This window comes from Oncorhynchus clarkii, chromosome 30, assembly GCF_045791955.1.
Source record: "Oncorhynchus clarkii lewisi isolate Uvic-CL-2024 chromosome 30, UVic_Ocla_1.0, whole genome shotgun sequence".
NCBI lineage: Eukaryota > Metazoa > Chordata > Actinopteri > Salmoniformes > Salmonidae > Oncorhynchus > Oncorhynchus clarkii.
This window is the reverse complement of record NC_092176.1, coordinates 32,692,683-32,796,407: the sequence shown is the minus strand read 5'-3', so window position 1 is coordinate 32,796,407 and position 103,725 is coordinate 32,692,683. Positions and strand designations below refer to the sequence as shown.

Below are 103,725 nucleotides of genomic sequence, written 5' to 3'. Positions count from 1 at the left end.
CCAATGTATAGGGCTATATATCAATCTAGAACAGGATTATATATTTTGGATGCAATTTGAATGGAATTGATGGAGAGAGAAACAGAGAGAGTGCTCTCATATGTGCAGTAATTTAAAACAACAATATTTGAGTGACAGGCTGTTTTAAAAATACAAATCTACACAATAAAAAAAATGGGACCCCCGAAAGCCAGATGGAGATGGGTAAATTAGAGGCGCATTCGGTCTTTATATTATAGACTATGCTGCAGAAAATGTAGGCCTACCTGTCACAAGAAAAAAAGAGATGGGCTGTCTGTCCCCACCCTGTGAGTTTACGATTCATCATGTAGAGGCCGTAGAGAAGCCAAATTTAGACATTGCATATAATTAAAGAGTTCAATTTCACGCCATGCTCTTCATACAAATAATTTATTATAATTTACCGGTTTCTCACAGTTATTTATCCCGGGAAAGGGGAGTGGTTTTGGGCGGTAAATCTCGGTAACCGGGTTCCAACCATTCAACCCTAGTGTGTGTGTGTGTGTGTGTGTGTATACATGCATGCATGCACGTAAGAGACATTGAAAGAGAGAAAGAGATCAAAATTGGCAGTAACTATAATTGGCAGTTATGTCCCCTAACAGGTATTGCTGAAAGTTGTTTATTTAGTAGCACAGGCAGGCTTATAATTAGTGGATTGTATCTGTTGTGACTTGCTGACTTTCAGTTGATATTCATCAACAACTAGGCTGCCATTCTACGGTCATTCTATAGTCACAGTTTAAAACAACACAAATCACCTGACTTTAAGGAACATTTATGAGTGTAATTCTCGGAAGTACTTCAGCTACCTCCAGTTTTCGACTTAGATTGAAATAGGTTCCAGGTACTCATTCTGGGTGCCGGTACTGTTTATGTTTAGGTGCAGGAGCTCCACAATACTTTGAGCTGATATTCTATAAGAGGAACAGGAGCTCAAGCAGTAGAATATTTGAGGTGTCGGCACTCAGCTCCAATGAGCTCCTGCCCATGTCAAGCACTGGCTACCTCTCCAACTCTTTGTTCTCTGAAAGAACACTACCACATGTACCACTACAACTGTTACTACTACTACTACTTTATTACCATGCTTACTGAAGCCACTATTACAACTTCCTCTACTGCAATGACCACTACCATCACTAAGGCCACCATACTGCAACTCTTACAACTGATGGTAAACATTGCAGGTGGCATTGCTAAGTGCTGCGTGAAGACATCTATGGACATTCCCACCAATCTGCTGAGGAGAGGAGAGCAGAGATGCAGTTGAGCAATGGTGTCTGTGAGTTCAACACAATACTGTCTAGAGTACTATCGTTAGAATCATTTAAACTGTCATACTGTACAGGAAGGTGTAGTTATGACATACTAATATGTCTGATATGATTTACGTTAAAGATTCAGTTATGCTAAAGGCATTCTGCTTCAGACGGTGACCTGAGACAATGATGGTCTTATCCTCCATGTCCACAGACTGCATGTGAAAGGGAAGAAGCTATGTGCCCACCCCAAGATCAAGAGAAAGCTGAAGAGACTCCAGAGGAAGGGGCAGAAAAGACAGAAGAGGCCTTAGTGCTCTGTGGAGGGAGGGAACTCGTTAATGTGCGGCAGCTTGACTTTTCTGTCATGTATTTTTATACTTTGTACTTGTTTATTATGAAGTGTTCTGGAGGAGTTTCTTAATTGCATTAGTATGTTATGTGTGTTAAGCAGAAATCTGTGGCGCATGTGTGCTTAAAGCTACTTGTAATCCATCAACTAATCAATGTCATTCATGAAATGGTTTCCTATGGAATAAAACGTGTAATATCATCAAGGGCTGGTCTGTGATATATGAAACATTCTTGTGTTGTTGATATTCTCATAAGCTGCGAGATATTAAAATGCTATCACTGTGGTCACCAACCCTCATTCTAAAGAGGTATACAGGTTTTTTCCCCAGCCCTGTACAAACACAACTGATTCTGCTACTTGAGGTTATTGATGATTAGTTGAGTAGCTGGTGTGTTAGTGCTGGAATGAGCTCATGTTGCACAACATTTCTATAGGCTATGAAATTGTGTGAGAAAGCCTCCCGGGTGGTGCAGTGGTTAAGGGCGCTGTACTGCAGCGCCAGCTGTGCCATCAGAGTCCTGGGTTCGTGCCCAGGCTCTGTCGTAACCGGCCGCGACCGGGAGGTCCGTGGGGCGACGCACAATTGGCCTAGCGTCGCCCGGGTTAGGGAGGGCTTGGTCGGTAGGGGTGTCCTTGTCTCATCGCGCACCAGCGACTCCTGTGGCAGGCTGGGCGCAGTGTACGCTAGCCAAGGTGGCCAGGTGCACAGTGTTTCCTCCGGCGCATTGGTGCGGCTGGCTTCCGGGTTGGATGTGCGCTGTGTTAAAGAAGCAGCGGCTTGGTTGGTTGTGTATCGGAGGACGCATGACTTTCAACCTTCGTCTCTCCCGAGCCCGTACGGGAGTTGTAGCGATGAGACAAGATAGTAGCTACTACAACAATTGGATACTACGAAATTGGGGAGAAAAAGGGGTAAAATTCAACAAAAAAAAAATAATAATAATAATAATAATTGTGTGAGAAAACAGAATGGTGGCCTCTATTAAAAAGAGGAGGCTCCCATCAGCTTACTATAGGCTAAGCCTACTATTTTTTATTTCTCAGTCTTTCTAATATTAAGCACATTGCTTCTCTTTAAAACAGGAGTATAGCCTACCTGGCTGGCATGAAAATGGACCATGGGAAAAGTGTCCTTCATTCGCTATTTAAGTGCATAGATGACGTGTATTTTTTCCCCCGCTGCCCCTCTTTCGAGACAGGTGCATAATAATGGTTCAATTTAAATCAAAACAAATTTCACACATATATTATTTAGTATATTATATTATCTTGTAAAGGCAAGATTAAATCAAGAATAGTGTGATGGGTGACAATATTACCCCATCTCTTGTGAATTATATATTATCACTTGTGAATGATGCCCAGCTTAAGGCAAACAGCGCATGTTTTTTTTGCAACTTTTTCTAGTCATAGCAGCACACCTCATGTGCCTAGCCTCACAACTAAAGTGGCCTTACAACTAAAGTGGCCAAACTTCTTAAAAGGAACCACATTAATCCACTTTACAATGGATGTAGGGCCTGCGCCTGAGTTTCAAGTGTGGGAAAGATCATTTTTATGGTAAAAATGCACCTTTATAATTAAAAGCATTACATGCATAATTGCATCTGTGGTCACTTTTGAGAATGGTGCTAATGGAACATTCGCACTTATAGCCTACTGCTGTGTGCGCATTGCTGAGCTCATAATGTGAAGAAATAGCCTAATAGCTTATCAACATTTTAAGCTAAACGTTCTCATCTGTTGCAACAGGCTGATTGCATAAAACAGTTTTTTTAATAGTAGTGGTTGTATTATTTTGGGATCTATCGCATCCCACAACTGTCCCGGACTATGTTTGGAATATTTAATTCACGGCCAGAATAGGTCAACTTTTGTACTTTGAGGGGTAGTAGATTGACATAGGCTAGTGCTTTTGCTGTTCGTTAGGCCTACTCATCTTGTTGGCTGACAAAAAGTAAATGTGGACAGTTCTTCCAACATCTTCAATATACGCCTTGGAATTGCACAAGGACGCACACAGTTGCGTTCCCGATGTGTCTGTCTTCACTTGTAGCCCGTGAGAAAGAGAGAATGATGAAGTGTGTATAGCCTGCGCAAAAAAACAAAGCAGTGCTCATGCTTTTCATGCAACTTTTTCAAATCATCATTAGAGTCACATCATGCAGCCTTCGAATGTATTAAAATCAAAACATATAGCCCAAAATTTGTATCACAACTAAAGTTACAAAATAACTCTAAATTAAGTATATAGGAGTTCCTGTTTTTTTGTTAATTGCTCAACACTGCGCACTCCCTCAAATCGTTTGGAGAAAATATCCTTTCTATTTTTTTCAGTTTTGTTCATTCTTCATACTATAAAATAATGCTGTAATTCTAAGCAAATATTGTCTGCTAAATGAACTAGCGTAGCCCACAGCCATGTGGAATAGCCAGATCAGGGCCTACCATAAGGACAAAGCAGAGTATGCTATTCTGTTCTTCTGAAATAGACTACATTTTTTTCATATCATGTTTCTTTCGACCTGTCTAAAATAAAGAATGTATTTATTGTGATGGTGTAGGCTATATTACATGGATTTATTACACTTTTAAAAATTATCCTAAAATCACCACGCGCAATGCCAAGTATCGGCTGAAGTGGTGTAAAGCTCGCCGCCATTGGACTCTGGAGCAGTGGAAACGCATTCTCTGGAGTGATGAATCTCTATTCACCATCTGGCTGTCCGACGGACGAATCTGGGTTTAGCAGATGCTAGGAGAACGCTACCTGCCCAAATGCATATTGCCAACTGTAAAGTTTGGTGGAGGAGGAATAATAGTCTAGGACTGTTTTTCATGGTTTGGGCTAGGCCCCTTAGTTACAGTGAAGGAAAATCTTAATGCTACATTATAGAATGACATTCTAGACGATTCTGTGCTTCCAACTTTGTGGCAACAGTTTATGGGAAGGCCCTTTCCTGTTTCAGGATGAAAATGCCCCTGTGCACAAAGTGAGGTTCACACAGAAATGGTTTGTCAAGATCGGTGTGAAAAAAACTTGCCTGCACAGAGACCTAACCTCAACCCCATCGAACACCTTTGGGATGAATTGGAATGCTGACTGTGAGCCAGGCCTAATCACCCAACATCAGTACCCGACCTCACTAATGCTCTTGTGGGTGAATGGAAGCAAATCCCCACAGCAATGTTCCATTATCTAATGTAAAGCCTTCCCAGAAGAATGGAGACTTATAGCAACAAAGGGGGGACCAACTCCATAATAATGCCCGTGATTTTGGAATGAGATATTCGACGAGCAGGTGCCCACATACTTTTGTATCTATCTTAAAATGAATGCATTGCTTTAGATAAGAGGGTTTGCTTACTGACTAAAAATGTACATGTTTCACATCAGTCTAGAAAGATAGGAGAGGAAGCCACTATATAGACTATGTGATGCCTACTTGGTATTACATTCTGTCTTCCAAGGAGAGAGATGTGCTGAAGTCTGTGAGACTGGAGGAGGAAGCGAAGAAAGAGAAAGAAGCGGAGAGGGAAGAAGCGGAGAAAGAAGAAGCGGAGACAGAGGAAGCGGAGAAGGATTAAGTGGAGAGGGAGGAAGCGGAGAAGGATTAAGTGGAGACAGAGGAAGCAGAGGAGGATTACGTGGAGAGGGAGGAAACAGAGGGAGAGAAGAGCCACTGAGCAGAGTAAAACAAAGCTTCAGCTCAGCTCTCTTATCGCCTGCCTACAAACCTGTGTCGAATAAAATGGACTCAGTGAAACGTTTCTAGATTTTGTCATAAAAGCAGCCAAGTACACATATGAGGAACTGTTCTAATTGTATTATCCAGTTACATTCACTAAATATCCATTTGGCTCCAAGAGCAGTGACTTCCAGCAGGGAGGATGTGACCTGTGCGGACTCAAGACAGACAAACAAACATATGCACAGATACACAGCTAAATACAGTTTGATCTAGCCTGGGAACAGATCAAGTTTGATCTAAAAGAAAGGTGCAAAGTTTGCACTGACTGAACATTTTTAAAAACAAATTCCACAATGGCATCCTCTAATGGACTTACCTTTTGGTAATTTAGCAGAGCGATTTACAGGAGCAATTCAAATGCCATGTCATTCTACAAACAAAAGATTAGGTCTATATTATAGCCTAGAAGTTGACCATCACTGGAAATGAATTGTGAATAATCATGCAGCAGTCCATATGATTCAGCAAAATGACATTACGTCTATTTGGTACTAGATGTATTTCTCCTTCCTTCTATGCAAAAAGTAAAAGTACAGATAGGCCTATTGCTTATAATCTTCCAGAGTTATGCAATTGTACACATTTCCTTCATAACACTTTTTCACTGCAACTATACGGTGTATGTGACAATAAAACTAAAACAAATACGAAAAATAATCGCTGCCTGTTTGAACAATCCCCGCCCAGTCTAATAACACTTCCTCCACACGATCGTGACAAAGCCAAAGTGAAAGCAGCGGAGATCATTTCACATGTTGACGATTACAACTATTCTTGAAGTAATGTCTACCTCAGCTAACTTGCCAGAAGCCGAACATTCCGGGTTGTTGAAGTTTCTCTCTGCTGCGTTCTACGCCGTCAGTTCATTCTTGATCATTGTTGTTAACAAAACGATTCTCACAAACTACAGGTAAGATCGTTTCGTCACTGCAGTACTTAATGTGCAGAGGTCACTCGCTAGAAATCCTTTGCAAGTGGTGCTTTCAAGACAACTGGGAACTCGAAAACAATCGAGGGTAAATCATGACGTAAGTGATCTTTAGGTCGGGAAGGTCGGAACTCCAGAAAGAGGCCCGAGTTCCCGACTTGGCATTTCGAGTTGGATGACCGTTCAAATCTTTTTTTTCCCTAGTTCCCAGTGGTCTTGCACGCATGTAGTGGGAACTCGGATATTTCCGAGTTCCCATGGGTTTTTAACGCGGCATGATCATAGCAGCTGGAGCAGTGGTTGGGTGTACGCCGTATATCCACTTTTTCTGTGGCTATTGCCTATACTCCACGTCTTAATCCTCACCATGCGTATCAAAGTAGTGTAGTGGAGGTATACACCGTATCAATTAATAAGGCTGAAGGAACAGATCAGAATGTTTAGCTTAAATTGATAAACTATTATTTCTTTACATTTTAATTGTGCCAATGTGCACACATCGGTAGGCCTACGAGCAAATGTTCCAAAATGCAATTGGCTGGAAAACGCCGTTCTAAATGCGTACCTTACATACCAGCGCTTTCGTGGACAGAGATGGAAATATCCCTTAGAAATTTAGAAAGAGGGGTGATCTAAAGAAACAACAGCTATCATGGGTTGGTATTAGGCCCTAATCTATAGATTTCACATGACTGGGAATACAGATATGCATGCATCTGTTGGTCACAGATACCTTTAAAAAAGGTAGTGTCGTGGATCAGAAAATTAGAAGGTTTCTGATTTGACCATTAGCTTCATGCAGCGAAACATTGATCAGGCTGTTGATTACACATCTTCTTCACGTGGAGTTTATCAGGCTGTTGATTAAACATCTTCTTCACATGGAGTTGATCAGGCTGTTGATTGCACATCTCCTTCACATGGAGTTGATCAGGCTGTTGATTGCACATCTCCTTCACATAGAGTTGATCTGGCTGTTGATTGATTGCACATCTCCTTCACATGGAGTTGATCTGGCTGTTGATTGATTGCACATCTCCTTCACATGGAGTTGATCAGGCTGTTGTTTGCACATCTCCTTCACATGGAGTTGATCAGGCTGTTGATTGCACATCTCCTTCACATGGCGTTGATCAGGCTGTTGATTGCGCATCTCCTTCACATGGAGTTGATCAGGCTGTTGATTGCGCATCTCCTTCACATGGAGTTGATCAGGCTGATTGCGCATCTCCTTCACATGGAGTTGATCGGGCTGTTGATTGCGCATCTCCTTCACATGGAGTTGATCGGGCTGTTGATTGCACATCTCCTTCACATGGAGTTGATCGGGCTGTTGATTGCACATCTCCTTCACATGGAGTTGATCAGGCTGTTGATTGATTGCACATCTCCTTCACATGGAGTTGATCAGGCTGTTGATTGATTGCACATCTCCTTCACATGGAGTTGATCAGGCTGTTGATTGATTGCACATCTCATTCACATGGAGTTGATCAGGCTGTTGATTGATTGCACATCTCCTTCACATGGAGTTGATCAGGCTGTTGATTGTGGCCTGTGGAATGTTGTCCTACTCCTATTTAATAGTTGTGCGAATTTGCTAGATATTGGCGGGAACTGGAACACACTGTCGTACCTGTCGATCCAGAGCATCCCAGACGTTCTCAATGGGTGACATGTCGTGAGTATGCAGGCCATGCGAGAACTGGGACATTTTCAGCTTCCAGGAATTGTGTACAGATCCTTGCGACATGGGGCAGTGCATTATCATGCTGAAACATGAGGTGATGGCAGCGGATGAATGGCACAACAATGGGCCTCAGGATCTCATCACAGTATCTCTGTGCATTCAAATTCCCATAGATAAAATCCATTGTGTCCGTTGTCTGTAGCTTATGCCTGCCCATACCATAACCCTATCGCCACTATGGGGCACTGTATTCACAACGTTGACATCAGCAAACCGCTCACCCACACTACGTTTACCATCTGCCGGGCACAGTTGAAACCAGGATTCATCCGTGAAGAGCACACTTCTCCAGCGTGCCAGTGGCTATCGAAGGTGAGCATTTACCCACTGAAGTTGGTTACAATGCCGAACTGCAGTCAGGGCAATACCCCGGTGAGAACAACGAGCATACAGCTTCCCTGAGACGGGCACATCGCGCACCGCTACCGAGCATACTACTTGCCAATGTCCAGTCTCTTGACAACAAGGTTGATGAAATCCGAGCAAGGGTAGCATTCCAGAGAAACATAAGAGACTGCAACTTTCTTTTCTTCACGGAAACATGGCTCACCCGAGACACGCTATTGGAGTCGGTACAGCCAGCTGGTTTCTTCCGGCATCGCGCCGACAGAAACAAGCATCTTTCTGGTAAGAAGAGGGGCGGGGGGGTATGCCTTATGATTAACGAGACGTGGTGTTATCATAACAACATACAGGAACTCAAGTCCTTCTGTTCACCTGACTTCCTCACAATCAAAATTCCTCACAATCAAATGTCGACCGCATTATCTACCAAGAGAATTCTCTTCGATTATAATCACAGCCGCATATATTCCCCCTCCCAAGCAGATATATCGATGGCCCTGAACAAACTTTATTTGACTATGTAAACTGGAAACCACATATCTTGAGGCTGCATTAATTGTAGCTAGGATTTTAACAAGGCTGAAAACAAGACTCCCTAAATTCTATCAGCATATCGATTGTGCTACCAGGGCTGGTAAAACCCTGGAACATTGTTATTCTAACTTCCGCGACGCATATAAGGCCCTCACCCGCCCTCCTTTCGGAAAAGCTGACCACGACTCCATTTTGTTGCTCCCAGCCTATAGACACAGACTTAAACAGGAAGCTCCCGCGCTCCGGTCTCTTCAACGCTGGTCCGACCAATCTGATTCCTCGCTTCAAGATTGCTTCAATCACGTGGATTGGGATATGTTCCGCATTGTGTCAAACAACAACATTGACGAATACGCTGATTTGGTGAGCGAGTTTATTAGCAAGTGCATTGGTGATGTCGTACCCACAGCAATGATTAAAACATTCCCAAACCAGAAACCGTGGATTGATGGCAGCATTCGCGCAAAACTGAAAGCGCGAACCACTGCTTTTAACCAGGGCAAGGTTACCGGAAACATGACCTACTACAAACAGTGTAGCTATTCCCTCCGCAAGGCAATCAAACAAGCTAAGCGTCAGTATAGAGACAAAGTAGAGTCGCAATTCAACGGCTCAGACACAAGAGGTCTACAGTCAATCACGGATTACAAAATGAAAACCAGCCCCGTCGCGGACCAGGATGTCTTGCTCCCAGACAGACTAAACAACTTCTTTGCTCGCTTTGAGGACAATACAGTGCCACTGACACGGCCCGCTACCAAAACCTGTAGACTCTCCTTCACTGCAGCCGACGTGAGTAAAACATTTAAAAGTGTTAACCCTCGCAAGGCTGCATGCCCAGACGGCGTCCGCAGCCGCGTCCTCAGAGCATGCACAGACCAGCTGGCTGGTGTGTTTACGGACATATTCAATCAATCCTTATCCCAATCTGCTGTTCCCACATGCTTCAAGAGGGCCACCATTGTTCCTGTTCCCAAGAAAGCTAAGGTAACTGAGCTAAACGACTACCGCCCCGTAGCACTCACGTCCGTCATCATGAAGTGTTTTGAGAGACTAGTCAAGGACCATATCACCTGCACCCTACCTGACACCCTAGACCCACTACAATTTGCTTACTGCCCCAATAGGTCCACAGACGATGCAATCGCAACCACACTGCACACTGCCCTAACCCACCTGGACAAGAGGAATACCTATGTGAGAATGCTGTACTACAGCTCAGCATTTAACACCATAGTACCCTCCAAACTCGTCATCAAGCAGTCTCGAGCCCGCCCTGCCCAACTGGGTACTGGACTTCCTGACAGGCTTCCCCCAGGTGGTGAGGGTAGGTAGTAACAACATCTCCACCCTGCTGATCCTCAACACTGGGGCCCCATAAGGGTGCGTTCTGAGCCCTCTCCTGTACTCCCTGTTCACCCACGACTGCGTGGCCATGCACGCCTCCAACTCAATCATCAAGTTTGTAGATGACACTACAGTGGTAGGCTTGATTACCAACAACGGCGAGACAGCCTACAGGGAGGAGGTGATGGCCCTCGGAGTGTGGTGTCAGGAAAATAACCTCTCACTCAACGTCAACAAACAAAGGAGATGATCGTGGACTTCAGGAAACAGCAGAGGGAGCACCCCCCTATCCACATCGACGGGACTGTAGTGGAGAGGGTAGTAAGTTTTAAGTTCCTCGGCGTACACATCACGGACAAACTGAATTGGTCCACCCACACAGACAGCGTGGTGAAAAAGGCGCAGCAGCGCCTCTTCAACCTCAGGAGGCTGAAGAAATTTGGCTTGTCACCAAAAGCACTCACAAACTTTTACAGATGCACAATCGAGAGCATCCTGTCGGGCTGTATCACCGCCTGGTACGGCAACTGCTCCGCCCACAACCGTAAGGCTCTCCATAGGGTAGTGAGGTCTGCACAATGCATCACCGGGGGCAAAGTACCTGCCCTCCAGGACACCTACACCACCCGATGTCACAGGAAGGCCATAAAGAACATCAAGGACAACAACGACCCGAGACACTGCCTGTTCACCCCGCTATCATCCAGAAGGCGAGGTCAGTACAGGTGCATCAAAGCAGGGACAGAGAGACTGAAAAACAGCTTCTATCTCAAGGCCATTAGACTGTTAAACAGCCACCACTAACATTGAGTGGCTGCTGCCATCATACTGACTCAACTCCAGCCACTTTAATATTGGAAAAATGTTTTTTTAAAATTATCACTAGCCACTTTAAACAATGCCACTTCATATAATGTTTACATACCCTACATTACTCATCTCATATGTATATACTGTACTCGATACCATCTACTGCATCTTGCCTATGCCGTTCTGTACCATCACTCATTCATATTTCTTTATGTACATATTCTTTATCCCTTTACACTTGTTTGTATAAGGTAGTAGTTGTGGAATTGTTAGGTTAGATTACTCATGGGTTATTACTGCATTGTCAGAACTAGAAGCACAAGCATTTCGCTACACTCGCATTAACATCTGCTAACCATGTGTATGTGACAAATACAATTTGATTTGATTTTGATAGTTTGTGCAGAAATTCTTTGATTGTACAAACTCTGTTTCATCAGCTGTCTGGATGGCTAGTCTCAGTCTCCAGCAGGATATGCAGGTCCTGGGCTGGTGTGATTACACGTGGTCTGTGGTTGGAGTCCGGCTGGACGTACTGCCAAGTTCTCTAAAACGACGTTGGAGGCTGTTGTAGAACATTCAATTATTTGGCAACAGCTGGTGGACATTCCTGCAGTCAGCATGCCAACTGCACGCTCCCTCAACTTGAGACATCTGTGGCATTGTCCCATTTTAGTGTCTTTTTATTGTCCCCAGAACAAGGTGCACCTGTGTGATGATCATGCAGTTTAATCAGCTTCTTGTTATGCCACACCTGTCAGGTGGATGGATTGTAAAGGAGAAATGCTCACTAACAGGGATGTAAACATAGTTGTTGCCAAAATTTGAGAGAATTAAGCTTTATGTGCGTATGGAAAATTTCCGGGATCTTTTATTTCAGCTCATAAAATAGGGTGGGTATAATTTGTGTAACGTTCCAACAGGAATCTGTTCCAAAAACTTTGTAAAGTACAAGGTTGCCAACAAACAACGTACACCACGTAGCTTATTCTCAATGTTTGTACATAGGCTACCAGAGTGAGGACAGACATTTTTCGGAATAAACGATGGGAGTGAAAAACTTAATGAAATAGCCAACTCCCTACCCGGTATCTTATTATGCCGCTATACAACTTTTTTATGCGTTGTTTGTTGGCAGCCTTGTTATTTTACAACGTTTTTGCAACAGATTCCTGTTGGAAGTTTCCATAAATTATACCCACCCCATGAAACATGGGACCAACACTTTACATGTTGCGTTTTATATTTTTGTTCAGTATAGCTACAAAGTAGCCTCTGCCTATCTGGCAGAATTATATGATTATTTTCACCAATCCAGTGGCCATTTGTTTAGCAAACTCCGTCTCATGTGCGCTACAAACACCAGTAACCAAACGAGCAGTGCTAGAATTAAAAGGTAACTTCACTCAAACCTACATATCTTAGATTTTTCCTTGACCTCAAAAGTGGTCTGCTGATGTGATCTAAGGATTGTTGTGGACTTAGAACATCCAATTTAGTTATTTTTCTATTAAAAAAAGTGTGACCGATTGAAAATAACCTGAAAAGAATGGTGGAAATTTGAAACCTGTGAATTTCTGTCTCAGTTGAGTCTCCATTTATCTGTTTCAATAATATGCCTACTATTAGCCTACCAAGACCAATATGGAAGCAAAGGTATCTGATCTTTTTAGGTTATTAAGAGTGTATGTCACAATTTATCATATTATTTTTCTTCACATAGGGTGCCGTTCCTTCGCCGGGTTGGCCGTTTGGAATATTTGAGCTAAATTAGAGTATACCTACTTCCCCAGGCAACACTGAACTTGAAGCTCCAACAGGCAGACAGTTGTTATGGGGTTGTTACACTTTATTAAAACGTCTTCTTTATTGACCAATAACATCTCTTTTCTCTCTCTTAGATTTCCCTCGTACATGTTTCTAGGAATTGGACAGGTAATATACCTCAATTCAGGATTCTTGAGGTAGAAGTTGCACAACAGATATACCCTCAGATTACCTTCATATCATCATAACCAACAAACCAAATTGTTGATGTAAAAAATATCTGATTCAATGTCAGTAACGCAAAATTGCCATCTTCTCATAAATATTAAACCCCCTCTTGATTTCCCCCTTTTTCCAGATGGCCACTACAATCATCATTCTCTATGCTGCTAAAATGAACCAAACAGTTCACTTTCAAGACTTTGACAGAAGCATTTTCATCAAAGTAAGTGGTTTTATTAAGTGAAGTAAGTTTGTTATATTCTTGTTTCAATCCTATGCCTGTCTGTCACAGATGCATACAACAAAAGGTGAACCACAATAAGTCTCAAAAAGAGTCAGATGTTCCAAGATGTATTTTTGCAGTTTGCCATCAATATAACATCTTGAATTCATTCATTAAATTAATTATTGCTATACAGATCTTCCCTCTACCTCTGCTGTATGTTGGAAACCACATAACAGGACTGGCGGGTACAAAGAAGTTAAGGTACAATGGAGTCTAAATTCATGAGTGAAACGTAATGCATTAGTTTCAGATATCATCTCAATTACAGTATGTACAACTTAAACACCAACCTCTACTCATAGGAACTTAGACCAGTGTTGCCAAGCACTCTGACAAATGCATTTATAAAAAAGCAGACAAATGTGATTGATCAATTTAATCCTTTACAGTTTACCCATGTTCACAGTCTTAAGGAAGTTCACCATATTGATGACAATGATCATGGAAGCAAGGATATTGAAGTTTGTGGCCATCTTTTCACATCTGTATATTTTATTGTCATCAACTGCTAATGTTCAGTTCAGCCTTATAGTATTAACATGTGAATTTCAATATCCTCTCCAGAAAAAAAATCCCTAGTCGTCTGATCTACAGTGTTTTGGCCATCGTTTTTGGAGCATTGGTGGCAGCAAGGTAAGTTGCAACTCAAATGTTCACACTGTTAACAAATTCCTGTTGAATGAGCTACTCTTCTCTGCTTGATATTACTTCTGAAAACATCAAAGATACTTTGAAGGAAGTCTTCATTAGCATTATGAATAAAATGTTCCCTTTATTTTCTCCTATAGCTCCGACTTGGCCTTTGATGCCGAGGGCTACACATTCATTCTGCTTAATGATGTCTTCACTGCTGCCAGTGGTGTGTACACCAAGAAGAAATTGGGAACTGAGGTAGGACACATTCTTGCCACCCTATAATAATAAGAGATAACACATTGATTTGAGCAAGTAAACTTGTTTTATTTTATTTTTTCTAATAAAATCCCAGAATGGTTCTGGATACTTTGAAAATACCAAGCACCTGATACTAGATTCTCTTTACAGGTAGATACTTCCAGTTTTCAGATTAAGATATTCTTTAACAGACACAGGAGACTGCATACATATTTCTAAGGCAGCTTGGATGAATCCAGACATCATGTATGTTTACGTTCCAGCCATGTGAGGAAAGGTGAGGAGGTGAGGTATTGCTGACCTGAGCTCTATTGGTTGCATTGTGTAGGGTCTGAATTTGCATGATAATGACCTAATTGTGGCCAGGTTAAGTGATGTTGATTCATTTGTTAGGATGCACACTGGTAAAGTAAACAGTGCAGTATGCCTAACATGGTTGATAATTTTACCTTTAAGCTCCAGCAACACTCTCCTCTTATAGTTGAGCAGTTGAATAGCTAACTGTTTTGTGTAATACTGACTCACGTAAAATTGTATTTTTTTTTTTTTTTAAGGGTCTTGGAAAATATGGGATCTTATTTTACAATGCATTCATCATTTTCATCCCAACTCTTTTGGCTAGTGCTTTCACTGGGGATTTACACAAGGTAAATGCATTTCCCTTTTTCTCAGGATATACGTTGATTTTAGGCACAGATCTAGGATCAGCTAATCCCTGTCTGTTTGACCTTGCCTGTGTGTGTGGTTTTGTGTTGACAGGCCATTACATATGAACACTGGTTGAACACCCCCTTTGTTTCTTGCTTCCTTATGTCCTGCATCATGGGGTGAGTGTACACATTACTGAAAGAGAAACTGGCAGCATATCCCTTTCTCTATGGCTGTTAAGAGGCATTGTTCCACCTAAACTAGGCAGTTTAGTATGTTGATGTTCAACATTGTAAGAGCAATGAAGTGTAGACTGAATGAGGATATACTTCCTTACCAACCGGAGGCAGAGCAGAACACTGAGACACGCCCCACCTTAGCCTTGGCGTGGTCCCATTGGGCTCCATTGTTGCCGACAACTTCCTCTAACAATTCTCAGGACATATCAAAACATCAAATAGACCCCCAGTAGAGGGTGGTGATGGCCTTATTAATAAGAAGATATTGTGCTTCTCTCTGTTTCAGGTTTGTGCTGATGTATTCAATAGTGCTGTGTAGCCACTACAACTCAGCACTCACCACCACAGTGGTGGGAGCAATTAAGGTAAGAAGAACAACTGGACCAGTAACATGTGGGTCAATATGTTTGTTCCTAACATTTAGGGTTATATTGACACAGCTGGGTCAGGGTCAGTGAGCACAAAAGGTGTTTTCAAATGCAACCCTGATGCGAATGCCTGTGGGGAATCGTATTCTGATCATTTCCATCTCATGAGTCCACATACCCATGAATATCATGTCAAGTCAACTATATAGTGTATCAATTGTTTCCCTCAGAATGTTGCTGTGGCCTACATCGGTATGTTTTTAGGTGGAGATTACCTCTTTTCATGGACAAACTTCCTGGGCTTGAATATTTGGTAAGAATGGATGAATGTTTTATTTACACATTAGCAAAAGAAACCTGTTGCTATACCATTCTATTCTGGTTTTGCCAATGTCTAACTCTGTAGTTCTCTCTTCTCGTCAGTATATCAGGGGGACTTGTGTATTCCTACCTGACGTTCCACAGCAGCAGCAAACCATCCCAATGCAATGGAAGCAGAATCCAGAAAAAACAGGATCAGCTGAAGATTCCCATTATGGAAGATTCCACAGACAGACTCCTTGTAAAATAAGTTATCTTTATTTAGCCTTTTATTTTATCAGGGTCCCATTGAGACCAAGGCCTCTTTTTCATGGGAGCTCTGCGTGATCACAATTTGTAAGTGAATACACCTGCGATACAACTGGTCATGATGCCATAGTTTATTTTCTGTACTCTAAGCACAACCCTTTGTAACTGCTCCATATTGTAGCGAACGTTCTTACATTTGATGTTTTAATGTAACTTTATGAAAAATTATGATCATACTTTTGACAATGTTTATTATTTGTGTTGCAAGTTGAAACCTGTAATTTTACTTGTGTTGTCAAGACAAGTGGTGTTATACTATACTATACATACATACATACATACATACATACATACTAGTACATGTGTAAATAGCAATGGCCACTAGTGGTTACTAAGCAACCCGTGAAACCAATGTGTGTACTGAGAGACATACTGTAGTGTATTGAGCTGTATGTTCAAGGACAACTGAACTGCAGTGTAGTGATGATGAAGCTCTTACCAACCATTAGCATAGCAATAAACTAGAAGGAATGAACCCGTCTCCTGGATCATGATCATTGATGGTGTTTATTGAAGACCAACAAGTACCAACAGTGTGGACTGCCTATAAAGAGAAACTGTTTTAAACATCAACAATGTCATCTCTACAAAGCAAGTCAGAACATTTCATATCAAGGCTTAAAACGCACAATGCTATGGTCTGTTAACATGGTGGGAGGGAGAGTGAATTTCATAATCATTTGAACATCAACTTCAAAGCTCTTGTACTGTAGATTGTGTGCAGGAGATTTGTTTTCTCTTTTTCAAACAAAAAGTTGTGGAATATATTAACTGCCAAAACTTAACTTTTTAACCAAATAATCAACAAAGTGTTCAAAATACATCAAGATATATACACTACACTTGGGTTGTTTTGATTATTAACTAAGTTCCAGTTTAACCTGTGCTCTATCAAAAAAATGTATTGGACATGTCATCCCACTGGACACAGACGTCAATTCAACATCTAAACTCAGCAAAAAAATAAATGTCCTCTTTTCAGGACCCTGTCTTTCAAATATAATTTGTAAAGATCCAAATAACTTCACAGATCTTCATTGTAAAGGGTTTAAACACTGTTTCCCATGCTTGTTCAATGAACCATAAACAATTAATGAACATGCACCTGTGGAACGTTCGTTAAGACACTAACAGCTTACAGACGGTAGGCAATTAAGGTCACAGTTATGAAAACTTAGGACACTAAAAGAGGCCTTCCAACTGACCCTGAAAAACACCAAAGGAAAGATGCCCTGGGTCCCTGCTTATCTGCGTGAATGTGCCTTAGGCATGCTGCAAGGAGGCATGAGGACTACAGATGTGGCCAGGGCAATACATTTCAATGTCTGTACTGTGAGAGGCCTAAGACAGCACTACAGGGACAGGCTGGACAGATGATCGTCCTCGCCAGTGGAAGACCACGTGTAAAACACCTGCACAGGATTGGTACATCTGAACATCATACCTGCGGGACAGGTACAGGATGGCAACAACTGCCCGAGTTACACCAGGAACGCACAATCCCTCCATCAGTGCTCAGACTGTCCGCAATAGGTTGAGAGAGGCTGGACTGAGGGCTTGTAGGCCTGTTGTAAGGCAGGTCCTCACCAGACATCACCGGCAACGTCACCCATGGGCACAAACCCATTGTCGCTGGACCAGACAGGACTGTCAAAAAGTGCTCTTCACTGACAAGTCATGGTTTTGTCTCACCAGGGGTGATGGTCGGATTTGCGTTTATCGTCGAAGGGATGAGCGTTACATCGAGGCCTGTACTCTGGAGCAGGATCGATTTGGGGGTGGAGAGTCTTTCATGGTCTGGGACGGTGTGTCACAGCATCATTGGACTGAGCTTTTTGTAATTGCAGGCAATCTCAATGCTGTGCGTTACAGGGAAGACATCCTCCTCCCTCATGTGGTACCCTTCCTGCAGGCTCATCCTGACATGACCCTCCAGCATGACAATGCCACCAGCCATACTGCTCATTCTGTGCATTTCCTGCAAGAAGGGAATATCAGTGTTCTGCCATGGCCAGTGAAGAGCCAGATCTCAATCCCATTGAGCATGTCTGAGACCTGTTGGATCGGAGGGTGAGGGCTAGGGCCACCCCCCCCCCCCAGAAATGTCCTGGAACTTGCAGGTGCCTTGGTGGAAGAGTGGGGTAACATCTCACAGCAAGAACTGGCAAATATGGTGCAGACCATGAGGAGGAGATGCACTGTAGTACTTAATGCAGCAGGTGGTCACACCAGATACTGACTGATACTTTTGATTTTGACCCCCCCCCCCTTTGTTCAGGGACACATTATTCAATTTCTGTTAGTCACATGTCTGTGGATCTTGTTCCGTTTGACTCATTTGTTGAATCTTGTTATGTTCATAGAAATATTTGCACATGTTAAGTTTGCTGAAAATAAACACAGTTGACAGTGAGAGGACGTTTTTTGTTGTTGCGGAGTTTAGTTTTGATTTATATTCGATTGAGTTGTCAAGAAACGTAATATCAACAAACATTTTAACCATGTTGTTTAGGTTAAAAGCAAGTCCTTTACATTAATGACTTTTTCCAAATCTAATCAGTTTTGCACGTTGAGTCAATGTCATAACATTGTTTTTTTTATGCCTTGGAAACAACGTTGATTCAACCAGTATGTGCCCAGTGGGATACAACACTTAATCACATATGGCCAACAAAGCATATGGGTGTTGCAGGAAGCACAAACCTAATGAAAACAACAAAAACATAAATATAAAAACAATTGGCAATTTACACAATGTTAAGAGATGTAGTGTTGCTAACAAATAATAAAACATTGCAAACGCCAAGCATTCATTACACCCTCCTTTATGTAGAAACATGTCCCATTTCTCTAGACTGGTCTAACATGTCCCATTTCTCTAGACTGGTCTAACATGTCCCATTTCTCTAGACTGGTCTAACATGTCCCATTTCCCTAGACTGGTCTAACATGTTACATTTCTCTAGACTGGTCTAATAGGTAGAAACATGTCCCATTTCTCTAGACTGGTCTAACATGTCCCATTTCTCTAGACTGGTCTAACATGTCCCATTTCTCTAGACTGGTCTAATAGGTAGAAACATGTCCCATTTCTCTAGACTGGTCTAATATGTCCCATTTCTCTAGACTGGTCTAACATGTCCCATTTCTCTAGACTGGTCGAATAGGTAGAAACATGTCCCATTTCTCTAGACTGGTCTAACATGTCCCATTTCTCTAGACTGGACTAATAGGTAGAAACATGTCCCATTTCTCTAGACTGGTCTAACATGTCCCATTTCTCTAGACTGGTCTAATAGGTATAAACATGTCCCATTTCTCTAGAATGGTCTAACATGTCCCATTTCTCTAGACTGATCAAATAGGTAGAAACATGTCCCATTTCTCTAGACTGGTCTAATAGGTAGAAACATGTCCCATTTCTCTAGACTGGTCTAATAGGTAGAAACATGTCCCATTTCTCTAGACTGGTCTAATAGGTAGAAACATGTCCCATTTCTCTAGACTGGTCTAACATGTCCCATTTCTATAGACTGGTCTAACATGTCCCATTTCTATAGACTGGTCGAATAGGTATAAACATGTCCCATTTCTCTAGACTGGTCTAACATGTCCCATTTCTCTAGACTGGTCTAATAGGTGGAAACATGTCCCATTTCTCTAGACTGGTCTAACATGTCCCATTTCTCTAGACTGGTCTAGTAGGTAGAAACATGTCCCATTTCTCTAGACTGGTCTAACATGTCCCATTTCTCTAGACTGGTCTAACATGTCCCATTTCTCTAGACTGGTCTAACATGTCCCATTTCTCTAGACTGGTCTAATAGGTGGAAACATGTCCAATTTCTCTAGACTGGTCTAATAGGTAGAAACATGTCCCATTTCTCTAGACTGGTCTAACATGTCCCATTTCTCTAGACTGGTCTAATAGGTGGATACATGTCCCATTTCTCTAGACTGGTCTAACATGTCCCATTTCTCTAGACTGGTCTAACATGTCCCATTTCTCTAGACTGGTCTAATAGGTAGAAACATGTCCCATTTCTCTAGACTGGTCTAATAGGTGGAAACATGTCCCATTTCTCTAGACTGGTCTAACATGTCCCATTTCTCTAGACTGGTCTAACATGTCCCATTTCTCTAGACTGGTCTAATAGGTAGAAACATGTCCCATTTCTCTAGACTGGTCTAACATGTCCCATTTCTCTAGACTGGTCTAATAGGTAGAAACATGTCCCATTTCTCTAGACTGGTCTAACATGTCCCATTTCTCTAGACTGGTCTAATATGTCCCATTTCTCTAGACTGGTCTAACATGTCCCATTTCTCTAGACTGGTCGAATAGGTAGAAACATGTCCCATTTCTCTAGACTGGTCTAACATGTCCCATTTCTCTAGACTGGTCTAACATGTCCCATTTCTCTAGACTGGACTAATAGGTAGAAACATGTCCCATTTCTCTAGACTGGTCTAACCTGTCCCATTTCTCTAGACTGGTCTAATAGGTATAAACATGTCCCATTTCTCTAGAATGGTCTAACATGTCCCATTTCTCTAGACTGGTCTAACATGTCCCATTTCTCTAGACTGGTCTAATAGGTAGAAACATGTCCCATTTCTCTAGACTGGTCTAACATGTCCCATTTCTCTAGACTGGTCTAATAGGTAGAAACATGTCCCATTTCTCTAGACTGGTCTAATAGGTGGAAACATGTCCAATTTCTCTAGACTGGTCTAATAGGTAGAAACATGTCCCATTTCTCTAGACTGGTCTAACATGTCCCATTTCTCTAGACTGGTCTAATAGGTGGATACATGTCCCATTTCTCTAGACTGGTCTAACATGTCCCATTTCTCTAGACTGGTCTAACATGTCCCATTTCTCTAGACTGGTCTAATAGGTAGAAACATGTCCCATTTCTCTAGACTGGTCTAATAGGTGGAAACATGTCCCATTTCTCTAGACTGGTCTAACATGTCCCATTTCTCTAGACTGGTCTAATAGGTAGAAACATGTCCCATTTCTCTAGACTGGTCTAACATGTCCCATTTCTCTAGACTGGTCTAATAGGTAGAAACATGTCCCATTTCTCTAGACTGGTCTAACATGTCCCATTTCTCTAGACTGGTCTAATATGTCCCATTTCTCTAGACTGGTCTAACATGTCCCATTTCTCTAGACTGGTCGAATAGGTAGAAACATGTCCCATTTCTCTAGACTGGTCTAACATGTCCCATTTCTCTAGACTGGTCTAACATGTCCCATTTCTCTAGACTGGACTAATAGGTAGAAACATGTCCCATTTCTCTAGACTGGTCTAACCTGTCCCATTTCTCTAGACTGGTCTAATAGGTATAAACATGTCCCATTTCTCTAGAATGGTCTAACATGTCCCATTTCTCTAGACTGGTCTAATAGGTAGAAACATGTCCCATTTCTCTAGACTGGTCTAATAGGTAGAAACATGTCCCATTTCTCTAGACTGGTCTAACATGTCCCATTTCTCTAGACTGGTCTAACATGTCCCATTTCTCTAGACTGGACTAATAGGTAGAAACATGTCCCATTTCTCTAGACTGGTCTAACATGTCCCATTTCTCTAGACTGGTCTAATAGGTAGAAACATGTCCCATTTCTCTAGACTGGTCCAATAGGTGGAAACATGTCCCAATTCTCTAGACGGGTCTAATAGGTAGAAACATGTCCCATTTCTCTAGACTGTTCTAATAGGTGGAAACATGTCCCATTTCTCTAGACTGGTCTAATAGGTAGAAACATGTCCCATTTCTCTAGACTGGTCTAATAGGTAGAAACATGTCCCATTTCTCTAAACTGGTCTGATAGGTGGAAACATGTCCCATTTCTCTAGAATGGTCTAACATGTCCCATTTCTCTAGACTGGTCTAATAGGTGGAAACATGTCCCATTTATCTAGACTGGTCTAACATGACCCATTTCTCTAGACTGGTCTAACATGTCACATTTCTCTAGACTGGTCTAATAGGTGGAAACATGTCCCATTTCTTTAGACTGGTCTAACATGTCCCATTTCTCTAAACTGGTCTAATAGGTGGAAACATGTCCCATTTCTCTAGACTGGTCCAACATGTCCCATTTCTCTAGACTGGTCTAATAGGTGGAAACATGTCCCATTTCTTTAGACTGGTCTAACATGTCCCATTTCTCTAAACTGGTCTAATGGGTGGAAACATGACCCATTTCTCTAGACTGGTCCAACATGTCCCATTTCTCTAGACTGGTCTAACATGTTACATTTCTCTAGACTGGTCAAATAGGTGGAAACATGTCCCATTTCTTTAGACTGGTCTAACATGTCCCATTTCTCTAGACTGGTCTAATAGGTGGAAACATGTCACATTTCTTTAGACTGGTCTAACATGTCCCATTTCTCTAAACTGGTCTAATAGGTGGAAACATGTCCCATTTATTTAGACTGGTCTAATAGGTGGAAACATGTTACATTGCAAGCTTAATCCATAAATGCAAAACTTAGTAGCAGATACTGTAGATACACGTGCTGCTGCAAAGGGGAGTACAATTCTAACGGTTAAAAGTTGACGTCGATAGATACTAAATCATTTTAGGGAGGCGATGATCAATATATTCTTCAATGGAACTATATGTCAGTACTCGGAGACAGCTTGTGATAGCAGATCGTTAACAAAAAGGACAAAAAAACATGATGAAATAAATACCTATGAAATGTTGATTATAGAGAAGGCTTGTACATACACCACCAATGGGGCTACAAGTCCGTATCTCCAATCAGCCAGCATCTTTTAATATAAAAGGTGGCGACACTAATGACTTTAAATACTCCTCTTCCGTATGTCTGGCCATGTAATTTGGTTAGAGTGGAGAAGGCCAACGCCAGGCCTGCACAGCCATAGCATGGGCAGGCTTTTGTTCCAGCCCAGCTCTAACACACCTGACCCAACTAACTGTGGTCTAAATCCCCGTGATAAGATGATCATCTAGATCAGGTTTGTTAAGGGCTGATATGGAGCTGCGGCTGCTCACTCTGCGGCTCTCCAGGACAAGAGTTGTCCCTCCAGGGTTATAGCTACAGTTCTAGGTGTGATACATTTAATAGGTGAAGGGGTTGGAGCTTGCATTTTTGTGAAAGCTTGTGGCTAGCCACTACTGTAGATTAGGCTTGCAATGGGTTGCATCTCAATAGTCTCTACAGTGACTTCCTCCCCTCATCTACTCTCCTTCACCTGCACTGATCTGAAAGAACTAGACAGGTGGAAGCGAAATCCCCTGATAGGCTTCCACCACATTGCTTTTTCACCTATCATGTCACAGTCCAGATCAGAGAATCAGGAGAGGAATCCACTTTCCAGTATTTAGATACACCTAAACTGTCCTATGACTGACCACACCCTGTATCACTCCATCCATCTGAGCTAAATCTACATAGACTTCCATTATATAAACATACTCACACAATATACTTTATCGTCAAAAGTAAAAGACACAACAAATAACTCGTTACCACCAAAGTGCAAACAAAACAAACTAAACATTAAAAGGTCATCTCCTCCAGTCTTTAGAAGGCAGAGGAAAGTGAAACGTTCTTCATATATTGACATCTACAACACAGGAGGCTGGTGAGGGGAGGCTCATAATAATGGCTGGAATGTAGAGAATGGAATGTTCCATTTATTGCATTCCAGCCATTATTATGAGCCCGTCCTCCCCAACTAAGGTGCCACCAGCCACCTGTGATCTACAATCTTAGCAGCCTAATAAGGATACAATTGGAAGCTGGATAAGGTGCTTTTAGCTTGTGCCTGCCCCACACTGCACACGGAGAAGAACCCCAGATACTGATCTAAGTTCCGCTTAGAATTTCCCCCCATTAATGGTTAAGTATTTGGGGAGGGTAAGCTTATCCTAGATGTTTCCCTACAGACAACTTCTACCCAGAACACATTGTGCAGGGAGGCAGAAGGGGAGTGACTGGGGAGGGTTTCAACACTGGGATATGGGTAGGGTTTCAGGCAGACAGGTTGTTAGCCAGCTCAATGAGCGCCAGGGCACCATGGAGACGCTCCCGTTGCTCTTGGAGACTCCGTTTGGCAGCCCCACCCCCGTTGCACTTCTCTTCCTCCATTGGCTCCTCTTCTTCCTCCTCATCTGATTGGAGAAACTCCCGGGGGTCCTGCTGCTCCTGGTCCTCCACCCCGCCCTTGCCCTGGGGTTTCCCCTTGGTGGGCACAGGGGCACGCTGCTCACGGGTCTGCCAGTACCTGCCACAACACAGAGAGTCAAAGGGGGATATGGTGAGAATTGGGGTGTGCAGAATAAGGTGAGATCCCTCAATTGCTTCACTTGTTTTACTATCCATCTGATCTGCCTGTCCCCCTCCCTCCAGAGCCACTCACTTTGCCAGCCACTCTGCCACAGCCTTGTTGTCTACAGACTGGGCCTTGTTTGGTCCCTCCTTGGGGTCTTCTCTCTTCAAACGGGCATATGGGTGCTTTGGGCAGTGCCGGTTAGCGTGGGTAAAGCGACTCCCGCAGGCTTGGGAGAGAACAATGATATCAGAGTTAGTGTCATTCTTTTCTATATGGTGGATTCTGCACCCCTCCTATGAGAAAGGTCTAAAGGTACCACCTATATTTGGTAGGCCGTCATTGTAAAGCAGGCCGTTATTGTAAATAACAATTTTCTCTTAACTGACTTTTTTTAGTTAAACAAAGGTTCAATAAATAAATAAAGGGCCTTAAGGTATAATCTCAAAAGTGAAGGTCTAGTTGTGTGCTCACCTTTCTCAGAGCAGACAAAGGGCTTCTCTCCGGTGTGAAGGCGCTGGTGAGTCTTTAGCTGGCCACTCTGGACAAAAGCCTTGCCACAGTCAGGATAGTCACACGGGTAAGGCCTCTCCCCTGGGTGAGAACACAGGGACAGTTATTAGTTTGTAATTGTTCTATTTTTCTAGCAGATGCCTATAAAAGTAAGCAGTGTGTTGGTGTTGTAACACAGGGAACCACATAGTGTCCTGGTAGTTTGGGTGTCAGTGTGTCAGGGCCATCTGTGCTCTGCTTTCACCTGTGTGTTCTCTTGCGGGCCCGTAGAGACTTTTCTCACCTGTGTGTGTTCTCTTGTGGGCCTGTAGGGATTTCTCTCTAGGAAACACACGGTTGCAGATGTTACAGCGGATGCGGCTGGAGGAACTCTCCCCCTCGTTAATCAACTCACGGACAGTGTCAGCACGCGGGCGGCCACGCCGAATAGCGTCCTCTTTACTGTCCTGAAAACCAAGTGGAAACAAAGTTACCTACAGTTATATTAATAAATGCAGCTTTATTTACTTTCTGAATAGTGAATGTAGGTAGGCTTACAACTGCTTAGAATGCAGCATTATTCCATATCAACCTTTAAATAAATTGTATGGTCTATCATTATGCAAAACTAAAGTTAATGTGGTCATTGGTTAAGTAAAACTTACTAATGCATGGTGACATGTGACTGTTCAATTCTTATCCAGTCCAATTTCAAATAACTGCTACATTATATTTTGTTCAATTAATGGTGCCGCAAGGTGCATGTATTAATTTATTCCAAGCACATCCGGAAACATTTTTGGCGGGCGACGCTACGTGATGTATGACAGCTGCCTGGGGTTTAAAATCCATCATGTCACACCGTGAGCGCGGGCGTTTTTTTAAATACACTTTTCAGAGTTTCCGTTTCACTCAAAACACGTTATTTTTGTTGCAAGCACTCAAAGATACGGACTCTTAAAAAAAAATATTGGACAGCTATTCAGATTGCCACTAGATTGCATCATTCAATGATGTAGTGTAAAGTTAACTTTTAGCTGGCCAGTGACCTAAGAATCCTCTGAATGTAACATGATCACTAAGATTCTAAAGTTGAAGCAATGTAACCGATAATCTCATTCATTGCAAGACTATTTAACACAACAAATAATTGAGAGTTACATGCAAATAAATGCTAATGTTTCAGTTATTACGGCGTCATATCAGACACATCATTCATGCAAGGTCTAAAGAAGCCTACCGGATAGGATTTAAACTTCAACACAACACAATACTATTAGGCTAAACAACATGAAAAACAACCTCAAACTTATCTTACCTTCATCTGGTCAGGGGAGGCACCCATGTCCGCCTCGCTGGCAGTGTTGGTCCCGGTAGGGGAGGCAGCCCCGTTTACCGAGCCCGGGCTCAGGCTCACATTATGGGCGTTCTCCCCCCACTTCCACGGGTACACCATGAAGTCGCTGAATCCAGGGCTGGTCGCTATCAGAGATTCGTTCTTCCTGGGCTTGATCGGGGTGGTTTTGATCACAGACACCAGGACCCTCTTTGGAGAGTCGTTGCAAAAAATAACTTGAGGATGCTTGTTCTCGGCCATCGTTGAGATGAAAGACGAATGTGTCAAAAGCTGATCAAATCTCAAATTGTATCACAATGCTCAGGAATCACTTGCCATCTGAAGAAAAAGCTATTTACCCAGCTTTGCTATCACGTAACCTGACTTTAGCAAAAAGTTGGGTTCGGCAGCTATAAGACCGAAAGTGTCCCACAAAATTCAGCTATTCAATCAGGAGTGAAAATAGGATTCATTTCCAAAGACGAAGAAAACCGTGCCACAATTCCTTATAAAAAATATGGCACAAAAATTCATGAATTTACAAAAATTGTGTTCACACTGTCAATGTGGATACAATGTGTGCTCCTATTTTTGCAAGTATTTCCCGCGTTGCAAATCGCGCCTGGGCGGTTCATAAATCCTTTTACCACATGTATGGGAAATAACCTATTATAAGAGCCAAAGCATGAGGTAAACCCGAACGAGCGCAACACAGTAACCAATGGTCATCATCGGAACATTCAAAGTACGCTGATTGGTTTGTACTTTTTATCCAATGAGTTTTAAACGTTGTTGAGCGCGCCTTTCCGGACTGACAGCAGATTGAACCAATGTAGATAACGCAAATGAATCCGCTACGTATATTGGACGAAACAACCAATGGTACTAAAGGGCGGTTCATTTGACAGTAGACTGGGATTGGACCACTGTCGATCAAAAGCCTCTCCCGCGCATACAGCAGCCTGTGTTAATATATTACGTTTTTGGGACGATTTAAAGGGAAAGGGTGAGTCAATGGCGCCAAAGTTACGTAATCAAACCGCCAGAGAGAGAAACGATACTGAAACAAAGGTTGCAGTCAGTCATTTAACCTATGCACTACAGTACAGTTGTTATTACTATATTAATACACTGGGCCTATATAATTAAAGTTATATTTTGTTTATCAGAGGAGTATACAGTTTGTCCTATGTAAGAAGACTGGCATTGTAACATTTTAAAAAATATACAGAAAACCACTGAATACCTTTACCCTGGGTGCATATTGCCTTGTCCTTATCTGTGGACATGTTTTGTGTAAGGGAGGAGTAAATAATTATAGTTCAATAGGTAATGGACTCACCTGTGTGTGTGTGTGTGTGTGTGTGGCCTTGTTTTCCCTCTTCTGGTTGTTGTGCCTCCTCAGGCCGGATTATGTTTTTTGTGATCGAATAGGAGCATTAATTGTGAATGTAGGTTGTATGACAAATATGTTTTATAGCAACTTCGTCTGGAATAAGTGAGATGGTGTCAGGGATTTCAACATTTTTTTTGTTGTATTTTTTTTGGGGGGGGGGGGGGGGGGGGGGGGGGGGGTAAGCATACTATGGCCTCCTCCATAAGGTTGTGACCTTTATGGGACAGGCACTGACTGCGCTCTCCTCCTATCCAGTATCTGATTCTGATACATGAAATGAGGGTCTGAGACAAGAACAGAGAGGGAAATGTTTAAGAGCGACTGCCCCTAAAATCCAGCGAATCCCTTTGAAAATGGCCTATGTGGCATCAACATAAGAAAATTGATTACTTTAAAAGGTCAACTGCACTTCCCGATTTGGCATAGTTTTTTATCAATGCTCATTAGAAAAATACCATGACAAAAAAATACCATACTCATTAAAAAAATGCCATGACAGAAGGCAAACGAGAGTTGTCTAAAGGGTGTGGTTTCATGTGGGTGTTTCTTAGGTGTGTCCTTGTCATTCAATCACAACAAACATGTGCAGTAGTGAGTATAGCAAAGTAAGGAAAGCTAGCTTTGCTATGGAGAGAACAACATTATGGTCAGCTTATTCAGTTCTATGTGTAGGCTAAAGCCTGCGGTGACCTTGTGTTTAGCTAAGCTGACAGCAGCTTGCTAACCTAGCTTGGTGATAGCTGAAGCTGTCTATCAATTTAACTGATATTTCTGTCAAATTAGTTATGGCAAGACATCAAGAGCCAGTGTCTGGAATGTTTTTCATAAGACACTCATTCTACAACTTAGTTTTAATGATCATCACCTCATGTAAATACATTTTATTGTGTAAACGATATCAATTACTGTGAGTTGAATGCCCGTGCACGGTCTTCAGTCAGCTCAGCTTTCCAACAACACAATATTCTATAACTGGCTAGTTTTGTCTCGTCTCGTCTCTCCTTATGTCCGCTGTTAGATCTTTCCTGGGAGACAAATCCCATAACTAATATCCCTGCACAAACATCACCCAGCTTGAGTGTAGATACATCAACAAAAAGACAAAACATCTTCTGCTGTAAATATCATATTGATGTGCTTATAACAACTGTATGCCTACACTTCACCGAAACAAATCAAAATCAGTTGTGTGTAGAGTACAACTTCAGCAGTTTAATCTGAACTAGAATGGCATTTCGATTTATATCTTCTATTTACCAAAATCTAAGGATTTGGCTGTCTAACACACAGCTCTCTTGGGTGAGGTTCAGTCTTCAAGTCTCCAGTGGGTGATGAAGTCCCTTCCATCTATATAATATATTACAGATTCTAGTCAGGTGGCAGGAGCTGTGGAGTGAATGACATCCTGGATATGACAGAGTTTGCCTCATGGGTAAATAATTATAGGCAATGCAGAAGGACGGCACTCTTCTTGCACAGAGTAGCCTAAAGAGTAATATTAAAATAATTAAATTGCTGAACTTACTTTCTCCACATTTTGTTACATTATAGCCGTATTCTAAAATGGATTAAATATTTTTTTCCTCCTCATCAATCTACATACAATACCCCATAACGACAAAGCAAAAATCAGATTTCGATATTTTAGCAAATGTATTGAAAATAAAATTCTGAAATATCACATTTCATAAGTAGTCAGACCTTTTACTCAGTACTTTGTTGAAGCACCTTTGACAGCGATTACAGCCTCAAATCTTCTTGGGTATGATGCTACAAGCTTGACACACCTGTATTTAGAGAGTTTCTCCCATTCTTCTCTGTAGATCCTCTCAAGCTCTGTCAGGTTGGATGGGGAGCATTGCTGCACAGCTATTTTCTGGTCTCTCCAGAGATGTTCAAGTCTGGGCTCTGGCTGGGTCAATCAAGGACATTCAGAGACTTGTTCCGAAGCCACTCCTGCATTTTCTTGGCTGTGTGCTTAGGGTCGTTGTCCTGTTGGAAGGTGAACCTTCGCCACAGCCTGAGGTAAAATATCACAAATCAATCAGAAAACATTTATATTCCTCCACAAATAAGTCCCCAGTCAATGCTTTTAATTGCCCAAACTGCCCCAGAACATCGACATGAAATGTATTTTGAATTTTGTTCCAGCAATAAGGTGCATTAAAACTAAAAGCAGATTTACCTAGCTCGGTGGAGACCCTAGGAACCTCAATAGTTAACCAATCCTGTGAACGGGTTAGACAATTCAAGTGCCTATACTTCAACAGCAAAGTTAGATGAGACAGAAGTTTATGAAGTAGGGCCTTGTAAACAAAAAGGGAGTAATATAGAGATCTACAGGTCTTTAGCGAAGTCCAGCCAACCTTTTGATACAGGATGCAGTGGTGAGTATCAAAACTGTCACCTGTAACAAAACGAAGGGCACTATGGTAGATGGCATCCAAAGGTTTAAGAGTAGTAGCAGCTGCACTTTGATAAATAATATCGCCACAATCAATTGTGGCCGGTAATGTCAAAGTGTCTGCAATAGCGTGTGGTTTCATAGCTTATTGTGCCTAGCCATTCACTGTGGGAATGATTCAAGTGCAGCGGTCAAATACGGCCCTTAGAGATCATGGGAAAAGGCTGCATTTGACCGTTGCACTTGAATCATTGCCACGGTGAATTGCTAGGCTCGCTACGCTATGAAACCACACTCTATTGCAAAGACTTTGATATTACCGGCCGCAATTGATATGGTGAAAACAATGTGTGGAGGCAGAGACACAGAAACTCACATCACTACCTTTGTCAGATAACACTGTTGTCGTGTCTTTGGCTATGCCGGATTAAGTGATATGACATGCTATTCTATAAAATAATTTATCTGTAGTTAATATTACCTGATTAAGCTAATCAGGTAAATAGTTGACTAGAAAGTCGGGGCACCATGAAATAATGTTTATAGAGCTGTTATCTTCCGAATAAACTCTTAAAGACCTAGTAATCTTTTACATCAATAGCAGTCAATACTTAATCGTCATCTTATTTAATCTCATCTGAAAGTTGTAAATTCTTGGTTATCTTCACGAACCCTTGCTAGTAAGTTGAATCAGCGATACAAAATTTGGTTGAATTATTTATTTACTAAATACCTAAATAATCACACAGAATTACATATACACAGAATGTATCATACATTGATTACAAATTATGTCATAAAGGAAAACGTCCCTAGCGGACGGAACTGATATGACAGCTGGTTACACAAAGAAAGGGGGCTGGGTTTGAGTGAAAGAGCGGGAAGACTGAGGAGCAAAAAGGTTTTGTGCCTCTATAGGGCCGTAGGCAGCTATGCTATCGTAAATACAGTATCTTTTGCATTCTAAATTACCGCCCACTTGAAAAAGGAAAATGCAATAATATTTACTCTGAGCTGCGCTTCGATCGGTTGGTCGTAGATGGGAGGCCTGGTTGTCATTTGAAGAATGTCTGGTGGTAGAATGGATATTTGGTAGTACAGTCATCGTTTGGTAGAATAGACACTCTGTCCGTCCTCTCCTAGCCCATGTCTACAGTTGTCTACAGTAACACAACGGCTAGGAGGTATCACTTCTTTAGTGAATAAGAGTTCAAAGTTCATACCAAGTTGCCATAATTTAAACTCATGCTGGCTGGTATAGTTGAAATTCATCCTTCCGGCATGTAGGTTGTCACCTTAACATTGGAATTCGATGCTAATTTCATTAGGTTCTTGCTGAGGTTGGCTTAGTTCTGTAGGTGGTCTTTGTCTTTTCGACGTGGGGACCTCAAGTCCACACGTCCTTGGAACAGGAAGTTACATTTTCGCCAACGGGTTTATATAGTGGTGAAAGAAGGGCCTGTTTCATAGTTTTACAACCCATGTCTGTTCACTTGGGCGGGGCCTCTGAGTGAGCAGAGTGGTGTTCTTTTAACAAACAGTTCTCTCATTAAGAAGCTAAAATTACATTTAATCTTTTCACAAACAGTTTCATATTTAAACATTCAAATTGCACAACAATTCCATGTAAATCTGATAACTAGAATGTGTAGATTTTCCAATATACAGTTTATGTCGTCCTATCATCAGTAATCATGTCTCAGACGCCAACTGAACTGAATATTCACGCATATTTTCAACTGGTTGGCTTACCGAAATATGGTTCCATTTCCCATCGTTTGATGTCACCAGACTCTCTCTCAATGTTAACAAAGGCTTTACTAGAGTCACATTGGTAGAGTAGAGAGAGGAAAAAGGGGAAAGGTATTTATGGGGGTCATAAACCTCCCCCATCAGGCCGACGTCATGACATTGTTGAACAAAGAATTTATGCTATTACTAGCAATCAAGAGGAAACTGACTGAACCAATCAAAAACTCCCCAGCTTATGCTCTCCAAATGGATGATAGCTGTGAGGGCCGAGATTACCATGCATTGACTTTTGTTTGCTAAACATGTTTGGAGATGCTATTCACGAGGACGTATTGTTCCGTTAACGATTCCAGAGCATGAGAAGGCACATGGGATGTTCAGTGTTCTGCATGGCTAAAGAATTTACGAAAAACAGATTCCATGGGAGTGAATGGTAGGCTTTTGCACGGATGGGGCTCAATCTATGGTGGGACCTCAGGCAGGCCTCTGTACTCTAGTTATGAATGTGTCTCGCTCTGCCATATGGATGTATTGTATGATACACCGAGAGCAACTGGCGGCAAAAGAGCTGAGCACAAAATGTGGAGATACTGTATACTGCAGCAGGTAACTTAGTTTGTAAACAACATCAAACGACATCCACTGCTCGCACGCCTGTTCGCCAAACTGTGTGGAGATATGGGATCAGAGGAAGAAAATGTTTTATTTCACACCGTGGCTTGGTGGTTATCGTGGGGGAGTGTTGAAAAGATTGTTTGCATTCAGAGAGGAGCTGTCATTCAACATGGATGTAAAAAAAAAAAAACAGACTTGGTTGACTTTCTGTGTAAAATCAAATAAAAAAATGTCTCCTTGCCTATGTAACAGACATACTTGGGTAACTAAACAAACTGAATGCGAGCATGCAGGGAACATACACCAATATTCTACAGATGAATGACCGAATCAGTGGATTCAGAGGAAATCATTCTTATTGGAGAGAGAGCCCTTCCCTTGGCTGTGTATGTTTCTAACAGAAAACAGCATCAGTAAGTGTCCCACACGAGTGAAGACTGCTCACCTCCAACCATTGGAAGAGCACTTTGGGACCTACTTCCCAATCCGTTTGACCATGATCCCGGCTCAGTTGACATGCCAGTATTTGTATTTATTATGGATCCCCATTAGTTGCTACCATGGCAGCAGCTGCTCTTCCTGCGGTCAAGCAAAATTAAGGCAGTTATACCATTTTAAAAACATTACAATACATTCACATCATATTTAACAACACATTAAGTGTGTGCCCTCAGGCCACTACTGTACTACCACATATCTACAACACAAAATATATGTGTACGTGTGTGTATAGTGCGTATGTTATCGTGTGTGTGTGTATGCATGTGTCTGTGTCTCTTCACAGTCCCCGCTGTTCCATAAGGTGTATTTTTATCTGTTTTTTAAATCTAATTTTACTCCTTGCATGAGTTACTTGATATGGAATAGAGTTCCATGTAGTCATGGCTCTATGTATTACTGTGCGCCTCCCATAGTCTGTTCTGGACTTGGGGAACCGTGAAGAGACCTCTGGTGGCATGTCTTGTGGGGTATGCATGGGCGTCTGAGCAACGTGCCAGTAGTTCAAACAGACACCTCGGTGCATTCAACATGTCAATACCTCTCACAAATACAAGTTGTGATAAATTCAATTAGAGGTCGACCGATTATTCAATGCCGGTACCGATTATTGGAGGACCAAAAAAAAGCTGATACCAATTAATCTGACAATTTTTATATATAGTTGTAATAATGACAATTACAACAATACTGAATGAACAATGAACACTTTTATTTTAACTTAATATAATACATCAATAAAATCAATTTAGTCTCAAATAAATAATGAAACATGTTCAATTTGGTTTAAATAATGCAAAAACAAAGTGTTGGGGAAGAAAGTAAAAGTGCAATATGTGCCATGTAAAAAAGCTAACGTTTAAGTTCCTTGCTCAGAACATGAGAACATATGAAAGCTGGTGGTTCCTTTTAACATGAGTCTTCAATAAGTTTTAGGTTGTAGTTATTATAGGACTATTTCTCTCTATACCATTTGTATTTCATATACCTTTGACTATTGGATGCTCTAATAGGTACTTTAGTATTGTCAGCCTAATCTCGGGAGTTGATAGGCTTGAAGTCAAACAGCCCAATGCTTGAAGCATTGCTAAGAGCTGCTGGCAAAGGCAGGAAAGTGCTGTTTGAATTAACGCTTACGAGCCTGCTGCTGCCTACCATCGCTCAGTCAGACTGCTCTATCAAATCATAGACTTAATTATAATACAATAACGCACAAAAATACGAGCCGTAGGTCATTAACATGGTCAAATCCGTAAACTATAATTTCGAAAACAAAACATTTATTCTTTCAGTGAAATACGGAACCATTCCGTATTTTATCTAACGGGTGGCATCCATAAATCTAAATATTGCTGTTACATTACACAACCTTCAATGTTATGTCATAATTATGTAAAATTCTGGCAAATTAGTTTGCAACGAGCCAGGCAGCTCAAACAGTTCCATATACCCTGACTCTGCGTGCAATGAACGCAAGAGAAGTGACACAATTTCCCTAGTTAATATTGCCTACTAGCATGAATTTCTTTTAACTAAATATGCAGGTTTAAAAAAATATACTTCTGTGTATTGATTTTAAGAAAGGCATTGATGTTTATAGTTAGGTACATTCGTGCAACGATTGTGTTTTTTTCCACAAATGTGCTTTTGTTAAATCATCCCCCGTTTGGCGAAGTTGGCTGTCTATGTTAGGAAGAAATGGTCTTCACACAGTTCGCAATGAGCCAGGCTGCCCAAACTGCTGCATATACCTTGACTCTGTTGCACAGAACACAAGAGAAGTGACACAATTTCCCTAGTTAAAAGAAATTCATGTTAGCAGGCAATATTAACTAAATATGCAGGTTTAAAACTATATACTTGTGTATTGTTTAAAAAAAAGGCGTTGATATTTATGGTTAGGTACACATTGGTGCAAAGACGGTGCTTTTTTCGTGAATGCGCTTGTTAAATCACCCGTTTGGCGAAGTAGGCTGTGATTCAATGATAAATCAACAGGCACAGCATCGATTATATGCAACGCAGGACAAGCTAGATAAACTAGTAATATCATCAACCATGTGTAGTTAACTGGTGACTATGTAAAGATTGATTGTTTTTTATAAGATAAGTTTAATGCTAGCTAGCACCTTACCTTGACTCCTTGCTGCACTCGCATAACAGGTAGCCAGCCTGCCTCGCAGTCTCCTCGTGGAGTGCAATGTAATCGGCCATAATCGGTGTACAAAATTGCCGATTACCGGTTGTTATGAAAACTTGAAATCATCCCTAATTAATCGGCCATTAATCAGTCGACCTCTAAATTCAATCTCTCCTCCACTATGAGCCAGGAGAGATTGACATATTTATTATTAATGTTAGCTCTCTGTGTACATCCAAGGGCCAGCTGTGCTGCCCTGTTCTGAGCCAATCATTTTCCTAGGTCCTCTTTGTGGCACCTGACCACACGACTGAACAGTAGTCCAGGTGCGACAAAACTATGGCCTGTAGGACCTTCCTTGTTAATAGTGCTGTTAAGAAGTCAGAGCAGCGCTTTATTATGGACAGACTTCTCCCCATCTTAGCTGGTGTTGGATCAATATGTTTTGACCATGACAGTTTACAATCGAGGGTTACTCCAAACAATTTAGTCACCTCAACTTGCTCAATTTCCACATTATTCAGAACAAGATTTTGTTGAGGTTTAAGGTTTAGTGAATGATTTGTCCCAAATACAACGCTTTTAGTTTTGGAAATATTTAGGACAAACGTATTCCTTGCCACCCATTCTGAAACTAACTGCAGCTCTTTGTTAAGTGTTGCAGTCATTTCAGTCGCTGTAGTAGCTGATGTGTATAGTGTTGAGTCATCCGCATACATAGACACACACACACACGCCTCAACGTCACCAGTGAAGAGGTGACTCTGGGATGCTGACCTTCTAGGCACTGACGAGTTTCAGAAGAAAGATCTTCTTGTTTCTGGCCATTTTGAGCCTGAAATCGAACCCACAAATTCTGATGCTCCAGATACTCAACTAGCCTAAAGGACAGTTTTAATCGCTTCTTTAATCAGCACAACAGTTTTCAGCTGTGCTGACATAATTGCAAAAGGTTTTTCTAATGATCAATTAGCCTTTTAAAATGATACACTTGGATTAGCTAACACAATGTGCCATTAGAACACAGGAGTGATGGCTGCTGATAATGGGCCTCTATATGCCTATGTAGATATTCCATTAAAAAATCTGCCATTTCCAGCTACAATAGTCATTTACAACATTAATGTCTACACTGTATTTCTGATCAATTTGATGTTATTTTAATGGACAATTTTTTGTTGCTTTTCTTTCAAAAACACAATTTCTAAGTGAACCCAAACTTTTGAACAGTAGTGTAGGTTACAGTCCACTTGTCATTTCAGCCACAAATGGTGGGAAAATTTTATGAAAATCTAGACATGGTGTAACAGGTACAGTTTGTAATTCCTCATTTTGCCATTGTATTGCTGGAGCTTTGATAAGAAGGCCCAGGCCTTTCAGCACATGGCTACTTAGAACAAACTCAGCAAAAAAAAAGAAATGTCATCTCACTGTCAAATGTGTTTATTTTTCATTTTTTTATCCAAAAATGAAATAGCGCCCCTAGAGATCCAACAGGTTAAGACACTAACAGGTTACAGACATTTGGCAATTAAGGTCACAGTTATGAAAACTTAGGACACTAGAGGCCTTTCTACTGACTCTGAAAAACACAAAAAGAAAGATGCCCAGGGCTCCTGCTCATCTGTGTGAACGGGCCTTATAAATGCTGCAAGGATGCATGAGGACTACCGATTTGGCCAGGGCAATAAATTGCAATGTCCGTATTGTGAGACGCTTAAGACAGCGCAACAGGGAGACAGGACAGACAGCTGATTGTCCTCACAGTGGCAGACCACGTGTAACAACACCTGCACAGGATCGGTACATCCGAACATCAAACCTGCGTGACAGGTACAAGATAGCAACAACAACTGCCTGAGTTACACCAGGAACGCACAATCTCTCCATCAATGCTCAGACTGTCCGCAAAAAAAAAAAAAAATTTGGATAAAAAACGTTCCCGTTTTAAGCGCGTTATTTTGTGACTATGACATTACTGTCATCAATATGTCCACTCCTATTTATAGTTTATCTCATGATCTTGATAAAACAACTTTTGTTATGTTGTGATCATGAGATATTTATTATGTTGAGATTACGAATTATTTATTTGATTATTGTCCTCTCTGGAGGAATAGAGATGGTTGTAAAAAAAACAACTTATCCTTTAAGAGTCATGAATATTAAACAGACATGGGCGAGGTCTCTTCTAGTTCCCCACGTGAAACCATTTAAACTCACGACCAAACTATATGAGCCTATTAGGTGTTTAGCAAGTTCATGTAAAATGCTCGTTATACCTTAACAACGTGTGGGTTGACTTCAGCAGTTTAACTATATTCGCTACTTTATGAGTACTGTGTAGTAGCTAAATTAGCAAGCTACAATTCCATGGCTTTGAAGTTGATTGGCGTTTCCGAAAATGCAGCAATGCTCCCCGACGACTACGGTTGTATGGTGGCGAATCGTTTCTGTCAGCTTGTGGATGACGATGCCGACCCGTTCGACTTTATAAAACATGCCGAGGTACAGAAGGAGAAGAAAAATAAAGCAAACCAAATGACAGTGAAGCCTAAAAAACCTGGACAGAGGGAGTCCCAGAAAGATAGGCGGGTCCCCGTTTTAGCCGACAGAGAAGACAACCTGCCAGGAAATAAAACAGGCAGGTGGCTAGTGAGCGAAGTTAACTAATGGCTGGCACTGCCTAATTGGCTAGCTAATGAAAGCGCTTTCGTCTGTTCTGTCAAAGTGAAATTGTGTGTAGTGCACATGGATTCATTTAATGAAATGGCTACTAGCTAGACACCAAAGAAAGTACTCGGTAAAGCCTGGTTCGGAGTTCTTTCACGTCAATGAAGATGAGGGAAAGGATGCCACAGCAGCAGACTATAGAGATGCACCCTACTGCAAGTCTCTCCTGTCGTATGGTTGGGGTGGGTATAATGTGTAAGGTTCCAACAGGAATCTGTTCCAAAAACTTCGTAAGGTACAAGGTTGCCGACAAAAACCGCACACAAAGTAGCATGATTAATTCACCTAGCCAACTAGCTGCCGAATAGGCATCAACTCACCTCGTAGCTTATTCTTAATGTTTGTCCGTAGGCTACCAGAGTGAGGACAGACATTTTTCAGAATAAACGTGGTGAGTGAAAATTATGAAATGGCACTATCTTATTTGACCGCTTTACAACTTTGTATGCGTTTTGTCGGCACCCTGGGTATTTAAGAATTTTTAAAAACAGATTCCTGTTTGACCGTTCCACAAGTTATACCACCCGTATGGTTGCATTGACGAGCAGAGGGCGCTATGATTCTACCCTGAAAATAACTTGATGCCACTGCGTAATTCTGGCAGTCAGGCCTGCCTAGTCCTATTTCTAAATTGTGTAAATCCAGCTTTCAGCTGATTTAGGTGCTTTCAGCACTGTGCTGATGCTGCAATGTCATTCAGAATGAGTGGCAGAACAAATGGGTGATGTTTCAGTAGACTAGATATTGGTATACAATGTTATTGTCCACTCGTCTACAGTAAATGTACCTTATCTCTAGATTATGCATGACAAATTTGACAATTCCATTTTAATCTCTGTTTTCAGGTGGTAAGTGGTCTGCCCGAGGGGGAGGGGTCCAGATTGAGACCAGAGGGTTGGTGGAGGCTGAGAGTGGCGCAAGGCGAGGTGTTCTTGGGGAATGCAGGACCAACCAAGAGGAACACCCACCGGAGTACTCCATCCAGAAGTAGGTCCCCTTTCTGTAAAGACGTGACAAATGGAACATTCTCTTGTTCCATCGCCTTCCTGGTGTGGCTATCCTATGAGCTTGGCCAAAGAAGCCTAAAATTTGACACTGCAAATGCCATGCTCAAATGAAACTTTCATTACTTTGGGAATTTATTTTTATGTTTTCATATGGCCATCATTAGGACCTTGATTAACTTTCTCCACGTATGTTCTCCCAGGCCAGCTCATTATGCTTATGGCCAAGTTCAAGGAGGTGGCTACAGAAACATGGATACTACCGGTAGCTTCAACCTGAGGGGCAAGAGAGAATATGAACGCCACAGTGGAACGTGAGTGCTTATCAATGTTGCAAATGAGACTTGTGTAAAAGTAATGTCATTGTTTACCACATGGTAAATGTGAAGTTTTCTTGTCTTTCAGAGTCGTCTCCCTTGAGGAGAAGAGAGGAGGACGTGGGCTCTGGAACAGGGGCTGTGTTCAAGACTCTATTTCCATGGGGTGAGTTTACTACCACATGGAGAAGTTACAATAGTAAACCTGTTATTGACTATTTTACATTATAATTCCTAGCGATGGATGGTTTAGCATGGTTACGATCTTATCTATAGTGATGTAGGGGTGAATGTGAAGCCTGATGCAGGAGGCATCCCACCTGAGGCCGGCCAACAGCCAGCAGAGATGGCGGGAGAGAATCAGTGAGTCACCGCACCTCCACCACGACTAAACTTTTGGGGGTGATAACAACATTGATAGATACTGGGAAGATGCACAGTGTAACAGGTTTATTGGTTTTTAGCAGTTTTATTTATCCCTGACATTCATCAGCCTATCAGAGGTGGAGGGGGATGTGGTGGTCCAAGTTGCCATGGAGATGTCTCTGGACGAGTGGAAGGCCCTACAGGAGCGGCGTCGCCCCAAGGCAGAGTTTAACCTCCGTAAACTGGACTGCAAGGTGCCCTCCAAGGCCAGAGTAATACACAAGTCCAAACGTATTGAGGTGAATGACCCCTTCAGATTAGAGCTGTGGATCTTGACCTTTGGCAGGACCCGTACATTCATAAACAATTTGGCATTTATTTCTGTTAAAGTTTGTTTCTGTTGTCTACATTTGGCGTTTCCTCTCCTAGAACTTGAAGGCGGCGTCTGTGGAGGAACAGGAAGAGGACTGTCACTTCTCCAGTCTGCGCAGGTCTGCCAATGACATCACTTCCCACGTGGAGTTCAACTTTGGCAGCCTGCTGCGCCCCAGCCGAGGGGGGAAGGGACAAGGCAGGGGGGAGAGAGGGGGGGTGACTGAAAGGGTAGGTCTTCTCTCCTTTAGACAAGATGCTGGAAACCACTACATTAGGGCAGGGGGTTTTGAGTTCTATACAGACCAGTTTTATTTTGAAGTGAAAGCTGCTGGCAACGGTTTGACCATTTCCTGGTAAAACATGATTTTTAAAATTAAATACAATGACTGATTACAAATAAATAATCTGACCATTTTGTTAGAACTTATTTCAGAAGCATGAAACAATTTATCCTGTCCCACTTGTATTAATGTCTTGTTGTGCTTCTCTCCAGGCTTACGTCCTAGCCCCAAACCCAGAAGACCCTGATGACTTCCCTGCATTGACTGTGGGGAGATAGGTTACTCACTATATAATCTAATACAATTTTGGGAATTTAGTGTGCCTGTAAATTCCCAAAATAATCAAGGATGTATATCCTTGAGATTAATTGTATTACAAGGGATTCCCTGTTTACATTTGCCTCCTGGTGAAATGGGTTGCTCTCTAATAAGCACTGTTTGGTTTGTTGCTATGACAACACACTGGTCTTGTGTACATTTGTTTTCTCCTGGCTTGGGTTCTGACTGAAGCAATGTTCAATAAGACCTGTGATAAATGCACTGATGGCTTGTGTCTTGTCTTACTCTGTTGCTCTTAAGGACACAACAGCCCAACAGTAAGGGTGTCCTGCCCCAGACAGAATATTGGCAGTCCATTTTCTTACAATTTTCCAATGATTCTACATTTTCAATAGCCATTGTTCGACACCCAGGTGTGATCTACTGTGAACGGCAGACTGTTCCTGTTGAGCTGTCTTGTACTTTACACACTTGCGTCTTACCAGTTAAGGGTGTTCTGTGGAGACTGATGTACAGCTGCAGACACTGTTCAGAACCTTCACAGCACACACTGAACAATTCTCTCCTGTGAAACTATCTACATCCGTTCTCTGCTTTCATCTAGCACAATTAAGTGTAAGATTTAAGTACAAAGCTTGGAAAACCATGAATGTCACTAGTAAGGGGTGTCCAGAGTTCAGTTTGTCACATGTAATTTATAGAATAAGACAATGGTGAGTACAAGTGGTGGGATTTTATTTCAAAGCTGGTATACTCCATGTGCATGAGTCACGAATGAGGTGTCCCTTTAGGACTTATTTTTCTGTAATACTTCTGATTGTATGGTTCACGTACAAAAATATTTACAAAGTACAAATCGAATGTTTTCAGGGTATCAAATGTGACTTATTTACAGTTAAGTACAGCATCTCAACAAATACACATGAAACGCTTCACTGGGTAAAAGGGCATAGAAATGCAGGCAAATCAGATATTCAGGGTGGCATTGTAGTTACATTTCTATATGCAACATTCAGAAAGATGCCCTCTTCAACAAGAATTGACTTGAGCTAGGATTTTCACAACTTCTCATTAAAGGTTAAATCTGAGCGGTGCCGGACCTTTGTCAACAAGCAAATAAGACGTTAGTCTGACAGTTCGGGAATGCTGTGGCAACATTCAACGTAAACAAGCAGGCAACGCTTATGTACTGGTAACTTCCAAAATAAAGGAACCTCAAGTGTTTTATAAGGCTACCCAAATGGTGTCAATGTGCCTGGGCATAGATTCTACAAGAGTGGACCTGGTGACAGACACGCACACCTGCTGAGACCCCTCTTTCAAAATCACTGGGTATTTAAATTGCCTAATTAACTCAAACCTGAGGCGTATACTACGTGCCTGGTTTGAGGAGTTAACGAGGTAACTTTCAACTCGGGATAACCAGAAGTGGCTCATCTTTTAGCCAGGTACTTTATGCTGCAATGAATGACTCAGAACTAACTCCACTAATACTTCAAGTGTCTGAGCCTCAAGTTTAGGACCAATGAAATAGATTCCCTCCCTCACAAACATTGCGTCAGCACCTTTATATTTCATGAATGCCAGGCTTCCCCAAATGTTTGACCCCCAAAAAATATAAAATAATTTATTTCATGAAATTTTATAATTTGAACGAATATGTTAAAAGCAAACACAATTATCACAACATAGGTTGTAATATGGCTTTTTTTCCCTGGCTTGGCTTCCTCAGTGAATTTACCCACGCACGCTACTGCACGGCTAACACGGAACCCAAACCGGCTGCGCGCCTGCGCCAACGTGCATAAATGTATTTTGTCCCCCCACACCAAACGCGATCACGACACACAGGTTAAAATATCAAAACACTGAACCAATTACATAAAATTTGGGGACAGGTCAAAAGCATTAAACATTTATGGCAATTTAGCTTGCTAGCTAATTTGTCCTATTTAGCTAGCTAATTTATCCTGGGCTATAAACATTGAGTTGTTATTTTACCTGAAATGCACAAGGTCCACTCCTCCAACAATTAATCCACACAAAACGGTCAACTGAATCGTTTCTAGTCATCTCTCCTCCTAGGCTTTTTTTGACTTTATATTGCGATTGGCAACGTTCATAAATTAGGTGCATTAACGCCACTGACCTCGTTCGCCTTCCAGTCACGTGGGTATAACCAATTAGATGGTACATGGGTACCTGCTTCTATAAACCAATCAGGAGATGGGAGAGGCAGGACTTGCAGCGCGATCTGCGTCACAAATAGAACTGACTTCTATTTTAGCCCATGGCAACGCAGATGCTCGTGAGCAGTGTGGGTGCAATAATTGAATAATATAGATTTCTACATTTATTTTGCGACGCAAGCATTGTAGTCAGCCTGTGAGCTGGAATGTGAAGCAAACTGAAGCTAGCTGCCCCCCTTTCAATATACTTTGAATCCCTAAGTTACTTAAGGTTTCCTTTATTTTGGCAGTTACATTTGAAATGGCACTATTCCCACTACTTATGGCCAGGACACAGTTTTGTTTCATGATATAAACAGTGAAATATATATATATATATATAGTAATAAAAAGGGATGGCAAATTAATTCCAAACTAACTGAACATGGTTTACATCTGATTGAATGGGAAGAAAAACATTTCCTCATCAACATCCCTTAAAAATCAGCAATTGACTGGACTGGTTCAAGTAAAATAAACCCAGTCCCTCTTATGAAATGAAAACAAAAATCTCCATTTGCAGGAGCAGCAGGTAGACTGTACTCCCTTAGAATTCCAGAACCTCAGGCTCAGCGCAGTAGAGGAGCTCTAGCTTTGGGTATGGAGTGACTGAAGGGACAGAAAGCACACAATTACACCCAGAAAGAGAGAAATGGGACATACAGATCATACACCTCAAAATGCTCAATAACACTACATTGGCTTCTATTCATTAGACCCTAGGGGTAAACAAAAATGTGCCAGATTTGACTATGCATGCAGTCTTTCCATTATAATAGTAATAAAGGACTAAATGAAAAGGGGAATAGGTTGACTGGAGACATTTTGCACACTAACAATAGCATAGAACAGAGTAGTGAGACGAGGATAGAAAAAGGAAATAGATACCATAGTCTCGTAAAGCGCATTGATTGTAAAGAACATCGAGTTTTCCGTCCTCTGGACACAGTGCGTCTGTTAAGAGGGAAATTACAAAGAAGAAAACAAGGGAAAGGAAAGGGACATGTGATTCCCCTTGTAGAACAATGATTCATGTCAGCAGAATCCCAAACAGCTTATGACAGGATGCCGGTGTCTGAAAGCAAGGAGATCGTGTGAGCAGTAAAGTCCAGAGAAGCTATAGCCAGTCATACTTCTGGATCAGCCATTCTAATAGAACATGCACGGAGCCATAGGGAGTGTGAAGCGCTGCAGAGAGTATTCCAAGTGTTTGAGCTGGAGCGTTGAGAGCTTGAAAGGTTTTGGAAGGTCATGTGAAATGCAAAGGCTCAGTTAAGCAGACCTTGGTATGTGGAGGACCAACGGAGTAGGAGAGAATGAGGTTGAGCCCAGAGAAAGAGATTGAGGAGAGGCTAGGTGGGCTTGCCTTCTGAGGGGCCTGCAGCATGTTTAGGTTGGGCAGGTTGCTTGTGCTGCCTGCGTTGGTGGCTGTGTCTCTATGGCAGCCACTGGACTCACAGCACACTGGCTCTCTGTCGCTGGCCACTACATGCATGCTGCCTAGAGACCTGGCTAGTCTGGAGCTGCACAGGGAGCTGGCGGAGAGGAGGGAACGGGTTATTGGAACCATGAATGGCTATGGCTGGTTCTGTCCAGTTTACTTTACACACGTGTCAACTCTTTTCTGTATGACTGAGTAAACAAAGAGTTGCAACGCAAGCCATTTAATATGAATATACAGCTAGTAAATATGAGAAATAGTGCCCGAGCCAAAACTTAAGTTACACACACCCAATATTAACTTTCACATAAATCATGCACTGCTGTCAATGAAAGTAGTAGTTTGAATTCTCTAGGACGGCTCATTGGAGACATTGCCACTAACCTGCCCCCCACACTGTTGGCAGGCAGCGAGGTTCTGGTTCTCTTCCTATTGTCTGAGGCATCAGGCCCACTAGACTGCAGGAGAATCCTGAAGCAGACACACAACTCACACTTTAATGGTGATGCTCAACGGGCATGTATATAAAAAGTGAGTGTGTGAGACATTCAGGATGTGTTTAAGTACCTTAAAGACTGTGATGAGGACCTGGTGTGAATCTTGTTCTCTTCTTGTCTGTAAATAAACACAAACACACACAATATTTCAACACCAACAGCAAGCGAGGGGGAAAGACAGGAGGATATGCCAAGACTGAAGGTGGGAGGGAGAGAGCAAACAGGCAGCAACTGCAGAATATTACAGAATTCTAAAATCATTGATCCATGTACATTTAATTATTATTGTAATGCAATGGACCCTCATTCAATAACCTAAGGCTCTGAGAGGTTCAAATTAGTTATCCCCAACTTTAAAAGTTTGATGCAAAGCGAGTGGAATGTGAGGCAATAATAGCATTGTTGTTTGCTCAGGTTCTGGAGACCTGAGAGGTAAAAATATTAGCTAGTTGATTTATTAGGGCACTTAATTATTAATTTGATAAATATCTCCTTTGATCAATTAATTGAAGTGTTGTGTGTAAGGGATTTGCATTGGCTTTGCAGCGAAGGGAACCATTGTTCCAAAACAGAGATTCAAGGAGTGAAATGTAAAGGCTATGGTTATTACTTGTCGTACTTAAAGTTAAACCTCAGGACAACCATTGTCAGCCAAGGAGGACACAGCGTTAAAAATAACAGACCATCGAAACGTGATTCCTGCCCTCCTCATTTTCAAAAACATAAACTTCCTTTGCAGCCAGGGGGTGACAAACGTGTAGCCGGTTTAGAAGTGTAAAGTTAGGTGAGGATGGTGGGCGGGAGACAGGGCCAGGCACATAAACTGGTGTTGAGGAGGGGGTAAATAAAGGAAGGGATACACTTACAGCATTCTCAGTTAGACTCCGGAAGGGGGAAGGGTTTGGGGGACAGACTGGCAGGAGAGCTCAGTGAAATCCTAACCCGTCTATACAGAAATGCAGGATGGAAGAAGGGAAGCCATACACAATCCACCACAGGGCAAGGCTACACAGGGACGAGAGCAGCATGGCTACCAACCATCTAAGAGGGGGAAAACATCCAACAAACAGAACAGAAACAAAAACATGACAGAGAGAAAGGAAGGATAGACAGAGAGAATCTCACTTTTTCTCCTCCCCACGGACTGGGTCAGGCACAGCCAACAGAAACGCCCCTTCATGAGTCCTACACATCCACTAGCCTGGGTGACAGACCCTTTCTACTAAAGCCATCTGGTTGTCTTGCTTGACAAAAGTAAGAAAGTGGTATTATTACATGCTGAAACTGTTAGGCACCCAGGCTACATATTCACTTGCAGAACCAGGCTAACAAGTAAAGCCTTTTCACATTACACCACAGCAGAAAGGGGTACCTGCAAGGTTTTCACTAACTACTCAAGTCTCACCTAAGTTCTGGCATTGATTTTAGACAACTTGTTTTCCACAGCATGCTAAAAGTGTTTCCCAAACGGTGGACTGGGCCTTTGACCCTATGCAGTGATAATAGCACCTTTCAGAGTCTACCATCTTCTATAATTGCAGAGTTATAGGCCTAAGAGTGGTTTAAAAATGGGGAAACATGAAAGCTTGCTTCTAGTTTTCTGTAAGACTGAATTCAAAGACACGATGCATATATAGGCCTAGTCATAGCTTCATACACACACACACACACACACACACACACACACAGTTGAAGTCGGAAGTTTACATACACCGTAGCCAAATATATTTAAAAACTCAGTTTTTCACAATTCCTGACATTTAATCCTAGTAAAAATTCACTGTCTTAGGTCAGTCAGGATCACCACCTATTTTAAGAATGTGAAATGTCAGAATAATAGTAGAGAGAATGATTTATTTCAGCTTTTATTTCTTTCATCACATTCCCAGTGGGTCAGAAGTTTACTAGTTTTTGGTAGCATTGCCTTTACATTGTTTAACTTGGGTCAAACATTTCAGGTAGCCTTCCACAATAAGTTGGGTGAATTTTGGCCCATTCCTCCTGACAAAGCTGGTGTAACTGAGTCAGGTTTGTGGGCCTCCTTGCTCGCATATGCTTTTTCAGTTCTGCCCACACATTCTATAGGATTGAGGTCAGGGCTTTGTGATGGCCACTCCAATACCTTGACTTTGTTCTCCTTAAGCCATTTTGCCATAACTTTGGAAGTATGCCTGGGGTCATTGTCCATTTGGAAGACCCATTTGTGACCAAGCTTTAACTTCCTGACTGATCTCTTGAGATGTTGCTTCAATATATCCACATCATTTTCCTTGCTCATGCAGCCATCTATTTTGTGAAGAGCACCAGTCCCTCCTGCAGCAAAGCACCCCCACAACATCACGGTTGGGATGGTGTTCTTCAGCTTGCAAGCCTCCCCCTTTTTCCTCCAAACATAACGATGGTCATTATGGCCAAACAGTTCTATTTTTGTTTCAGCAAACCAGAGGACATTTCTCCAAAAAGTACAATCTTTGTCCCCATGGTCTGGCTTTTTTAATGGCAGTATTGGAGTAGTGGCTACTTCATTGATGAGTGGCCTTTCAGGTTGTCGATATAGGACTCGTTTTACTGTGGATATAGATACTTTTGTACCTGTTTCCTCCAGCATCTACACAAGGTCCTTTGCTGTTGTTCTGGGATTGATTTGCACTTTTCGCACCAAAGTACGTTCACCTCTAGGAGACAGAACGCGTCTCCTTCCCGAGCGGTATGATGGCTGCGTGGTCCCATGGCGTTTATACTTGCGTACTATTGTTTGTACAGATGAACGTGGTCTGTCCAGGCGTTTGGAAATTGCTCCCAAGGATGAACCAGACTTGTGGAGGTCTATATTTTATTTTCCTGAGGTCTTGGCTGATTTCTTTGGATTTTTCCATGATGCAAGCAAAGAGGCACTGAGTTTGAAGGAAGGCCTTGAAATACAGCCACAGGTACACCTCCAATTAACTCAAATGATGTCAATTAGCCTATCAGAAGCTTCTAAAGACATGACATCATTTTCTGGAATTTTCCAAGCTGTTTAAAGGCACAGTCACCTTAGTGTATGTAAACTTCTGACCCACTGGAATTTTGACACAGTGCATTGTAAGTGAAATAATCTGTCTGTAAACAATTGTTGGAAAAATTACTTGTGCCCTGCACAAAGTAGATGTCCTAACCGACTTGCCAAAACTATACCTTGTTAACAAGAAATTTGTGGAGTGGTTGAAAAACGAGTTAACGACTCCAACCTAAGTGTATGTAAACTTCTGACTTCAACTGTATATAGGCCTAGTCAACTGAAGAAAAGCTGCATAATATATATATTATGTGTATATATATTATGCAGCTTACATACACTTAGGTTGGAGTTGTTAACTCGTTTTTCAACCACTCCACAAATTTCTTATAGTTTTGGCAACTTTGGCAAGTATAGTTTTGGCAAGTCGGTCAAGGCATCTACTTTGTGCATGGCACAAGTAATTTTTCCAACAATTGTTTACAGACAGATTATTTAACTTACAATTCACTGTGTCACAATTCCAGTGGGTCAGAAGTTTACATACACTAAGTTGACTGTACATACACACACACAGCAAAAAAGAGAAATGTCCCCTTTTCAGGACCCTGTCTTTCAAAGATATTTGGATTTTTACGAATTAACTTCACAGATCTTCATTGTAAAGGGTTTAAACACTGTTTCCCATGTTCAATGAACCATAAACAATTAATGAACATGCACCTGTGGAACGTTCGTTAAGACACTAACAGCTTACAGACGGTAGGCAATTAAGGTCACAGTTATGAAAACTTAGGACACTAGAGGCCTTTCTACTGACTGAAAAACACCAAAAGAAAGATGCTCAGGGTCCCTACTCATCTGCGTGAACGTGCCTTAGGCATGCTGCAGGGAGGCATGAGGACTGCAGATGTGGCCAGGGCAATAAATTGCAATGTCCGTACTGTGAGAGGCCTAAGACAGCGCTGATCATCCTCACAGCGGCAGACCACGTGTAACAACACCTGCACAGGATCGGTCCATCCGAACATCACACCTGCGGAACAGGTACAGGATGGCAACAACTGCCCGAGTTACACCAGGAACGCACAATCCCTCCATCAGTGCTCAGACTGTCCGCAATAGACAGAGAGGCTGGACTGAGGGCTTGTAGGCCTGGTGTAAGGCAGGTCCTCACCAGACATCACCGGCAACAACGTCGCCTATGGGCATAAACCTACCGTTGCTGGACCAGACAGAACTCTCAGAAAGTGCTCCTCACTAATAAGTCGCGGTTTTGTCTCACTAGGGGTGATGGTCGGATTCGCGTTTATCGTCAATGGAATGAGTGTTACACCGAGGCCTGTACTCTGGTGCAGGATCGATTTGGAGGTGGAGAGTCCGTCATGGTGTGGGGCGGTGTGTCACAGCATCATCGAACTGAGCTTGTTGTCATTGCAGACAATCTCAATGCTGTGCTTTACAGGGATGACATCCTCCGCCCTCATGTGGTACCCTTCCTGCAGGCTCATCCTGACATGACCCTCCAGCATGACAATGCCACCAGCCATACTGCTCTTTCTGTGAGTGATTTCCTGCAAGATAGAAATGTCAGCCCGGCTCTCAATCCCATTGAGCACGTCTGGGACCTGTTTGATCGGAGGGTGAGGGCTAGGGCCATTTCCCCCAGAAATGTCTGGAAACTTGCAGGTGCCTTGGTGGTAGAGTGGGGTAACATTTCACAGCAAAACTGGCAAATCTGGTACAGTCCATGAGGAGGAGATGCACTGCAGTACTTAATGCAGCTGGTGGCCACACCAGATACTGACTGTTACTTTTGATTTTGACCCCCCCCCCCTTTGTTCAGGGACATATTTTTCCATTTCTGTTAGTCACATGTCTGTGAAACTTGTTCAGTTTATGTCTCAGTTGTTGAATCTTGTTATGTTCATACAAATATTTACACGTTACGTTTGCTGAAAATAAACGCAGTTGACAGTGAGGACGTTTCTTTTTTTGCTGAGATATATATAGGCCTACACACCTGAAGAATGGCTTCACAATGTGTGTGTGAATACAAATCACCTAAAAAAATAAAAAATAATCTGTAAGTAATAAATAAAAATCTGCCAAATGTTGTCCCACAGAGAACACCAAGGGCATGTCACAATCACACGTAGGCTACTCTCATAAGTCTGTAAAGGTGCCTGTGGCAGATAGTGGTCAATTAATGATATAAATTGAGACTTACTGGCAATAAGAGCAATATAATTCCAAAGACAAGAGTACAAGGGACAGAAGTAGCCTATGGTGCTCGAACCTTTATTACCACAAGAGTCCGAGGGATTCTTCCAAGACAGATGTGAGCTTGGTTCAATAGAGGACTTTTAAGCAGGAGGAAGCAAGGCTTGAACAGTACACAGGCAGTACCCAGTCACAAACACAATGGAAAAATATACATTTGCAGCATTTTATATTCAACCCGGCCCAACACTTAATACATATTAAAAAAACATTCAATACAGAGGCCATGCATGTCAAAGGTTAAATCATGCTTTTAGTCGTGCATTGGTAAAAAAACAGATCACACGTGCCCACAGTCAATGTTGCATTGTGCATTTTAGTCCCTTTCACAGAGGGGGAAAAAAATAAAAAATAAATAGGTAGCTAGATTATGATTCAGTTTATTAGGAGTTTAAGGTTTGGCCTGCGATTCACAGCATCTCAGAGCATATTGGTGTATCCATGATGGAGAAACCACATTCTGTCTCACATCAATAGTACAAGTAGTCCTACAGTGGATTCTCACCCTTGCTAGCCTGTGCAGATCAAAGCAGCACGTGCCAGAACAGGTGACCAAAATCATTAATCACATTATGCATCCATCCACTGCCTATCTTATCTTACTGCGGTCACCCAAAAGCCACACATCCATTGGCATGGCACAATTTATACAGGAAGAGGAAGCTAGTCAGACAGGAAGTGACATGCACTTACCTCCATTATACAAAACCTCACTTGCTCTCTCTCTGTGTTTTTCCCCCCTCTGTCTCTCTGCTACATTTTAAAATGCAGACACTCCAGACAGCACTCTGGCCACACGATGCCTAAGAGGCTCCAGCAATGTACTACCGCTTGCCTGCCACGGGATAACAAAACCCACAGCCATAGGTGTACACAGTTGCCGGCAAACTGTCCATGTTGGCACCAAATGTTCCACAACAATAACATTCTCATTTGGATTCTCATTGGATGTGCCAACATGGGACCCTTTAAAACAGCAAATATGGCACTCATTAAAATAGTAAAGTATGCCTAGCCCATGTGGGCTAGGCATACTTTACATGACTACTTTCAGTCATTCAACATAGCCAGTATAATCAACAATCAATTCGTGTTAGAATCCTGAGTGGCAGCTGTATGATATGGTTCTGAGGCAGTCAGTGGAAAATAAACCATGATTACTAGACCAAATACATGGCACAAACAGAACAATCTGACTGTTATATTAAGGTAATTAAAGCTGTAAAACTAAGATAAACTCCATTCAACCCAAACCTGTATAGAAACCCATAGTAGATGGGTATAATGGGCCAGCTATCTTGAGGCAAAAATCAAATACTTGTCACCCAAGAATGCATGGTGGGGCATGAAATGACCTGAAAAAAGGACACCCTACAACAATATCAACGGTTCTCAAGTCATAATCCAGATGAAACCTCAACTTCCTCTAATCATCAAAATGACTTGGATAAACTGACTACACAGGCTGCTCCTATCCCCCCCCCCTTCGAAACAAGTCAGTGTGATGCATGGTGGGAGTTGTAGGCAGATCGGAGACTTACGAAAGGGAACCTGTGGTTGTTCTCGCCTGCCTCTTGCTCTTCAGGGCTCGCAGTTTATCACCCTGGGTGATGCCATTCCTCTCCTCATCGTCACTATACTGAGGAAGATAGAAGAGGGAGACAAACATTCAAAGAATGTAAAAAAAAAGAAAAGGAGATGAATACATTTGCTTACCATTCCCTCCCTTCTTTATGTGAAGGTATATTCAATTTCTGCATATCAAATTCTCACCAGTTCTGCCTCTTCCTTTTTGGACATCCTGCTTTTGTTGCTGCCGTTGATAGTGATGTCATCAACCCCCGACAGGATTCTGGTGACGGCCAGCTTGCCGTTCTCCTGCTCGTTCATCTTCTCCCGGAAAACATCTCCCTCCGACCACAAGCTGATCTGCTTACTGCAGCATTGTGAGAAAAAACAGCAATCAAGTTGTACATCTCCCTACAAACAAATTGGTTACTGATCAACAATTGACACTCAACTCAATCAAAGAGCTCCCAGAACTGAAACACTTGAGTTGAATCTGGCGCGTTAGTGCTGGGTTGGAACAAAAGCATGCCTGTGGCTCCCCAGGACTAGAGCTGGTGACCACTGATCTATACAGTAAAATCCGTCACAACAATGGATTGAATCTAGATAAAAATCAGACACATACTCTTCCACAAAGTTTTGTTGTGGTCCGATGACTGATCCTGGCCGGCAGATCCTCATCCAGGCGATGGCCTCAGACGCAGTCAGGCGGTAGTGCTTCATCATGTAACAGCCTATCAGAGTGCCTGTTCGACCCAGACCCGCTGAAAAATTTCGGCATTGGTTAAATACATAGTTATTGATCAGACTTTTGGTGCAAATCTTTCCCATTCGTTTGGGACAGAGGCCTACACATTTTTTGGGAAATATGGCCTCCCTCAACTCCAGATGGTATAAAAGGATAACATAATGAGGTCTTGTACCTTTGCAGTGAACAGCGATAGCTCCATCTGCATTCTCACAGATGTTGAGGAACTTCCTGACGATGGCGTCATTTGGCGTGCTTCCGTCCACGAAGAAGAGGTCGTGGTGCTCGAAGCCCATGTCAGTGAAGCGCTTGGCATCGTACATCTTCTTGTTGAGACGGACGATGGCTGTGATGTTGTGTTTCCTGAAATAAGGAAAGTAGGCCTCGGGGGCATGGAGAGGGTAACCTGGAGAGAGAACAAGGGTTTTGTAGAAAGATGTAATTTTAAAAAAAATACATACAAAAAAACATGTACACCTGAAGTAACATATTTGTGCACAGATGTGTAGCTGAAGTGTACGCACAGTGTATACTTGTAAAACAAACAATTATTTGATTACGGTCTGTGACTGAAATATTGCATGTTATTCGATATCCACTTTGCAAGTATAGGCTTCTACACAGTATTTTTTATTTTTATTTTTTATTTTACCTTTATTTAACCAGGCAAGTCAGTTAAGAACAAATTCTTATTTTCAATGACGGCCTGGGAACAGTGGGTTAACTGCCTGTTCAGGGGCAGAACGACAGATTTGTACCTTGTCAGCTCGGGGGTTTGAACTCGCAACCTTCCGGTTACTAGTCCAACGCTCTAACCACTAGGCTACCCTGCCGCCCCAGTATAAGGGAGGTCATTTCCCAGTCATTCTCAGTAAGGAAAATATCCCAATTTGGCAGCATGTCCTTACATCTCAGATTGCAGAAAGCTAATGTGGAGGGTTTCACATACCGTTCTCTATTTTGCTTTTTGGATGAGGGCCGCTGAACGCTAGGAACTTCCCAGGAATAATCCAGTTGAAATCTCCATTTTCTGCTCTCTGCAAAAAAGAGATGTGGACAGAATTATGAATCACTTATTGATGTTTACTCAACTTGCATTCTGAAGTATGATAATGAAAACTTACCTCATAATGCTCGTATTCCTCCACATCAAACTGGGAGAAATCAAGCCAGCCAAACTGCAGAGACTGAAGAGAAACTTAATGGAAGTTAAGAGTTCCATGCTCCAAATAAAATAACTTAATATTTCTTAAATGTCATAACTGTGCAGCTGCAAGTTAACTTGTTAGTCTAACATCAGACTGACTGAAGCAGTGTACCTTGTATATGGCACGCAGGCAGTCTAGAATGTTCAGATTGTACATACAAGTTCCAAAAGAGGCATCTCTGTTTAAAGCAAACCAGAAACAATCCAAATCAACTCCATCTTTTTAAAGCATTCATACCACATTTATAAGTAGAGATGCACGATATATCAGTGAACATATCGGAATCGGATGATATTAGCTAAAAATTCCAACATCGGTATTGGCCAATGTCTAGTTTAACACCCTGATGTGCAAAACCGATGTCAAAGCTGACGTGCATACCTATATAACGTACATACATTACGTAATGACGCCACGGAAAATGATGCGCTACACGTGCAACACAGCATTCACAACCTAGCCCACAATGTCTGCTGTGTGGATCGAGCAGTCATTTGAAAGAGTAACACAATTTCAACGAGACAACTCAAAGACGAAATCCATTAAAAGCCAAGATAATGGATTTCATTGCCTTTGACAATCAACCGTTCTCTGTCGTGGGTGATGTTGGCTTTCACCGAATGGTCAGGCACCGGTACACACTACCAAGTACTCTATTTTTCAGATGTTGCCCTACTGGAGTTAACACAGTAATAGCGTCACTGCTATTAGCTTCACGACATGCATACTATGGAACACCGTTTGGGTCTTTGCGTATCAAAAAAGATACAGCAGCACTGTCAAAGCTGTACAAAAAAGTCTGCAAACAAGCAAACACCGGACACAAACCATGTGTTTACAATACCGCGTTGGTAATAAAGTATAACTTGTTCAACCGCAACTTCTGGGGTAGCTCGCTTTAGCTTGGTACCTAGTTAACACAAATACAACCAACCTGAAAACAATGACCAGTTAAACCTGCAGTCATTTTCATTATTCTTAGCAATGATTTAGGAATCGTTGTGCGTAAGTATTAGCTAGGTTGCCACTTGTTGTTCACCTATTGAAATTGAACTTCAGTTCATTAAAATTAATATGTAGCCAGCTACTTAACTCTGTTGCCCAAAGATAATGTCATAAGCAGCCAGCTAGCTTCATCGGGCTAGTGAGGCTTGACCGCATGTGTTGTGCCTAATCCTTATTGTGGATATTTTCACAAGTGGAATTTGCGGTTTGCTTTCAAAATAAAAGTATGTAATTGACAGGAATGCAAATTATTACATATAGTAGAATTATGCGCTACTTTTATTTTGAAAGCTAACCGCAAAGGCCACAATTTCTATTTTTTTTCACCTTTATTTAACCAGGTAGGCCAGTTGAGAACAAGTTCTCATTTACAACTGCGACCTGGCCAAGATAAAGCAAAGCAGTGCGACACAAACAACAACAGAGTTACACACGGGATAAACAAACGTACAGTCAATAATACAACATAAAAAAAGTATATATACAGTTTGTGCAAATGGCACGAGGAGGTAAGGCAATAAATCGGCAATAAATAGGCCATGGTAGCGAAGTAATTACAATTTTGCAAATTTACACTGGAGTGATAGATGTGCAAGTAGAAATACTGGTGTGCAAAAAAGTAAATAAAAACAATATGGGGATGAGGTAGGTAGATTGGATGGGCTATTTACAGATGGGCTGTGTACAGCTGCAGCGATCGGTTAGCTGCTCAGATAGCTGATGTTTAAAGTTGGTGAGGGAGATAAAAGTCTCCGACTTCAGCGATTTTTGCAATTCATTCCATTCATTGGCAGCAGAGAACTGGAAGGAAAGGTAGCCAAAGCAGGTGTTGGCTTTGGGGATGACCAGTGAGATATACCTGCTGGAGCGCGTGCTATGGGTGGATGTTGTTATCGTGACCAGTGAGCTGAGATAAGGCGGAGCTTACCTGGCAAAGACTTATAGATGACCTGGAGCCAGTGGGTCTGGCGATGAATATGTAGCAAGGGCCAGCAGACAAGAGCATATGGTCGCAGTGGTGGGTGGTATATGGGGCTTTGGTGACAAAACGGATGTCACCGTGATAGACTGCATCCAGTTTGCTGAGTAGAGTGTTGGAGGCTAATTTGTAAATGACGTCGCCGAAGTTGAGGATCGGTAGGATAGTCCGTTTTAAGAAGGTATGTTTGGCGGCGTGAGTGAAGGAGGCTTTGTTGCGAAATAGGAAGCCGATTCTAGATTTAATTTTGGATTGGATTAGCTACTATTGTGGCTAATCCTTATTGTGGCTACCTTCACATAGATGGGTCCGACCACCATTAATCAAATAAGAACTGTCTTATAAATTAGGGTTATTTTAGTTGACACCTAGCTATATAGTTAGCTAGCTAACTATAGCTACTGAAACAGATTGTCGTTTTGCTATGTTTTTGGCGAAGAACATTGTTTGCATCCATAAGCAAGCTAGCTTTTTTTTTGAATGACCAGCACTGGAGACAACTTTACCAGCATATGTATTGATGAATCGTTGTGACATATGAAATACGAGTGATAGCGTAATCAATGTGTAATAACTACATAAAAAATGTATGAACACGTTAAATTATTATGTGACGGGCAGTCATATTCAGGTCCTGATTGGTCAACAAGCTTATTTGACACGTCAAAAAGTGTTAAATAGTATATTTTTTGACACGTAAAGACCCAAACGGCGTTCCATAGCAAAGACCCAAACAGCGTTCCATAGAAATCCTGGTTGAAAATGAAACGACTGAACAAATGAACAATGAAACAGCACAGCAAGTGAAAGAAATAGGTTTTGATTATGGTTTACTGGTAATGGGAACATACGTAAATGCCAATAAAAAATAACTTTTTGGTCAGTGTGGTTTATTTAACTAGGCAAGTCAGTTAAGAACAAACTCTTATTTACAATGACGGACTACCCTGGTCAAACCCGGACCACGCTGGGCCAATTGCGCTCCGCCCTATAGGACTCCCAATCACGGCCGGATGTGATACAGCCTGGATTTCAACCAGTGACTGTAGTGATGCCTCTTGCACTGAGATGCAGTGCCTTAAACCGGTGGTCCATGTGTGATTTTTAACTATTTAACTGTACTAGAATGCTTAAAAGGCCAATAAAATTGTAAATATCGGTTATCGATATCGTTTTTTTGGCAAGGAAAATATCGGATATCGGCCAAAAAAAGTAATATCGGTGCATCACTATTTATCGGTGCATCACTATTTATAAGTTATAAATACATATCAAATTACAGCTCCACACAGCATGATAAAAACTTAATGACATTGATCAATTGTCATAGACACTACTTTCTAACATGTGCTCTTGAGAAGTTCCTCACTCTGTGAAGTTCTCCTTCAGTGTGTGTGTGTGTGTACCTGAAGGACAGGTAGGTAGAGTTCCTGGACACCAGTAGACTGTAGGCTTCCTCTGGCGTCTTCTGCAAATGCATCACCTTCAAACAAACAGGCCAGTATTATGGAGAAACTACTAATGGATAGCAACATTTTAAAAGAAGATACACAAGCACTTTTAGTGTACGGTAACATGTAATACATCATGACTCAGGGCTATCAATGGGTATGACTTCTCTGCTGAGTGAGAAATACTTACTGCATATGAACCAATAAGATAGGCAGCATTGGCTTGTTTCTTATTATCTCCACAGGTATAGAAGACTATCTTCTTCTTTGCTAGTGTGAATGACTGCTCCAGATGTGGTGAAACGAAAACAAAATAACTATGTTAGCCAGGGTTACAATTCTGCACATCACTATCACTACTTGGCCTGGACATCTAAAACCCTGCCAACATTCTCTTCAGAATATACAAGCATTAACCCCTTCTCTGATTAGTGTGACATAACTTCTATTTGGTTAGGCTGAGAGAACTGTTGACTATTAACTGTCAGTTCTCTGTCAGCGTGTGTCGAGGTTGAGTTTCTTTACCTTGAGCTTTTTAGTGAGTTTGCAACAAAAGCGATAGAACATGGCCAGGTTGAGCGGGCCAAAGTCTGCATAGAAGCTGAGAGAGAGAGAGAGAGAACAAGGCACAGACAGGTTAGGTTGACTGTTAAAGGCAAGTTTCATTAGAGACTATTTAGAAAAGTCAAACATTGAGAACGTTACAGATAGAAAAATAGTTATTTTTTGCATGACCACCTATTCTCTTTGACAATACCTTATCTACATTATATATTCATATGTGAGTGTTCTGTAATGTTGCACCGGTCTTTTAACCAACGGATTTAATCAATTAATCCACTACCCAAAAGTAAGCCCCAGATGAAGACCTATGGGTGGAGACATTTATTGTGACAATAACCATATTTCACTATGTGAACTTCACTCTTAGCTGATGAACATTCATACACCACACCTTCTATCAGACAGTGTTCTAAACTTTTTATAGTGAAGTTTTATTAAGAGCTCATAAAAACAATACAGTATGCCTACTATTAGTGGGACCAAGGTAAAATACAATTAAAATTGACAACATGAACTCCCTTTCATGATTGAAAAATATATTTTTTTAAATAATTGTATGTAACCTTTTCATCAGGGAGCCATACTGGGACCAAGGTCTCTTTTATAGATGACCTCCAAATTACAGAACACAGACACATCACAAATATTAATATATAATGCATCTGAAATGGCTTATAAAACTGACTGAGCAGATATCAAAACAATATACTAGTGAACTGCAAATGGCACAGTCTTTTGGATATGGTCTACAAACATCCTGTAATATAAAGTACCCACTTCTCATATGACAGCTCTTCGTCTATGCAGAAGAAATGTCTGTCAGCTGTGCTTTTAATCTTCTGCTGCAGTATGGCGAAATACAGTTGATCTTGAGAAGAAAAAAAAATATACAACAAGAAAGGGGGTTTAAAAAGCTTTGCTTGGCATATGGACAGTCAAACAAACATACAACGTAGCTACGACTGAATGTATGTTAATTGGGACAAAGTATGGACAAAACAAATGTAACACATCCTACACGTCACACGTGTCAGTTTGAATTTGAATTTCCCCCGGAAATGCCTCGACGGACTAATGTCTGCAATCTGCAGGTTTTGTTTGCTTCCAGAAAAGCACTTACCTTTGACGATTTCAATGCTTTTACTTGTGACATTGTCCTCGGTCATTCTGATAGCGACTTGAGCCAACAATAAGTTACCAAATCAAGTTCAACGGCAATTGCTTGCCGTCTTTACTTTATAGACGCACCTAAATAATAACTTAAACGTCTGTCATAGGCACAGACCAGCACAATAACATACACACTCAGTAGGTTAAACAAAATATATTTTCTATATCCCGTGAAATTAAAACGCTCCACTGAAGCGAACTGCATGTGGTATAGACTACCACTCAGAAACCATAGAAAGTGTGACACTTTTTTTTTTTAATAGCCTAGCATAATGCTTTGCTGGGCAATGTGTCTGCCGTCCGTCTCAGTTAACGAAATCTCTCAATATATACTGATATGACAAATAAAACGTGAACTGATTTAGCGACGAAAAAATAAATGCCCGCATAGGAGAGGTGCTACGTACTCTGCTCAAACCGAGTTATGAAGGAAACTCATAAACGCCCCCCTCTGCAACAATGTAACGCTCTCGCGTAACGTTATTGGTTCAAGGAAACGGTAAACGCTACACAGTTGCATGGTTGGCAGGCCAATCATCCTACATTCTAGCTTGAGGATTTTTAAAGTTCACTTGAGATTCTAATTGGAACGCTGCCCAAGCCGTTGCTAGGAGATTAGTTTCGCTTGGCCAATAGAAATATATTTCCTACTTTTACGGAACACTTCCAACGTTGTCCTCAAGTGAGGAATGGGTACGTTAGATCAAGCGATGTGTTGAATTGATTGCAACAATTTTTCTTACCAAGCTATAACAAAACAATAATGTTTGGTTGGTTCTACAGGACTGTAGCCTATCATGCAGGAGGTAGCCTAACAAATAGCCTACAATTGACGTATTGTTTCTGTGTGCAAGAAACTCAATAACAAATAACAAGTGAGACAACTTCATTTAGTGCTGCTCGGTTTATAAAAACAGCCTAATTATTAGCTTTTTGATTCAGATTTATTTTAGCCTATTCTCATTTCGGGGTCATAAATGTTTCTGCATTTTTCTGATGCTCATGGTCAATATAGAAATAGGCCTAGACGAAAATGAATAAATTGGGGTATATGTGATCTGACTGCAGCATTGGTCACTGCATTTACGCAGCAGCATAAAAATGCATCCAAATGTAGATTAGGAATAGTCACAAGAGGAATATAGCCTGCGTCATAGAAGCTCTAAATTAGTTGTTTTTCATTCAGGCTGTCATGTCTGACATGCCATCAAAAGGCGGACAACGTAGTGTCCCAACGATAATATGTAGTCAATTCTGTACTTCAATGCGTTAGCGATTTGGAACCGATGGTGTCGCCATTTTAGGTCAAAACAGCTGCAGGAAAATCAATTGTAGGTCTAACAGTCAGCCACATCTTAATATCTGCATTCAGACACCGCAAGGCCAGGTAGCCTATTGTATTTGCACAAAGCTTGCTCTAAACAGAGTAAGTAGCCTGCGACGGGATCCATTCCCCCAGTCTCTTACCTGATATTATACTAATGTAAATATCTGACTTTGGCTCCGCCTCCTCTCTTTGAGCTGCAAAACGCTTTTTCCTTGACTCGGGTCGCCTCTTCTCGCTTTTGCGCTTCATTCTCGCTTTTAAGCATGCACTGCCAGCATCTCCAAATCGCGCAATAAGATATCCTGTCTGCAGTGGGGTTGTCCTAGTTTACTGTGCTTTATTTGATGCTCTCTTTTGCTCTTTAGCTACGGTGTCATCCGAAACAGTTGTTCGTTCTCCCTCAGTTTTTCCTCTGGTGACGCCTGTGAACGGGGCCAGTTTCTAAATCCCACTTCTGTGACGTAAGAGGTTGCCAGCCCCTCACTAGTCACTAGTGCTACACAATGAAGTTGAGCTACTATAAAAAAACAAAAATACACATAAAGGTTGGCATAGCCTAAATAGAATAGGCTGATACGTTATTACAATGTAATAACAATATTTTATTGAGAAGGTTATTTAATGGTGTTTTAGAGAATGATGTAGAATTAATGTGTAGAGGACTTGATGTCTGATGGGGTGATATATAGCCTAAGCCTATTGGTCAGCCATTGAATTATGACAATTATGACTAAGATGCAGCAGTGAAAAAGAAAGTATTTTTTATGTACATGATTATAATCAGACAATTAAGCATGCATCTCCAACACAGTGTCAAGCCTGGGTGGCTGACTGTTTTTTGTATTCAAAACAACATTTTTACTATTGACATGAGATTCATGTTTTTCATCATGGCACAAAAACAAAGCAGGATACACAAGTGGGCTACACAACAATGATCTTTGGCTTATCACTGAGGTCCAGTGTGTGTTGTACTCCGGACAGCTGTAGCAACCAGTTGATGGGCATGTGGTCCAGCCGGTTCATATCAAAATGGGCAAAATGGACCTCAGAGCCTGGGCAGAACGACAGATTTGCACACTAATAGACAGAGCAATATCTTCACAACATATGCCATATTGGATACTGACCAAACTCAATTTTAGACAAATTTAAAAATTGAAAGGGATATACCACTGTGCATAAAACCTATAGAATAGCCCAAGATGTGAATCACATGTACTACAGTAGGCTATTTGTAAGCTATAGCTAATACTATCAACAACACTGTAATAGCACAATGCAGTTACCTGGGCCAACAATTATGGCTCCACCCTGCTGTCGAGGATCTCCCTGGAAGTCAAATATAGGGCTGGTCATGGCCCTCCACATGCTCTTCATATGGCCCACCAGCATACCTGACTTCACATGAGGGCTAGGTTTGGCTAGACAGACAGACATTATTTTACATTTCATTTTATTACAGCTTTTATGTAGAGTAGACTATTGCTATTTCAGGAATACAACAAAAGACAGAATGAATGTCTCACCTGATTCCACAGACATCTCTCCTCTCCTCATCCCCAGTCTTTTGTATATGCATCTCTCTGGGTCGACGTATATGTCATGAGGGTAGCCAGTCAGTGAGCAGAATGACTACATCACACAGAGAAAACACACGTCAGACACTGCACAACAACACAACAAACAAGACGCTTACAAGTATTATTGACATTGACATAATTGCAGAATGACACATTGGATATGCCTACCTCAATATGATGATGAGATGATTGTCCAATAACAACCAGTCTAAGACCAGCTTCCTGCATTGAATATATGAAAACATTCATCAAGTTAGACATAACAAGTTATAGCCTATATTGTTGGCTATGTCACATTTGTCACTGAAATCAAATCCAAGTTTATTGGTTACGTTCAGAGATGTTATCGCATGTGCAGCGAAATTATTGTTTTTCTAGCTCCAACAGTGAAGTAATAGGCCTAATACCTAGCAATAAAAAACAATATGCACATAATCCAAAAAGTAGAAAGAAAGAAATTAAGAAATGTCAGAACGTGAAATGTCAGAGTAGGGAATAGTGGGTAAACAGTATGTAGACATTATTAAAGTAACTAGATTAAAATTATAGTTTATCTAATACTGCAAATGTTTTTCAATAAAGACAGTTATAGACTGAAGAAAGTAACAATTGGAAACTTGTCCCTATTAGAAAAAACAACTCTTCACCACTCACCTTTAGAATTTCCGCTGGTATTCTGCTCAAATCATCCACATATTCTTTGCAGGTGTGGCACAAGAAATTCTGTCGAAATACAGAGTTTCTTTAGGAATTTGAAGCGTGTCTGCTGTTATTCGTTCTAATAGTCTCCCTCTCTTTGAACAGTAAACACCTGTGCATGTCGTGTACTCAAAATCTGTCTAGTCTGACTGCGCTGAACAGTACGCTAGCTAGGCTACTTTGTTGCCTGCGCAGTGCTGCCAGAAGCATGTTGCTTTTTCAACTATTTGATCAATATATAAGGTTTAGAAACCTAGCCCCAACGCCATAAATACTTCTGAGTGTAGGCTATGCAGGATAGTCTAAATGTTTTGTCAAGTGTAACGTGAATATACCGTAAAATAGCCTAATATTTCCTACCCGAACAAAAATAACGACTGATTTCCTGTCTTGGTATAACTCTTTGAAGAAAGTTGAGACTCCATGTCGGTCATAAATCAAACAGTCCTCTACATCCTCAAGACGAACATTTACGGGTGGTCTCTTGATCTCTGGATGATCCTTCGTTATTTGTTGCGTTATAGGTGGATCTGTCGCCATCGCAGCAGTTCATGGTAGCTTCATTTTTCCAAGGCCGCCCTGCCCATGCTATTTTGGGACTTGCCGTTGAAGCGTTATCTGGCTTCAGTTCAGGAGTAGGCTACTGAACACTATTCACGCCCATGTTCGTGTGCAGTCTTGCCTCGAATGTCTCTTATTTGCCCGTAAGCTAGACTTTCACCACACACGTTCATTTTATAGCCCACTTTTAACAAAGCAGGCATATGGACCAATTTGGGCAACCTGAAAGGCTAAAAGAATAGGCCTACCTGTGTCGCTCTGTGTGTAATTTCTAGCATATAGAAGGATAGAAAACAGCTGTGACGGGGGTTTCATCCTATGACCGTTGTGTGCAAAGTCTAGGAGAGATTCTCATTTAGGCACGTCTGGCTCACACCAGCAGCTCGAAGTTGGTCGCGCGTCAGCCATACTACATTTGGGCACATTTTATTCATTTGTATTAAACTTGTCAAACTGTGCAAACATATACGGACGTTTAATTATACATTCAAAATGCATTGGTTATGTTAGCAAAGAACATAACCAAGAACACATGTTTAAGAAAAAATATATAGATATTACAAACGTCACAGGGGTCTTATACTGTATACTGTACATACAATTATATATATATATCATATCAGCTTGTATGTATCAAAGGCAGCACTGCGTTTCAGGGCATGTTTGTTTTGAACAAATCTTAAGGAATGCAAAAAATATATAAAGCTCTCTTATCAATAATAAGATAGTCTTCAAATGTCTACTATGAAATGTAAATAATTTACATCTTAGAATAAATCAAATTTGACATCATTGTCTGTGAAATTGGCAAAATTCATATTCTTTGAAAATAACTCCACCCAGAAACAGGTGATATGATCGATCACAGCAAAATAGAATATGTTCAGTAGTTTCAATGTCATTCCCACAAAATGTACAGTCATTACACGCTACATTGAATTTGATTCTTTAAAATTAATTTGAAGAATAAATATGTCGAATTTTAAAATGGTTCTCTTTGGCCATCAGTGGTATAGGACAAATATGTTGTTCTTGTTTTCTTGGTTACAGATGCATCAAACATTTGACAGATATAATTCCTTTTGAATTAACTGTTCTAGGAATAATTATTTGGAAATAACTTGTCTGACATGTTTGTTATACTTCTTATCCCCTAAACAACAGTCATTATGTACACTAAACAACATTATAAATGCAAGATGCAGCAATTTCAAAGATTTTACTGTTACAGTTTTTTAAAGGAAATCAGTCAATTTAAATAAAAAACATTAAGACCTAATGTAACGGCCGTCGTCGGTGGAAGAAGGTGAGGACCAAGGTGCAGCGTGGTAAGTGTTCATGATTTTTAATATAATCAAAACTGAACACTAAACAAAATAACAACTAGGAAGAACGAACAAACAAAACAGTCCTGTCTAGTGATGACACACAAAACAGAAAATAAACACCCATGAAACACAGGTGGAAAAAGGCTACCTAAGTATGATTCTCAATCAGAGACAACTAACGATACCTGCCTCTGATTGAGAACCATACCAGGCCAAACTAAAAAACCAACCTAGAAAAACAAACATTGACTGCCCACCCCAACTCATGCCCTGACCATACTAAAACAAAGACAAAACAAAGGAACTAAGGTCAGAACGTGACAGTAACCCCCCCCCCCCCCAAAGGTGCAGACTCCGGCCGCAAAACCTAAACCTATAGGGGAGGGTCTGGGTGGGTATCTGTCCGTGGTGGCGGCTCTGGTGCGGGACGTGGACCCCACTCCACCATAGTCCTTCTCCGCCTCTCTACCCGCCTCCGTGGCCTCTTTAACGCGGCTCCCCCCGATCTCGGACTGGAGACCCAAGCCACGGGTCCCGAATGGACGGGAGATTCCGGCAGCACCGGATGAACGGGAGATTCCGGCAGCACCGGACGGACAGGAGATTCCGGCAGCACCGGACAGGCGGGAGATTCCGGCAGCACCAGACAGGCGGGAGACTCCGGCAGCACCGGAGTGAAGGGCGATTCTGGCAGCTCCTGGCTGACTGACGGCTCTGACAGCTCCTGGCTGACTGACGGCTCTGGCAGCTCCTGGCTGACTGACGGCTCTGGCAGCTCCTGGCTGACTGACGGCTCTGGCAGCTCCTGGCTGACTGACGACTCTGGCAGCTCAGGACAGACTGGCGGCTATGGCAGCTCAGGACAGACTGGCGACTCTGGCAGCTCAGGACAGACTGGCGACTGGCAGCTCAGGACAGACTGGCGGCTATGGCAGCTCAGGACAGACTGGCGACTCTGGCAGCTCAGGACAGACTGGCAACTCTGGCAGCTCCGGACAGACGGGAGACTCTGGCAGCTCCGGACAGACGGGAGACTCTGGCAGCTCCGGACAGACGGGAGACTCTGGCAGCTCCGGACAGACGGGAGACTCTGGCAGCTCCGGACAGACGGGAGACTCTGGCAGCTCCGGACAGACGGGAGACTCTGGCAGCTCCGGACAGACGGGAGACTCTGGCAGCTCCGGACAGACGGGAGACTCTGGCAGCTCCGGACAGACGGGGGAATTTTTTTTTTTACACCTTTATTTAATCTTTATTTAACTAGGCAAGTCAGTTAAGAACACATTCTTATTTTCAATGACGGCCTAGGAACGGTGGGTTAACTGCCTTGTTCAGGGGCAGAACAACAGATTTTTACCTTGTCAGCTCGGGGATTCAATCTTGCAACCTTACAGTTAACTAGTCCAACGCTCTAACCACCTGATTACAATGCACTCCATGAGGAGCCTGCCTGTTACGCGAATGCAGTAAGCCAAGGTAAGTTGCTAGCTAGCATTAAACTTATCTTATAAAAAACAATCAATCAATCAATCATAATCACTAGTTAACTGCACATGGTTGATGATATTACTAGTTTATCTAGCGTGTCCTGCGTTGCATATAATCGATGCGGTGCGTATTTGTGAAAAAGGACTGTCGTTGCTCCAATGTGTACCTAACCATAAACATCAATGCCTTTCTTAAAATCAATACACAGAAGTATATATTTTTAAACCTGCATATTTAGCTTAAAGAAATCCAGGTTAGCAGGCAATATTAACCAGGTGAAATTGTGTCACTTCTCTTGCATTCATTGCACGCAGAGTCAGTGTATATGCAACAGTTTGTATATGCAACAGTTTGGGCCGCCTAATTTGCCAGAATTTTACGTAATTATGACACAACATTGAAGGTTGTGCAATGTAACAGGAATATTTAGACTTATGGATGCCACCCTTTAGATAAAATACGGAACGGCTCCGTATTTCACTGAAAGAATAAACGTCTTGTTTTCGAGGTGATAGTTTCCGGATTCGACCATATTAATGACCTAAGGCTCATATTTCTGTGTGTTAATATGTTATAATTAAGTCTAGGATTTGATAGAGCAGTCTGACTGATCGGTGGTAGGCAGGAGCAGGCTTGTAAGCATTCATTCAAACAGCACTTTTGTGCATTTTGCCAGCAGCTCCTCGCTGTGCTTCAAGCATTGCGCTGTTTATGACTTCAAGCCTATCAACTCCCAAGATTAGGCTGGTGTAACTGATGTGAAATGGCTAGCTAGTTAGCGGGGTGTGCGCTAATAGCGTTTCAAACGTCACTGGCTCTGAGACTTGGAGTAGTTGTTCCCCTTGCTCTGCATGGGTAACGCTGCTTTGAGGGTGGCTGTTGTTGATGTGTTCCTGGTTTGAGCCCATTGTAGCGGCGAGGAGAGTGACAGAAGCTATACTGTTACACTGGCAATACTAAAGTGGCTATAAGAACATCCAATAGTAAAAGGTTAATGAAATACAAATGGTATAGAGAGAAATAGTCCTATAATTCCTATAATAACTACAACCTAAAATGTATTACCTGGGAATATTGAAGACTCATGTTAAAAGGAACCACCAGCTTTCATATGTTCTGAGCAAGGAACTTAAACGTTAGCTTTCTTGCATGGCACTTTTACTTTCTTCTCCAACACTTTGTTTTCCATTATTTAAACCAAATTGGACATATTTATTTGAGGCTAAATTGATTTATTGATGTATTATATTAAGTTGAAACAAGTGTTCATTCAGTATTGTTGTAATTGTCATTATTACAAATAAAAATACAAAAATCACCCGATTAGTTGGTATCGGCGTTGAAAAATCATAATCGGTCGACCTCTAGTCTCCAGACACGGCCAATCCGAGTGGTGTCTATGTCGGATCCGGAATGGCTGGTACAGACGGTATTTCCTGGTTCCGAGAAGGGGTTGGGACTTGGACACCCCGTTCTAGATGTATCTGTCCTCAGCAAACACGTCCAAGTCTATGAATTCAGAATGCCCACAAGCCACCGGCTATTACATTCGACGGGCTTGGGGCAAGCAGTGTTACACGCATACATTCTGGTCTCCCATACTCAGTCTCTAGGCTTCATAGGAAATAGAACAAGAGCTGCCTGACTCCATCTCAACGCATTCCGTTTCTGGGTCTCGAGTTAGACTCACTGGAATCACACTTGTCTATCCCCGTAGAAGGTGTTCCGGCTCTGAATAGCCCAAATTCATCTGGGTCACATTTTAAAGGCAGACATTTTGGTTTAGCAACCATCGTAACAGTCTTTGGTAACACTTTTATAGTGTTTTTTTCATACCTATGTGGCGCTGCAGTGTTTAGCTGTGTTAGATCTCTTCCACACAAGACATATCTATAATCTGTACAGTTTAATATAAAGTGTCATGATGAATTCTATTAATTTATGCCCTTCTCTCTTTCCCGACCCAGAGTCTCATCTATATGGGCCAGCTTCTCTCGAAAAATGGTTACCGTCTGAAGAAGAGTATGTGCAAGCTGCACCACAAGAAGAAGAGGAGGAACTGCTTCCTCCAGGTGCTGTGCATGCTCTGCTTCATCGTCCACAACAACAGCGGGGGCCTCGTCGACGACCAGTTCGAGAACGGTGGCATCGGAATTGGAGGACGTTGTCATAGTAACACAAGTGGAGGAATCGGAAATGTTGTATTTGGAGCGGCAGCCGCCTCGGAGCTCACCGGGCGATACGCTGCTCTCACTTCCCCTGAGGACTGTGCCAAATTCATGCTGTCGCGGGAACTAGATATATGTGAGGGCCGGGCTAGGTGGTGATTCCACCACCAGCGCTGTTCCAGAGTGCATGCGTTCCAGTGCAAGCTGTAGCTGTGCCCATGTCTGTGGCTAGTAGTGACAGTGACTACGCTGAGATGGTGAGAAACTACAAAGGGTTTATTCATAGTGCTGCTGAATTAGTTAATTGTTTAATTATGCCTCCCCTCCTCCATGCTGCTCAAAGTAGGATGTTACCATTAGGGTGCAGTTTCTTTTTGGAGGCCTGATTAGATGCTTTCAAAATCCTTTTAGCCTAAAAACACAATTGAAATGGGTTGGATGTGGGTGGATGCACAATCTGTAAATGTTATTGTGTGTTCTGTTCATCTCAGCTGTTCTCCCACCTGTCGGTGAAGGAGCGCTGTCTGTGTGCCTCTCTGGTCTGTAAGTACTGGCGGGGACCTCTGCTTAGACTTCCAGTTCTGGAAGCAAATCGTTCTCAGTGGCCTACAACGAGTGAGTAGAATATTTGAGAATTTTTTAAGGTAACATTGAATTTTCAAGAGAATGTTTGTAAACCTTTCTTCTTTTGTAATGTTCATGTATTTTATAAAAAGTTTATTATTTGAAAAGAAGGACCACTTTCTCATCAAACCTTACCTTAAGCCACAATATCTCTCTCTCACTCACCCTCAGGTAAATGATGACCTCCTGGTGAAGATAGCATCTCGGAGGCAGAATGTGACGGAGTTGACCATCTCAGACTGTTGTGGCATGCAGGACCACGGTGTGTGTTCCTTGGCAACCCACTGCTCCGGCCTTCTGTAAACAGCTGAGTGACCTGTCTCTAAGCACCCTGGCCTCACACTGCCCTCTGCTGGCCAAGGTCCATGTGGGCAACCAGGGCTAACTGATGGACGAGGCACTCAAAGGTTCTCTCTCCTCCCCCTTATTTCCTCTCTCTCGCTCTCCACTCAATCGATCAACCAAGTTTTGCAACAAGTGTTACTAACAAGTGTTACTTTCCCTCTTTTTCTCTTGCTCCTCTCCTCCCTCTCTCGTGGCACAAGATGGGAGAGCACAGTTCAGAGCTGAAGGATATCCACCTGGGCCAGTGCTACAGTATAACTGATGAGGAGATGGTGTCTCTGGCCAAGGGATGTCCCAAGCTGCAGAGAATCTACATGCAGGAGAACAAAATGGTGAGTTCCCTTACCAGAACTTAGGCGACATCAGTGTTCAGTTGACACCAGTTGACCTGCAGAACTTGGCAGACCAACGCTCTGTCTCTGTAGTGGTAGGGGAAACGTTGCCTTCACGTTTTAATTTTAACCCATGAAAGGGATAGGGAAATGTTCTGGAAGGTCCCAAAGGCTACTAGATAAACTTTGAGTGGTGTCTCTGTGACGTGTGTAACAGCTTCATTTGGGATGTGTGTTTACTGTGTGTGGGTTGGTGGGGTATTTTTGCTGTTGGGATCGTGGTACATCTGTTTCAAATGGAACACAAATCCCAAACTCAAAACAAAATCTGTTGAAAACATGCAAAGAGGCACAGGCTAAGGGAGAGCACTGTGTGCATTTTGGATGACATGTACAGTCGTGGCCAAAATTTTGAGAATGACACAAATATTAATTTCCACAAAGTTTGCTGTTTCAGTGTCTTTAGATATTTTTGTCAGATGTTACTATGGACTACTGAAGTATAATTACAAGCATTTCATAAGTGTCAAAGGCTTTTATTGATAATTACATGAAGTTGATGCAAAGAGTCAATATTTACAGTGTTGACCCTTCTTTCTCAAGACCTGAGTGAGCCCACTCCCTTGGCTAAGAAGCAACCCCACACATGAATGGTCTCAGGATGCTTTACTGTTGGCATGACACAGGACTGATGGTAGCGCTCACCATATCTTCTCCAGACAAGCTTTTTTCCAAATGCCCCAAACAATCGGAAAGGGGATTCATCAGAGAAAATGACTTGACCCCAGTCCTCAGCAGTCCAATCCCTGTACCTTTTGCAGAATATCAGTCTGTCCCTGATGTTTTTCCTAGAAAGAAGTGGCTTCTTTGCTGCCCTTCTTGCCACCAGGCCATCATCCAAAAGTCTTCGCCTCACTGGGCGTGCAGATGCACTCACACTTGCCTGCTGCCATTCCTGAGCAAGCTCTGTACTGGTGGTGCCCCGATTCCGCAGCTGAATCAACTTTAGGAGACGGTCCTGGCGCTTGCTGGACTTTCTTGGGTGCCCTGAAGCCTTCCTCACAACAATTGAACCGCTCTCCTTGAAGTTCTTGATGATCCGATGAATGGTCGATTTAGGTGCAATGTTACTGGCAGCAATATCCTTGCCCGTGAAGCCCTTTTTATGCAATGATGACGGCACGTGTTTCCTTGCAGGTAACCATGGTTGACAGAGGAAGAACAATGATTCCAAGCACCACCCTCCTTTTGAAGCTTCCAGTCTGTTTTTCAAACTCAATCAGCATGACAGAGTAATCTCCAGCCTTGTCCTCATCAACACTCACACCTGTGTTAATGAGAGAATCACTGACATGATGTCAGCTGCTCCTTTTGTGTCAGAGCTGAAATGCAGTGGGAATGCTTTTGGGGGATTCAGTTCATTTGCATGACAAATAGGGACTTTGCAATTCATTGCAATTCATCTGATCACTCTTCATAACATTCTGGAGTATATGCAAATTTCCGTCATACAAACTGAGGCAGCAGACTTTGTGAAAATTAATACTTGTGTCATTCTCTAAACTTTTGGCCACTACTATATGTGTGTATGACTGTTGCTGTGTGTTTGGGCTGGTGTTTTCAGGGTGTTTTGGGGACAGTCCCTGTTAGAGTGCAGTGTGATGACAGGGGGTGGGGGGTCTGCATAAACACAACAAGTAAAGATGAATATTCAACACCCTGGGATTGTGTGCCAGGCCAGCTGACAATGCAGGCTTTATAATGAATACCCCTCGGATCCACTGATGTGATTTTACATTAATCTCCCACACACACACACACACACACACACACACACACACACACACACACACACACACACACACACACACACACACACACACACACACACACACACACACACACACACACACACACACACACACACACACACACACACACACAGAGTCTGTGATCTCTGAGCTAGCTTCCCGTGTTAGCTGGTTGTGTTGTGGTGGGGTCTTGGTCACTTTCGTTAGACACCATTACTCTGCAAGTGTCGAGGTTGTGTTCCTGTTCTGCAGGGGATTTGGACCTGACTTCCTGAGTCTCTGGCCCCATTTTAAGTTTATGTCCACTTCTTTCCCAAAGTAGGCTGTCAAAAAGACTAGGAACGACTGGAACACTTGATGACTGTTATAGCCTACCCAGTTTTACATGTTGCCTCGGCACTTGGCAGTAATGCACTCAGTTCCCAGTGTAATTTCTGAACGATCCCTGACACTGTCTCTCCTCAACCACTGGAGGTCACTGTTCCTCCACTACTGAACACGGACAGTCAACAGGTCTTACTCTGTGAGAGGCTTGATACATGGGTCAGATCATTTTTAAAATGATTTTAACTAAGCCACAGTGGCCGGCTAGAATCCTCTACTTTTGGCAGTTCCTTGCAAAGCTTTCCTGGATATGTACTGTATGTATTGAGATGTGCAATGGACTTCTGTTTCCAAGTCTATCTAGGCCTTGCAGCATTGCATCATAATCCTCATTATTCTCTAACCTAATGCATTTGTCTTCCTTTCCTCTAAATATTCTCTCTCCTCTCAGGTTGATTATGCTCTTGATTCATTAGTTCCACTTAAAGTTGTTTAACAGTAGCTCAGTTTGTTAAAATCTCATTCATCACCATAATATTTGTGAAAATAGGTATTATAGTGAGGTGAGAGATTCATTTCGGCGCTAATAATATTTCTAATGTTACGGGATCAATTTCAGACATTAGACTGCTGGAAGGTTTTCTGGCTTCCTCTTTATATTGTGCCAGAGAGAAGTGGGTTGTGAATATTTTTAGGAGTTGTTATGTCTAGCCGCACTCATTGTGTTGGTCTGATATTGTCATTAATTTGGCCTGCTATTAAGAAGGCCAGGGAAACTTCCCTCTCTCCTCTCCGTAGAAGACTCTCATTATCTCTGTTTTGAGAAATCAAATTGAATAGCTCGATATCTTTTCTAATGAGAAATGCAGGACCAGATTAAAGCATTGATTTTCACCTCGTTAAAAAGGAAAGTGGGCAAGGTGAATTATTTACAATTGTCTTGTAGGTCTAGGGACAAGTGTCCTTATCTCTGGATTAGAGTTAGGCTGCTGGTTTTCATGTTGTCTCCTGTGTTTAGCTAGAAAAGTGGATTCAAGTATTTCCATTTGCAGACATTTAGTGTGGGCTGAGGATAAACATATTGACTAGCCTGTCCTATATGCCCTAAGGAATCTAGCCTATAAAATGTTTTGAGGAGAGAATTTAGTTGGCTATGAGTTAGGGATGGGAATTTTACATTTTTTGACTGTTCGAGTACTTGCATGTAATGGTTATGATAAATTAAATTACTTCCCAAAAACTCAGCAATTTTTTTTAACACAAGGCCCGTGCTGGGGAAAAGATATGTGCTGATATATCCATATGCCAACAGTGTGCAACAATGCCTAATTTATCATAACCATTACAGATAACGAATCCTAATTGCTAAATTGCCCCATATATATTCTGTGAACAAAAAAACAAGTGCTATTTTAAGAGTCCTTAATTCAAATCGTAATATTAACTGGTTCTATTATATTGTGGAACACAATCTATTAAAAGGCAGTAAAACCTCAACAGTGGTGCTTGATGGTCGACAGCCTTGTTTTGTTCATTTAGCAGACTGCTGTTATTTGCCGAACCCTTATCACAGTCAAGACACACCTATTTTATAGTAAAAACAAGAGAAAAGAACTGTGATATAAAATATGCAAAATGGTGAGCCTATGTTTAGGGGGGTTATTAGCCTAGGCTAACCAATTAAAAATTACACTTGCAGTTTGCAAAGTAGGGTCGTCACTAGTTACCAGCGACACAAAGTCATAAACCCCGCCTATTTCTAAAATGTATCTTCTTCAAATCTGATTTTAAACCTAACCCTTAACTCTAACCTTAAACACACTGCTAACCTTATGCATAACCCTAACCTTAGCTTGTGTATAAGGGGATATCGGCTGCGCTGATAGATGACGTGAGATACATTTGACATTTCTCGGTCCCTCCCTCTCTCCCTCTCTCTCTCACTCCCTCTCGCTCCCTCTCTCTCTCGCTCCCTCTCACTCTCGCTCCCTCTCACTCTCGCTCCCTCTCACTCTCGCTCCCTCTCACTCTCTTTTGCTCCCTCGCTCTCACTCCCCTCCCTCTCTCTCTCTTTCTCTATCGCTCTCTTTCTCTCGCTCCCTCTCGCTGTCGCTCCCTCCCTCTCTCTCTCCCTCTCTCTTGCTCCCTCTCGCTCCCTCCCTCCCTCTCGCTCCCTCCCTCTCTCTCTCTTTCTCTTGCTCCCTCTTTCTCTCTCTCTCTCTCTCTCTCTCTCACTCCCTCCCTCTCTCTTTCTCTCTCTCTCTCTCACTCCCTCTCTTTCTTTCTCTCTCTTTCTCCCTCCCTCCCTCTCGCTCCCTCCCTCGCTCGCTCGCTCTCACTCCCCTCCCTCTCTCTCTTTCTCTTGCTCCCTCTCTCTCTCTCTCTCTTTCTCTTGCTCCCTCTCTCTCTCTCTCTCTCTCTCTCTCTTGCTCCCTCTCTCTCTCTCTCTCTCTCTCTCTCTATCTCCCTCTCTCACTCCCTCTCTCTTTCTTTCTCTCTCTCTCGCTCCCTCTCTCTCTCTCTCTCTCTCTCACTACCTGGCTCGCTCTCTCTCTTCTTCTCTCTCTTTCTCTCTCGTCCCTCTCTCTCCCTCTCTCTTTCTTTCTCTCTCGCTCTCCCTCCCTCCCTCTCCCCTCTCTCTCGCTCCCTCTCTCTCTCGCTCTCCCTATCTCTCTCTCTCGCTCGCTTGCTCGCCCTCTCATTCTCTCGCTCCCCCTCGCTCGCTCTCTCGCTCCTTCTCTCTCTTTCTTTCGCTCCCTCTCTTTCTTCCTCTCTCGCTCCCTCTCTCTCGCTCCCTCTCTCTCTCTCTCTCTCTCTCTCTCGCTCCCTCTCTCTCTCTCTCACTCCCTCTCTCTCTCTCTCACTCCCTCTTTCTTTCTTTCTTTCTTTCTTTCTTTCTTTCTTTCTTTCTTTCTTTCTTTCTTTCTTTCTCTCTCTCGCTCCCTCTCTCGCTCCCTCTCTCGCTCCCTCTGTCTTGCTCCCTCTGTCTCGCTCCCTCTGTCTCGCTCCCTGTCTCGCTCCCTGTCTCGCTCCCTGTCTCGCTCCCTGTCTCTCTCTCTCTCTCTCTCTCTCTCTCTCTCTCTCTCTCTCTCTCTCTCTCTCTCTCTCTCTCTCTCTCTCTCTGGCTCTCTCTCTCTCTGGCTCTCCTCCCACTCTCTCTCTCTCGCTCCCTCTCTCTTGCTCCCTCTCGCTCCCTCCCTCGCTCAAGCTCCCCTCCCTTTCTCTCTTTCTCTCTCGCTCCCTCTCTCTCGCTCCCTCTCTTTCTCTCTCGCTCCCTCTCTCTCGCTCCCTCTCTCTCTCGCTCTCCCTCTCTCTCTCTCTCCCTCTCTCTCTCTCTCTCTCGCTCTCCCTCTCTCTCGTTCACCCTCTCTTTCTTTCGCTCCCTCTCGCTCCCCCTCTCTCTCTCACTTCCACTCTCTCTCTTTCTCTCTCGCTCTCTCTCTCTCGCTCGCTCCCTCTCTCTCTCGCTCCCCCTCTCTCTCGCTCCCTCTGTGTCTCTCTCGCTCCCTCTGTCTCTCTCTCGCTCCCTCTGTCTCTTTCTTGCTCCCTCTCTCTCTCTCTCGCTTTCTCTTTCTCCCTCTCTCTCTCACTCCCTCTCTCTTTCTTTCTTTCTCTCTCTCTCTCGCTCCCTCTCTCGCTCTCGCTCCCTCTCTCTCTCTCTCTCTCTCTCACTCCCTCGCTCGCTCTCTCTCTTCTTCTCTCTCTCTCTTTCTCTCTCGCTCCCTCTCTCTCCCTCTCTCTTTCTTTCTCTCTCGCTCTCCCTCTCTCCCCTCTACCCTCTCTATCGCTCCCTCTCTCGCTCCCTCTCTCTCTCTCTCTCTCTCTCTCTCTCTCTCTCTCTCTCTCTCTCTCTCTCTCTCTCTCTCGCTCCCTCTCTCACTCCCTCTCTCTTTCTTTCTCTCTCTCTCTCTCGCTCCCTCTCTCTCCCTCTCTCTTTCTTTCTCTCTCGCTCTCCCTCTCTCCCCTCTCCCCTCTCTCTCGCTCCCTCTCTCGCTCCCTCCCTCCCTCGCTCGCTCTCACTCCCCTCCCTCTCTATCTTTCTCTTGCTCCCTCTCTCTCTCTCTCTCTCGCTCTCTCTTTCTCCCTGTCTCTCTCACTCCCTCTCTCTTTCTTTCTCTCTCTCTCTCGCTCCCTCTCTCGCTCTCGCTCCCTCTCTCTCTCTCTCTCTCTCTCTCTCTCTCTCTCTCTCACTCCCTCGCTCGCTCTCTCTCTTCTTCTCTCTCTCTCTCTCTCTCTCTCGCTCCCTCTCTCTCCCTCTCTCTTTCTTTCTCTCTCGCTCTCCCTCTCTCCCCTCTCTCTCGCTCCCTCTCTCGCTCCCTCTCTCTCTCGCTCTCCCTATCTCTCTCTCTCGCTCGCTTGCTCTCTCTCGCTCGCTTGCTTGCTCTCTCTCGCTCCCTCGCTCACTCTCCCCCCCCCCTCTCTCTCGCCCCCCCTCTCTCGCTCTCCCTCACTCTCTCTCTTTCTCTCTCGCTCTCTCTCTCTCGCTCACTCCCTCTCTCTCTCGCTCCCCCTCTCTCTCGCTCCCTCTGTGTCTCTCTCGCTCCCTCTGTCTCTCTCTCGCTCCCTCTGTCTCTTTCTTGCTCCCTCCCTCTCTCTCTTGCTCCCTCTCTCTCTCTCTCTTTCTCGCTCCCTCTCTCTCTCTCTCGCTCTCTCTTTCTCCCTCTCTCTCACTCCCTCTCTCTTTCTTTCTCTCTCTCTCTCTCTCTCGCTCCCTCTCTCGCTCTTGCTCCCTCTCTCTCTCTCTCTCTCTCTCTCTCTCTCTCACTCCCTCGCTCGCTCTCTCTCTTCTTCTCTCTCTCTCTTTCTCTCTCGCTCCCTCTCTCTCCCTCTCTCTTTCTTTCTCTCTCGCTCTCCCTCTCTCCCCTCTCCCCTCTCTCTCGCTCCCTCTCTCGCTCCCTCTCTCTCTCGCTCTCCCTATCTCTCTCTCTCGCTCGCTTGCTCGTCCTCTCATTCTCTCGCTCCCCCTCGCTCGCTCTCTCGCTCCTTCTCTCTCTTTTTCGCTCTCGCTCCCTCTCTCTCGCTCCCTCTCTATTTCTTTCTCTCTCGCTCCCCCTCTCCCCTCTTTCTCGCTCGCTTGCTCGCCCTCTCTCTTTCTCTCGCTCCCTCTCTCTCTCACTCCCTCTCTCTCTCTCTCTCACTCCCTCCCTCCTTTCTTTCTTTCTTTCTTTCTTTCTTTCTTTCTTTCTTTCGCTCCCTCTTTCTTTCTTTCTTTCGCTCCCTCTCTTTCTTTCTCTCTCGCTCCCTCTCTCTCTTTCTCTCTCTCTCGCTCCCTCTCTCTCTCTCTCTCTCTCTCTCTCTCTCTCTCTCTCTCTCCCTCTCTTTATTTCTCTCTCGCTCTCCCTCTCCCCCCTCTCCCCTCTCTCTCGCTCCCTCTCTCTCTCGCTCTCCCTATCTCTCTCTCTCGCTCGCCCTCTCATTCTCTCGCTCCCCCTCGCTCGCTCTCTCGCTCCTTCTCTCTCTTTCTTTCTCTCTCGCTCCCTCTCTCTCGCTCCCTCTCTATTTCTTTCTCTCTCGCTCCCCCTCTCCCCTCTTTCTCGCTCGCTTGCTCGCCCTCTCTCTTTCTCTCGCTCCCTCTCTCTCTCTCTCTCTCTCTCGCTCCCTCTGTCTCTCCCTCTCACTCCCTCTCCCTCTCTCTCTCTCTCTGGCTCTCCTCCCTCTCTCTCTTGCTCCCTCTCTCTCTCTCTCTCTCTTTCTCGCTCCCTCTCTCTCTCTCTCGCTCTCTCTTTCTCCCTCTCTCTCACTCCCTCTCTCTTTCTTTCTCTCTCTCGCTCTCTCTCGCTCCCTCTCTCGCTCTCGCTCCCTCTCTCTCTCTCTCTCTCTCTCTCTCTCTCTCTCTCTCTCACTCCCTCGCTCGCTCTCTCTCTTCTTCTCTCTCTCTCTTTCTCTCTCGCTCCCTCTCTCTCCCTCTCTCTTTCTTTCTCTCTCGCTCTCCCTCTCTCCCCTCTCCCCTCTCTCTCGCTCCCTCTCTCGCTCCCTCTCTCTCTCGCTCTCCCTATCTCTCTCTCTCGCTCGCTTGCTCGTCCTCTCATTCTCTCGCTCCCCCTCGCTCGCTCTCTCGCTCCTTCTCTCTCTTTTTCGCTCTCGCTCCCTCTCTCTCGCTCCCTCTCTATTTCTTTCTCTCTCGCTCCCCCTCTCCCCTCTTTCTCGCTCGCTTGCTCGCCCTCTCTCTTTCTCTCGCTCCCTCTCTCTCTCACTCCCTCTCTCTCTCTCTCTCACTCCCTCCCTCCTTTCTTTCTTTCTTTCTTTCTTTCTTTCTTTCTTTCTTTCTTTCGCTCCCTCTTTCTTTCTTTCTTTCGCTCCCTCTCTTTCTTTCTCTCTCGCTCCCTCTCTCTCTTTCTCTCTCTCTCGCTCCCTCTCTCTCTCTCTCTCTCTCTCTCTCTCTCTCTCTCTCTCTCTCTCTCTCTCTCTCACTCCCTCTCTCTTTCTTTCTCTCTCTCTCGCTCCCTCTCTCTCTCTCTCTCTCTCTCTCTCTCTCTCTCTCTCTCTCACTACCTGGCTCGCTCTCTCTCTTCTTCTCTCTCTTTCTCTCTCGTCCCTCTCTCTCCCTCTCTTTATTTCTCTCTCGCTCTCCCTCTCCCCCCTCTCCCCTCTCTCTCGCTCCCTCTCTCTCTCGCTCTCCCTATCTCTCTCTCTCGCTCGCCCTCTCATTCTCTCGCTCCCCCTCGCTCGCTCTCTCGCTCCTTCTCTCTCTTTCTTTCTCTCTCGCTCCCTCTCTCTCGCTCCCTCTCTATTTCTTTCTCTCTCGCTCCCCCTCTCCCCTCTTTCTCGCTCGCTTGCTCGCCCTCTCTCTTTCTCTCGCTCCCTCTCTCTCTCTCTCTCTCTCGCTCCCTCTGTCTCTCCCTCTCACTCCCTCTCCCTCTCTCTCTCTCTCTGGCTCTCCTCCCACTCTCTCTCTCTCACTCTCTCGCTCCCTCTCTCTCGCCCCACCTCTCTCTCTCTCTTTCTCTCTCGCCCCCCTCTCTCTCTCTTGCTCCCCCCCTCTCTCGCTCTCCCTCACTCTCTCTCTCTTTCTCTCTCGCTCTCTCTCTCTCGCTCGCTCCCTCTCTCTCTCGCTCCCCCTCTCTCTCGCTCCCTCTGTGTCTCTCTCGCTCCCTCTGTCTCTCTCTCGCTCCCTCTGTCTCTCTCTCGCTCCCTCTGTCTCTCTCTCTCGCTCCCTCTGTCTCTTTCTTGCTCCCTCTCTCTCTCTCGCTCTCTCTTGCACCTTCTGTCTCTCTCTGTCTCTCTCTCTCGCTTCCTCTCTCTCTGTCTCTCGCTCCCTCTCTCTCACTCTCTCTTGCTCCTTCTGTCTCTCTCTGTCTCCCTCTGTCTCTCTCTCGCTCCCTCTGTCTCTCTCTCGCTCCCTCTCTCTCTCTCTCAGTCCCTCTGTCTCTCTCTCGCTCTCTCTCATGCCTCCCTTTTCCCATCTCTTTTATTGCCTCCACTCTCTTCTCCCAAATGTAATGTAACAGGATCCTGTCTCTCTCTTTCAATCAATGAGGAATGGAGATGATCCCTCACTCGCTCCTCCTCCTCCCCTCCTTCTGGCTTTCTTCTAATTTAATAATTAAAAAGCTGGGGGATGTTTCTGTGCAGTCTCTCTCCTCTCTCTTTCTCACTCTCTCTTTCTCCTTTCAAAACCTCCCTCTCTCTCTCTTGCTCCCCCCCTCTCTCGCTCTCCCTCACTCTCTCTCTCTTTCTCTCTCGCTCTCTCTCTCTCGCTCGCTCCCTCTCTCTCTCGCTCCCCCTCTCTCTCGCTCCCTCTGTGTCTCTCTCGCTCCCTCTGTCTCTCTCTCGCTCCCTCTGTCTCTCTCTCTCGCTCCCTCTGTCTCTTTCTTGCTCCCTCTCTCTCTCTCGCTCTCTCTTGCACCTTCTGTCTCTCTCTGTCTCTCTCTCTCGCTTCCTCTCTCTATGTCTCTCGCTCCCTCTCTCTCACTCTCTCTTGCTCCTTCTGTCTCTCTCTGTCTCCCTCTGTCTCTCTCTCGCTCCCTCTCTCTCTCTCTCTCTCTCTCTCTCTCTCTCATACTCTGCTGGTGGTTTATCTCCTCTGTGGCTCAAGGCTTCCTGCACTCATCAGAACATGCAGTGTCTAGATCTCTACTGGTTAGCCAGGTCCCACCTTCCGTTTCCCTGTCAGATCTCTACTGGTTAGCCAGGTCCCACCTTCCGTTTCCCTGTCAGATCTCAACTTGTTAGCCAGAGCTGGCTGGCTGTGGGTGTTGGCCAAAGGAGTCTGAACAGACTCAGAGAACAGCTATTTTTGGGCTCCAGTGATTTCTGAGTTCCTCAGGTGAAGTTCTGATGTTTGGGGTCTCTATCTCTTTTTCTCTCACTATTTTTCTCTCTTTCCTGCACCCACGCTCTCTTTTTCTCTCTCTTCTCCCTGACGGTTCTCTGTGTCCACACAGAACAAGGTGAACTGGCTGGTTTGAACTGGATTAACGTTTCTCTCTGCTATGCTGCGCGTGGGAAGAAGAAAAGATAACTTTAAAAAAGTGGGTTTTTAAAGAGATGTTGGGAAGTCCTGTAAAGAATAAAGTATGTTTGTGTTCTCCTATTTGACTTGTTCATAGTTAGACTCTGTCAGAGTTGTAGCTATTTGTTGTTGTCCGTTTTCAGACCTTGTTTTGAGCTCTTGTTGATTTGCCATATTCTGTTCTCTCTCTGTCTAGAGGATAAAGACTTACAGAATACCAAACTCCTCCTCATCATCATATTAATGTGTCCTAGGAGAGAGACGGCCTGGAAGTTGAGCTGAGAGTTTTATAAATGCAATACAGACAAGGCCTATCTTCTCAACAGATCACACCCATTCTTCTGCTTGAATAATTCTATTCCATTAGTCCTTTAAATTAAACACGAGTATATCGCAATTTTAGGAACATTTTGCAACATAGGCACTTTTCTCTCTCTCTCTTTTAATTTCCTGCCCGCCTCTCCTTTCCTGGTGGAATCAAAGCACATTTGTTTTAATTTTCCATTGAGGTGATAGAATATGAACACACACACACACACACACACACACACACACGGTTCTGATTAAACACCGTTTCAATTAGCTTAAATGTGTGTAAGTGTAAATGGATTTGGAGATGACCTACAATAGATTACCATGTGCCCTCAATTTAGATCTAATTAGTCGCAAAATGTGAATTTTCCTCTCCTTTTTCCCTGAGACCTGTCCATCTTGGCTAATCCTCCCAGCTTGTCAGAGGGTGGAGTGTGACGGCTATATTTGTGTGAACAGACCACAGAATACGGACCTCAGAACACGGACCTCAGAACACGGACCTCAGAACACGGACCACAGAACACGGACCTCAGAACACGGACCTCAGAACACGGACCTCAGAACACGGACCACAGAACACGGACCACAGAACACGGACCTCAGAACACGGACCTCAGAACACGGACCACAGAACACGGACCACAGAACACGGACCTCAGAACACGGACCACAGAACACGGACCACAGAACACGGACCACAGAACACGGACCTCAGAACACGGACCTCAGAACACGGACCACAGAACACGGACCACAGAACACGGACCACAGAACACGGACCTCAGAACACGGACCACAGAATACGGACCACAGAACGCTCTGGGTGATGAGGTGTCACATTGAATGGCTTCTGTTTAGCCATTGGTCGGTCACAGATACCTCATCTCCCTCCCTGATAGGCTGACAGCTTGTGAACATTACAGTGTAGTTAAAACCAGACAAGTGGTCCGATGCGGTGAGTGATCTGTGTATTTTTTGCTATATCAGATTGAACTGGCCAGAACAAAGGCGGAACAGGGGAACAGGTAATGAATATTCTTAGTTCTAGGATATCTATTCTGACACAACACCCAACTGGTTAGTTTAAACACAGGGAGACACATGGGAAAGGCTGGTCAAAATGTACACTTTCTTGGAAAACCTGTCCCAGGAAGTATTTTGGAATGATTAGAGATAAGTAGGACCGACTGACCAGCGGACTGGAGGAACGCTCTCCACAGCCAGCCTTCTTCCCTCCCAGAGAAAACATCCCAGTGACAGTCTCCTGTCTGTGACATGGACGATGTGTCTACTTTGGCTGGAACATGTTGTTTGGATGACGTGACATTACTCGCTACTGGACATGAATGATTTACAAAGGACAGGAACTGACTCACTCTCTCTCTGTCTCTCTCTCACCCCTCATTCTCTCTCTCCCTCAATGTTATCTCTCTCTCACTCCCTATCTGTGTCTCTGTCTCTCTCACCCCCTCATTTTCTCCCCTCCATGTTATCACTCTCTCTGTGTCTTTGTCTCCTCTGTCTCTCTCTCTCTCACCTACTCATATCCTCTCTTCCCCATGTTATCTCTCTCTCACGCTCTCTGTGTCTCTCTGCCTCTCACTCTCTCTCTCTGCCTCTCTCTCACTCTGCCCCTTCCCCTCTCTGTGGTTGTCTATCGTTGAGGTAACCACCAGTTAGATCTGCTGTGTTTCTGAGCTGATGGGAAGCTGGTCCCTGTATCTCTATCTCCCAACACAGGGGAGCAGGCTATTGGATGCCCCCCCCACTCCCCAGGTGATCCAGTTGAAAATTGGCACTATTTTCTCCATTTCCCTCACCTCCCAGACTCCCCCTTTCCCTCACCTCCCAGACTTTCCTTTTCCCTCACCTCCCAGACTCCCACATCCCTTATTTTCTCCCCTTGCTCCCCCTTTCCTTCTTACCCTCATATACCTTACACTTCTCCCTGTCTCTCATTCACCTCAATTTATTACCCCCTTTCACTCTGTTAGGTCTCCTTCCACCTCTCTCTCACCTCTTCCTCTCTCTCCCTCCTGTTTCTCTCCTGTTCTTTATTTTCCTCTCTCTCTTCCCTCTGTGTGTTTGTGTACTCTCATTTCCTCTCTCTGCTGCATTCTTTGAAGTCTAGCTATCGATCCGTCAGAAAACCTGTGAAAGCTGTTTCATGTGGTTAGGAGTGAGGACCCTCTGTTGGGGGTCATCCAGTTGATCATCTCTCAGGTTCACAAGTCATCAGGTCTATTAATGCTGTGTTTCCTCTGACGGCCTGGCTGGCGGACTGGACCTAAACATACTGCTATCAATATGGAGGAAGAAGAGATAAAATGAGAAAATGGAGAGACGCGAGCAATGAGTTTTGTAAATGTCACGACTGGCCTCTAGATATGAGTGTCTGTGAAGTGAACTGTCCATTTGAGCTGTTCTGGGGATTACACTGTGACAGTCCATGTCGGACAAAGAGACTGGTTGGAAGAAATGACTGTGGTTTAAAAAAGGTTCCCCTGGCGACAGGAAATAATTTGCATGAGTGAGAGGTTGTTCAGATTAAGGCTTGGTGTTTGTTATATAGCTGGTAGGGATGGACATTTTGAAGTTTCACTATTCAAATATGATAATATTTTGCTGCACTTCCCATCCTCGTCTACAACTCCATTCCACGCGGTGTCAGAGGAAGGTCCTAAAAATTGTCAAAGACTCCCGCCACCCAAGTCAGTCTGTTCTCTCTGCTACCTCACGGCAAGCAGTACCAGAGCGCCAGGTCTGGGACCAAAGGGCTCCTGAACAGCTTCTACTCCAAAACCATTAGATTGCTAAACATTTAATTAAGCGGCTACCTGGACTTTCTGTTTTTCACCCCCTAAGTACAAATACATATTACCTCAATCAATCACCTAACCAAACCTACAAATACATTTTATCTTAATCAATCACCTAACCAAACCTACATGTACATATTACCTCAATCAATCACCTAACCAAACCTACAAGTACATATTACCTCAATCAATCAATCACCTAACCAAACCTACATGTACATATTACCTCAATCAATCACCTAACCAAACCTACAAATACATTTTACCTCAATCAATCACCTAACCAAACCTACAAATACATATCACCTCAATCAATCACCTAACCAAACCTACATGTACATATTACCTCAATCAATCAATCACCTAACCAAACCTACATGTACATATTACCTCAATCAATCAATTAATCACCTAACCAAACCTACATGTACATATTACCTCAATCACCTAACCAAACCTACATGTATATATTACCTCAATCAATCAATCACCTAACCAAACCTACAAGTACATATTACCTCAATCAATCAATCACCTAACCAAACCTACATGTACATATTACCTCAATCAATCACCTAACCAAACCTACATGTACATATTACCTCATTCAATCGCCTAACCAAACCTACATGTACATATTACCTCAATCAATCAATCACCTAACCAAACCTACATGTACATATTACCTCAATCAAACACCTAACCAAACCTACATGCACATATTACCTCAATCAATCACCTAACCAAACCTACATGTACATATTACCTCAATCAATCAATCACCTAACCAAACCTACATGTACATATTACCTCAATCAAACACCTAACCAAACCTACATGCACATATTACCTCACTCAATCACCTAACCAAACCTACATGTACATATTACCTCAATAAATCAATCACCTAACCAAACCTACATGTACATACTACCTCAATCAATCAATCAATCACCTAACCAAACCTACAAGTACATATTACCTCATTCAATCACCTAACCAAACCTACATGTACATATTACCTCAATCAATCACCTAACCAAACCTACATGTACATATTACCTCAATCAATCACCTAACCAAACCTACAAATACATGATACCTCAATCAATCACCTAACCAAACCTACATATTACCTCATTCAATCACCTAACCAAACCTACATGTACATATTACCTCATTCAATCACCCCAACTATCTCATATCCCAGTCCACTGACTCGGCACCGGTACTCCTTGAATATTTTTTATTTATTTATTTTATTTTACCTTTATTTATATAGGTTTTCCTCATTGAGATAACATCTCTTTTCCAAGAGAGACCTGGTCCAATAGCAGCAGAGGGAACAACGTTTCAGACAAAACAACTTACATACACTAACACAACATTAAACAAAACTATAAACACACATACAGTACAACAATTACATATTACATTAACCTCTCTGATCTCCCCATCCCGGATCCGGTATCAGGAATACAGACTCAAGCTCATTACCATAACGCAACGTTAACTATTCATGAAAATCGCAAATGAAATGAAATAAATATGCCATCTCTCAAGCTTAGCCTTTTGTAAACAACACTGTCATCTCAGATTTTCAAAATATGCTTCTCAACCATAGGAAAACAATAATTTGTGTAAAAGTAGCTAGCTAGCGTAGCATTTAGCGTTAGCATTAGCGTTAGCATCCAGCACGCAACATTTCAACAAAAACATAAAAGCCTTCAAATAAAATCATTTACCTTTGAAGAACTTCTGATGTTTTCAATGAGGATACTCTCAGTTAGATAGCAGATGCTCAGTTTTTCCAAAAAGATTCTTTGTGTATTAGAAATAGCTCCGTTTTATACATCACATTTGGCTACCAAAAAAACCCGAAAATTCAGTCCTCAAAACGCGAACTTTTTTCCAAATTAACTCCATAATATCGACTGAAAACATGGCAAACGTTGTTTAGAATCAATCCTCAAGGTGTTTTTCACATATCTCTTCATTGATATATCGTTCTTGGACGCATGGTTTCTCCCCTGAATCAAATGGAAAAGTACAAGCAGCTGGCAATTGCGCACCGAATTCCACGCAGGACACCAGGCGGACACTTGGAAAATGTAGTCTCTTATGGTCAATCTTCCAATGATATGCCTACAAATACGTCACAATGCTGCTAAGACCTTGGGGGAACGACAGAAAGTGTAGGCTCATTCCTTGCGCAATCACAGCCATATAAGGAGACAATGGAAAACAGAGCTTCAGAAATTCTGCTAATTTCCTGGTTGACGCATCATCTTGGTTTCGCCTGTAGAATGAGTTCTGGGGCACTTACAGACAATATCTTTGCAGATTCTGAAACTTCAGAGTGTTTTCTTTCAAAAACTGTCAAGAATATGCATAGTCGAGCATCTTTTTGTGACAAAATATCGCGCTTAAAACGGGAACGTTTTTTATCCAAAAATGAAATAGCGCCCCTAGAGATCCAAGAGGTTAAAAACACAAACATCTTGACTAAAAACAGCTGGCCTAAAAACAATTACACTCTTCTATGTTGTATACATCGATCAAGTGTTAAAACTCCACCAACGAAACTAGATTGTCTCATTATAAAATGTTCAGGAGAGAATTCCAGGACCACTGTAACTAAAACTATTTCTACCATGTCCTGTTCTAATTTTTGGTACTGTTAGAAGCAAATCAGAATGGGACCGTAATTGATATTTATTTACTGACCTGACTAAAAAAGAACAGAGATAAAATGGCATTTTACAGAATATGGTCTTATAAATCAGTGTATACCAGTGTTTAAGCCTACGCAAGGTCAATGACAACCAGCCAACAGCGCTGTAGAGATCACAATGATGTGTTAGACGTTTCTGATTTGTAATGAACCTGAGGGCTGTATGATACACTGAATCAAGTGCTCTCATGGTAGTTGCTGAGGCCTGCATTTATATAACATCACTAAAATCTAAAACCGACAGTAATGTACATCGTACCAGCTCCTTCCTGGCCTCAAAAGAAAAACAAGCCTTATGTCGGTAATAAAATCCTATTCTCAGCTTGAGCTTCCTTATCAAGTTCTCTACATGCACAGTGAAGCTCAGCTTATCATCAACCCACACACCCAAATATTTGTACACTTTAACTTGCTCTATAGTATGTCCAGCCAATGCAGCCAATGATTTGTAACATGCCTGGCATTTGAAAATACCATGCATTTTGTTTTACCCAAATTTATAATCAGCTTTAAATCATACAGGTTATGTTATATGATGTTAAATGCTCTTTGGGCATTTTCAAAAGCTAAAGATAAACTACTACCACTTGAATAAAAAACAGTATAATCTGCATAAAAATGAACATCTGCTGTTTCAATAAGATCCCCAATGTTATTGATATACAAAATGAACAACAGTGGGCCCAAAATAGAACCTTGCAGAACACCTGAGCACACCTCTATGGACTCAGATTTACAACCATCTGCCATTACACATTGTGTACGATTTGATAGGTATTTTATAAACCAATCTAGAGCATGACCAGTAATTACACAACATTTTAACTTTTGCACTAACACAGCATGGTCCACGGTGTCAAAAGCCTTCGACCAATCAATAAAAACAGACACACAATGTAACTTCTTATCAAGAGCACAGTGGATGTCATTTAAAACCTTCAATGTTGCTGAAACAGTGCTGTGGCCAGACCTAAAACCTGATTCGCATTCCATTTAAGATGTTGTTTTCTTGGAAGTAGGCCTTTAGCTGCCTACTAACTAAGGACTCCAGTACCTTTGACAGTACAGACAATTTTGATATGAGTCGATAGTTGTCAAGTAGCGAGGGATCTTCACCTTTCAGGAGAGGCAGTACAAAAGCAGATTTCCATAATTGGAGATTTCCTTAACATCAAGCGTGAGGTTAAAAATACATGTTAAGGGGGGAGCAATGATGTCTGCAGCTAGGTGTAGGAGGCTATGTAGTCTATGTAGTCTAGTTCATCAGGGCCAGGGGATTTATTTTTATCAATTTCTTTCAGGGCTCTACACACTTCTGAAATAGAGAAGGATGAAAAGGAGAACCTGGTGAAGGAGTGCACAGGGGTGTCAGGTAAATTCCTTTGACCTTTTCAAATAAACTGCCTGCATCTTAAACCTGCTGGTTCAAGGCTTTCAGAATGGAGGTTCTGTCAGTTACAATCTGTGTGTCCACCAACAATTGTTTAGGAAGCTGTGTATCTTTTCTGCACTCCAAACCTTTCACTACTTGCCAAAATTTGGATGGATTATTTACATTTTGTGAAGTAGATTTCATGAAGACGTTTACAAGCCATCCAGTCATCTGCCAAACCAGTCCCTCTTGCTTTAGCCCACATAGCCTGTATATAGTCTCGTTATTATTATTATTTTATTGTGTTACTATTTTATTTTTATTTTCATACTTTTTAACTGCATTGTTGGGAAAGGGCACGTCAGCAATTCACTGTGAAGTCTACACGCAAGTCAGCAATTCACTGTGAAGTCTACACGTAAGTCAGCATTTCACGGTGAGGTCTACATGTAAGTCAGCAATTCACTGTGAAGTCTACATGTAAGTCAGCATTTCACGGTGAAGTCTACACGTATGTCAGCATTTCACGGTGAAGTCTACACGTAAGTCAGCATTTCACGGTGAAGTCTACACGTAAGTCAGCATTTCACAGTGAAGTCTACACGTAAGTCAGCATTTCACGGTGAAGTCTACACGTAAGTCAGCATTTCACGGTGAAGTCTACACGTAAGTCAGCATTTCACGGTGAAGTCTACACGTAAATCAGCATTTCACGGTGAGGTCTACACGTAAGTCAGCATTTCACGGTGAAGTCTACACGTAAGTCAGCATTTCACGGTGAAGTCTACACGTAAGTCAGCATTTCACGGTGAGGTCTACATGTAAGTCAGCATTTCACGGGGAAGTCTACACGTAAGTCAGCATTTCACGGGGAAGTCTACACGTAAGTCAGCATTTCACGGTGAAGTCTACACGTAAGTCAGCATTTCACGGTGAAGTCTACACGTAAGTCAGCATTTCACGGTGAAGTCTACACGTAAGTCAGCATTTCACGGTGAAGTCTACATGTAAGTCAGCATTTCACGGTGAAGTCTACATGTAAGTCAGCATTTCACGGTGAAGTCTACACTTGTATTGTATTCACCGCATTTGACAAATAAAATTGGATTTAATTCATATGAATCAACAGCCTACCTTTTGGTTGCTCATTGTAACCTTTTTTTTCTCATTTTGTCAACTTAGTTCCCTCATTTTAATTCCATTTTGCATTGATTTAGAAATCTCCCACTTCACTTGCTACACATGTAGCCTCTGACTGTGATTGGACAACAACAACAAGCTACATGTGTAAAATGGGTGTGTAGGCTATGGGACTCACTCATAAAAACTCTTAACTGTTGTTTTATTAAAATGTCTAAGGTAATGGTCTATCCCGGTAGGCTATGTAGAAATGTCACAAATAATTTGTAATTTTTTTTTAGACAAAAGCCTTTTCAAAAAATGAATACTCTGCCAAGTCATCGAATACTAACGTCTGTTCGGATATTCTAATGACCGTGCCCATCCCTAATAGCTCCTAGCCTCTTTCTAAACATACTCTTCCAGTCAGGTGTTTTCATCACAGAACAGGCAAGACTGCGCTGTTTGTCTCTTAGTTACAGAACAGGCATGGACCCAGCTCACTAACGTGCTTTTAAACGATTAAAGACAAACAAGGTTTCTATCAACGTGGACCTTTGCCAAGCCTTCTGTCTCTGAGTGGTATATATCTCTTTATTTGTGTCAGTTCAGTTGTCAAAGTCAGTTGAATGCTATTTGTTGTGCCCTGTCAATCTCATGTGATCTTTTAATGTAGCAATACTGCAGAAATACAGCAATTCACTAAACATCAGTGACACAATGTGTTATTAAGATGGATATCTTTCAAATCAGGTGTTGTGGAAGGCACAGAAAGGGAGGTAGTCTAGGTAACTAGGAGCACAATGAAAGGCAGAGAGTTGGAAGAGTTTGTCCAGACATTACAGTGTCTGTGGCAGAGGCTGTTGTATTATACCTTGACCTGCAGAGAGTGCTCTAAGACTGGTTTTCAACAGGAGATCAGCAGTGGATATCAGTGTAGCTTCGGCAACTACAGAGTTAAAAGAAATATATTAAGAATGGAAGCATGCCTAAATGAAGCAAGTATTTGGGCTTATGTTAACCATTTGGCTTTTCAGCAGCACAAAGTGGAACCGAAGCACATTTTTCAACACCAGCAATAGGGACAGTGGATAATCTCAATTTTGAGAATGAACACATTGTTGGTTGTTGTATCACTGGTAGTTGCAACATAGCCTGTTAAAGGGATTGTTTGGGATTTTGGCAACTTGTGGGTACCATTTCTATGTCTCTGTGTCCAGTATAAATTTGAAGGTAGTTTTGCGAGCCAATGCTTACTAGCTTCGCACAAAGATTGGAAGTCTTTGGGTACAGCTAGCATTCTAAAGGGACTCTTTGCCAAAATCCTGAACCTTTAAATCTTTGTATAACTAACACACATTTTCATCCAGAACTACAATCAACATAAATGTGTGATTTAAAGGAAAGTTAGTTACATCCAACCATTTCATTTTAGGATGGAAGAACGATCCACTAGCCTCGGCCCGTTAACTTTTTCTGAATGCTGTGTCCCCTGCTCGCCCAGTGTAGTAGTGAATACCGTACAGCACCCTGACTCACCTATTGCTACTCTATTGACCCTATGATCACTCGGCTACACAGCTGATGCCCCCTGGACTGTTTCAATAACATGGTACCTCATTTTGTTTACCTGTCGGCCCCAGCCTCGAACTCAGGTCCTGTATGTACCTAACTGATCCGCTCTGCCCATTCATCGCCATTTTCTTGTTGTTGTCTTAGGTCTCCTGATCAACACCTGTGATTTCTTTATGCCTCTCTCTAATGTTAATATGCCTTGTCTACTGCTCTACTATCTATCTTACCCTGCCTTTCTAAGGTCTACGAAAGCCAAGTTAACAAACAGATCACCGACCATTTTGAATCCCACCGTACCTTCTCCGCTATGCAATCTGCTTTCCGAGCTGGTCATGGGTGAACCTCAGCCACGCTCAAGGTCCTAAACGATAACATAATGACCATCGACAAAAGAAAATACTGTGCAACCAAATTTATCGACCTGGCCAAGACTTTCGACTCTGTCAATCACCGCATTCTTATTGGCAGACTAAACAGCCTTGGTTTCTCAAATGACTGCCTCACCTGGTTCACCAACTACTTCTCAGACAGAGTTCAGTGTGTCAAATCGGAGGGCCTGTTGTCCGGACCTCTGGCAGTCTCTATGGGGGTACCACAGGGTTCAATTCTCTGGCCGACTCTTTCCTCTGTAGACATCAATGATGTCGCTCTTGCGGCTGGTGATTCTCTGATCCACCTCTACGCAGACGACACCATTCTGTATTCTTCTGGCCCTTCTTTTGACACTGTGTTAACTAACTTCCAGACAAGCTTCAATGCCATACAACTCTCTTTCCGTGGCCTCCAACTGCTCTTAAATGCAAGTAAAACTAAATGCCGATCGCTGCCCACACCTGCCCGCCTGTCTAGCATCACTACTCTGGACGGTTCTGACTACAAATACCTAGGTGTCTGGTTAGACTGTAAACTCTCCTTCCAGACTCACATTAAGCATCTCCAATCCAAAGTTAAAACTAGAATCCTATTTTGCAACAAAGCATCCTTCACTCATGCTGCCAAACATACCCTTGTAAAACTGACTATCCTACCGATCCTTGACTTCGGTGTTGTCATCTACAAAATAGCCTCCAACACTCTACTTGGTAAATTGGATGCAGTCTATCACAGTGCCATCCGTTTTGTCACCAAAGCCCCATCTACTACCCACCACTGCAACCTCTATAATCTTGTTGGCTGGCCATCGCTTCATATTGGTCACCAAACGTACCTGCTCCTGGTCATCTATAAGTCCTTGCTAGGTAAAGCCCTGCCTTATCTCAGGTCACCATAGCAGCACCCACCCGTAGCACACGTTCCAACAGGTATATTTCACTGGTCTCCCCCAATGCCAATTCCTCCTTTGGCCGCCTTTCCCTCTAGTTCTCTGCTGCCAATGACTGGAACGAATTGCAAAAATCACTGAAGCTGGAAACTCATATCTCCCTCACTAACTTTAAGCACCAGCTATCAGAGCAGCTTACAGATCATTGCCCCTGTACGTAGCCGATCTGTAAATAGCCCTCCAACTACCTCATCCCCATCTTGTTATTTATTTTATATAGATATCTCTACTTGCACATTCATCTTCTCCACATCTACCACTCCAGTATTTATTTGCTAAATTGTAATTATTTCGCCACTACGGCCTATTTATTGCCTTACCTCCCTAACTTACTTCATTTGCACACACTGTATAACTCTGTGTTGTTGTTTGTGTCGCACTGCTTTGCTTCATCTTGATCAGGTCACGGTTGTAAATGAGAACTTGTTCTCAACTGGCTTACCTGGTCAAATAAAGGTGATTTTTTTTTTCAATTTTGGCTTAGTTACAGCTGTTGTGTGTCTTTGCTTGGTAGTTCCGAGTCATTCAGTGCCTCCTGTCTGTCCACTGGCAGACACAGTGTCACAGAGTACCCCATTCCCCTATCCCCCTCACCCCCGTATTCCCCATATGATGGGTTTTCCTTTTGATTTAGAAGTACAGCTTTCAGGACCTATTGCCGGATTTGGGAGCTCCCTTTGCCTGACAGTGAGATGGAAGTCGTTAGTGTCCTGGCTCTGTCTCTGTCTCTGGGATGTGATAGTCAGTGATAAATAGCTCTGGGTGAACTGAATTCTGTAGGGTCATGGAAGAGGGGGAAAGAGAGAGGTAAAGGGAGTGAAAGACAACTCTCCTCACTCCGTCTTTCCTGTCTCCTTTCTCTCTTCTGTTCTTATCTCCCTCTGTCTCTCTGTTGATCTAATCACTGGCTTCATTACTAATGATGGATGTGAGGCAGAGGTGTGTGTATGTCTGAGTGAGTGTGTTGTCTTCCTCCTCTTCCTCCCCTTCCTCTATCATGTCTCCACCCTCTCTAACAGTGAAAGTGGAACACCCCCCTCTCCTAATGTGTTTGGTCCTGTGCTGGCGCCTGGTAGTGGTTCGATCTGGGCTGTAATGAATGTGTTTAATAAGCTCTGTGGGTCGATGGGCTTAATGAAGGTGTGACAGACGACGGGCCAGGAGAACGCTAACACCTTAACGAGATGCTAATGAGCCAGAGGGGTTAACGAGGTCACAGTAATCAGTATCTTTCTCTCTGTCTGTTTGTCTGTCTGTTCTTGTTCTCTTTCTGTTTTTTCTTGGTTGGTCGGTCTGTCTCTCTGTCTGTTTGTGTTTCTCTCTCAATGACATTTCTCTCCCTCACTCTCTTACTCTCACTCACTCTCTTACTCTCTTTCGGTCTTTCTTTCGTTCTCTCGTGTTCTCTCATTCTCGGTCTGTCAATTTAAGAAAGGCTTTGTTGTCATGAATGTGTGGTTGCCAAAGCAATGCATATGAAGTATTACGTAAATCAACCATATGTTTGATTAATAATAATAATAATAATAATATATCAACAAAAACAATTATACAAGGAAATAATACACCAAAAAGTACAAATTAAATCTACAAGGCTCATGTGTATGACATGGTGGGAGCTACAGTCTAATATCATAACAGGCCAGGACATGATCTGTAGTAATGTCTACTTTCTCTCTAATATCATGACAGGCCAGGACATCATCTGCGGTAATGTCTACTTTCTCTCTAATATAATGACAGGCCAGGACAGAAGCTGCAGTAAGATCTACTGTGTAATATCATGACAGGCCAGGATGTCATCTGCAGTAAGATCTACAGTCTGTCTAATATCATGACAGGCCAGGATGTCATCTGCAGTAAGAGCTACAGTCTGTCTAATATCATGACAGGCCAGGATGTCATCTGCAGTAAGAGCTACAGTCTGTCTAATATCATAACAGGCCAGGATGTCATCTGCAGTAAGAGCTACAGTCTGTCTAATATCATAACAGGCCAGGACAGAAGCTGCAGTAAGATCTACTGTCTCTACGTTTTCTAACCAAATGAATATTCTTTCCCCAACAGGCAGTTCAAGAAATGTTGCAATTCTTTCTTTTATTTTCAGGAGATAAATACACTCCATGACCAAAGGTATGTGGACACCTGCTTGTTGAACATCTCATTCCAAAATCATGGCCATTAATATGGTTGTTCCCCCCTTTGCTGCTGTAACAGCCTCTACTCTTCTGGGCTTTCCACTAGATGTTGGAACATTTCTGCAGGGATTGCTTCCATTCAGCCTTGAGCATTTGTGAGCACAGGCACTGATGTTGGGCGATTAGGCCTGGCTCGCAGTCGGCCTTCTAATTCATCCCAAAGGTGTTGATGTGGTTGAGGTCAGGGCTCTGTGCAGGCCAGTCAAGTTCTTCCACACCGATCTTGGCAAACCATGTTGAAACAGGAAAGGGCCTTTCCCAAACTGTTGCCAGTTTGATTCATTACACCAGAGAACGTGTTTCCACTGCTCCAGAGTCCAATGGCAGCGAGGTTCACACCACTCCAGACAATGCTTGTCATTGCGCATGGTGGTCTTAGGCGTGTGTGCGTTTGCCAGCCCATGGAAACCCATTGCATGATGCTCCCACAAACAGTTCTTGTACTGACAAACTTGGTAGTGAGTGTTACAACTGAGGACAGGCTATTTTTTACACGCTACATGCTTCAGCACTCAGTGGTCCCGTTCTGTGAGCTTGTGTGGCCTACCCTACACCTTTCCACTTCACAATAACAACACTTACAGTTGACCGGGGAAGCTCTAGCATTGCAGAAATTTGACAACCTGACTTGTTGGAAAGGTGGCATCCTATGACGGTGCCACATTGAAAGTCAGTAAGGCCATTCTACTGCCAATGTTTGTCTATGGGGATTGCATGGCTGTGTGCTTGATTTTATACACCTTTCAGCAACGGCTGTGGCTGAAATGGCCGAATCCACTAATTTGAAGGTGTGTCCACATAGTTTTGTATGTGTAGTGTACCTTCATGCCATATGGAATCAAATGCTTTTTGAAATTCTATAAAACAGCCAGTGAAGTTATTTTTTCTACGACCGGTACCAAGGCCCTTTGTAGGGTCATGTGAAGGTTATGTTTTCTTTGAGTTTGGTGGATGTGTTTTTGGCCCAAGGTGTGGAGGGTAAATATGTGATCTTTTGTTAGGTGTTTTAGGGAGGAATCCATTAGACATTTACTTAAAATATTGTGTTCACTTAGGAAGGCCTGAATTCTGGCATTCATTATGCTACAGAAAACCTTTCCTAAGTTACTAGTAACAGAGATGCCTTTATAATTATTGGGCTTTTTACTTGTCACCATTTTTTATATAGATAGATGTCATTAAGCCTTGTGGCCCGGTAACACGCGTTATGATGTATAGCGTCAGGTCAACCAATGGAGTACTTAGCCAAGGTAATGAACTGCTGTGTGAGATTGGAGGTAAGCATCAGAGAAAGGGGGAGAGGACCTAGATTTTATTTTTTTATTTCACTTTTATTTAAACAGGTAAGCTAGTTGAGGGCAAGTTCTCATTTACAACTGCGACCTGGCCAAGATAAAGCAAAGCAGTGCGACACAAACAACCACATAGAGTTTCACATGGAATAAACAAGCGTACAGTCAATAACACAATAGAAAAAAAAGAAAGTCTATATACAGTGTGTGCAAATGGCGTGAGGAGGTAAGGCAATAAATAGGCCATAGTAGCGAAGTAATTACAATTTAGCAAATTAACACTGGAGTGATAGATGTGCAGATGGTGATGTGCAAGTAGAAATACTGATGTGCAAAAGAGCAGAAAAGTAAATAAACACAATATGGGGATGAGGTAGGTAGATTTTGTGGGCTTTTTACAGATGGACTATGTACAGCTGCAGCGGCCAGTTAACTGCTCAGATAGCTGATGTTTAAAGTTAGTGAGGGAAATATAAGTCTCCAGCTTCAGCTATTTTTTTTCTTCAATTCGTTCCAGTCATTGGCAGCAGAGAACTGGAAGGAAAGGCAGCCAAAGGAGGTGTTGGCTATGGGGATGACCAGTGAGATATACCTGCTGGAGCTCGTGCTACGGGTGGGTTTTGTTATTGTGACCAGTGAGCTGAGATAAGGCGGGGCTTTACCTAGCAAGGACTTATATATGACCTGGAGCCAGTGGGTCTGGCGACGAATATGTAGCGAGGGCCAGACGACTAGAGCATACAGATCGCAGTGGTGGGTGGTATAATGGGCCTTGGTGACAAAATGGATGGCACTGTGATAGACTGCATCCAGTTTGCTGAGTAGAGTATTGGAAGCTATTTTGTAAATTATATCGTCAAGGATTGGCAGGACAGTCAGTTTTACGAGGGTATGTTTGGCAGGGTGAGTAAAGGAGGCTTTGTTGTAAAATAGGAAGCTGATTCTAGATTTAATTTTGGATTGGAGATGTTTAATGTGAGTCTGGAAGGAGAGTTTACAGTCTAGCCAGACACCTAGGTATTTGTAGTTGTCCACATATTCTATGTCAGAACCGTCCAGAGAAGTGATGCAAGTCAGGTGGGCGGGTGTGGGCAGCGAGCGGTTGAAAAGCATGCATTTGGTTTTACTAGCGTTTAAGAGGAGTTGGAGGCCACGGAAGGAGAGTTGTATGGCATTGAAGCTCGTCTGGAGGTTAGTTAACACAGTGTCCAAAGAAGGGCCAGATGTATACAGAATGGTGTTGTCTGCGTAGTGGTGGATCAGGAAATCACCCGCAGCAAGAGCGACATAATTGATATATACAGAGAAAAGAGTCAGCCAGAGAATTGAACCCTGTGAACCCCCATAGAGACTGCCAGAGGTCCGGACAACAGGCTCTCCGATTTAACTCACTGAACTCTGTCTGAGAAGTAGTTGGTGAACCAGGTGAGGCAGTCATTTGAGAAACCAAGGTTGTTGAGTCTGCCGATAAGGATACGATGATTGACAGAGTCAAAAGCCTTGGCCAGGTCGATGAAGACGGCTGCGCAGTACTGTCTTTTATCGATGGCGGCTATGATATCGCTTAGTACCTTGAGCGTGGCTGAGGTGCACCCGTGACCAGCTCGAAAACCGTATTGCACAGCGGAGAAGGTACGGTGGGATTCGAAATGGTCAGTGATCTGTTTATTAACTTGGCTTTCGAAGACTTTAGAATAGCAGGGCAGGGTGGATATAGGTCTATAGCAGTTTGGTTCTAGAGTGTCACTCTAGAACTCTTCACCTTTGAAGAGGGGGATGACTGCAGCAGCTTTCCAATCTTTGGGGATCTCGGATAATACAAAAGAGAGGTTGAACAGACTGGTAATTGGGGTTGCAACAATGGCGGCGGATAACTTTAGAAAGAGAGGGTCCAGATTGTCTAGCCCAGCTCATTTGTATGGGTCCAGGTTTTGCAGCTTTCAGATCATCTGCTATCTGGATTTGAGTGAAGGAGAAGCTGGGGAGGTTTGGGCAAGTACAGTGCATTGCGAAAGTATTCGGCCCCCTTGAACTTTGCGACCTTTTGCCACATTTCAGGCTTCAAACATAAAGATATAAAACTGTATTTTTTTGTGAAGAATCAACAACAAGTGGGACACAATCATGAAGTGGAACGACATTTATTGGATATTTCAAACTTTTTTAACAAATCAAAAACTGAAAAATTGGGCGTGCAAAATTATTCAGCCCCTTTACTTTCAGTGCAGCAAACTCTCTCCAGAAGTTCAGTGAGGATCTCTGAATGATCCAATGTTGACCTAATTTTTCAGTTCATATCCAATAAATGTCGTTCCACTTCATGATTGTGTCCCACTTGTTGTTGATTCTTCACAAAAAAATACAGTTTTATATCTTCATGTTTGACGCCTGAAATGTGGCAAAAGGTCGCAAAGTGCAAGGGGGCCGAATACTTTCGCAAGGCACTGTAGCTGCGGGGGTTGCAGAGCTGTTGGCCGGAGTTGGGGACGCCAGTTGAAAGCATGGCCACTTGTAGAGAAATGCTTATTGAAATTCTCGATTATCGTGGATTCATTGGTGGTGACAGTGTTACTTAGCCTCAGTGCAGTGGGCAGCTGGGAGGAGGTGCTCTTATTCTCCATGGACTGTACAGTGTCCCAAAACTTTTTGGGGTTAGAGCTACAGGATGCATATTTCTGTTTGAAAAAGCTAGCCTTTGCTTTCCTGACTGATTGCGTGTATTGGTTCCTGACTTCCTGATTGCGCGTATTGGTTCCTGATCGCGGAGACTATTCGATGCTAGTGCAGTCTGCCACAGGATGTTTTTGTGCTGGTGAGGAAATTACTTTTAAAGAACAACCAGGCACCCTCGATTGACGAGATGAGGTCAATATCCTTCCAGGACACCCGGGCTAGGTCGATTAGAAAGGCCTGCTCGCATAAGTGTTTTAGGGAGCATTTGACAGTAATGAGGGGTGGTCGTTTGACCGTGGACCCATAGCGGAGGCAAGCAATGAGGCAGTGATCGCTGAGATCCTGATTGAAAACAGCGGAGGTGTATTTGGAGGGCAAGTTGGTCAGGATGATATCTATGAGGGTGCCCATGTTTACGCATTTAGGGTCGTACCTGGTGGGTTCCTTGATCATTTGTGTGAGATTGAGGGCATCTATCTTAGATTGTAGGACTGTCGGGGTGTTATTAAGCATATCCCAGTTTAGGTCACCTAACAGAACGAAATCTGAAGATAGATGGGGGACAATCAATTCACAAATGGTGTCCAGGGCACAGCTGTGAGCTGAGGGGGGCAGCAACAGTGAGAGATTTATTTCTGGAGAGATTCGTTTTTATAATTAGAAGCTCGAACTGTTTGGGCACAGACCTGGGAAGTATGACAGAACTTTGCAGGCTATCTCTGGAGTAGATTGCAACTCCTCCCCCTTTGGCAGTTCCATTTAGATGGAAAATGTTGTAGTTGGGTATGGAAATCTCAGAATTTTTGGTGGCCTTTTTGGTGGCTACAAGATAACCTTGTCGCACATATCTCTAACATTAACACTTCAGTGGCACTTCTCATGTCTATGTGCTGTTGGCTTTCTAGACGCTGTAATATGTTAACATGTTAGCTATTACCTGTCTGTTATACAAGGTAATAACAATGGCCTGACCGCCTCCAACCTTACATGTGGTGTAGTGGAGGGTAAATGTACGTTTTGCTGGAAATGCATTGAAAATATAGGTAGTGCTACCTTATTCACAGTGATTAGTATTTACTATTTTCACTGATGTGAACGTCAAGCAGAGGTCTTCATCCTGGAAAACTAGAGGGTGGACACATTCTTTAAATTCTTCTTTTGTCAACTTTATCCCTCACTTCATCTCTCACTTCTTCACCTCATCTACTCTTTCCATTGTGGCTCCTCTGAGAGATGGGATGAAAGGAAAGAGGGATGAAATGTTGACTTTTTATTGTCACCTGTCACTATTCCCCCTTCTGCTCCCTCTCCTCCCTTGTCATCTCTGGTTCCGTTCTCTTCTCCTCCCCTGTCATCTCTAGTTCTGTTCTCTTCCCCTCAGCCCCTCTCCTCTCCTCAGCTCCTCTCCTCAGCTTCTCTACCTACACTGTGTGTATTTTGGGCAAAGCTGAATCAGTTCCCTCAATTAAAAGTGAATTTGGTTAAAATGATTTGGCGCCATTGGGCTCAGATGAAAGAGCGCTGGGTGCATTTAATTTATTTATTTGTTTTGGGGTTTGTGTGTGTGTGTGTGTGTGTGTGTGCACGCAGAGTGAAAGCAGCTGATTTACATTTAGATAAATCCCCATGGATACGCTCTTGTCATTGAGATGCAGGGGACTACATCCAGGGCCCCCACCTGTGCCCTATTACCTGCAGGAGATAGCCTACTTTCACAGACAGAGAGTCAGGGAAGGAAATATCAACCCTGACTGCTTAAATAGCCACCGTGTGTGCGAGTGTGTAATATAATTCCTGACATACAGCACTTCAGTGACATGACATTCCAGACCATGTTGTGATTGCGTGTGTAGCTTGGATTTAGCTATACCAGAAGTGCCCACAAGAATAGTAAACAAACACAAATTTGACCAACTGGGGACCTTTTATTATTCCCCACGAGGTCAAATGCTATTTTTATGGGGTTTAAGGTTAGAATTAATGTTAGGGTTAGAATTACGTTAAGGGTTAGGGAGCTAGGGTTCGTTTTAGGGTTAGAAGCTAGGTTTAGGTGTAGGGTTAAGGTTAGGTTTTTGGGTTAAGGTTAGAGTAAGATTACAGGTTAGGGTTATGTTTAGAGTTAGGGGTTAGGGAAAATAGGATTTTTAATGGGAATAAATTGTGTGTCCCCACAAGGTTAGCTGTACAAGACTGTGTGTGTGTGTTGGGCAGGCAAGGCGATGATTGACTGTGGGGCGGTGGGTGGTGGCTGATTGACAGCTAGTGTTGATGGCGGTCGGATGGGCTGAAAAGGCCATAAATATTAACCAGTGCCAGATGAAGGTGTGTGTGTGTTGCTGTTGGGAGGTAGCGATTGCTGCAGTTCTAGCTGAAAGACCAGCGGAGACTATTGATTTACTCAGAGTATTCCATTAATACTGTACCTCTCTACTATAGTGCTATAGAGTATTTAATACTGTACCTCTCTACTATAGTGCTGTAGAGTATTTAATACTGTACCTCTCTACTATAGTGCTGTTGACTATTTAATACTGTACCTCTCCACTATAGTGCTGTAGAGTATTTAATACTGTACCTCTATACTATAGTGCTGTAGAGTATTTGATACTGTACCTCTCTACTATAGTGCTGTTGACTATTTAATACTGTACCTCTCCACTATAGTGCTGTAGAGTATTTAATACTGTACCTCTATACTATAGTGCTGTAGAGTATTTGATACTGTACCTCTCTACTATAGTGCTGTTGAGTATTTAATACTGTACCTCTCCACTATAGTGCTGTAGAGTATTTGATACTGTACCTCTCTACTATAGTGCTGTTGAGTATTTAATACTGTACCTCTCCACTATAGTGCTGTAGAGTATTTCGTACTGTACCTCTCTACTATAGTGCTGTAGAGTATTTCGTACTGTACCTCTCTACTATAGTGCTGTTGCCACGCCCTGGTCATAGAGATGCCTTTATTCTCTATTTTGGTTAGGCGAGGGTGTGACTAGGGTGGGCATTCTAGTTTCTTTATTTCTATGTTTTGGCTGGGTATGGTTCTCAATCAGGGACAGCTGTCTATCGTTGTCTCTGATTGGGAATCATACTTAGGCAGCCCTTTCCCACCTGTGTTTTGTGGTTAGTTGTCTTCTGTAAAGTTTATGCACCTTACAGAACTGTTTCAGTTTTCCCTCTTGTTTATTTTGTTAGAGTGTTTTGTGATCAAATAAAATCATGAACATTTACCACGCTGCACTTTGGTCCGATCCTCATTACGACGAGAGCCGTGACAGAACTACCCACCACCAAAGGACGAAGCAGCGTGGCCAGGAGGAGGAGGGATCCTGGGCCCGGGAGAAGAAGGAGTGGAGGTCCTCATGGACATGGGAGGAGGATATGGCAGGGGACAAGACCCTGCCATGGAAACAGCATGGGAGGAACAGCGGCGATACCAGGAGTCACGGCAACGAGGCAAGCAGGAGAGGCAGCACCCCAAACATTTTTTTTGGGGTGGGCACACGGGGAGTGTGGCAGAGTCAGGGTTCAGACCTGAGCCAACTCCTCGTGCTTACCGTAGGGAGCGTGGTACTGGTCAAGCACCGTGTTATGCGGTGGAGCGCACGGTGTCTCCAGTGTCTCCGGCTCTACGCTCGAGACCTCCAGTGCGCCTCCACGGACCAATGTATCCGGTGCCTGCTCCAAGAACCAAGCCTCCAGTATGTTTCTCCAGCCGGGTGAGTCCTGTGCCTGCTCCCAGAACCAGGCCTTCTGTATGTCTCCCCAGCCTGGTAAGCCCTGTGGCAGCTCCACGCACCAGGCTGCCCATACGTCTCCTCACTCCAGTGATGATCCATGGCACGAAGCCTCCAGTGATGATCCATGGCACGAAGCCTCCAGTGATGATCCATTGCACAAAGCCTCCAGTGATGATTCATGGCACGAAGCCTCCAGTAATGATCCATTGCACGAAGCCTCCAGTAATGATTCATGGCACGAAGCCTCCAGTGATGATTCATGGCACGAAGCCTCCAGTAATGATCCATGGCCCAGAGCCTGCAGCGAGGGTCCCCAGTCCGGGGCCTGCAGCGATGGTCCCCAGTCCGGGGCCTGCAGCGAGGGTCCCCAGTCCGGGGCCTGCAACGAGGGTCCCCAGTCCGGGGCTTGCAGCGAGGGTCCCCAGTCCGGGGCCTGCAGCGAGGGTCCCCAGTCCGGGGCCTGCAGCGCTTTGGTCCGATCCTCATTACGACGAGAGCCGTGACAGCTGTAGAGTATTTAATACTGTACCTCTTTACTATAGTGCTGTTGAGTATTTAATACGGTACCTCTCTACTATAGTGCTGTAGAGTATGTATATACCTCTCTACTATAGTGCTGTAGAGTATGTATGTACCTCCCTACTATAGTGCTGTAGAGTATTTAAAACTGTACCTCTCTACTACAGTGCTGTAGAGTATTTAATACTGTACCTCTTTACTATAGTGCTGTAGAATATGTATGTACCTCTCTACTATAGTGCTGTAGAGTATTTATGTACCTCTCTACTACAGTGCTGTAGAGTATTTATGTACCTCTCTACTACAGTGCTGTAGAGTATTTATGTACCTCTCTACTACAGTGCTGTAGAGTATTTATGTACCTCTCTACTACAGTGCTGTAGAGTATTTATGTACCTCTCTACTACAGTGCTGTAGAGTATTTATGTACCTCTCTACTACAGTGCTGTAGAGTATTTATGTACCTCTCTACTACAGTGCTGTAGAGTATTTATGTACCTCTCTACTACAGTGCCGTATATTATTTATGTACCTCTCTACTACAGTGCTGTAGAGTATTTATTTACCTCTCTACTACAGTGCCGTATATTATTTATGTACCTCTCTACTACAGTGCTGTAGAGTATTTATGTACCTCTCTACTACAGTGCGGTATAGTATTTATGTACCTCTCTTTACTATAGTGCTGTAGAGTATTTATGTACCTCTCTACTACAGTGCTGTGGAGTATTTATGTACCTCTCTACTACAGTGCTGTAGAGTATGTATGTACTTCTCTACTTTAGTGCTGTAGAGTATTTATGTACCTCTCTACTACAGTGCCGTATATTATTTATGTACCTCTCTACTACAGTGCTGTGGAGTATTCATGTACCTCTCTACTACAGTGCTGTAGAGTATTTATTTACCTCTCTACTACAGTGCTGTGGAGTATTTATGTACCTCTCTACTACAGTGCTGTAGAGTATTGAGTTCCTTCTCTTCCTCTATAAATCCCTCTCTTCCGTGTGTAACCCCCCCTGTGTTCCTGTTCCTGTAAAACAGATTCACCCTCTGTCTATTCCCCTCTTCTCTCATCTCTCTGAAGAGCTGGAGCTGTGTCAGAGAAGTGTAGGATTACCACATATACAGCACACACACTCCAGAGGACACTATGTTAGGAGACGTTGCTTCTGTTTTTCAATGGCACAGAGCTGTGAAGCTGATATGCTAGAATACTGTATTTCAACTCAACTCTATGGCCAACTGCTATGCTGTGTTTGAATACTCATACTAAAAGTACTATTTGTGATGTAAATGAAGTGTGTAGTATGCTTATTGGTCATAGTATGGACATAGTTAGTATTCCAAAAGTTCCCAGCTGTCGTTTTACATTCGTCAAAATTTGAAGTACAGTATATAAGCAGTGGACACTATTTCTGTGCTTTTAGGGTCCATTATGCAATTGTTCAGAAAAGGTGCGTGGCTTCACAACATTTTCAGATTTGAAGAAAATGGCATAAAATATGCAGCCGAAGTCCGACGAGAGAGGATACAAATGTAAGTACAAAATGTAAATGTTCATTGCTTTAACTAATTATGACAAATGTTAAGAATATTACAAAGAAATTGTTTAGCAACACGGAGCATAGCATATCATTACAGCAGTTGCTTGTATGTATTGGTATGTTAGCCACAGTAGCTACCTAATGTTAGTTGGCTGCTAATACATCAAACATGCCAGTATATGAACTATTACATAATTGTATGTGGAACAGTATGTCTGTCTCTAGCCGTATAAAACAGTGCATCGTGTGCAGAGTTGACATGGAATGGACACGTAATGAAACCTCCAAAAAAGATTGGAGATGGAGGAAAACATTTGACTTCATTATTCACGTCATTCTGAACTTAGCTAAGTGGTATAGTCGTTGCGCGTTCTCAATGGACATTGTTGATGAAGTCGTAAGATGTCTAGCTAGTCATTTGTTATGCTAACAAGCTAGCAAGAAGTTGCGTAGCAATAGCATCAACTTCTGGTGGACAGGCGAAGCACAAGTTCACTCAACTGAAAGGATACCATTAGTTTACAGTATACTAAAATTAACTAATAGTATATACTCATTCAGTATGTAGTATACTGTATGTTAGAGTGGGTATTTGAACAGAGCGCTATTGTTTACTTCAAACCCACTTGACTACTCACTCAACACCCTTTCTGTTAGCTGACATCAACACAGACACGGAGAGAGCGACAGAGGGAGAGCTAGATGGAGACCCAAATGAACATGGTGTAAGACTAATTGAGTTAGAGAGAGAGAGAGGGAAGGGAGAAAAGACTACAGATTTACAGAGAAAGTCGGACATGGAGAATGAGATCGAAAGTAGAGACAAAGGAGGTAATGAGGCTGCATA

The 103,725-nt window shown here is 43.0% G+C and overlaps 5 protein-coding genes across 15 annotated transcripts; 2 read left to right on the top strand and 3 right to left on the bottom strand.

Moving 5' to 3' along the window:
- Positions 1–6,095: 6,095 nt before the first annotated feature.
- LOC139389698 (solute carrier family 35 member D2) lies at positions 6,096–16,633 on the top strand. The gene is made up of 12 exons (XM_071136591.1): positions 6,096–6,300; positions 13,006–13,039; positions 13,230–13,316; positions 13,513–13,580; positions 13,769–13,840; positions 13,944–14,012; positions 14,168–14,270; positions 14,828–14,920; positions 15,033–15,100; positions 15,447–15,525; positions 15,759–15,841; positions 15,952–16,633. Exons 1-12 carry the CDS (start codon positions 6,143–6,145, stop codon positions 16,097–16,099), a joined length of 1,062 nt encoding a protein of 353 aa, XP_070992692.1. The 5' UTR covers positions 6,096–6,142; the 3' UTR covers positions 16,100–16,633.
- A 7,288-nt stretch (positions 16,634–23,921) lies between these two features.
- On the bottom strand, positions 23,922–26,925 carry LOC139389983 (zinc finger protein 367). The gene is made up of 5 exons (XM_071137050.1): positions 26,291–26,925; positions 25,277–25,439; positions 24,955–25,074; positions 24,571–24,709; positions 23,922–24,435 (listed from the first exon to the last, which is right to left on the bottom strand). The coding sequence occupies exons 1-5, from the start codon at positions 26,567–26,569 to the stop codon at positions 24,183–24,185; spliced, it is 954 nt and encodes a 317-aa protein (XP_070993151.1). The 5' UTR covers positions 26,570–26,925; the 3' UTR covers positions 23,922–24,182.
- A 10,446-nt stretch (positions 26,926–37,371) lies between these two features.
- On the top strand, positions 37,372–40,768 carry LOC139390166 (intracellular hyaluronan-binding protein 4-like). Of its 2 annotated transcripts, XM_071137392.1 has the most exons (8): positions 37,372–37,757; positions 38,692–38,833; positions 39,054–39,164; positions 39,256–39,333; positions 39,444–39,530; positions 39,661–39,832; positions 39,963–40,136; positions 40,402–40,768. In XM_071137392.1, exons 1-8 carry the CDS (start codon positions 37,487–37,489, stop codon positions 40,465–40,467), a joined length of 1,101 nt encoding a protein of 366 aa, XP_070993493.1. In that variant the 5' UTR covers positions 37,372–37,486; the 3' UTR covers positions 40,468–40,768. The 2 variants fall into 2 exon arrangements, with proteins under 2 accessions (XP_070993493.1, XP_070993492.1); XM_071137391.1 differs by having other exon boundaries at positions 39,963–40,420.
- A 413-nt stretch (positions 40,769–41,181) lies between these two features.
- Positions 41,182–60,353, bottom strand: LOC139390165 (dual specificity protein phosphatase CDC14A-like). Of its 9 annotated transcripts, XM_071137384.1 has the most exons (17): positions 60,077–60,353; positions 58,217–58,307; positions 57,401–57,476; positions 57,066–57,158; positions 56,831–56,907; positions 53,552–53,618; positions 53,357–53,419; positions 53,182–53,269; positions 52,408–52,638; positions 52,110–52,248; positions 51,689–51,851; positions 51,457–51,554; positions 44,705–44,752; positions 44,522–44,608; positions 44,063–44,231; positions 43,585–43,650; positions 41,182–43,305 (listed from the first exon to the last, which is right to left on the bottom strand). In XM_071137384.1, exons 1-17 carry the CDS (start codon positions 60,183–60,185, stop codon positions 43,285–43,287), a joined length of 1,686 nt encoding a protein of 561 aa, XP_070993485.1. In that variant the 5' UTR covers positions 60,186–60,353; the 3' UTR covers positions 41,182–43,284. The 9 variants fall into 9 exon arrangements, 6 of the variants coding, with proteins under 6 accessions (XP_070993485.1, XP_070993486.1, XP_070993489.1 ...); XR_011629477.1 differs by having other exon boundaries at positions 43,585–44,231; XR_011629478.1 differs by lacking the exon at positions 60,077–60,353 and adding an exon at positions 58,560–59,051 and having other exon boundaries at positions 43,585–44,231.
- Positions 60,354–60,517: 164 nt separating this feature from the next.
- Positions 60,518–63,112, bottom strand: LOC139390167 (peroxiredoxin like 2C). 2 transcript variants are annotated; one of them, XM_071137393.1, is made up of 6 exons: positions 62,579–63,112; positions 62,174–62,242; positions 61,688–61,741; positions 61,466–61,571; positions 61,226–61,360; positions 60,518–60,991 (listed from the first exon to the last, which is right to left on the bottom strand). In XM_071137393.1, the coding sequence occupies exons 1-6, from the start codon at positions 62,756–62,758 to the stop codon at positions 60,861–60,863; spliced, it is 675 nt and encodes a 224-aa protein (XP_070993494.1). In that variant the 5' UTR covers positions 62,759–63,112; the 3' UTR covers positions 60,518–60,860. The 2 variants fall into 2 exon arrangements, with proteins under 2 accessions (XP_070993494.1, XP_070993495.1); XM_071137394.1 differs by having other exon boundaries at positions 62,687–62,955.
- Positions 63,113–103,725: the final 40,613 nt, after the last annotated feature.

Excerpts from the sequence above, each read along its gene's own strand:
- LOC139390165 (XM_071137384.1), bottom strand. The coding sequence starts at position 60,185 with ATGAAGCGCAAAAGCGAGAAGAGGCGACCCGAGTCAAGGAAAAAGCGT. Across the intron at positions 44,609-44,704 it reads TCCTCATCACAGTCTTTAAG|GATTCTCCTGCAGTCTAGTG; the intron begins GTACTTAAACAC and ends TGTCTGCTTCAG. Across the intron at positions 43,306-43,584 it reads ATGCGCTTTACGAGACTATG|TCACTCCATACCCAAAGCTA; the intron begins GTATCTATTTCC and ends CTGTCCCTTCAG.
- LOC139389983 (XM_071137050.1), bottom strand. The coding sequence starts at position 26,569 with ATGGCCGAGAACAAGCATCCTCAAGTTATTTTTTGCAACGACTCTCCA. Across the intron at positions 25,075-25,276 it reads CCACAAGAGAACACACACAG|GGGAGAGGCCTTACCCGTGT; the intron begins GTGAGAAAAGTC and ends GTTCTCACCCAG. Across the intron at positions 24,710-24,954 it reads CTTTGTCTGCTCTGAGAAAG|CCTGCGGGAGTCGCTTTACC; the intron begins GTGAGCACACAA and ends TTCTCTCCCAAG.
- LOC139390167 (XM_071137393.1), bottom strand. The coding sequence starts at position 62,758 with ATGGCGACAGATCCACCTATAACGCAACAAATAACGAAGGATCATCCA. Across the intron at positions 62,243-62,578 it reads CAGTCGTTATTTTTGTTCGG|AATTTCTTGTGCCACACCTG; the intron begins GTAGGAAATATT and ends GTATTTCGACAG. Across the intron at positions 60,992-61,225 it reads AGCCATAATTGTTGGCCCAG|GCTCTGAGGTCCATTTTGCC; the intron begins GTAACTGCATTG and ends CGTTCTGCCCAG.
- LOC139390166 (XM_071137391.1), top strand. The coding sequence starts at position 37,487 with ATGGCTTTGAAGTTGATTGGCGTTTCCGAAAATGCAGCAATGCTCCCC. Across the intron at positions 39,334-39,443 it reads CAAGACTCTATTTCCATGGG|TGATGTAGGGGTGAATGTGA; the intron begins GTGAGTTTACTA and ends TCTTATCTATAG. Across the intron at positions 39,833-39,962 it reads ACAAGTCCAAACGTATTGAG|AACTTGAAGGCGGCGTCTGT; the intron begins GTGAATGACCCC and ends TTCCTCTCCTAG.
- LOC139389698 (XM_071136591.1), top strand. The coding sequence starts at position 6,143 with ATGTTGACGATTACAACTATTCTTGAAGTAATGTCTACCTCAGCTAAC. Across the intron at positions 14,271-14,827 it reads AGAAGAAATTGGGAACTGAG|GGTCTTGGAAAATATGGGAT; the intron begins GTAGGACACATT and ends TTTTTTTTTAAG. Across the intron at positions 15,842-15,951 it reads TTCCTGGGCTTGAATATTTG|TATATCAGGGGGACTTGTGT; the intron begins GTAAGAATGGAT and ends TCTTCTCGTCAG.